The sequence below is a fragment of the Bactrocera dorsalis genome, chromosome 5 (assembly GCF_023373825.1).
Source record: "Bactrocera dorsalis isolate Fly_Bdor chromosome 5, ASM2337382v1, whole genome shotgun sequence".
In the NCBI taxonomy this organism is placed as follows: domain Eukaryota; kingdom Metazoa; phylum Arthropoda; class Insecta; order Diptera; family Tephritidae; genus Bactrocera; species Bactrocera dorsalis.
The window spans coordinates 48133367-48277545 of NC_064307.1; the positions used below are offsets into that span (position 1 = coordinate 48133367).

Sequence of the window (144179 nt, forward strand, 5' to 3'; positions counted from 1 at the left end):
CGTACCATATTCGCCACCGTTGTCTAATTCACATTCAAAAGTCATGTCAATGTTGAGTATTGCAGTTTGGTGTAATCTATAAAATACGTTTGCAAGTACGTCACCAAAGGAAGCAACATGGCGATTATTGGTCTTGAACGATACGGTCGATACGTGACCTGCACTAAAGCGCTTTGTAGGATATTTACTTTTGCAATTCATGAACGTTTTCCGACTGTTGTGCGTCTCGCAGTTAATTTGGAGAATGGCAAAAGGTGTATTTCCACCCAGAGAATACAGTATAGCCAGTGGAAACATCGCCAGCAACAAAATTAACATTGTCGAGTTTTTTCTCAACTTTCGTCAGTGATCCGTTTGTGAGAACATTGCTCTATTCGAAAATACCTTGATATTATACATGGAATGTATCGTCGAATAGTTACGCAAAAAGCAAAGCAAACCAGTAGATTGACATCCAGGTGTCTTATCAACTAATGCATTAGGACGAATTTACACAATCCACCCGAAAAACGACGATTGTTTCTACCTTCGGTTGCTATTGATTAATGTACGCGGTTCAACTTTATTTGAGTCATTGCTTACTGTGAATGGTATATGGGCAAGTTTTGGAGAAGTAAGCCAGCAATTACAAATGCTGGAACACGCTAATCACTGGAATGAAAATGAAGTTCGCAATGAAGACGACGCCAGTGGTATTTCTAAATTCTTTGGACAGGCTTGGTATGCCACCGCATCATTTGCGTCTCAAAGTAGGATCCGTCGTTATTAAGTTTTGCAATCCTCATGCGCCGAATACAAGGGGAGAATGCTTGATTCTACGAATTCCTTTGAGTTCTAACGATTTTCCATTTCAGTTCAAATGTATTCCGGCATAAATAAAGAAATGCTATGTTTTTCATACGGCCGTGGCGTGCTCACGAGTTGGAAAACCATCTTTTCTGTACACTGGAACATAAACCTAAAAACGTTGTTTATAAAGCTGCGTTACATTGAAAAAAAAAAAAAAAATGAAATGATAAATTTAACTTTTTTTTTATTTCAAACTATATAATTTCACGCAGGACAACGGTTGCGGGGTCAGCTAGTATGTATATAAAAATGAATCGCAAAATGTGTTGGTAAGCGCATAACTCAAAAACGCCTGGACCAATTTTGCCAATTCTTTTTTTAAAATGTTCGTTGAGGCTCAAAGATGGTTTTTACGGCAAGAAAAATTCGAATAATTGCCGGAAACCCCCTAAAAACAGCCCTTTTCTTTTTTCCATACAAACGAATGAATGTTTGTTTATTAGTAACGCTAAGGGAACGACTGAACCAATCTTGATGAAATTTTCAGATAATATTCTGTGTGAATCGGGGAAGGTTTAGAAATAAAAAAACCTCTATGCTTTTCGTGAGGAAAAGTCGGAAAATTGGACGATTCCAAAAAGTTAATTTTTTCCATACAAACTTTGTTTTTTGAATGAATGTTTGTTTGTTAGTAACGCTAAGGGAACGCCTGAACCAATCTTGATGAAATTTTCAGAGAATGCTCTGTGTGGATTGCGGAAGGTTTGGAAATAAAAAACCTGTATGCTTTTCGTGAGAAAAAGTCGGAAAATTGGACAATTTCAAAAAGTTAATTTTTTCCATACAAATTTTTTTTCAATCTTTTTGTTTTGTTTTTCAATTATTTGAATCATTCAAATTTGTCGTTTGCTTCAAAAATTTTTTAAAATTATTCAGTGAAAATGTTATGTGTGTTGCACACAAAGTGATCAATTACAGATTGAAATTTGAAATATCGGTCGGTGTTCTTTTTGCCATTTGATTAGCAGCGCAAGGCACTTGACCAAGTACTCCCAAGAAGCGATGGCATACGTGCGGTATTATGGATCGAGGTCAATCAGCAAGCGATCGTCACGATGTCACAGCAAGACTTTTCAAGCAACAGCTTCGATGGACTTTATCTTGAAGCAACGTATATATGGTGCTATTAGATGCTAGATGTACTCTGTTGAGTGGCAAAAGAGACGTTTGCCCCACGCACACATTCCTTTTTGGATGGTAGTTACACCAGATCAAATTGATGAAATCATTTCTGCTGAAATTCCTGATGTAAAGAAAGATCCAGTATTATAAAAACTAATAAGGTTAATGGACCTTGCGGATACCACAATCCCACTTCGATTTATATGTCTGACAATAAATGCACCAAACACTATCCACGTGCTTTTCTTTCGGAAACACAAACTAGAAGTGATGGATATCCACTTTATCGACGTTGCTGACTAGACGATGGCAGAACATTCAGCTTTCAATTTAGAAGAGTGAATATCGAAGTATTTTATTGTCTAATTCATATTCAAAGCGCATATCAATGTTGAGTATTGCAGTTTGGTGTAATCAATAAAATACGTTTGTAAGTACGTCACCAAAGGAAGCAACATGGCGGTTATTGGTCTTGAACGATACGGTTGATACGTGAACTGCACTAAAGCGCTTTGTAGCGCTTTCCGACTGTTGTGCGTCTCGCAGTTAATTTGGAGAATGGCCAAAGAGTGTATTTCAACCCAGAGAATACAGTACAGCCAATGGAAACACCGCCAGCAACAAAATTAACATTTACGAGTTTTTGCTCAACTTTCGTCAGTGATCCGTTTGCGAGGAGATTCGGAAATACCTCGATATAATGCATGGAATGCATCGTTGAAGAAATAATTACACAGAAAGCAAGGCCAACCAGTAAATGGACATCCAGGTGTGTTATCAACTAATGCATTAAGATGAATTTACACAATCCACCCGAAAAACGACGATTGTTTCTACCTTCGGTTGCTATTGATAAATGTACGCGGTTCATCATTTGAGTCATTGCGTACTGTGAATGATACGGTGTGTGCAAAATTTTGAGAAGCAAGCTAGCAATTACAATTGCTGGAAAATGATAATCACTGGAATGCAAATGAAGTTCGCACAGTTTTCACGATAATCATTTCGACATATCAGCCTTCAAATCCGCGTCTATTATGGGATACGAACAAAAATGACATTGCTGAAGACATTTTGCATCTAAAAATTGAATATGGATAAATTCCGGTTGATACTTCCAGTGGTTTGATATCAATTCCATCTGCCGTTTATCGATTCACGAAAGATGAACTCATCAAGAATGTTTATCCGAACATTGGCCAAATTATCTTAACTACGATTCCTTGAGGGTACGCGCAATGTTAACTGCCAAAAATACCGGAAGTCAAATTCCGGGAGAATTGTTTGGTATGCCATCGCATCATTTGCATCTCAAAGTTTGATCTGTCGTTATTATGCTTCGCAATCTACAAGCGCCGAAACTGTGTAATGGAACGCGACTGATTGTGACGCACCTATCGAATACAAGGGGGCAGAATGCTTGATTCTGCGAATTTGTTTGAGTTCTCACGATTTGCCATTTCAGTTCAAACGGATTCCGTTTCCAGTAAAAATAGCATTTGAGATGACAATCATCAGGACACAAGGATAGTCGTTAGAAGTGTATGGTATACATTTTGAGCTGCTGCTTGAGTTGGAAAACTATCTTCTCTGTACATTTACGCACCGGAACAGAAACCAAAAAATGTTGTTTATCAAGCTGCGTTACATTGAAAATAAAAGAAATGATAAATTTAACTTTCTTTTCATTTGAAAACACATATGTATGTAATTTCACGCAGGAAAACGGCTGCGGGGTCAGCTAGTTTATAAATCAAAATATTGAAAAACAAAAACAAAAAAAAAAAAATTGTGGTGAAAAAAAGATACTTTTTGGAATTGTCCAATTTGGAAAATAGATCGTAGCCGATTCTCAGTCCTACTGAATATGGATATAAAATTTGGTAAAAATCGGTAAAGCCGTTTCGGAGGAGTACGGTAACTAACATTGTGACATGAAAATTTTATATATTAGATAATAAATTATGCGTCTGGAAAAATTAGGGATTTAATTATTTTATGGCAAATTAAAAAAAATTTGTTTGCTCCTTATTCTTATCTTACGTCTTCTTAACAAAATTTTCAACTTGTTGTCTCAGTTAGTTACGTCATAACTTACTACTTTTTTTGAAAGCTCAAATTGGAAAGTAATTAAAATAATAACCGATTTGTTTAGAATATATTATTTGTATAGTGGTTAATTCTGATTACAATATAAAAAATAATGTAAACTATTAATTAGTTCCGTTACACCTACAAACTATATAACATTGCGGAGAAAATTGGTTCGCTATTTAATGAAAAAAGTAATTCATGTCAAATTTTGTGATAATATTTAGCCAAAGTTGCCCATATATGAACTTGATTTTGATTTGTCAGTTTGTACGGCAGTCGAACCTTAATTCTTTTGAAGGTTAAAGTGATATCTTGAGAAATAATCGATGCTAAATTTCATGAACACTTGTCACATAAGAATTGTTGATTTTGAATGTCAGGTTTTGTTATCCAACCTGCAAAATTTCTTCTTGCCTTAGAGAATAAACAGCGACGAATTTGCAGAATAAATCTCGTTAACTGCAAAAGTCTCCAATGCAAGCATATGACTCCCATCGATCAGTTCGTATAGCAGCTATATGCTGTAGATAACCGATCTGAACAATTTCTTCGGAGATTACATTGTTGCCTTAGAAAATAATTTATCCGTGAATATATCTTGTCAAATGCAAAAGTTTTCCATACCAGCCCTTGATTCCGATCGTTCAGTTTGTATGGTCCGATATCGGCCGTTCCGACAAATAAGAAGCTTCTTGAAAAGAAAATGACGTTTGCAAAATTTCAAAACGATATCTTAACAAGTAAGGAAGGGCTAAGTTCGGGTGTCACCGAACATTTTATACTCTCGCATGATAAAGTGATAATCGAGATTTCATTATCCGTCATTTACATATTTTTTTATTTTGCTGTAAAATTAATTAGAATTAAATTCTGAGAGATTTACCGATATTTTCGGTGAAAAATTAGGTTAGGCACTGAGTTCTTCGTGTTCGACATCAGGGACCTTGAAAATTTATAGTCCGTTCACGACAATTTTCCCACAAGGGATACCTCAGCTCAAATACCGTATTTGTGTAAAGTTTTATTCCGCAATCATCATTAGTTCCTAATGTATATATTATACAGAGAAGGCATCAGATGGAATTCAAAATAGCGTTATATTGGAAGAAGTCGTGGTTGTGAACCGATTTTACCCATATTTCGTACATGTCATTAGGGTGTTAAAGAAATATTATATACGGAATTTCATTGAAATCGGTCTTGTAGTTCCTGAGATATGGTTTTTGGTCCATAAGTGGGCGACGCCACGCCCATTTTCAATTTTTAAAAAACATAACCTTTGTATGGGAGGTGGGCGTGGTTATTATCCGATTTCTTCCATTTTTGAACTGTATATGGAAATGCCTGAAGGAAACGACTCTATAGAATTTGGTTGACATAGCTATAGTAGCTTCCGAGATAGGTACAAAAATCGGGGCGGGGGGCGGTGCCACGCCCACTTTTCCAAAAAACTTACCTCCAAATATGCCCCTCCCTAATGCGATCCCTTGTGCCAAATTTCACTTTAATATCTTTATTTATGGCTTAGTTATGACACTTTATAGGTTTTCGGTTTCCGCCATTTTGTGGGCGTGGCAGTGGGCCGATTTTGCCCATCTTCGAACTTAACCTTCTTATGGAGCCAAGAAATACGTGTACTAAGTTTCATCATGATATCTCAATTTTTACTCAAGTTACAGCTTGCACGGACGGACGGACAGACGGACAGACAGACATTCGGTTTTCAACTCTACTCGTCACCCTGATCACTTTGGTATATATAACCTTATATCTGACTCTTTTAGTTTTAGGACTTACAAACAACCGTTATGTGAACAAAACTATAATACTCTCCTTAGCAACTTTGTTGCGAGAGTATAAAAATTGAGGGACTAGTTCGTATATATACAGACTGATCATTTATATATATTTTTTTATTGGGTTTCCGACGCTTCCTTCTGGGTGTTACAAACTTCGTGGCAAATTTAATATATCCGGTTCAGGGTATAATGAAATGTAATTTACATATAATATCATTGTAATATACTAAGTTTTTTAGAATATTATGATAGTATGCCATATATACACATATATATGTATATAGCATATCTACATACTCATTTCTGAAATTATAATATACTATATTATCGAACATATGAAATATTTAAAAAGTAACTCTTATTTGCACATTAACCACAAATATTACTATATTCTGAGCATAATTTTCACTGAACGCTCAGCTCTGTTCACGCGCCACTGTCACGCTCATCGCATTTTGTCAGCTAAAAATATTTTTACATTAATGTTAGAACTTAGTCTTACCGTTCAATAATTTCCAAATAAAACAGCAGATGCACTTACTACAGAATAAAACTAATTTCTTTTTTTTAATAAATTTGTTTTTAAAAAAATATTATTGAGATTATAATAATATAAAAAAAGATGCTGATCCTAGATGGACAATTCCTTCAAACCCAAAATTCCGGACGTCTCTAAGCCAACCAACGGCAAATCTTTCACAACCTTTACGAAGTCTGGTACTGAAACGGCGTAGCAATAACCCTTCTTGATGTTTTTCCTATTCCAACAACGATCACCCTTCTTGATGTTTTTCCTATCCCATTTAATCCAATCAACATCGTCTGATACATCCTCCGCAATCAGATATCCTCCGGTTTTCAGTTCATCATTTTTCAGATAGGGGTTATTCACCCCAACGATAGCGATTCCTTTACGGGAGTCAGCATCGATAACAACAATGTAAAACAGTTTCGGCACTGGTATGACATTATTATCGTCCCCTAGGTATAACTCCTGTTGTATATTGAGAACATCTGGCAAAGTGCAAACACCCCAGGTACCAGTATAGTAGATTAGGGTCTTATTACTGTCATGAGTGAACTGACGGACGTCATCCTCAAGGTGCGACCAATTACCTTTGTTTTGGGACTCCCATTGTGGCATTACATTTAGATGATGAAAAGTGCCCTTTTGTTGGCCACTGTATGTCATGTCAGCTTTGGGAGCCAAGTGGCCACGGGTCAGGCGATTTTCCTCTGTCACGTAAATCAAAGCATTCTCTCCAATTTGGCGCCTGAGTGCCTTAATTTGTTCGGATAATTTATAAAAATGGTCAATGTCTATACCACCAAAGAAATCATCGGAAGTGAAGTTTTTACGCTTTACTTTTATTTGGCGGTGAATACTTGCAGGAGTAAGGATGCGTTTAACGAAACGAGGTATTTGGAGAATTTTGTCAAAACACACTTGCATTGTTGGTATCGTGTAGCATGACCCATTGGATTTAATTTCGTTGCCGATAATAATCAATTCGGTGCCTTCGCCGCTGCAGCAAAACCCTGTTCGTATTGGTGTTGGTATTGATATGGTAGTGCAATTGATCTTTGAGAAATTGACTTTTTCATTGTTAATAAAAAAATTTTTATCGCCGGCACATTGCGCCTGCAGAGTTTGTCCGCCGTACGGCTCTGCAAATTTATCAGCGCAGTGGAAACTCAACCAATGGCCATGGGGCACTACAATTTCACCACTTGAATTGGGTTGCATGTACTCAAGTTGATTGGGTTCCGTAAGAATTGGCGAATTGTCGAGCATATCGCCATTGATTTTCACTTTACAAGATTGTTTTTTGTCATATTTATCTAAATCCTTGTTTAATTCAAAACTATTTATCGGTTTATTCGTGGTACTGTCACTTTGTCCATTAGTCGGACTATTTTTAATGGGTGCTTCAGGCTGCTCGATATATAATAACCCAATAATTACTACAACTACAACTATAAGTAGCGAAAATATGAAATTCGGGCTTTGCATTTTCGTTGCTTTATAAAAACTTGACGATAATTTTTTTTTCCACAATCACTAACTTAAAAGTCTGTGTATACTTGTCTACTAAACTTTAGTAACTAAAGTTGTTGCGAAGCGTTCTCCGATATAAAGCCTTTTGTTTACCGCATGATTACTCACAATGGAGAGTGAACTTGTTTGCTGATTTCTCAGAGTAAGTACTATTCTCTCATTCACTCACAATAATTCCAACTGGAGACAAATTTGTTGCGCTCGTCAGGCAGCTACACCAATTTTGCATGTGTCGCGTTGTGATCAGCAGCAGCATTGCCATTTTATTCTATTTGGAAAAAAACAAAAACATAATTTCGTAAGTAAATGGTTGATTAATAAGCTTAGAAAAGAATGAAGTCAAATACACCTTTACACTGTAGTTCTTAGTTTTAGTAGAACTTATTCGTATTCAACTTTAAAGTGGCGCTTATAGCCCTGACAGACGAGCAAAATTAATGCGCATTGAAATTTTATGGCGATAGACGGCAGACTTGTGCATTTAGACAGCTGATAGTGAAATTTGTTTATTTAATAAAAGAAAGTGAAATAAAAATGAATAAGATAAATTATTAATAGAAATTTTGGTATTTTTGGAAAATCAATATAAATTTCACGAAAAAAAATCGTTTATTATTAACTACGTCAAAAGATAATAGAGTGAAATTAAAAGCAATAATTGATTGTAATGCGGAAAAAGTGTGCGAACAAGTTAAGAGTATTGGAAAAATGGATAGCAAACTGCGCATTGTGTATTTTCTGCCATCTAAAAATATTGAAATTTGTTTTTGTTAATATACTTGCATATAATTTAATTAGCAATATAAAACTGCTTACCTCTGATGCTGTAAACGCAAAGGAGACAGCAGACTTCACCGACATCTGTCAAAAAATAGCAAACATGCATTAACATGGGTCAAATGCGCAAGTAAATGTGAATTAAGCCCGCTAAAGCATATTAGCGCTGTCGTCTGTCAGGGCTATTACACGTTGGCTAAATTACTTTGCTAAGATTATCTATGTTTTGGTAATTGAAACTCTGACCAAATTATTGAAATATTTCAATAATTTCGGTGGAATTGTGTTTCTTAATTATATACCTATGGAAGTAAGGGATTACATATGTATAAACGCAGATCCTTGAACAGTTTTTTTGTGGTTAAAGCTTCTTATTTAAACTTCGGCATCCAATAGTAATAACATATAGTCTTCATACAGACATAAAAACCAGTATAAATATATCTTAGATCCGCATGTTCTGGCAGCACTGTAGAGGAGAGTAAGTTGCGATAACACACAGCGTATCTGTGTGCCGTCATTGGGTGTGGGTGTCTGCATGTGGTTGCACTTCATGTAGTTAACGCACACAATAGAGAAGAACAGACACTGAATTTTCGGGAATATATTTCAAAGTTGCCATATGTGGCAGATGTAAAATCATAAATTAATGAGCAATCAGGGAGGTTATATTATAATTCCAACACTTCGCGAAATACAAAATGCAATCGCATTGACCAAATTTGTTATTAAGTTTGTTTGATACCACTTAATCATTTTTCTTAGCGTGCCGCTATGTTGTTTTAAATGTGAGAGATAATACTGCTACTTCCGAGATCCTGCTGCAACCTAAAGTTTCTTTAGGTTACTAAGGAAAAGGAAATTATTCTACACATTATTGAAATATGATTATATTATTTTACATATAATGTATATATTTTAGATATTATCGAATTTTTATATATTTACTTTATTTTCATTAAATTAAGAGTAAGGAGATATCAACCAGGGAGATGTCTTTTGTAGAAATCTAAGGGTCTATACCAGTGTGACATTTTCAAAGAAAATTTTTTTTTGCTTTCTCGATAATTTATGTGTGTAAAAATATCTTGTGAAATCAACAAGGTCGTATCTTGAATAGTCTTTGAATGGCAGGTTCTAAAGTGCGGCTGCTCGCAGTTATAAATATATATAAGTGAAACTTTAAACGTGTTTTTCTCTAAACGACATTGCTGACATCTTAACTCAACAAAAAATCAAGAAAATTACCGATCAGCTTCTAATTAAAACTGAGTATTGTTGAGTACATTTACTTTACAATGGCTTAGGATCTTTTTGATTGTTTGAAATTTGTCAATTTAGCATTCGCCCTTACTATAAATATGACGTCATCTGTCCTATATTAAGTCAATCCTTTTGTTGGACTTTTGCTTTCGTACAAGTGAGAAAGCGTTGCATGGCCGGAATCCATAAGCTAATCCCAGCAAAACCTGCGTGACCGAAACTCCCACACATTTACACAATTTTTACTTATTACTAACACACCCTCACAAATCATTTAGTTGCGTAAAGAGTCTATCCGCTGTGTCTTTTGATTGTTTTATATTACAAGCTCTTCACACAACATCTTTTCTATAAAAACAAAACAAAAGAAGACAAACTGATTTCGGACTTGCCACTGTTTATGGAAAACGATGCATGTAAAAGTATACAACATGATACCATGATTGTTTACATTCGTTTATGATAGAAACAAGATTGCGCAATGACGAGTTCAAATTTTGTGCGTTCTGCGCATCTACGTCACACGGCTCATAAATTTCGTGAAATGGCATGAGTAGCAAGTAAATATTGCTTGTTAACAAGAATGTTAGAGTAGTAGAGTTTATAGCTGTCAAATTTTTTACTGCGCCGTGTGACGTCAGAATTGTATGTTTAGTATAACGGACCTGCGCAATGAGTAATCTCTTTTCTATCATTCTTGCGTTTATTCGTTGCGAAAATTCAAATTCAAAGAAAAAGAAATTCGGCACGCGTGTTAAATTGTGAAAAATTTGTATTATAAGTAAATTTGTTTATTTTATGAAAAAAGTGTTTAAAAACGTGATTATAAAAGTGGTACATATATAATTTGAAAAGGTGAGTAAACGGAGTAAATTTTAATATGAAAAAAAATACATTTAGTGCTTACATGAGCCGAGAAAAAAAGGCTTTTAATGTCAGTGCCTCCAAATTTGCCAAAATATGTAGTATTAATGTGAATTCTGATAGTGATTCAAATGTGGAAGAATTGAGCTCCGTAGATATATCTTTAAATGATTATGATAGCCAAGATACCATTGATAGTGATAGTGACAATGTGAATATTGTAGTGAAAAATGATAAATGCAAAGAAATAAAAGCTTGGGCTTTACGCAATAGAGTGTCCCACAATACAGTGACTGATTTGATTCAAACCTTGCGAAAAATAGGTTTAGTGGATTTGCCCTTAACAGCAAAAAGTCTATTAGGTACAAGTAGAAAAAAGGGTAATATTGAAACCATTCCAAGTGGCGCGTTTTTATATAGAGGAATTCAAAATTATTTTGAGAAAAATTCATTTCCTCACCTTGAAATAAAAGATAGCATTGTACTTGATATAGGAATAGATGGTCTCAGATTATTCAAAAATTCGAATAAGGTATTATGGCCAATTTTAGTGTCCATCGTTGATTTTCCAAACGAATTGCCATTTACAGTAGCATGTTTTTCTGGAACAGTAAAATCCTGGAATATTAACGATTTCTTAAAAGACTTTTGTGAAGAAGTAGCTTATTTAAAAGAAAACGGCCTTCAGGTAGGTTCTTCTTCCGTTAAAAAGAAATTTAACATTCGTTTATTTTGCTGTGATTCTCCCGCTCGAGCTTTTGTCACAGGTGTGCAATCGCACACTGGAAAAAACAGCTGTTCGAAATGCGATCAAATCGGAGAATACAAAGAGAGAAGAGTTTGTTTTTCAAAACGAGTTAATCACTTAAGAACTGACTTGTCTTTTAAAAATAGAATTGATAAATCACATTATATTAATCCATTTAAATTTAGAGAAAGCATTTTAGAATTAGCTAATTTCAATATGGTCTCCCAATTTCCATTAGACCCGATGCATCTTGTAGATCTTGGTGTATGTAAAAAGTTGCTTCAATTACTAATTAAAAAAGGGAATATAAATGTAAGCAAAATTAACGAAAAAATAACTTTTCTCTCTAATTTAGTTCCTTCTGAGTTTGGCAGGATAAGTAGAAGTTTAGATGAAATCCGCAATTGGAAAGCGACAGAGTTTAGGCAGTTTTTATTGTATATAGGCATATTTGTCCTAAAAGATTGTATTAGTAGTGACCATTACTACCATTTTTTATTATTGCACGCAGGAATAAGGCTGTTATCATGTGAAAAATCATATAGTACTGAAGCTGACGTTGCCCAACAAATATTACAAGAATTCGTTGATTTGTTTGGGAATATATACGGAGACCATTTAGTTAGTTATAACGTGCATGGTTTACTGCATTTAACTGACTACACTAAGCAATTCGGTCCTCTGGATCAGTTTTCAGCCTATAAGTTTGAAAACCATATACAATATTTAAAAAAACTTAGAAATAAACCGAATAAAATCCTTCAGCAATTGCATTTAAGACTTGATAAAAGAACTAATACAAACATTGAACCCAACAAAACTTTAAAAATTAATTTATTTAATATAGAATTTAAAAAAGAAAAAGATTCTTATTGTTTTAATGAAAAATTAGGGTCCATAAAAGTAATAACTAAGTATGTCAGACGAATTTGGTTGCGTTATGGTATCTGCACATTGTTTTTTAGATGTTGAAAATTATTTTAAAGAACCTTTAGAATCGTCATCGGGTTTAGGTATTTCAGTAGCGAAGAAATTAGATAAAAAGGTATTTAAAATCAAAAAAGACGACATAGTTTACAAATATTTCTCTATTCCACATGAGGGAAAGTTTCTCCTTATACCCATTCTACATCATTTATTTTCAAATTAGGATTTTTAAGTATTTATGTACATATATTTTTCTCGGCTCATTTTATTACATTTTCTTAAATTTTTAGAAAAGAACTTTGATACTGCCAATTTTTATTTCTCAATTAGATGGAAAATATATTTGACGAAATTGACTTGGAGGATTATCCAACAACGTCTTCAACTCCCGCAAAAGGTATGTAAATAAATGTAAACTTACAAAATTTCGTTTCAATATATTGTTACGTTTTTGTTATTGTAGACCAATTACCATCAAAGCGTAAAAAGTTTAACACGTCTGGTTGCTACAATACAGAGGTCAGCATTTCAAAACGACCTGTGGAAGGAAACGGTAATCTAACATCCATATAATTTATTTCTTTAAATTTGTTTAATTTATTATGTTTCCAACCTTTTTCCAGAGGTTATTGACATTTTAACCTCTATTTCCAAACAGCTTGACGATTTGACGACGAGGGTATGCGATTTGGAAACTAAAATCGATAAGCATTTAAAAGAAAATGTAAGTGAACAGTTTTTATATGCATACATTATTATTTTTCTCTACATGTCTCTTTGTTTCTTTTTCAGATTATTCATAAAAGTGAAGAAATGGCGCAGCAAAAAACGGTTCGTGAATGCAAGGTCCTCATCCGCAAAATTCATCAATCGGTATGCCGAATGACTGGTGAAGATGTCGACAACGTTCAAACCGAAATTGCTTCCACCCTACCATTAAATACGCTTGCTGCAGCTTTGGAAATGGACGAAAAATTGAAATGCGACGAATTTGCTGCTACAACGGTAAGTAATATATAAACTTTTTTCAATAAACAATTCAGTTTTTACATACTATTTTTATTTACAGAAACAATTCGTTTTGAGGATAAAAGGTACTTCAGATAGTGTACATGATGTGTTGCGAAGTCTGTACACTGATGAACTTCTTTATTTATGTAACTGGGACGGTAGGGGTGGGAAGCAACCTCTCTCCAAATTCCTGCTGGTTTCCAATATTTTATACGGTAAATTCTGTTTTTTATTTAATTTTACTTACAATTATTTGTTTTAATTTGTAATTTTCATTATGTTTTTTTATAGATTCATTCATAACGTATGGATTGGCAATGTTCGAAAAACAAGTTAGAAAAGCCATTGAAATGAGCCACCATAGGCACAAACAAAGAATTTACAGGAAGAGGAAGACTGAGGAGTGAACCCTTTAAATATTTAATAAAAAGTTATGTACATATATGTATTTATGATATTATTAAAAATAATAATAATAATTATTATTATTATTATTATAAATTGAAGAGGTAATTAATTACAATTACAATTAATATATATGTATATAGCACTAGCGGTTAAGCCATCAGTTTAATATAAAAAAAAAATATATATATTTTAATAAAAATATTTAAATATTTTAATACATACTAGATTTTAAGAAAGCATTGCAAAGCAGGAATTGAATTAATAATGAAATATTTATTTTAATTTAAACTTTAATGTAATTTTTGTTAAAAATAATTTGAAAAAAAAAAATTAAAAATTAAAAAAATAAAAAAAAAAAATAAAAAATCTTTTATTTTGAGATTCGAACTCGAGTCTCACGGAATACCAAGCCGTGCGTTTAACCACTAGGCTAGTATAGCATGCAGCGTCGCGCTTTCCTGGAACCAGTTTTCCCCGTTTGCCTTAAATTTAACTAAAGTGTGAGTAGCGAGGATATAGTTTTATTGTAGCAGAAAATATGTAAGCGAGAAGGTGATAAAAGATCACATGTATACAAAAGTTTTGGGAGCTTTTTTGATTCGCCCTTAAGAACGTGATAGGAAAGTGTGACAATTAAACCGGCACGCGTTACCGGCATGTCACTAGGTAACATGACCGGCACTGTTCTAACTGGGTATATTTATGTATGTATGTATATGTAGTTATATTCGTATCAATAAAATTATACTTACCTTATAATTTTATTGATACGAATATAACTACATATACATACATATGTATAAGTATGTGTACATAAATCATGCCACAGAAAAAGGAAAATGCTTTGGAATCTAAAATAAACATTTTTCACTGAGATGTTCGGTCGAAAGACTCAGCACCTTATGTACATACATATGTAATAGAGCTCCCACTCCCGGGCTCCCGAAATCACGGGATCCCGGACTTAAAACTCCTCCCGGGATTTAAAATTAATTTCCCGGGATATTCGGGATTTTTGTCCTTTTTTTTAAACACTGTTAATTATTATTTTTTCATAAACAAAGTTGTATTTACAATAGATGAACATTGCCAAAAAACAATTAGTAAGAATTTAGTACTTTACAACACTGTTTGATCAAAGTTACAGCACTGGTTTGATCAGCTGTTAATTGGCAAGCTGTAGCATGTGCCAAGCATACGATCAACCGCACTGCATTTTACAAACTAACACTTGTGGTAATTGTATAAATTGTAAAAATGGAATGTAAGTACTAAATATTTTAATTATAAATGTTGAAATAACAATTTTTCATTCACTTAGCATCATTTATAAAGCACACAAAAAAAGGAGACGACAAATCGTCAACATGGTTTTATTTTCTAATATAAACAAGGAAGAGGAAAAATGTAATGCAGTCCTCAAAACAAAGGGTGATTCAACAAAAGGATTACATTGAAAGGTAAAAATTATAAATCCGCAATGAAAATAAGATTGTAGAGAAATTGATAATTTTAGGTTCATGGCATAAAGTTGTGCCGCGAAGCAACTCTTACAATTGCTGTTACTTCACATTTTTCACCAAAAAATGAAGAAAATATTCACGCTATTATGGCCAGTTTTGGTAGCTGTGGATGGATTAGCATTTTCAACCATTGCGCACAATCAGAAAATATGTAATGGAATCTTTTGAAGAATGTCGCGAAAGAGCGAAGAAAGAATTAATCGATTTGAAAGTGAACAAGTAAGGAAGGGCTAAGTTCGGGTGTCACCGAACATTTTATACTCTCGCATGAGAAAGTGATAATCGAGATTTCATTATCCGTCATTTACATATTTTTCTATTTTGGTTCCTAATGTATATATTGTACTATACAGAGAAGGCATCAGATAGAATTCAAAATAGCGTTATATTGGAAGAAGGCGTGTTTGTGAACCGATTTCCTCCATATTTCGTACATGTCATCAGGGTGTTAAAAAAGTATTATATACCGAATTTCATTGAAATCGGTGGAGTAGTTCCTGAGATACGGTTTTTGGTCCATAAGTGGGCGACGCCACGCCCATTTTCAATTTTTAAAAGAAGCCTGAGTGCAGCTTCTTTTTGCCATTTCTTCGGTAAAATTTAGTGTTTCTAAGGTTTTTTGTTAGTCGGTTAACGCACTTTTAGTGACTTTCAACATAACCTTTGTATGGGAGGTGGGCGTGGTTATCGTTAACCGACTAACAAAAAACTCCAGAAACACTAAATTTTACGGAAGAAATGGCAGAAGGAAGCTACACTCAGGCTTTTTTTTTAAATCGAAAATGGGCCCTGATATCGAACACGAAGAACTCAGTGCCTAACCTAACCTAATTTTTCACCGGAAAATACCGGTAAATCTCTCAGAATTGAATTCTAATTAATTTTACAGCAAAATAAAAAAATATGTAAATGACGGATAATGAAATCTCGATTATCACTTTATCATGCGAGAGTATAAAATGTTCGGTGACACCCGAACTTAGCCCTTCCTTACTTGTTTAAATATGGAAATCTAATTTTTATGGTATTTTTAGTTAGCTGATAATGAAGAACGTGGAGAACTTACAGACGAATTTGATATCAAAAAAATTATAGACAAAATTCGGAGCGTTGTACGGTCATTTCGAAAATCTCCCAAAAAGAATGAAATTTTACAAAAATATGTGAAAATGGAGTTCAACAAAGAGTTGCAGCTCATCCTAGATTGTCAGACTCGGTGGAACAGTTTACTAAAAATGATCGAACGGTTTCATATGCTGGAGTCTTGCTTGAAAAAAGCGATGGTCGACCTTAAGGCAGATTGCTTGGAAGATTTTGAATTTAATATTATTAAAAGCATTATTAAAGTTTTAAAGCCGGTTTTTAATTTAATTCATGTAACTAATTCGAAATAAAAAGTGAAATATATATTTGTTTCAATTTATAAGAAATAATAATTATTATTAAATAATAACTTTTTTATTATAAAGAACCCAAGAACATGGGCATACTTAATTGAATCTATGTAACTGATTGGAAATAAAAAATTAATTTAATTTTTTTAAATTTATAAGCAATAATTAACAATTTTAAGTTTCTCCCGTTTTTCCCGGGAATCCCGGGAAATGAAATTTCGATATCCCGGAATCTCGGGAATTCGAAAACATTCCGGGAGTGGGAGCTCTAATATGTAAGTATGTCTGGTGCACGGTAAGAGAGCGTTTGTGCGATAATAGAATGTGCATCTGTGTGCCGATCGTGTGTGTGTGACTTGCTCTCCAAGTGGATAGCACTCTGTGGTTTTCTGCCTTGCGCCAAATCCTGAACTTTCTAGAAATAAATACACGATATTGCCAGATACTCTAGAAATATTTACATAGATATATTCATATTTCAATATTGCCATATTGATATACAATATTAAATTATTGAGGAATCTACGAGGTTTCGTAAGAATGCTGTCGTGCTATTCAACTCAATGAAACACCGCATTAATCGTTTATTAAAATAAACTGTAAAGTGTGCGAACAAATAATGTCTGCCACTCAGAGAGATTCGTCCAGATATTTCCTTTAAGTTCTTTTGATTAAAACTATAGTCTAGCTCAACAAACTCGGATACTTTTAAAGATAAATGATTTGGCTTTGCTTTAAAGGTTTAAAATTAAAGCTTTCAATGGCAACTATGAATATCAACTGAAAGCTTTTGTCGCATAAAATCAAGCTTTCAGTTGAAGAGCTTGTGATTAAGTTTTGATATTGCCTTGATTTTTATATCACATCAGCTCTACTATAAAAAGCGCTTTTGAGCGCATTTTTAGCTTTTAAGTCATATTGAAAGCTACATACTGATATTTGGAGCTTTCAATTCACAATTTTGCCACTCAAAAGTTAATAGACGCTGCAAAGGTAACATGGCTTAAAATAAAATTAAAGTCAGAGTTAAATGGGCAGACCTCAGCTTGCTACCAAGTTAAATGTTGATTAGAATACCCCTGCATGTATTTTATAAAGAAAACAGGTTTGTAATATAGTGGCTTTCACAGTTTCCTTCGCTTTTCCTTTTCGTAGGGTTACTTTTTGATATTTACTCGACTTTAAATGGCGTTCCAAATAAGTCTTTCACAAAGAGTGCAGCGCTGAAGTTCATGAAAATATGGAATAAAGTTATTGAAGTAACGGTGAACTTATATTTTATGGGAATTATGTTGCCAAAAAAGATATTACCGTCTGTCACAAAGAACCGGAAGCATTTATAAGCGTGTTTCTGTACAAAACTAGAACCATAATTTGAAATGTAGGACGTTTCTAGCCAAAATTTGAAAAGAAAAGCAGGTGAAATGCATTCTTTTAATGCAAACGTAAGATCAGAGAATTGAGAAAATATATTAAAATTCTCTACCGTTAATGGAAATCGATCGCGCTGCGTTGAAAGTGTATAACAGTGGCAAACGCTGGCCCGCACAGCTCAGTCCGCTCGCGATTACAGGCAATCAAAGAGCGGCAGCTAGTCAGTGTTCGCTGGTGCCAGCTGTGGATAAATGTAAATAAGCATGTGCCTACGCGCCACAACAACGGTGAAAACGCCAACAACAGCAAAGAAACAGCTGATGCGTTCGGCATTAAATATTTTTACCTTGTGCAGTGTTTTCGTCAGTGTTGTTGCCAGAGAAGCGGTGAAACCACCTGATGACGTCGCTACTGAACTGAAGCGTGTTGGAACAGGTGTCATAGCGTCGGAGAATACGTCGGTACACAACGGTATGTCTTAAAGTGATCAATTTTATAGATTTTATTCTTCTAGACTTCTAAATGTATATAGAAATCAGCACTAAAGCACAATGCTTTCCAGTTAATCACAAAAAAAATTAGAAGAATTTGACACTTGATTTTGCCTTTTGAGACATTTTTAATAAATAACCGTCTCTAAGCGTAACCATAGTTCGTATGCGATATCTTCCAGCATTCTTCGGTAACTGAGCAGGTTTAGTCTGAAAAAGCTTGATAATGATTTTGTTTTTAAGGTACACCCTAATGCGAAGCTTCTTACAATGATAAATCGGTATTAGTTGAATGTGAAAGCACAATTTTCGATTGTTTACGTGACTTTCGTTCCTGGCCCTAAAAACATAAGAAATGCAAAGCATTAATGACTAATTCGAACGAAGTATAAAAATAAAATCGAAAGAAAACGTGTCTAGCCATTTGGATATCTTAACACCTTTACAAAAGTGAATGCATCTCTAATTCGCGATAAACATGCTCATTAGCAAAGGTGGTTTTGCTAATAAGCGAAGATTTCCACAATGATGCTTTCGATGGCTCTCAATGTTTCACTTAAAATGAAGTGGGAGTGGAGGGAAAAATTTAGAAATTTCAGCAAATTTTTCTACCTTCTAAATGGTGCTTAAGACTTACAGAATGGACCTAATGCTTGAGCATAAATGCGCTTCAGGCGCTTTTGTGAAGTTTCATTCCAAATAAATTTAAATATATTGTATATCTTAGGTTATCATATGTATACATCTTAGGCTAAATAAATATATTTGTATGGTTGGTTGTTGAGTGATGAGCGCATGCGTGTTGCATACATTCAAACATCCATATCTTACATAAGTGCATTGTAAGTGTTTTTGTAAAAGATAATATTACATATTTCTGATGTTATATTATTTAAGATCCTTACATTCGGCGATCCAAGCACAGATATATTTTTCAATAGACTCTATTGACAGATCATGCGGGGGTTGGGCCAAGCTGTTATATTATTTTTGTTCAACATTGTTTGGCACTTTATCATGGAAAGACTTACGCCTGAACAACGTTTACAAATCATTTAGCTTTATTACGAAAATTCTCGTTCTGTAAAGAATATGTTTCGCCCACTTTGATCAACTTATGGTCAATCATAATCGGGCCACTGAACGTACTATCCGCAACATCATCATCCATCTTGAGATCAAACATTCATTATTGGGTAATATTCGACCGAATAGACCTCGTCCAGCACTCAGAGAAAAAAAAATAAAAAGAAAATATAGCAGCTATAGCTGAGAATGTACGCGAAGACCGTGGAGAATCGATTAGGTGCTGTTTGCAGTGACTCGAACTCGATATCTTAATTTGAAAATGTACAAAATATGGTTTGTGCAAGAACAAGAGAACAAGAAGATCCGCCGATTTCGAGCCAAATTTATTTTAGCGCTGAGACCCATTTCTGGCTCAATTCGTATATAAATAAGCAAAATTGTATCAATCAAAGGATTTATTGTGAGAACACTTCGGTGAGCAGATAATTTTACGTTTTGGGCTGGTCGATTGGCCTCCAGGATCGTATGATGGAGCGATATCAGTTAGTCTTTTTCCTGTGAGTATATGTAAAGCCTAAAGTCTATACTGCGATTCAGATCTTGGAGCAAAACATCACGCCTGACTCGAATGAGACATTGTAAATTGGACTCAACGGATGGACCAGCTGAGACGTACCCGCGGCCTTCACTTGAAAGAGATAATCTTCTTCTTTCAAATTATAATAAACATTCCCCATTAAATTTTAATTTTTTGTGGTTTTAATTTAAAATAAAATGATAACCTCGATATGTAAAACAGTTTAGAATAATAGAAAAACTAAATATATTTATGAATTCCGATTAACTGGGCCTTTGTTAAAAAGGCATTTGTTCATTTTTGAACAGGTAGTACATATACTGTCTCTGTCACATCAGAGGGATGACGTGATTTTGACACCTCGTGGCGGCCATGCTTGTTTACGGGGCCGGGTAAAATGTTGTCAATGTGTTCAGTAAAATTTGATTTCATCTTATTTACTTTGACACAAGGGTTGAAAACTGTTCAAGATTATTACTCAAATTCATGTTGGACGAAAAATCCAATCTTGGCGATTCGCTAATTTCGAGAAATGGACCAGTCATATGGTAATGAGTTTTTGTGCCTCTAGAGGTTCGTCATCATTTGTCCTTACAAGCCAAACACTGCCTGTGGAATGATTGAACTTTTGTTTAAGCTTAGCTCAAATAATGTTCTGATTACAAGGAATTAAAGTTCGTATTTATTTCGTTATGCTTTCAGGACTGCCATGCATCATTGATACGCAATATGATTTGCCGAAGCCGAACCTACCGCAACCGCTGTATGTCCGTCCAAACTCAACAGAGTACTGGCTGCCAAATAACGACGGTTTCATCGAGATACCACAAGGCAGCAGCATAGAGTTGATCTGCACCTCACCTTTTGCGAATGCCACCACAAATACTGCGGGTATATCGCGCAGGAAGCGTTCCATCCGCCCGCGCTGCTTACAAGGCACCACATTCACGTTGAACGGCGAGAAATACGAATTTAGGCAATTTCTCTGCACGCAGCCGGTGAAATACACTGTCGAGCGCACAGCGCAGACCTGCGCCAACAATAGCGCGCAGCTGTATCGCGTTGGCTACAACTTGACGAGGTCACATTTTCTGGAAACCATGCAGATTTGTCACGACGACGACGAACTGCGCACGCATTTTGTGCGTTACACGCTTCAGCCGGCCAACCAATACTATCAGCCCGGCGTAAAGCGTTTAAGCTTCTCGAAAGCTAGGCATTTCACACAATACGACATGAATTATTTCTACTCTCAGAAGAATCAACAACAACAGGCTGCACAGTTGTTGGACAGCGAAGCGCATGCGCAAACCTGTTTCGATAAGAAATCGCTCTTTCTATCGCGCGGTCATCTGGCTGCCAAAGCCGATATGATCTATGCCACACAGCAGCGCACCACATACACTTTCTTCAATGCGGCACCACAGTGGCAGTCGTTCAATGGCGGACAATGGGCCACATTGGAGGAGCGCGTGCGCGCCTCTGTCCAAAAGTTGAAACAAACGGTGACCTGCTATACCGGCACTGTGGGCGTAATGCAATTGAGAACCGCCAGCGGAAATATGCTTCGTCCTTACTACTTGTCTTACGATAAGAATAATAACGGCTTGTTGCCGGTACCGGCTCTGTACTTTCGCATCATTGTGTCTGCGGATGGACGCGCTGGCATCGTGTTGCTGGGCACTAACGACCCATTTGCTACAATGCGCGAAATACACGAGGAATATGTGATATGTACGGATGTGCGCGAGCAAGTGCCTTGGCTTAAATGGATGCGCAATAGTGAAGAGACCTTGAAGAGCGGATACTTGTATGCCTGCAGAGTGGATGAGTTCATAAAAGTGGTGCCGATTCTGACGGCGGAGCTCGCTGATGTGTCTGAGTTGTTGGTACAAAGTTAACGGGGGCTTAGGTGCTGAATGTGACGGGCCTATATAAAAGGCCTGTTGCTTGATCCCCTACTACTGTATCTCTTTGACGGATACAATCCTAACAAGAATCAGCTGTTCCATTTTTAGTGATTAACGCTGCAATCAAAATAGTCAAATAGTGCAATTTTTTCTTAGCTTGTAATTTATTAAAATAAATTCTGTGCGTGTGAATCCGTAAATAATAAATTTTTATTTTGTACAAGCAGAAGTTCATATTTACAAAAATATTAAAAGTAGGATCATATATTCCCATTCTTCTCAAAGTAAGTGAAACTAGTTCTTTCCAGGATATACTATATATCTACATAAAGACTGTCAGGTTAAAGCCGACTCAGATTTTCAAGCTGTCATGAACTTTCGACTCCTTTTCCTTAAAATGTTATGGAATATTTTCTGCTGTTACAACGACAACAACAAGATATCACTCCATTTCTTTCAACATTCAACTCTAGCATTGCAAGCCACTGATTGCAGTTAAAGCCGTTGACAGCTAACTATTTATTTTCCAATAACTTATTTATACTATTTTTTACTCATTTTGTTGAAATTTACGTTTAAATTAAACTCTAATAGTAAATATTTTAATTAAAAAGCCTTTATTTTTTAAAGATTTTAACAAAAATGTGTAGAATCAGGGCTTTTGAGTGCGACAGCTAATTAGAAACGAAAATATTTTATAAACAAAAAATACTGTTGTAAAAAAATTGCTTACCTTCAATTAGTATTTCGTATTTCACTTTGATGCTGATTCACATCGATTGCGAATTGACTTGCCATGCCGTCCTAATTTCATCAAAAATGACATCCATATTTGGGGTATTTTATGTACCTACAGCTTTTTTGACAGCAACAGAGATGTGTTCTCTTCAGGCCACTCCAAAAAATTCATGGAATTTTTAACAAGATACTTTAATGTCAACTTTCGCGTATGCTTTAGATAGTTATTTTGTTGGAATTTACATATAGCAGGCAAATTCTTCATTCAAAATGGAATTTTTTAAAATGTCAACATATTTCTTCTTTTTTTTAGATTACAGCAATCGTATGGAGCGGTCCTACAACATTCCTGGGAAAAAATTCCCACGCCATAATTGATCCTGCACCATTCTTCAGTACGCGTGAAACATAGCGAGGATCAAATTACAAACATACCTTCGACCATCAGGATATATGCTATTAATTTAGGTTACATCGCTCCAAACAACATACTGCCATTGATTTATTGTCCAAGATCAATAATAGTTGGCAAAGTCTACGCGTCATTTCTTCGAATTTTAGTCAGAAGTGGTTTCCTGCGTGCTGTCCTACCGTGAAGTCCAAATTCCGGGCCGGGAAATTGTTTTCTTGGATATTTGGACATTATAATCGTCTTGAGTTTTATGTAGAGTGTCAGTGGAACTCTTTTTTGAGCCTTTTCGGGCGATGGTAGTAGTTCAGCGATCTTTTTCTGTTGCACTTCTTCGGGTTTTTTCTTTGCGTGTAACGTTGGGAATAGTTTTAAAATTATGTATATACTTGAGGGCATTGAAAGCAATTTTTTTGACCTGATTCAAAATTTCTTTGTACATCTTTCCAGACTAACGAAAGTCAAAAATGTGGCTGCGAGGGGTAGGTGTACAGCTGCAACCTTTTCTAATAAAAAAACTTGAATAATACATTTTAAACCACAACTTTGAAACACACGCTTACTATAAATCAGTAATATCATTAATAAAAATTGGCACCAGAAGGAGTTCTTTAAACAACTAGCACTTAATTTACCTTCTATATCGTTACGTATTTACTTTTTGGTAAAAAAATAAAAGAATTTCAACTGCACAGTACTAAACTGAGCGAATTTAGTAGTAAATAGGGCAATGCAAACAATACAAGACTTTTAAGAATATAAATAACGGTATACAAAAACATTTAATCATTATACTCATCAGCCACCTACAATAAAGGGAGCGTTTCTAATTAGGTGTCAACGGCTGTATAATCGCTGACGATCAAAACCTTAGTAAACCTACTGCAAAACTCTCTCACTGCTAAGTAAGATCACATCGTCAATAGCTCGATCAAACTCATGATCACATTGAGGAATGCATTGGGCATACATGGATCCCGAGATAAAGAGATGTACAACTCCTCTCTCAGTGGAAGTGAGAGAATAATTACTAAACGTCAAAACCACCTAAACTTTGGCAGCTAATCGAGTTCAGGAGGTTTTGACGTTTAGCAATTGGAAACGAGCGATGGCCAGATTTCAATCTTACCAAAGAAATATGTAAACGCGGTGATTTGTTGCACTTACAAAATATGTAAAACAATGAAAATTAAATGAATTTATGAAATTTAAATGTATTTGATGAAACGTTGTGTAATGTCAAGCATCATAGTATTATTTTCAGTGGAAAATTATTAAAATTATTTATTGATTAAAAACTCAAAAGCTTAAAATCTTTTATGGGTATTGAAAGGTCAAACGTCAGATGTTTTAACTTGCCATAAAAAGATTTAAATAAATTCTCTATGTATTAAATAACCACTATATAATAATTTTTATTCTTACTAAATGTGGGTGTTTTAATTTATATGCCCAAAAATTGTTATTTTGTCCAATCTGGCCATAATGGAAAATGTTATAAAAAACGCTAATTTTGAAGCGCTCTAACACTGGTATAAGTTGGACATCCCTTTATTCCTGCATGAATCCATTGATACCAGCGATTAGATCGAATCTCTTTTGGATTTTTGGGAATAGCAATAGGCCCACAACGGAGTTGTCAATAATGAAACGGAGTTAATAATGAGTCCTTCTACAGCATAATTCCTGTTGTCTTCTTAATTTTCTCTCTAATTTTAGTTAATAATTGCTCAAGTCCTCTTTCTCTTTTCTACTACACTGTCAAGAGTATTGAAGTTATGATATTTTGCTCCAAAGCCTGAATCAAAGAAAAACTGACTAAATTGACTGATGTGATGTGGGGGAAACAGCGTCTTCTTGTTGAAATCAAATATCGCCGATCAGGTTCCTTTTCATACCAAATGGGGCAATTTTGCTCGTTTATACACCCAATGAGTAAGAAATGGGCCTCATCGCGGATTAAAATTTCGGATTTTCTTGGAACTCTTCAATAGCTCATAGACCGAAGCGATGTCGTTTGGGGAGTTCGAGCGGCTTCAATTATTGCACAAGCTATATTTTGTACGCTTTTAACTCAGTAAGAGTTGCTGCGAACGGCACCGAATCGGCACTCCACGATCTACGTGTGCAGTCTCAGCTACAGCTGCTTTCTTTTCTTCTCTGAGTGCTGCACATGGTCTATTCGGTCGAATATTATCCAATAATGAATTTTGCGTCTCAAGAAGAGTAATTGTGTTGTGAATAGTACGTCCAGTATGCCGATTATATTCACCATTAGTAGAACGAAGCGCGCGAAACACATTCTTTACAGAACGTGAATTTTCATAATGAAGTTAACGATTTGTAAACGTTATTTAGATGTAAGTCTTTCCATGAATCGCCGCACAATACTGAAATATTGAAAAAAATAACATAAGAATGCAAACAAAAGGCTTTTGAAAAAAGAATCTCTACTTAGATCGCCTGGTATTTGTAACCAAGAGCATGGAAGTTTCTTCAACTTGAGATAATCTTCTCTCCAGTGAACTTTCGAATGATTGTTGTATTAAATCAAAAGAAAGACCGAAGAACATAAGCCCCTTAAAAGAAAATTCCACATAAATGAGCCGAAGAAAACTTCGACAAAGAATTGCGAATAAAAGGCTAATTTGCACATACTAGTTGGGCCAGCTTAATAACGATATAGAAGTACAACACACAAATTTCGCCTAATCCAAACAACAAAAGTAGCCGAAAGCTTATAAAAGATGCGAAAAAAGCGTTAACAAGGAAAAAATGAACAATGGCAAAGCTACATGAAGAGAGAGAAAGGCGTACATTCCGTAGAAATTGACTAAGCGATTTATGAACTGGACAAGGATGGAATATATGTAAGTACCTTTTGATTTTTGTGGACATGGGCAAACAAGCTTATAATCTAAGATGCGCAGAAAATATGGCGTACTCGACGAAACAGCAGCCTCTACAAAACTCAAGGGGACAGGATTGCCAATACAAAGTTAAAATGGACATAAAATGCATACTTGTAGCTTTGCAAAAAGTTAAAAATAGTAAAAAGAAATCCTTTATTATGCTCATGCAACACTTTGTTACAGAGCATAAGTAAGAACTATATTAAGATATACACGTAGAACCGTCATTTGGCGCAGGGGATCGTAGTAACAAGGGGCACTTGTGGCTAAATAATATAGCTAAATAGCATTTCTTTGTGACTCTGCGAAAATAGGCGAAATCGGACTAAAAGCACGTCAAAAAGCAACTAATGTAACGAGAGAAAACTTTGGATGAATTGTGCCTTTGAAGTATGGCACCGTATGACTAAGTATCCAATTTAATCGGCCAACGTGCTTATTATGTCATTGGAAAACAGTTTGCGTTTTTTACACGTACTCTTTTTGTGCTTTAAATGGATAAAAATTAGAGAGAATTTGACCCAGCCCCTTTATATCTAATAAACCTTTTCCATCTGAAGGTAATTCCCTGGCTTTGATCCTTGCAAGTTGTAAGGGTGTGAAATATTCAGTTATTTCCGAACTTAGCCCTCCTTTACGTGTTTTTAATATAATTTTATCAATTTTGACAAAAAAAAAAAAAACTGGAACGGTCGCAACATGTTCGATCTGGCTGGTGGCTTTTCTATCCAGGCAGGTAGCTTGATGAATTTTTCTGCGCTGGAATCTAGTATTACAGATAACCATATTTCGGGCCCCGGCGAAGTCGATCAGCATCAACCGATTTGGAGATGTTTCCTTGTCCGAATTTCCCGACTGTTGCGCGAAAGATACCTTCCTTGCCCACCCTGACGTCAAAGCCGCCAAGCACCATATCGTAGCGGGGCAACTCTAATAGCACATAGAAGACATCTTTGGTCACATCGTCCTTCGCTTCCATCGGATTGTGGGCGCAAATCAGCGATATGTTGAAGAGCCTCGCTTTGATGGGTATTGTGGCAAGACGTTCATCCAACGGGGGCGGGGGATGATAATACTAGGCGACGGAGTCTCTCTCCCACCACGAATCCCATCCCGAACCCGCGCTTCTTTATATGGCCAGTATAAAAAATGCCACAAGGGCCTACTCGTTTGTCATGATCGTCATCAAAAAGGGGGTCTCTTATTCGAGGCTGCCGACTGTTTCGCCTTCTCACTGTAGCTCGCCTTCAAACGGATGTTCTTTGGCTACCCAGAGGATACTTGGTCAAAGACCGGAAGACGAGAGCTGCTTGAGCCATTTCTTAAAGAATGTTTTTTAGCCACTTCCAAGTAAATGGCAATCAGTGAAATTCCCTCACTTGCGTGAACTTCTACACATGACTCCATCCTAGCAACTTGCTACGAAGAGTATAATATTTTTGATCATCTAACGGTTGTATGGAATACCCAAAACCAATTGAGACATTTAAAATATAAATTTTAAAAATGAAAATAACAACAAGAAATAAATTGCGAATATATTTTTGGCATGAAAAACTCCAACTCTCGAACACCTTTCACATGGTGATACAATTTTTGAAAACAGGGTGTGCCCACGTTCCCTGAGAGATATAAACTTAACTTTGTGGAAACATTGCCTTCTGTCATTTCCTGAGATTTTTAAAAAGAAGTAATATCGAATACTAACCCGCCCACCCTAATACTATATGAAAGGTCCAAACAAATGGCAAAACTTTACAGAAAAAATGCCACGGAAGGGCTGCATGTGAACTGGGATCGATTCGTTACATCCGTACATGGATGGGTAAACATTCGAAAGCAAATTACGTGATAATCGTATACGGTGACTGGCATTATGACATACGAAAGTAAATGGATCGTGATTTGGCACTTTCGAATGCAGCGACGGTATAAAAACAAATTATGAAACCTTATTAAGACAAATTTTCGTTGTAAATTTTTAAAAAGATTTTGTCTAACTAAAGAGGCCTTTGAATATGTCCTACATAACATAGTTTAACGCAATCATACGCCTGAGCAGAGCCTCCAGTGCTACACTTAGCAGCCACACTCTCACTTTTGGCTAGCGGTGGATAGCAGCACATATTTCAAACATGGGCGCGCAGGAACGTATCGAAGATGAGTTAGATCGATATTTTATAGAAAGAGTACAATTTGATAATGACTTTGACGCATTCAATGGTGGAAGCAACATAAAACTAACTTTCCACGCATATCAAAACTTGCACGTAAAATATTAACTATACCTGAAAGTAGTGCGGCGTCTGAACGTGTATTTTCCTTGGCAGGCAATTTAATAACTAATAAAAGAAATCGACTTGCACCTAAAACCGTAGATAATATAATATTCCTGAATTCTATATTAAAGACTAACTAATATGACAATAAGACCTTAGAAACTTAAAAAACAAAAATATACAATGATATTGAAAAGTAATTTTGTGCAATACCTTAATCTTAATAAAGGGTGATTTTTTAAGAGCTTGATAACTTTTTTAAAAAAAAAAACGCATAAAATTTGCAAAATCTCATCGGTTCTTTATTTGAAACGTTAGATTGGTTCATGACATTTACTTTTTGAAGATAATTTCATTTAAATGTTGACCGCGGCTGCGTGTTAGGTGGTCCATTCGGAAAGTCCAATTTTGGGCAACTTTTTCCAGCATTTCGGCCGGAATAGCCCGAATTTCTTCGGAAATGTTGTCTTCCAAAGCTGGAATAGTTGCTGGCTTATTTCTGTAGACTTTAGACTTGACGTAGCCCCACAAAAAATAGTCTAAAGGCGTTAAATCGCATGATCTTGGTGGCCAACTTACGGGTCCATTTCTTGAGATGAATTGTTGTCCGAAGTTTTCCCTCAAAATGGCCATAGAATCGCGAGCTGTGTGGCATGTAGCGCCATCTTGTTGAAACCACATGTCAACCAAGTTCAGTTCTTCCATTTTTGGCAACAAAAAGTTTGTTAGCATCGAACGATAGCGATCGCCATTCACCGTAACGTTGCGTCCAACAGCATCTTTGAAAAAATACGGTCCAATGATTCCACCAGCGTACAAACCACACCAAACAGTGCATTTTTCGGGATGCATGGGCAGTTCTTGAACGGCTTCTGGTTGCTCTTCACCCCAAATGCGGCAATTTTGCTTATTTACGTAGCCATTCAACCAGAAATGAGCCTCATCGCTGAACAAAATTTGTCGATAAACACATTTCGAACCGAACACTGATTTTGGTAATAAAATTCAATGATTTGCAAGCGTTGCTCGTTAGTAAGTCTATTCATGATGAAATGTCAAAGCATACTGAGCATCTTTCTCTTTGACACCATGTCTGAAATCCCACGTGATCTGTCAAATACTAATGCATGAAAATCCTAACCTCAAAAAAATCACCCGTTATATATTTAGAAGCCATACTTATATATATACTTGTATCTTTGGAGTTGAATCTTATGTATGTACATAAATCTTGAAGTAAATTTTATTTTTATAATTTTTTTTTTTTACCGAAATTAACTGAAGTTTGTTATTTAGTTTTTTGATAATAATTCATGTAATTTTTATACCATTAAACTGGTGTGATTTTTATTTTTAATTTTAATTCCATTGAAAGGAACTGAATTATCATTTTTTAAAATAAAATGTAATATTAGAAGTGATAACATAATAATGTAGGTATGTATGTACATATATGTATATGATTTTTTTTTAATAATAGAGAAAATTAACACAAAATATGAAAATCCAGTTTTTTATTTCATTATATCTAGTCATTATTAGAACCAGTTACAAAATCCTTGTTGTTATACAATAATATAATAGTAACTCCTAATAATTTCGTAATGGATTTCTTAGCCTTTGGTTCATAGCGTTACGGCTCAAGTGGCTTGCGCACAATTGAGCTTCTTCGTATATTCACAAGTGTTTTGTATTCATGAATGTCAGAGAATCCTAAGCAAAGATTCATAAGTATTGTGAGCTCATAAGCAAACACTTGTGAATATATGCTTCATACAAGCTAAGCAGCTCACAAGCCAAAACTCTCTCTCTCGTAATTGTAAGGGAGCAGTATTCACACTTATACTCATTCCGTGAATTTCTTGCTTCATACTCAATTTTTCGCAAGTGGCTCAAAGTTGTGTTTAACTCATTCACTGCAGATCACTGTTATGCTGAATACAATGCTCGCGACACGACTTGGCATCACGACAGTGAACTGAAAACGGCGTTGTGCATCCTACTACATGAACACATACACACAAGACAATACAGCTCTCCATTTTGCATGTACACAATTTCGTTGTGGCCATACTAATACCTTGCACTTCAATGAAATTTTAATATTTTGTTCAAAGTGAAATTTTTTATTCAAAAAATAAGTAAATAGTTAAATTTATTTGTTTTATATTATCAATTGTTATTACAAATGGTAAAATAGAGCTGTAATAGAGCTATTTTATGCTTTTATTTGTAAAATAACGTCAAGTTTGTAAGAGCTGTGAATAATTTTACATTTTACATGTTAGTGGCATCACCACTCTTCCTCGTCATATAGGAGAAAATTGAAGTTAGCGAGAACGACAACCGTCGGCCTACAGTCATGTAGTCGTGCAGCTGTCAAAATAACAGTGTCCATAAGAACGTGTGTATTTTAATATTTGACAGATGTCGTTTGTCGTCTGTCGTCGGTATTGTATTCAGCACTTGAGCCACATATGCAATTCCAACTCAGCGTCGGCGCTCAACACGAGTTATGAGATGAATTCATAAATTCTCTGTTGCATTCATAGCGTGAATTAATTCTTGCAACCCTTTAATACATACATACATGTAGTAAAAAACACTTGTTGTAATAAAAAACACTTTGTTCACTTACAATCACATTTATTGAAACAATCCAAAGTACAATGTAGATGCTTATATACTAATTGGCCACTTAGAACTACCGAACTATCCGGCGCAACAGTTTGGCGACTGATCGTTGCGCACGCCTCTGTGTATCTTACAGAGATAAAGAGATGTTCAACTCCTCTCTCACTGGAAGTGAGAGAGCAATTGCTAAACGTCAAAACCACCTAAACTCGAGCAACTGTCAAAGTTTAGGTGGTTTTGACGTTTATCAATTGGAAGCGAGCGATGGCCAGATTGAAATCTTACCAAAAAATATATAAACGGAGGGATTTGTTGCATCGTTCAAGACCACTTATAAAAAATTTAAAACAATGAAAATTAAGTAAATATGTGATATTTAAAGGTAGTTGATGAAACGTTTTGTAATTTGAAGCATCATAGTATTATTTTTAACGGAAAATGATTAAAAAAATTAAATGAATGACAGCTAACAAGTTTAAGTCTTTTCATTGGGTATTGAAAGGTCAAAATTCAGTTATTCTAATATACTTTAAAAAGATTTAAATAGTTTCTCCATATAATAAATAACCACTACATAGTAATTTTTATTCGTACTAAATGTTGGGTGTTTTAATTTAAAATGCCCAAAAATTCTTATTTTGTTCGATCTGGCCATAATGGAAAATGTTATAAAAAACGCTTATTTTGAGGCGCTCTCACACTGGAATAAGTTTAACAACCCTTTATCCCTGGTATCTTACTTGACTGTCCATACCTTGTCCGTTTTTCCTATTTCGTCCTCTGTCTGTTCGTTTCATATTCTGTCGTTTCTCCGTTCGCCTGCGTAGAGTTGCCACCTACCCCGATATCCCATTCCCACATACATACATAGTTCTTGTCCATTTAAAATATTTTTTCCGCGGTTCGCAAAAATCTGCGTCGATATGTATGCAAGGCCATACAAAAACACGCATATTTACGTTGGTTTGTAACCAAAGCTGTTTGAGCGGCAAGGGAAGCGGTGACAATCGACGAACGATCATTATCGCTTATATTTTCGGCACAGCTCGGATTTTCTACCAACAACACAATGTGGTGATGCATTTACGTCGCGTCGTTATATCAGCAGATTGACTTTTTCAAATGAAAGCAAAAAACGTGAGCTTCGCCATTGGTTGTCCGTGTCAACGGAAGTTTCGCATGAAGCCTTGAGTGTACATATGTATTCACATACATATGTATACTGCAAGTAGACAAATTTACAAAACTTTTTCGTATGGTCTATCATATTTGTTTACATGCACACATACATATATGTACGTATGTATGTATGTATGCATGAACACATGTGCGCCACTTGGTCTTTTAAGATGACAACAAAACCTTTAATGACCAAAGCAAATACATACATATATGTACATACATATCTTTATGTACACAAATACAGCTATGGACACATACATACATATGTAAATGGCACAAAGTTGCATTTCACATAAATGCTAAAATTGTTTAAGTTAAAGTTGTTTAAAATGTAATAATTTTGCATTGAATTTGCTGCTGCTGTACTAGAGTTGTACTGTACAATTATGCGTAGTCAATGCTGATTTTGAGTGGACACATAAATGGCACAGATTACTTCGCAGAAGTTGTACTCGCGAAGATTTTAATTTGAGAACATCATATTTTGTGTTCTTGAAAAATAAATAATTAAAAGTATTTCAGTGAAAGAAATAGTATAAAATGGGATCCGGAAAGCATATCGCAAAAAATCATCCATTTAAATCATCACGGCAGGTAGCTCAACCAATCATTGGGCTTAGAAATATGTACATATCCTCTAGACTTGTCAGAAAACGTCTGAATCAGGCAAAATTGTTCGGCCGCATATCGAGGAAGAAACCACTCCTTTCAAAACAAAATATTTCAAAACGACTGATATTCGCCAAAGCTCATCAAGAGAAAAGCTTAAATTTCTGGAAAAATGTATTGTGAAGTGACGAAAAAAAGGTTAACAGGATAGGACCAGATGGACATCGTCCTAAGTGCCAAGAATGTAATCCTACAGTGGGGAGCATAAGTGAGTACATAGATAATATTTTTGTACTTAATAATGCATAACAAGAGTAATAATAAAGATAACAACAACAATTTTGTTTTCATTTGTTTGGTGTTTAGTAGACTTCAATTTTATTTATATTACAACAACAGAAAATATCTAAGTCCAATAACAAATTAATAAAAACCAAAACTACCTGCATGTACTCAATTTTGCACCCGTTATTATTTCAGCAATGCATTAAATATTTACCGTTTTTTTTTCAAATAGAGTGTTTAATGTATAGTAAATTCTGATCTTAGATAATGTTTTGCATATTGTGGACGTATTTTGAGATAACTAAAGAATAAATAATAAATAAATTTGAAAAAATATTTAAATAAAAAAAATATAAAAACAATGAAAAAAATATCGCGTGAAGTTGAGGACAAAATTGTTTCGATGACTGAAAGTGGATCTTCTTCTCGGCAAATTGCTCTGGATTTGAAAATAAGCCAGTCGGTAGTGATAAGAGCCCAGAAAAGAGATTGTCAATCAAATGTGAAGGTCAGAGGGCGTAAAAGTCTTTTGACAGATGCGGACGCAAGCCTAATGATGGCACAAATGAAAAAAGACAAGTGTTTGACATCAGGAAATGCAGCCTTGGAAATAGGTAAATCTGTCAGTCGATGGACTGCAAGAAGATCCCTCCACAAAATTGGGTATATCTCGGCGGTTAAAAAACAAAAACCTGCTCTATCTTCCAAAAATGTTAAGGCGCGACTAAAGTTTGCAAGAGATCATGTGAATTGGCCTCAAGACGACTGGAAACTTGTTATTTAGTCAGACGAATCAAAATTCAACCGGTTCCAGTCCGATGGTAAGCAATATTGCTGGCGCCACCCCAATGAAACCATCAAAAGACATCACGTGAAAGAGACTGTGAAACATGGTGGAGGTAACATCATGGTGTGGGGTTGCTTCACATGGTGGGATGTTGGACCGCTCCAGAAAATTGATGGAATTATGCGGAAAGAGGATTATTTGAACCTCTTGCATAGCCATCTTCCCGATTTTGTTGACAGGAGCGCTTATCCTGAAGAAGAAGACATATTTCAACAAGATGGTGACCCTAAGCATACCGCCAAAATCGTGAAGAAGTGGCTCAGTGAGCAAAAATTTCAGGTGATGGAGTGGCCGGCACAAAGTCCTGATCTCAATCCAATTGAAAATTTATGGTCAATTGTGAAACGACGATTAGGCACATACGAAATGGCACCTACAAGTCTTGGCGAGCTTTGGGAGCGTGTTGCCAAGGAATGGCTGGATATACCGGATGAAATAATTAAGAACTTGGTGGAAAGTATGCCAAAGCGCATGAAAAGCGTTATTAAAAACAAAGGTTTTTGGACAAAATATTGATTTCGCTCATTATATTCATATTTTAAAATGGTGCAAAATTGAGTACATGCAGGTTGTTTTGGTTTTTATTAATTTGTTATTGGACTCTGATATTTTCTGTTGTTGTAATATAAATAAAAACAAAATTGTTGTTGTTATCTTTATTATTACTCTTGTTATGCATTATTAAGTACAAAAATATCATCTATGTACTTACTTATGCTCCCCACTGTAGGTACACTCAGAAAACGATAAAGCATGGTGGCGAAATATTATTATGGTTTGAGGAGCATTTTCTTGGCATGGTGTAGGTCCGTTCGTAAGAATCAATGGAAAAATGGACAAGTTTCAGTTCTTGCACATTTAAAAAACCATACGGAACCATATGCTTTTGAGCCTATGCCAATTAAATGGAAATTTATATAAAAATATCCTGTCTGCCGTTACAAAAACTTGGTACGCTATACCTGAAGCTAAGTGTCAGAGTCTCGTAGAAAGTATGAGTCGCAGGTGTGAAGCAGTCATTAAAAATAAAGGTTACAGCACAAAATATTAGCAATAAAAACGTTTGTATGTAACAAAATTTGTAAAAATGCAATATGAACTAAATTTTTCAACTTTTTTAAGATTGTGTCATTTCTGTGTCCAACTCATTATACCAAAATTTTCGCATTTTGAAGATTATTTTTTTTAGCAATAAATTGCAACTTCATTTTGTACTGTTGTTGACGACAAAACCCAAACACTTGTTATTTATTAAAAACATTTATGTATGATACTATAACACAAACCAGAAGATATAAAAAATGTGCCCATAGCTGCTTAAGTTATATATTTATAGTACATATACATATTTATATGTATGTATTTATTTGCTGGACATTATGTACATATATGCGTGTTTGATAACATATATATTAAAAGACCAAGCGATCGCACATATTCACGTATGAGCATATGTATGTACTATATGTAAGCAATTATGTGCGCTTGGAAACAAATTTGAAAGAAATATATTGCATAATGTTTGTAGGTTTGTCCATACACAACTTTGTATGTACATAAATGTGTACACGTATTGCTTCATTCGAAATCTCCGTCAACACGGACAACCTATGGCGAAGCTCACGTTTTCTCAAGGAGTCAATGTGTCGAAGAACTGACGCAACGACAAAGCGACACAACATTGTGTTGGTCGTAGAAAATCCGAGCTGTGCTGGAAAAGAAGCGAACGGACGCCGATTGTCACCGCTTCCCATCCCGCTGTAACAGCTTGGCCCACAAGCTAGCGTAAATATGTATGTTCCTGAATGAGCTTGTACACATATCGACGCAGATTTTTGCGTACCGCGGAAATATATGTATGTAATTTAGATCTGCAAAATATTTTAAATGGACGAGAACTAAGTATATATGTTGCCACTTTTGTCACTTAATTCTTTGCTTTGCGGGTTTGCGGTGTTGACACTTGTCAGAAATTGTTCAGTTTATAATTTTTAGCTTTCGTCATCGTCGCGAAAAGACGCTTCGTGGCAAAGGCATGCTCAGGAGATGTAATGGTGTTTGTTTATATGAATGAAGCGAGTCTGCCGTTTGAAAGTGCACTTGCGCTCTTGAATGAAAATATTGTTGTTGTCTGTGTTTTCTACAAATTTGGGCATCGATTGAGACGATTGTTGTTTTTGTAGAACAATATTTTTAATTTTTGCGGGCGACATACTTATGTATGTACATATATATTTAGGCTTGTGTATGCATTATTTGTGTGGGAATGTCATACTCACATATGCATGCATGTACGTATGTACATACATATAGAGCAGCGAGCGCACATTATATTACTGATTAACGATAAAATATGTATATTATGACGTAACCGGCCAGTGGTTTTCATCCAAAGGAAAACATTTTACTAGTTCTTTAGAGAAACGTTAAGTTTTTCTAAAAAAGAAAATGCATCTTTTAGACCTTTATAGTTATTTAAAATTTTAAGAAGATTTATTACTGACTTAAACTTATGAATATAATGATGGCTTTGTTGGGTATCTCGTTAGAGGTCTTTTCCCTGCTTTTGATTCATTGTATGTCAGCGTGTGTCATACTTCCCTCCGACATGTTTTTAAAGCGATGACAAATTGTTGATCTTCACACTGACGAATTATTTCGGTGAGCTCGAAGTATCGAAATTGATCCCAAACCGGAGTTCCTGTAATTGCACGATAATGATTATTCCCTTTCGGCGAAAATATCCATCGATCTCCTATTGGTGGCAACTGTTTTAAGTCACCAAGCACGATAATTGGAATACGTCCAAAGTAAGCACTGCTCTTAAAAATTTGCTTTAGCCTACAATCTAAACACGCAAACATCTTTGCTCCAACCATTGAAATTTCTTAATTATTATAAGCCTAATATCTATGAGATTAGCATGAATAGCGTTCAGTGTGTCACTATTGAGGGGCCGAGGATCGGCGGAGGACTGGTTGACGGGGAGTGAAAAAACGGAATGAAGTGTTAGACCTCCAGTTCCAAATGCTGCTTTGCCAGTGGGTGGGCAGAGTAACACCTTGGCTGTTTCGGGGTTAGTTCCTGGTACACTGTTAGCGCGCAAGGTCATAGACTGATATATCGTCGTTATCAGCCGGGGTTTGACCACTCCAGCACCACCTCCGACATATTCGTATAAGATTTCTTCTTACTGACATTGTGCGTTACATAAGAAAATATTCCCTCTGCTTGTTGTTAAGTGATTGTACCATTGCCAGTAAATATCCTTCTAATATTAGAGGGAGTAGTTTAATTAATCGAACCGCCTTTTCTAGACTATTGTCGTCCTCTTGAAAAACATTAACATCTCCTATTTGCTCTGCACAGCTAGAGCTCTGGGTTCGGGATCCAAAAGTTTAGAGGCACCTCTCTCATCAGCTGTTTCTTCCGCTGAAACATCCAGGTTTTCCAGAATCCCTTCAAGCTCGTTGGATAAAAATTTGTCATATTTGAGCTTATTCTGTTTCAATTTGCTTCTTGTGTGCGTTGCAAACAGTCTCGACATAATTTTTTAAAAGCTCGGTCTCCTCATTTCTCCGTGGGTGAAACATCATGGCAGTTTCTCTGAAGAAATCAGCTCTTCAATTTTCAACGCTAAAACATTTCCAGCGCAGAAGAAGTGCTTACTTCCTTTTCATTAAAAATCCTGATCCATATTTTAATGCCATTGGAATATCCATTGTAGTCTCTATTATTAACAGAAATATTCCTACATGTTTTGAAAAATCTGAACCATGCTGCAAAATCTGCTAAGCATAGTTCTTCCAATTGATTGGACCTTTGAGAGTGGTGTTCCAGTAAGTACACTCGGTACATCTGTATATGTCCGTAAAGCATCCAATTCACGTCTGGACTTTAGCATCCTTAATCGATTGTTTGGATGTGATGTATTTATAAATATCTCCCCATTACTGGTTTCAGATAAATGCAGTCCCAAAATATTATAAGCTGCTTCTATAGCCGATATTTCCGATCCGTTTACAAATTTGTTTTCGATGAGCTGCAAATTTCTTTTAATGGAGCATTTATTTCCTCCAGGTATGTCTCAGTAGTGTTCATACTCCTATATTAGTTTTATTTAAATATTTGATCCATATTTGCTCTATGCAAGTTAAGGATATTTTTATTGTAGGCATTTTAGAAGCCTGGATAATTCACAGGCTAGTCTTTATTGTCAAGATGGTCGGATTTTGGCCAGTAATTTTTGTTCGTATCCCATAATTGACACAGATTTGGAGGCTGATATGTTGAAATGATCATCGCGAAAAGTGTGCGAACTTCAGTGGCATACGAAGTAGCTATCGCATCGTCCATCGTTTGATTCCAGCGATTACCAGTATCCAGCAATTGTAATTGCTGGCATGCTTCTCGAAAAGTTGCACACCCCGTACCATTCACACAATGACTCAACTGAAGTTGAACCGCGTACATTAATCAATAGCAACCGAAGGTAGAAACAATCCTAGTTTTTCGGGTGGATTGTGTAAATTCATCCTAATGCATTAGTTGATAAGACACCTGGATGTCAATCTACTGGTTGAGCTTGCTTTCTACGTAACTATTTTTCGACGATGCATTCCATGTATAATATCAAGGCATTTCCGAATAGTGAGAGAGATAAAACTCGTCAATGTCAAATTTGTTGTTGGAAGTGTTTCTGCTGGCTGTACTGTATTCTCTATGTTGAAAAACAATCTTTGGCTATTCTCCAAATGAACTGCCAGATGCACAATAGTCGGAAAATGTTCATGAATTGCAAAAGTAAATATCCTACAAAGCGCTTCATTGCTGGTCATGTATCGACCCATTTGATAATATCTCGTTCACGGTCAATAATCACCATGTTCTTTTCTTTGGTGACTGACTTATAATATCATCAATTTGATCTGGTGTAACCACCATTCACCATCCAAAGAAGAATGTGTGCGTGAGGCATACTTCTCTTTTGCCACTCAACAGAGTACATCCAGCATCTAACAGCACCACATTAACGTTGCTTCAAGATAAAGTCCATCAAACATCGTAGCTGTTGTTTGAAAAGTCGTGCTGTAATAGCCTGATGATCGCTTGCTGATTGACAGCGATCCATAATTCCACACTTATGTCATCACATCCTGGGAGTACTCATGTAGTTCTTGTGTCTTGGGCTGCCATACGTTGATGACAAAAAGAACGCCGACAGATATGCATTAGAGCGATCCCTTCGTGGCATCGTAGCAAATTTCAATCTATAATTGATCACTTAGTGTGAAACACACATAAAGTTTTCACTGAATAATTTTCAATAATTTTTCTTTTGAATAGCTGGAATAAAAAAGCGAACGACCGAAATTCAACGATTCAAATAATCTTATCTTATACATATATAAAAATGAATCGCAAAATGTGTTGGTAAGCGCATAACTCAAAAACGCCTGAACCAATTTCGCCAATTCTTTTTTTAAAATGTTCGTTGAGGCTCAAAGATGGTTTTTACAGCAAAAAAAAATTCGAATAATTGCCGGAAACCCCCTAAAAACAGCCCTTTTCTTTTTTCCATACAAACGAATGAATGTTTGTTTGTTAGTAACGCTAAGGGAACGACTGAACCAATCTTGATGCAATTTTCAGAGAATGTTCTATGTGGATCGGGGAAGGTTTGGAAATAAAAAAAACCTCTATGCTTTTCGTGAGGAAAAGTCGGAAAATTGGACGATTCCAAAAAGTTAATTTTTTCCATACAAATTTTTTTTCAATCTTTTTGTTTTGTTTTTCAATTATTTGAATCATTCAAATTTGTCGTTTGCTTCAAAAATTTTTGAAAATTATTCAGTGAAATGTTATGTGTGTTGCACACAAAGTGATCAATTACAGATTGAAATTTGAAATATCGGTCGGTGTTCTTTTTGCCATTTGATTAGCAGCGCAAGGCACTTGACCAAGTACTCCCAAGAAGCGATGGCATACGTGCGGTATTATGGATCGAGGTCAATCAGCAAGCGATCGTCACGATGTCACATCAAGACTTTTCAAGCAACAGCTTCGATGGACTTTATCTTGAAGCAACGTATATAATCACGTTCTCGGAATAAAACAAACGCTTTCGTTAGTGTCTGTAAAAGAACTCAATTCTTTATTTTCGTATCATTTACACTTATCCTATCTTATTTTAAAGCTTAATCCTAATTACTCTTCTAATATCTTCTTATTCTCTTACTCTAATTTCTCTTAAAACTAAGGTAGTAGTAAATATGTAAATGGATATGTATGTATGTTTGTATGGGTTCTTACATTACTATATACATATGTATGTATTATATAGGCGATATGGATGCTTACATTACTCCTCCCCGGCCAGAATAAGCAGTCCCTGCGTGTTCAAAAAATATCCAATATTTAAATAACTTTAATGTTTCTCTAAACATTATTTATATATTTCGTTTTACTTGCGTTTTATATATTTTTTTAAATTGTTTATTATTGGATACTAGGTAATTTCCTTCTTGCTTAAAATTTACAATTTTTTTATATTTGGGTTTTGATTTGCTTACTCTATTATTATTTACAATGTTGTTTGCAAAACTGTCCGTTTCTACCCTATTAGTTTTTTGGTTTAACACATTTATTCTCTTAGATTTTCTCTCATGTACCATTTTGGTAAGTTTAGATATATCTTCTTGTGAAATTATATTATTTAAAAGATCTATTGGTCGATATTTGGTAGTACTATGAATAGTGTTGTTGTATGCTACTATTGCTTTATATACATTTTCCATGATATCATCTTTATTATTAGAATCTGCATTGAAAAGTCGAATGTGTTCGTTTAGAGTACCATGTAATCTTTCTAAAGGGTGATTTTTTAAGAGCTTGATAACTTTTTTAAAAAAAAAAACGCATAAAATTTGCAAAATCTCATCGGTTCTTTATTTGAAACGTTAGATTGGTTCATGACATTTACTTTTTGAAGATAATTTCATTTAAATGTTGACCGCGGCTGCGTCTTAGGTGGTCCATTCGGAAAGTCCAATTTTGGGCAACTTTTTCGAGCATTTCGGCCGGAATAGCCCGAATTTCTTCGGAAATGTTGTCTTCCAAAGCTGGAATAGTTGCTGGCTTATTTCTGTAGACTTTAGACTTGACGTAGCCCCACAAAAAATAGTCTAAAGGCGTTAAATCGCATGATCTTGGTGGCCAACTTACGGGTCCATTTCTTGAGATGAATTGTTGTCCGAAGTTTTCCCTCAAAATGGCCATAGAATCGCGAGCTGTGTGGCATGTAGAGCCATCTTGTTGAAACCACATGTCAACCAAGTTCAGTTCTTCCATTTTTGGCAACAAAAAGTTTGTTAGCATCGAACGATAGCGATCGCCATTCACCGTAACGTTGCGTCCAACAGCATCTTTGAAAAAATACGGTCCAATGATTCCACCAGCGTACAAACCACACCAAACAGTGCATTTTTCGGGATGCATGGGCAGTTCTTGAACGGCTTCTGGTTGCTCTTCACCCCAAATGCGGCAATTTTGCTTATTTACGTAGCCATTCAACCAGAAATGAGCCTCATCGCTGAACAAAATTTGTCGATAAACACATTTCGAACCGAACACTGATTTTGGTAATAAAATTCAATGATTTGCAAGCGTTGCTCGTTAGTAAGTCTATTCATGATGAAATGTCAAAGCATACTGAGCATCTTTCTCTTTGACACCATGTCTGAAATCCCACGTGATCTGTCAAATACTAATGCATGAAAATCCTAACCTCAAAAAAATCACCCGTTACATCCGCATTACCAGTTTTCAAATAAGCTGTTGTTGTGTGGAAGTTTATCTGTTGGTCCTTTAAGAATTCCCTAACTACAGCAGTATCTAGCTCATTGTCGAAAACTACTAACTTTGGTTTACCTAAATATTGTATTCTCTGCTTGAGTGCCTTCAGTATCGATACCCAGGTCCTGTCTTCCAGGTTGTAAGCAGTTGCGTATTTCGTAAGTTTATCTATGCTTGTAAGATACATCGTGCCGCGTTGTGGATACCATATATCAAAATGAACGATATCATTGTGCTTTTCTGGTGTAGATGTAATGTTAAAGCTATGCTTTATTGGGGTCCTATCGAATTTCGCAAGTTTACATATTTCGCAACTGTTAATGTATTTTTGTATTTCTTTCTGAAACTTAGGGTAGTAATAAACTCTTCTCAATTCTTCATAAACTTCGTTAATACCTCTATGATTATTTTTAATGTGCGTATTTTGTATTAATTGTAAAAGCTTTTCTCTATCAATTATATCTTCTAAGATTGAATGTGCTTTTAACACCTTTAAGCTTTTGTTTCTCGCAAAATATTTAATATACAAAGATTGGAATTCTTTGTATAATTCAATATTTTGGCAATAAACTACTGCAAGTCCTTTCGCAGGTAGTTTTTCTCGCAGGAAATCCAAAAGGGCATCATTATTTGTTACTTTTAAGCAGTGTCGAATTTTAGTTTTGAACATAATTTTTGTTGAACAAGAATTCGTATTTGAACTTTGAATGAATAATTGATTTTTAAATAAATTAATTGGTTGTTCGGTTATTTTAATGTAGTCAGTATCATCGCTTTCTGCGCTATGCACTGTGTTAACATCTTCATCGAATAATTCATTTAGATTAATTACTATTCCACTATTTAATGATTCATAATTTAACCTACTTAGGCCGTCTGCGATTACGTTTTCTTTTCCTTTTATATAACTAATATCAAAATCGAACTCATTTAGCATAATTTTCCATCTTTGGATTTTAGCATTTGGTTCTTTTATATTGTGAAGCCAAACTAGTGGACGGTGGTCTGTTTTGATTACAAACCTACGACCGAAAAGATATGGGCGAAAATATTTCGTTGCCCACACTATGGCTAATAACTCCTTTTCAATTGTGCTGTAATTTTTTTCGTGGCCGTTTAAAGTACGGCTGGCAAAAGAAACAGCTTTATTTCCTTGCATAAGTGCGGCTCCTAATGCAAAATTACTGGCATCAGTAACAAGAGTAAAAGTTTTATTAAAATCGGGATGAATAAGAATAGGATCATTTTTAAGCAACATTTTTAATTTTTCAAAAGCCGCTATATAATCTTTATCACAAGTATTAACTTTTATTCCTTGTTTGAGATATTTAATGAGATGGTGAGCTATTTTGGAGTAATCCTTAATAAAACGTCTGTAAAACCCAGTTATACCCAAAAATGATTTTATTTCTTTTTGTGTTTTAGGTAATAGTACTTTTTCTATGGTTTCAAGTTTCTTAGGGTTTGGTTTAATACCTTCAGCAGTTACTAAATGACCCAAAAACTCAGTTTCTTTTGAGAGGAATTTGCACTTGTCAACTTGTAATTTCAAATTGGCTTGACCCAAACGTTTCAAAATTTTGTCTATTGCTTCTAAATGTTCTTCTATACTAGTTGAAAAAATCAGAACATCATCTAAATAAACTAAGCAGATTGAACCAATGTATTCTTTCAATACATGGTTAATCATACGTTGGAAAGTAGCCGGCGCATTACGAAGGCCAAATGGCATACGCATAAACTCATAATGCCCAGTGGCTGTAGAAAAAGCTGTTTTTGGAATGTCATCGGGATGTACTTCTATTTGGTGAAATCCCTTGGCTAAATCAAGAGTAGAGAAATATAAACACTTTCCTAGTTTGTCGAAGATATCGTCAATATTTGGCATAGGAAATCTGTCTTCAATAGTAATATCGTTTAACTTTCGATAGTCAATTACTATACGCCATTTTTGTTCATTGGAAGAATCTAATTTTTTTGGAACTATCCATATTGGGCTATTATATGGACTACTTGAATGCCTAATTATGTTTTGTTTTAACATATTTTCAATCTGGTCATTAACTTCTGCTTTATGTACCTCAGGGTACCTATATAATTTGGAATACACTGGCATATCATGCTTCGTTAGAATTCTATGCTTTATTTCATTGGTAAAAGTTAAATTATCGTTCTTGTTGTAAAATACATGTTTATACTTTTTAATTATATTAGTTAATTTTTCCTTTTCATATTTTTCGAGATGGTCTGTTTGGATTTGAGATAATATATCAGGTTTTTCAATTTCGCAATTATAAAAGCAGTTATCTTTATAAGCTAATTCATTATAATCTTCTTCCTCTTTAGATAAACATATTGTTATTACAGCATTACTTGTAATTAATTGTCTACAAGGTATATTTATTATGCAATTTAAATTTTGTAAGATATTATTACCTATAAGTCCATCAAAGTTTTCATTAAACGCGTATTCTAAAAATTCGCAATTATAATCTTTTATATTAAATTCTCGAAATATGGGAAATTTGCAAAGTTTTGTAATTATTATCTTTCTACCTAATGCTTTTGCTACTACGTTTACATTTTGCTTCAAATTCGGATGACATATACCAGGATTAATTATACTGAATTCAGCACCAGTATCAATTATAAACTTTAACTTTTTTATAGGATTATTAATTATTATATATGGAAGTTTTGATTGCCTGCTATTGGAAAATTTACGTTCGAATTTCCTATTTCCATTGGTTCATCTTGTTGATTATTGTTTCTCATATTAGGTGCATTTTGACTTCTTAAAATCGGCTGTCTAAATTGGTAATCATAATTATTATTATTGGAATTTGGTTTATTTCTATTTGTGTTTTGTGAGTAATTGGTCCGCTTCGTTTGACTAGTAAAATTTGAATTTCCTAGGTTATCATTACATGGATTATAATTTGTATTAGAATGTGGATTTTGATATGGAAAATTTTGTTGGGTCTCAAAATGCTGATTATGTTTATTACTCGTATTTGTAAAATTAAACGATTTCTTTTGAAAGGAATTGTTTTGGTTATTATAATTATTGCTAAAGTTAGTTCTTATATTTGTATTCAAATAGTCTCTTTTTGCAGGTCCAAACTGTGTATAATTTTGATGCTTTGCTTCTAATATAATTTTAAATGCGTCTTCTAATGTTTCAGGATCTCTGGCGAATATCATAGTACGTGTTGGTTCAGGAAGATGATCCCTAAAAGTTTTAAGTGAAATTCTGTTTACTTCTTCAGTCGTATAAGTAGTGTCGCCATGAGTTAAATTTCTATTATGTATTCTGTTAGCCAGTTTACTTATTTTAAAATAATAATTTTCAATTGTCCCATGTAATCTGCATGTTTTTAATTCGTCCATTAAGTCATTACTACTGTATTTTTCGCCAAAATTTTTTGTTAAAATTTCTTTCAAAATATGCCACGAATTTACGTTAGAGTGCCTGTGTATGGCTTCCCGAGTTTTGCCAACACATTTGTTTTTAATATACCCAAAAAGTATATTTTGATTAGTACTATCAAATTCTAGAATAGATGGGAGAATATTTTCAACCTGATCTATATAATCTGGCAATTGATTAGTATCATTGCCGTCAAAACTTTCAATATTTTTTATGCAAGTTAAAACTAGGTTAAATCTACTTATTTGTAACGCTTCCATAGCTAAATATTTAATTCAACTTATGTGTGTGTAAAAGGGAAACTAATATATTGTTAAAAGAAGAAACGAGAGAAAGTACTAATAAATAAAATAAAATATGTTTACATATATATATAAGTATATATATATACATATATGTGTATACTTATGTATATGTTTGTGAATCCTGTGTTCTTGCTGTTACTCTTGCTGCCTTGCTGGACGTTTGTTGCTGCTGTATTAAGCTCCAGTTGATTGCAGTTGTTGCTATTTTAATTTCGCCAAATATAAATGCACAATTATTGTTTTTGTTTTTGACTTCTCTTTTGTTTTATGATTTCTCTGCTGCACTGAAAAGTTTTGTTGTTGTGTTTCTCTTTTGAAACGTCTTAGATAATATAGGCACCGTTTCAAAGAGATTTGAAGTTCCTTTCACCTTCACAGAGGTCGCAAATTCATAGTTATCCGCTTTTAACCGCGACTATCTGACCTTCATAGAGGACACAATAACCGTTGCAGCCAGCTAGTTGTTTGTGTTTTTCGATGAGTTCCTCTAATCCTCTTATTTTCGAATGTGCACGTTTTATACTTTTCTTTATTTAGTTTTGCTTTTTTTATATTTATTTTATTATTAATCCTTTTTTATTTTGTAATTGCTTTCTTTTGTAATCTACTACTCCCTTGCTTATTTAATTAAAGCATTGGTTTGCTCAGCACGATTTACAAAAAGATTGTTTGATTTAAAGAACTAAATTTTTGCTCAGCGGCTAATTAGAAATGTTTCTCACATATTTTTTTGTTTTTAATTATTTTAAGGTGTTGCGTTTCGCGTTGTTTTTTTTTCGAGTTTTCACGTCACGTATATCACGTGATCTTTATGCTGTCTTTCTTGTGGATCCCGTTTCTTTCCCCAGGTATCACCTTGATTGCCCTTGGAATTGGTAGAGGTCACCGTCAACCACACATTATAGAGAATTGACAAGTTTTATAAAGTTATCAATTTAAAGAAAACCTATAACTTCCCACAAACTGTTAAGCTTATTTTATTTAATTTCACCGCTTTGACAATGTTTAGTTTTTATAAACTTTTTTTTTGTAAAAATGTTTTTTTTTTTTTTTTTTTTTTTTTTTAAACACTGGTACAATTGTTTTCTTCTTTTTTTTTTTTTTTTTTACGTTTATTCAAACACAAAAGTCTATTTATTTAAAAAAAACTTTACGTATTTATAAATATATGTATTAAGAATTTTAAAATTTGACTCTGATCAAAAATATTATTCTTAATAACAAGTTTTCCTCGTCGCCAATCACGTTCTCGGAATAAAACAAACGCTTTCGTTAGTGTCTGTCAAAGAACTCCATTCTTTATTTTCGTATCATTTACACTTATCCTATCTTATTTTAAAGCTTAATCCTAATTACTCTTCTAATATCTTCTTATTCTCTTACTCTAATTTCTCTTAAAACTAAGGTAGTAGTAAATATGTAAATGGATATGTATGTATATTTGTATGGGTTCTTACATTACTATATACATATGTATGTATTATATAGGCGATATGGATGCTTACATTACTATATATGGTGCTATTAGATGCTAGATGTACTCTGTTGAGTGGCAAAAGAGAGGTTTGCCCCACGCACACATTCCTTTTTGGATGGTGGTTACACCAGATCAAATTGATGAAATCATTTCTGCTGAAATTCCTGATGTAAAGAAAGATCCAGTATTATAAAAACTAATAAGGTTAATGGACCTTGCGGATACCACAATCCCACTTCGATTTGTATGTCTGACAATAAATGCACGAAACACTATCCACGTGCTTTTCTTTCGGAAACACAAACTAGAAGTGATGGATATCCACTTTATCGACGTTGCTGACTAGACGATGGCAGAACATTCAGCTTTCAATTTAGAAGAGTGAATATCGAAGTATTTTATTGTCTAATTCATATTCAAAGCGCATATCAATGTTGACTATTGCAGTTTGGTGTAATCAATAAAATACGATTGTAAGTACGTCACCAAAGGAAGCAACATGGCGGTTATTGGTCTTGAACGATACGGTTGATACGTGAACTGCACTAAAGCGCTTTGTAGCGCTTTCCGACTGTTGTGCGTCTCGCAGTTAATTTGGAGAATGGCCAAAGAGTGTATTTCAACCCAGAGAATACAGTACAGCTAATGGAAACACCGCCAGCAACAAAATTAACATTTACGTGTTTTTGCTCAACTTTCGTCAGTGATCCGTTTGCGAGGAGATTCGGAAATACCTCGATATTATGCATGGGATGCATCTTTGAAGAAATAATTACACAGAAAGCAAGGCCAACCAGTAAATGGACATGCAGGTGTGTTATCAACTAATGCATTAAGATGAATTTACACAATCCACCCGAAAAACGACGATTGTTTCTACCTTCGGTTGCTATTGATAAATGTACGCGGTTCATCATTTGAGTCATTGCGTACTGTGAATGATACGGTGTGTGCAACTTTTTGAGAAGCAAGCTAGCAATTACAATTGCTGGAAAATGATAATCACTGGAATGCAAATGAAGTTCGCACAGTTTTCACGATAATCATTTCGACATATCAGCCTTCAAATCCGCGTCTATTATGGGATACGAACAAAAATGACATTGCTGAAGACATTTTGCATCTAAAAATTGAATATGGATAAATTCCGGTTGATACTTCCAGTGGTTTGATATCAATTCCATCTGCCGTTTATCGATTCACGAAAGATGAACTCATCAAGAATGTTTATCCGAACATTGGCCAAATTATCTTAACTACGATTCCTTGAGGGTACGCGCAATGTTAACTGCCAAAAATACCGGAAGTCAAATTCCGGGAGAATTGTTTGGTATGCAACCGCATCATTTGCATCTCAAAGTTTGATCTGTCGTTATTATGCTTCGCAATCTACAAGCGCCGAAACTGTGTAATGGAACGCGACTGATTGTGACGCACCTATCGAATACAAGGGGGCAGAATGCTTGATTCTACGAATTTGTTTGAGTTCTCACGATTTGCCATTTCAGTTCAAACGGATTCCGTTTCCAGTAAAAATAGCATTTGAGATGACAATCATCAGGACACAAGGATAGTCGCTAGAAGTGTATGGTATAAATTTTGAGCTGCTGCTTGAGTTGGAAAACTATCTTCTCTGTACATTTACGCACCGAAACAGAAATCAAAAAATGTTGTTTATCAAGCTGCGTTACATTGAAAATAAAAGAAATGATAAATTTAACTTTCTTTTCATTTGAAAACACATATGTATGTAATTTCACGCAGGAAAACGGCTGCGGGGTCAGCTAGTTTATAAATAAAAATATTGAAAAACATACAAAAAAAAATGTGTGTGGAAAAAAGTTAATTTTTAGAATTGTCTAATTTGGAAAATAGATAGTAGCCGATTCTCAGACCTACTGAATACGCAATAAAATTTGGTAAAAATCGGTAGAGCCGTTTCGGAGGAGTACGGTAACTAACATTGTGATATGGAAATTTTATATATTAGATAATAAAGTATGTGTCTGGAAAAATTAAGGCATTATGGCAAATTAAAAAAAAAATATATATATTTTTGCTCTTATTCTTATGTTACGTATTCTTAACACAATTTTCAATTTGTTGTCTCAATTAGTTACGTCATACCTTACTACTTTTTTTGAAAGCTCAAATTGGAAAGTAATTAATATAATAACCGATTTGTTTAGAATATATTATTTGTATAGTGGTTAATTCTGATTACATTATAAAAATAATGTAGAATACTAATTAGTTCCATTACACCAACAAACTATTTTACATTGCGGAGAAAGTTGGTTCGCTATTTAATGAAAAAAGTAATTCATGTCAAATTTTGTGATAATATTTAGCCAAAGTTGCCCATATATGAACTTGATTTTGATTTGTCAGTTTGTACGGCAGTCGAACCTTAATTCTTTTGAAGGTTAAAGTGATATCTTGAGAAATAATCGATGCTAAATTTCATGAACACTTGTCACATAAGAATTGTTGATTTTGAATGCCAGGTTTTGTTATCCAACCAGCAAAATTTCTTCAACTTTTGTAGAGTTACCTTAGAGAATAAACCACGACGAATTTGCAGAATATATCTCGTTAGCTGAAAAAGTCTCCAATGCAAGCATATGACTCCCATCGATCAGTTCGTATAGCAGCTATATGCTGTAGATAACCGATCTGAACAATTTCTTCGGAGATTACATTGTTGCCTTAGAAAATAATTTATCCGTGAATATATCTTGTCAAATGCAAAAGTTTTCCATACCAGCACTAGATTCCTATCGTTCAGTTTGTATGGCAGCTTCATCCGATATCAGCCGTTCCGACAAATAAGCTTATTGAAGAGAAACTGACGTTTGCAAAATTCCAAAACGATATCTTAACAAGTAAGGAAGGGCTAAGTTCGGGTGTCACCGAACATTTTATACTCTCGCATGATAAAGTGATAATCGAGATTTCATTATCCGTCATTTACATATTTTTTTATTTTGCTGTAAAATTAATTAGAATTAAATTCTGAGATATTTACCGATATTTTCGGTGAAAAATTAGGTTAGGTTAGGTTAGGCACTGAGTTCTTCGTGTTCGATATCAGGGACCTTGAAAAGTTATATTCCATTCACGACAATTTTTCCACAAGGGATACCTCAGCTCAAATACCGTATTTGTGTAAAGTTTTATTCCGCAATCATTATTAGTTCCTAATGTATATATTATACAGAGAAGGCATCAGATGGAATTCAAAATAGCGTTATATTGGAAGAAGTCGTGGTTGTGAACCGATTTTACCCATATTTCGGACATGTCATTAGGGTGTTAAAGAAATATTATATTAGAATTTCATTGAAATCGGGCGAGCATTTCCTGAGATATGGTTTTTGGTCCATAAGTGGGCGACGCCACGCCCATTTTCAATTTAAAAAAAACCTGGGTGCAGCTTCCTTCTGCCATTTCTTCCGTAAAATTTAGTGTTTCTGACGTTTTTTGTTAGTCGGTTAACGCACTTTTAGTGATTTTCAACATAACCTTTGCATGGGAGGTGGGCGTGGTTATTATCCGATTTCTTCCATTTTTGAACTGTATATGGAAATGCCTGAAGGAAACGACTCTGTAGAGTTTGGTTGACATAGCTATAGTAGTTTCCGAGATATGTACAAAAAACGGGGCGGGGGGCGGGGCCACGCCCACTTTTCCAAAAAAATTACGTCCAAATATGCCCCTCCCTAATTCGATCCTGTGTGTCAAATTTCACTTTAATATCTTTATTTACGGCTTAGTTATGACACTTTATAGGTTTTCGGTTTCCGCTATTTTGTGGGCGTGGCAGTAGGCCGATTTTGCCCATCTTCGAACTTAACCTTCTTATGGAGCCAAGAAATACGTGTACAAGTTTCATCACGATATCTCAATTTTTACTCAAGTTACAGCTTGCACGGACGGACGGACATACAGACATTCGGATTTCAACTCTACTCGTCACCCTGATCACTTTGGTATATATAACCCTATATCTGACTTTTTTAGTTTTAGGACTTACAAACAACCGTTATGTGAACAAAACTATAATACTCTCCTTAGCAACTTTGTTGCGAGAGTATAAAAATTGAGGGACTAGTTCGTATATATACAGACTGATCATTTATATATATTGTATATTTTATTGGGTCTCCGACGCTTCCTTCTGGGTGTTACAAACTTCGTGGCAAATTTAATATATCCTGTTCAGGGTATAACGAAATGTAATTTACATATAATATCATTGTAATATATTAAGTTTTTTAGAATATTATGATAGTATGTTATATATATACATATATGTATATAGCATATCTACATACTCATTTCTGAAATTATAATATACTGTATTATCGAACATATGAAATATTTAAAAAGTAACTCGTATTTGCACATTAACCACAAATATTACTACATATATTCTGAGCATAATTTTCACTCTGTTCACGCGCCACTGTCAAAATTTCTCCTTCTGAGCTTGCTGTGGTGAAACACGCTCATCGCATTTTGTCAGCTAAAAATATTTTTACATTAATGTTAGAACTTAGTCTTACCGTTCAATAATTTCCAAATAAGACAGCAGACGCACTTAATACAGAATAAAATTTATTCTTTTTTCAATGAGTTTACATAAAAAAAAAAAAAATTATTGAGATTATCACAATATAGGAAAAGATGCTGATTCTAGATGGGCTGTTCCTTCAATCTCAAAATTCCGGTCGTCTCTAAGCCAACCAACGGCAAATCTTTCACAACCTTTACGAAGTCTGGTACTGAAACGGCGTAGCAATAACCCTTCTTGATGTTTTTCCTATTCCAACAACGATCACCCTTCTTGATGTTTTTCCTATCCCATTTAATCCAATCAACATCGTCTGATACATCCTCCGCAATCAGATATCCTCCGGTTTTCAGTTCATCGATTTTCAGATAGGGGTTATTCACTCCAACGATAGCGATACCTTTACGGGAGTCAGCATCGATAACAACAATGTAAAATAGTTTCGGCACTGGTATGACATTATTATCGTCCCCTAGGTATAACTCCTGTTGTATATTGTTTTCGTCTGGCAAACGGCAAACACCACAGGTACCAGTAAAGTAGATTAGGGACCTATTACTGTCATGAGCTAACTGACGGACGTCATCCTCAAGGTGCGACCAGTTACCGGCATTGAAGGACTGCCATTGTGGCATTACATTCACATGATGAAAAGTGCCCTTTTGTTGGCCACTGTATGTCATGTCAGCTTTGGGAGCCAAGTGGCCACGGGTCAGGCGATTTTCCTCTGTCACGTAAATCAAAGCATTCTCTCCAATTTGGCGCCTGAGTGCCTTAATTTGTTCGGATAATTTATAAAAATGGTCAATGTCTATACCACCAAAGAAATCACCGGAAGTGAAGTTTGTACGCTTTACTTTTATTTGGCGGTGAATACTTGCAGGAGTAAGGATGCGTTTAACGTAACGAGGTATTTGGCGAATTTTGTCAAAACACACTTGCATTGTTGGTATCGCGTACCTTGACCCATTGGAATCAATTTTGATGCCGAAAATAAACAATTCGGTGCCTTCGCCGCTGCAGCAAAGCCCTGTTCGTATTGGTGTTGGCATTGATATGGTAGTGCAATTGATCTTTGAGAAATTGAATTTTTCATTGTTTATAAAAAAATCTTTATCGCCGGCACATTGCGCCTGCAGAGTTTGTCCGCCGTACGGCTCTGCAAATTTATCAGCGCAGTGGAAACTCAACCAATGGCCATGGGGCACTACAATTTCACCACTTGAATTGGGTTGCATGTACTCAAGTTGATTGTGTGGCGTAAGAATTGGCGAATTGTCGAGCATATCGCCATTGATTTTCACTTTACAAGATTGTTTTTTGTCATATTTATCTAAATCCTTGTTTAATTCAAAACTATTTATCGGTTTATTCGTGGTACTGTCACTTTGTCCATTAGTCGGACTATTTTTAATGGGTGCTTCAGGCTGCTCGATATATAATAACCCAATAATTACTACAACTACAACTATAAGTAGCGAAAATATGAAATTCGGGCTTTGCATTTTCGTTGCTTTATAAAAACTTGACGATAATTTTTTTTTCCACAATCACTAACTTTTGAGGCCGTATATAGCTGTCTACTAAACTTTAGTAACTAAAGTTCTTGCGAAGCATTCTCCGATATAAAGCCTTTTGTTTACCGCATGATTACTCACAATGAAGAGTGAACTTGATCGCTGATTTCTCAGAGTAAGTACTATTCTCTCAATTACTCACAATAATTCCAACTGGAGACAAATTTGTTGCGCTCTTCAAGCAGCTACACCAATTTTGCATGTGTCGCGTTGTGATCAGCAGCATTGGCATTTTATTGTATTTGGAAAAAACAAAAAGATAATTTCGTAAGTAAAGGGTTGATTAATAAGCTTAGAAAATTGTAAAAATTCATAAATAAAAACCAAATAAGAAAGAATGAAGTCAAATACACTTTTACACTGTAGTTCTTGGTTTTAGTAGAATTTATTCGTATTCAACTTTAAAGTGGCGCTTATAGCCCTGACAGACGAGCAAAATTAATCCGCATTGAAATTTTATGGTGATAGACGGCAGACTTGTGCATTTAGACAGCTGATAGTGAAATTTGTTTATTTAATAAAAAAAAGTGAAATGAAAATGAATAAGATAAATCATCAATAGAAATTTTGGTATTTTTGGCAAAATCAATATAAATTTAACGAAAAAATTCGTTTATTATTAACTACGTCAAAAGATAATAGAGTGAAATTAAAAGCAATAATTGATTGTAATGCGGAAAAAGTATGCGAAAAAGTTAGGAGTATTGGAAAAATGGATAGCAAACTGCGCGTTGTGTATTTTCTGCCATCAAAAAATATTGAAATTTGTTTTTGTTAATGCATATACTTTAATTAGCAATATAAAACTGCTTACCTCTGATGCTGTAAACGCAAAGGAGGCAGAAGACTTCAAGCGACACCTGTCAAAAAATAGCAAACATGCATTAACATGGGTCAAAGCGCAAGTAAATGTGAATTAAGCCCGCTAATGCATATTAGCGCTATCGTCTGTCAGGGCTATTACACTATTGCTAAATTACTTTGCTAAGATTATCTTTGTTTTGGTAATTGAAACTCTGACCAAATTATTGAAATATTTCAAATGAAGCTTCGGTGGTATTGTGTTTCTTAATTATATGTATACTTACCTATAGAAGTAAGTTCTTACTTTTCACTTAATCCTTTTTCTTAGCGTAGCGCCATGTTGTTTTAAATGTGAGAGATAACACTGCTACTTCCGAGACCCCACTGCAACATAAAACTTCTTTTAGTTACTAAGGAAGTGGAAATTATTCCACGTATTCATGAAATATGATTATATTATTTTACATATAATGTATATATTTTAGATATTATCGAATTTTTAGATATTTACTTTATTTTCAATAAATTGAGAGTAAGGAGATATCAACCAGGGAGAGTCTTTTGTAGAAATCTAAGGGTCTATACCAGTGTGACATTAAAACAAAAATTTTTTGCTTTTTCGATAGTTTATATTTCCAAAAATATCCTATGAAATTTGCAAGATCGTATCTTGAATAGTTTTTGAATGGCAAGTTCTAAAGGGCGGCTGCTCGCAGTTATAAATATACAATACTTAAGTGAAACTTTAAACGTGTTTTTCTCTAAACGAAATTTTTAAAAATTGCTGACATCTTAACTCAACAAAAAACCAAGAAAATTACCGATCAACTTTTAATTAAAACTGAGTATTTTTGAGTACATTTACTTTACAATGACTTACGACCTTTTTGATTGCTTGAAATTTGTCAATTTAGCATTCGCCTTTACTATAAATATGACGTCATCTACCCTATATTAAGTGAAAAGGATTTGACTTTTTCTTTCGTACAAGTGAGAAAGCGTTGCATGGCCGGAATCCATAAGCTAATTAAAATTGTATTGATACGAATATAACTACATATACATACATACATATGTATAAGTATGTGTACATAAATCATGCCACAGAAAAAGGAAGAATGCTTTGGAATCGTGAATAAACATGTTTTTACTGAGATCTTTGGTCGAAAGACTCAGCACCTTATTTAGATATGTAACGGGTGATTTTTTTGAGGTTAGGATTTTCATGCATTAGTATTTGACAGATCACGTGGGATTTCAGACATGGTGTCAAAGAGAAAGATGCTCAGTATGCTTTGACATTTCATCATGAATAGACTTACTAACGAGCAACGCTTGCAAATCATTGAATTTTATTACCAAAATCAGTGTTCGGTTCGAAATGTGAAAATCCGCTTTTTTATCGACAAATTTTGTTCAGCGATGAGGCTCATTTCTGGTTGAATGGCTACGTAAATAAGCAAAATTGCCGCATTTGGGGTGAAGAGCAACCAGAAGCCGTTCAAGAACTGCCCATGCATCCCGAAAAATGCACTGTTTGGTGTGGTTTGTACGCTGGTGGAATCATTGGACCGTATTTTTTCAAAGATGCTGTTGGACGCAACGTTACGGTGAATGGCGATCGCTATCGTTCGATGCTAACAAACTTTTTGTTGCCAAAAATGGAAGAACTGAACTTGGTTGACATGTGGTTTCAACAAGATGGCGCTACATGCCACACAGCTCGCGATTCTATGGCCATTTTGAGGGAAAACTTCGGACAACAATTCATCTCAAGAAATGGACCCGTAAGTTGGCCACCAAGATCATGCGATTTAACGCCTTTAGACTATTTTTTGTGGGGCTACGTCAAGTCTAAAGTCTACAGAAATAAGCCAGCAACTATTCCAGCTTTGGAAGACAACATTTCCGAAGAAATTCGGGCTATTCCGGCCGAAATGCTCGAAAAAGTTGCCCAAAATTGGACTTTCCGAATGGACCACCTAAGACGCAGCCGCGGTCAACATTTAAATGAAATTATCTTCAAAAAGTAAATGTCATGAACCAATCTAACGTTTCAAATAAAGAACCGATGAGATTTTGCAAATTTTATGAGTTTTTTTTTTTAAAAAAGTTATCAAGCTCTTAAAAAATCACCCTTTACATACATAAGTATGTATGGTGCACAGTAAGAGAGCGTTTGTGCGATAACAGAATGTGCATCTGTGTGCCGATCGTGTGTGTGTGACTTGCTTTCCAAGTGGATAACACTCTGTTGTTTTCTGCCTTGCGCTAAATTCTGAACTTTCTAGAAATAAATATATCGATATTGCCAGATACTCTAGAAATATTTACATAGATATATCCATGTTTCGATATTGCCATACTGATGTACAATATTAAATTATTGAGGAATCTACGAGGTTTCGTAAGAATGCTGTCGTGCTATTCAACTCAATGAAACACCGCATTAATCGTTTTTTAAAATAAACTTTAAAGTGTGCGAACAAATAATGTCTGCCACTCAGAGAGATTCGTCCAGATATTTTCTTTAAGTTCTTTTGATTAAAACTATAGTCTAGCTCAACAAACTCGGATACTTTTAAAGATAAATGATTTGGCTTTGCTTTAAAGGTTTCAAATTAAAGCTTTCAATGGCAACTATGAATATCAACCGAAAGCTTTTGTCGCATAAAATCAAGTGATTAAGTTTTGATATTGCCTTGATTTTTATATCACATCAGCTCTACTATAAAAAGCGCTTTTGAGCGCATTTTCAGCTTTTAAGTCATATTGAAAGCTTATATTTGGAGCTTTCAATTCACAATTTTCCAATCTAAAGTTAATAGACGCTGCAAAGGTAACATGGCTTAAAATAAAGATAAAGTCAAAGTTAAAGTGGCAGACCTCAGCTAAGCTACCGAGTTAAATGTTGATTAGAATAACTCTGTATGTATTTTATAAATAAAACCCGTTTTTAATATAGTGGTTTTCACAGCTTCCTTCAGTTTCCATTCTATGTTGCCAAAAAAGCCATTTCCGTCTGTCACAAAGAACCGGAAGCATTTTATAAGCGTGTTTCTGTTACAAAACTAGAAGTATATTTTAAAATGTAGGACGTTTCTAGCCAAAATCTTTAAAGAAAACCAGGTGAAGTGCATTCTTTTAATGCAAACGTAAGATCAGAGAATTGAGAAAATATATTAAAATTCTTTACCGTTAATGGAAATTGATCGCGCTGCGTTGGAAGTGTATAACAGAGGCAACCGCTGGCCCGAACAGCTCAGTCCGCTCGCGATTACAGGCAACTAAAGAGCGGCAGCTAGTCAGTGGTCGCTGGTGCTAGTTGTGGATAACTGTAAATAAGCATGTGCCTACACAACGCCACAACAACGGTGAAAACGCCAACAATAGCAATAAAACAGCTGATGCGTTCAGCATTAAATATTTTTACCTTGTGCAGTGTTTTCGTCAGTGTTGTTGCCAGAGAAACGGTGAAACCACCTGATGACGTCGCTACTGAGCTGAAGCGTATTGGAACAGGTGTCATAGCGTCGGAGAATACGTCGGTACACATCGGTATGTCTTAAAGCAGTGTTGTCCAACGTGACTGTGTGCACGTTATGCTTGTGTTGGTTATTCTAGCGTCAACTGATCGCAAAATTTTGCTTTGCTTGCCTACGAAGTTGAATACAGTAACACAATCGTGCTTTCACAGACACTTGTCGCGACATGTTGATGTGAGGTGTCTGGCACTGTCCGTGCGCTATTGTGCGCATAGGCCGTGGACAACGCTGTCTTAAAGTGATCAATTTTATAGATTTTATTCATATACATTAGGGTGGTGCTTCAATGTCAGCAGTAACATTTAAGATTAGACTTCTAAATGTATATAGAAATCAGCAATAAAGCACAATGCTTTCCAGTTAATGACAAAAAAAAATAGAAGAATTCGACGCTTTTGAGACATTTTTAATAAATAGCCGTCTCTTAGCGTAACCATAGTTCGTATGCGATATCTTCTGCAGCTGAGCAACTTTAGTCTGAAAAAGGTTCATCATGATTTTTTAAGGTAAACCCTAATGTTAAGTTTCGTACAATGATAAATCGGTATGAGTTGAATGAAAGCACAATTTTCGATTGTTTACATGACTTTCGTTTCTGGCCCTAAAAACATAAGAAATGCAAAGCATTAGTGACTAATCCGAACGAAGTATAAAAATAAAATCGGAAGAAAACGTGTCTAGCCATTTGGATATCTTAACACCTTTACAAAATGAATGAATCTCTGATTCGCGATTAACATGCTCATTAGCAAAGGTGGTTTTGCTCATAAGCGAAGATTTCCACAATGCAACAAAAATAATTAAAAGCATTCTAGCAGAAGGCGGAATGTCCATCCTCTATCCAGTGGAGACGAAATATTTTCGATGGCTCTCAATGTTTCACTTAAAATGAAGTGGAAGTGGAGTGGAAAAATATAGAAATTTCAGCAAATTCTTCTATTTTCTAAATGGTGCTTAAGACTTACAGAGTGGGCCTAATGCTTGAGCTTAAATGCGTTTCAGGCGCTTTTGTGAAGTTTCGTTTCAACTAAATTTAAATATATTGTATATCTTAGGTTATCATATGTATACATCTTAAGCTAAATAAATATATTTGTATTGTTGGTTGTTGAGTGATGAGCGCATGCGTGTTGCATATATTCAAACATCCATATCTTACATAAGTGCGGGTGTCGGGTCAAGCTGTCATGTCATTTTTGTTCAGTATTGTTTGGCATTTCACCATGGACAGACTTACGCCTGAATAATGTTTACAAATCATTTGGCTTTATTACGAAAATTTACGTTCCACTTTGATCAGCTTATGGTCAATCATAATCGGGCTACTGAACGTACTATCCGCAACATCATCATCCATCTTGAGATCCAGCATTCATTATTGGGTAATATTCGACCGAATAGACCTCGTCCAGCACTCAGAGAAGAAAAAAAAAAGAAAATATAGCAGCTGTAGCGAAGACCGTGGAGAATCGATTAGATGCTGTTTGCAGTGACACGAACTCGATATCTTGATTTGAAAGCGTACAAAATACAGCTTGTGCAAGAACAAGAGAACAAGAAGATCCGACGATGTCGAGCCAAATTTATTTTAGCGCTGAGACCCATTTCTGGCTCAATAGGTATATAAATAAGCAGAATTGTATCAAGCAAAGGATTTATTTTGAGAACACTTCGGTGAGCAGATAATTTTAGGTTTTGGGCTGGTCGATTGGCCTCCAGGATCGTATGATGGGGCAATATCAGTTAGTCTTTTCCCTGTGAGTATATGTAAAGCCTAAAGTCTATACTGCGATTCAGATATTGGAGGAAAAGGTCACGCCTGACAACGGATGGACCAGCTGAGACGTAGCCACGGCCTTCACTTGAAAGAGATAATCTTTTTCTTTCGAATGATAATAAACATTCCCCATTAAATTTGAATTTTTTGTGGTTTTAATGTAAAAAAGTTGATAACCCCGATATGTAAACCAGTTTAGAATAATGGAAAAAACTAAATATATTTATGAATTCCGATTAACTGGGCCCTTTGATAAAAAGGCATTTGTTCATTTTTGAACAGGTAGTATACATATATACTGTCTCTGTCACTTCAGAGGGATAACGTGATTTTGACACCTCGTGGCGGCCATGCTTGTTTACGGGGACGAGTAAAATGTTGTCAATGTGTTCAGTAAAGTTTGATTTCATCCTATTTACTTTGACACAAGGGTTGAAAACTGTTCAAGAATATTACGCAAATTCATGTTGAATGAAAAATCCAAATTTTGGCGATTCGCTAATTTCGAGAAATGGACCAGTCAAATGATAATGAGTTTTTGTGCCTCTATACTTAGAGGTTCGTCATCATTTGGTCTTAGAAGCCAAACACTACCTGTGGAAGGATTGAACTTTTGTTTAAGCTTAACTCAAATAATGTTCTGATTACAAGGAATTAAAGTTCATATTTATTTCATTATGCTTTCAGGATTGCCATGCATCATTGATACGCAATATGATTTGCCGAAGCCGAACCTACCGCAACCGCTGTATGTTCGTCCAAACTCAACAGAGTACTGGCTGCCAAATAACGACGGTTTCATCGAGATACCACAAGGCAGCAGCATAGAGTTGATCTGCACCTCACCTTTTGCGAATGCCACCACAAATACTGCGGGTATATCGCGCAGGAAGCGTTCCATCCGCCCGCGCTGCTTACAAGGCACCACATTCACGTTGAACGGCGAGAAATACGAATTTAGGCAATTTCTCTGCACGCAGCCGGTGAAATACACTGTCGAGCGCACAGCGCAGACCTGCGCCAACAATAGCGCTCAGCTGTATCGTGTCGGCTACAATTTGACGAGGTCACATTTCCTGGAAACCATGCAGATTTGTCACGACGACGACGAACTGCGCACGCATTTTGTGCGTTACACGCTTCAACCGGCCAACCAATACTATCAGCCCGGCGTAAAGCGTTTAAGCTTCTCGAAAGCTAGGCATTTCACCCAATACGACATGAATTACTTCTACTCTAAGAAGAATCAACAACAACAGGCTGCACAGTTGTTGGGCAGCGAAGCGCATGCGCAAACCTGTTTCGATAAGAAATCGCTCTTTCTATCGCGCGGTCATCTGGCTGCCAAAGCCGATATGATCTATGCCACACAGCAGCGCACCACATACACTTTCTTCAATGCGGCACCCCAGTGACAGTCGTTCAATGGCGGACAATGGGCCACATTGGAGGAGCGCGTGCGCGCCTCTGTCCAAAAGTTGAAACAAACGGTGACCTGCTACACCGGCACTGTGGGCGTAATGCAATTGAGAACCGCCAGCGGAAATATGCTTCGTCCTTACTACTTGTCTTACGATAAGAATAATAACGGCTTGTTGCCGGTACCGGCTTTGTACTTTCGCATTATTGTGTCTGCGGATGGACGCGCTGGCATCGTGTTGCTGGGCTCTAATGACCCATTTGCTACAATGCGCGAAATACACGAGGAATATGTGATATGTACGGATGTGCGCGAGCAAGTGCCTTGGCTTAAATGGATGCGCAATGGGGAAGAGACCTTGAAGAGCGGATACTTGTATGCCTGCAGAGTGGATGAGTTTATAAAAGTGGTGCCGATTCTGACGGCGGAACTCGCTGATGTGGCTGATTTGTTGGTACAAAGTTAACGTGGGCTTAGGTGCTGAATGTGACGGACCTATATGAAAGGCCTGTTGCTTGATCCCCTACTACTGAATCCCTTTGACGGATACAATCCTGACAAGAATCAGCTGTTTCAATTTTAGTGATTAACGGTGCAATCAAAATAGTTAAATAGTACAATATTTTCTTAACTTGTAATTTATTAAAATAAATTCTATGCGTGTGAATCATTAAAAAATACATTTTTATTTTGTATATACTTTTGTATACCACATATTCCCATTCTTCTCAAAGTAAGTGACATTCGTTCTTTCCAGGATATATATCTACATAAAAGACTGTCGGGTTAAAATAAACTATCGACTCCTTTTCCTTAAATGATAATATTTGTTCCAGCAATATTACAGTGTGAAGAGCTTTTGTGTTAACAAGGCTCATGATCAGTGTCAGAGTCTCTCGTTCGAGACTTTTCCGAAATATTATATTTAATACAGACGAATGTATTCATGAATCTTGGAACTATTGTGACGCTCAACTCCTTTAACTCGGACTTGCCCAAACTCAGCCAAGTAGAAAACAAAGGAGGGAAGATAAGGTGGGCTTGTGGATATATTTTATGAGGTTCGCCTTAATTAATCTAGTCCTGAAGTCTGTTGAAAGAAACTGTGTTCTGAGAACTTTGCATGCAGTTGAATTACTTATCGTATATTTGCATGGAAGTTTCTTCAACTTGAGATATTCTTCTCACCAGTGTACTTTCGAATGACTGCTGTATTAAATCAAATGAAAGACCGAAGAACATAAGCCACGTAAAAGAAAATTCAACATAAATGAGTCGAAGAAAACTTCGACAAAGAATTGCGAATAAAAAGCAAATTTGCACATACTACTTGGGCCAGCTTAATAACGGTATGGAAGTACAACACACAAATTTGACTTAATCCAAACAACAAAAGTAGCCGAAAGCTTACAAAAGATACGAAAAAATGCTTAAACTCACGAGGAAAAAATGTACAATGGCAAAGAAAAGAATAACAGTAAAACTAAGCAACCACTACATGAAAGAGTTGTTAGAAAAGGCGCACTTTTCGGAGAAATTGACTTAGCGACTTATGAACTGGACAAGGATGAAATATAGTTCTTGCCTTTTGATCTTGGTGGACATGGACAAACAAGCATACAATCTAAGATGTAGAGCAAATGTGGTTTACTCGAAGAAACAGCAGCCTCTGCAAAGCTCATGGGAACAGGGTTGCCAATACAAAATTAAAATTGACATAAAATGCATTCATGTAGCTTTGCAAAAAGTTAAAAGTTAAATTAAGATATAGAAAGTCATTTGGCGCAGGGGATCGCAGTAACAAGGTACGCTTGTGGGCTAAAAATGTAAAAAATGGGTGTGGCCCGGCATATAATAGGTTTAGCCTACACATCTCCCAAACAACTTAAAGTAGGGTATCGAAAAATCACTCGTTCGCAAATCGTTTAGACACCCCAACCGAAACAGCTTAACTGCTGAATGAAATGGAATGATACACCGGCTCACTTCCCATATAACGGTGCAATAAATCATTAACTAAATACGCCAGATAAATTTAGTTTTACCCAAAGAAGGAGTGAATAAGCTTTGTAGGGGCTGTGGTCAAAATGGGCGATGGGTGTGGCACAGCCCACTTTTAGGTGAAATTGCACGTCCTTTCAACCGAACTATTGTCCGAAAATATCGGCTAGTATATGGGATATTAAATAGGTTGAATCGGGTTTATACTTTCCTTAGCTCACAAATATCCATTATAAAGATTCTCGAGCTTTCGGGTGATCGCATATATGACCGCCAATATGTGAATTATCTCAGTGAAAAAATAAGAGCGTGTTTTACTCCTTTTGTGCCTTAAACTAACAAACCTTTTGCATCTGAAAGTATTTCCCTGACTTTAGTCCTGGAAAGTTGTAAGAGTGTGAAATCTTCAGTTACACCCGGACATGGCTTTTTCTTACTTGTTTTTAAGATAATTTGTATCCGTTTTGAATAACAAAAAACTGGAAAAATCGATTTTTACAAGCCTCATCTTACGACGAATTTTTACCTGAAAAACTATTTGTCTACACAAGGTCAAATGGTCTAATCAATAAGATGTATGTATATACTTGTAAATCTCCCAACCAAGCTTCCAGAGTTTCCGTCGATTTACATGGCCTGGCCTTGTTCTGATGAAATGCAGTCGTACTGAAATAGTTCCAAATTATTTATTGCGCTATCGAAACAGTGCTTACATGACGGTTGAACTCGAAGGTTTACTACTATTTCATCGATATTTTTGAGAATGGGCTTCCGGATCGTCATATTTTTGGAGTTAATTTAGCCGGAATGGAGTTGATTAAAGAAAAATTGTCAGTGATAGGCTATTACAGTATCAGGATCATAAATACTATTCACATTACTACCGGCTGGGGTTTACGAATTGTCGAAGGAAAACTGTAAAATATTACCTATTTTCTCTTTCTTGTGGCCATCACAAAAATGTTTTTTTCTAGTACGGGATCCTATCCTTCTAACGCCATATAGATCGCAACCGATCGCAACTAAACAGGTATCGCGAGTTACAGATTACTAAATTTACCTCTTAGAGAAGTTGTGGATATATTTTATTCTACTACTGCGAGCAATACAAACTTAAGCATGATAAAACGTTCCTTAATTTTCAATTAATGGCCGATATTGCTACTTTCAATGTTCATCAATTATACATAAGTATGTTTAATAAAATCGTTCCAGTCGTTCGTGAGCAATACATATGTTGTATCAACTCTCAGATTTAGTTCGTTACGCAACCGATCTGGTCTCTCCTTAATATTATTTTAGGTTACTCTGGTTGGCCAATGAGCTACGCATAGACGAGTTTTGGTGCTTTGCGATTCAAAATGGAGTTCAGTTCCTAGGTCCATGAGGAGTAGTCATCCTTTAGAACGCCTGTGCTTGACGCAAATTTCAACACTCTGTGCACAAGAGCTGCTTCATTGTTTTCCAGGTGCCTTGCGCTAAGCATGTCCTGCAGCCTTCTCGATCTGCCTCTACTTACAGTTCTCTTCTGCTCTCAAAATCTTTTATGCCTCCAGTTCCTATTTAAAGAAACATCTATAAATTATAAAATATGTGGAAAAATAAGTGGCAACTCTCTTGTTAAGAAATGTTGGTTATGAATAAATGTTGGTGGCTATATATGTAAGTAGATATGTATATGTATACATATGTATACTCGTATATATTCGTGTGTACGAACGGCAGCGTTTCTAGATTTTCCTTTACAACAGCATGTGTGGCATGTTTATATGACTTTCTAAGAAATTCTCTTTTCAATAGCCACGAAGTACTGAAAAAATTATGATTACATAGCAAATTTCTAAAATATATACATTACATACAAAATGCTGCTGTTAGCAAGGAGGAAAGATTACATTTTTATACACACTTGCGCAAATAGTAATGTACTTAAAGACTTGCGTTCGTACAAGGCGTTGCTTGGTTAAGTGGAAAGTCAATTGGGCGTGGTGTGGAAATTTAAGTGAAAACTGCTGATGTAATCCTTAAATTGGCGATTCGGAAGGAACGAGTTAAATGTAATGGAAAGTATTGGGAGGTAACTATGATATAAAAAAGTATATTTAGGAAAGTCAAAACAAAGCATCTATACCAAATGAATGAACGTTAGCAAAATAAGAATACTGTATACTAGGATAGCAGGAAAATCTCGTCAACTATTTCCTTTTTATTTTTTGAATGTCAGAAAGTCAGTTTGAGCCTGACCTAAAGAGCGTTGTGAATATAGAAGCAACATAAAGTTCAATTCATCTATGGTATTAGCAGTTAAATGTTTCTTCACCTTCTGAAAGTGCTGTTTTTGTGACTATTCACGATTACAAACTCTTTTGTGCATCCTCTCTTTAACAAAATATGAACTAAAGATCAAATATGATCCGCGCGTTTTTTCTTAGTTAGACTCCATAAGTCAATTAGAGTCAAACGATAAGAGATGTTTTGATCCTCTGATATCTTTCTGACGCCATCACGTGCTACAAATAATGTTTCTTTAAATTTTGTGATGTTATCATCATTAATAGAGATGGATGGACAACTCACATGAGGAAAGTTTTCGGTGACTTCGCGACATTCACTAAATGCTCTGCGACACTCTTAACTTTTCGCGCCAAAACACACTCTAATTGACATACAAGAGATTGTACTAGCCTTAGAAAATTTTTGTCATACGCGCGCAGTTTATATGGACCAGTCCGTATCAAATTTGATATTGAATATGTGTGCATGTACACTTTTGATATCTACAAAACATATTGATATTACCAATTACTTATAGGTAAAAGTTGTAGTCGAATGGCAATTGGTATAAATAATATACGCTATATGCCAGGGCCTTAGAGGTAGAATAGCAAGTTCATCAAACAAAAGAGCTTGGAGCAAGATGCGTATGGTTTATTCAGGACTAAACTAATACTGTGTATTTGCTTAAGTCATGCATTCAAACTATTTTCGCATTCTCCGAAGCGAGAAGGTAAAATCCAACAAGATTAAAAGCTAAAATACAAAGAAATCTATCTTTAACTGAAACTATATCAAGACTTACTATATCCAACAGTATCATGGTCTTAGTTCGAAGCCAAGGTCGAAAAAATTTCAATGTGACGATAGAAATTTGAAGTAGTAGTTTTGTTGGTTTGGGTGATCCATTTTTAGATATCCCTTTGGTCCCATTGGTCCTTTTGTTGCTTTATTCAAAATAATTCATTACTGAAACTATTTCTAGTTTAATTACGTTCTTATATTTACGGCATTTTACTTTTCGGACAATTAAGTTTGACATTCGGTGTTCTGCTTAAACCGACCGTTTTTTTCTCTCACTGAACACACTTTAAAGGTATGTTGCAACTTTTCAATCATTTAAAATATCAATTGTCAAGTCAGTGCTGATTGCGTATTTAGTTAATTCTCATATTTTAAGTCGGACTTGTAATTGCACAATTTTTAGTCTATTTGCAAATGGACTTCGAATGCAAAACTTACATATCGTTCCATGACTTTGTGCTGAAATTATTTTCGAAATGTTTGAGGCTTTAAACATTTCTCCGTTGCAGCATCGTTACTTCCTTGCTTTGCTCACTAATATTTCGCACTTTGTGGTCTTTATCAAATAACACATTTTAATTTTAATGTCATTACGAGTGAAAGCGCAAACAAAAGAAACAAAAATGTATCTAGAAGTTCAAATAATCACGCAACTGCATATAAATTTATGTATATTTTTAAACTATTGTGCAATTCACAAGTCTCATAAAGTTGTAAGTTATAACGATTCGAAAACATAGCATTGAAAATTGTAAATGTGTAAACTCATTTTTGTATGAAATCCAACAACAATTTTTTTAAACAAGTGTAAAAATTTATAATTTTACGATTTTACGATGCTTTACGACAGGTTGTGAGTACCCCATATGAAACATTATACTCACTGAAGGCGACGCAATGAAGAAAAATGAGCTGTCAGTTGTGGTGGCGGTGCATCGCCAGTAGCCTGGATCAAGCCTATGTCCTTCGCCCGTGTGTTTGTCCAGCCAGCAACAACTCGTGGAATGGAATGCGGTCGGCTGATTGCTGGGGTCAGCAGCATTGGCATATCGCTGGTCATATTTCGATTTTCCTCCCACGCTAATGGCATTTTCTCGCTTTCTCTGCATTTATGCTGTGTTCTGCACGTTTTCCCCTCCAGGAAATTAGACTTCCGGTTATATATATGTATATGTTTGCGGTTTTGCTAGCTCTCCGCTCGTTCTCGCACACAAAGGCAAGTTGAATAAGATAAATTATATAAATGATTTAATAATTGAATGGAAATAATATTGAAAAATTACCTTTTTTGATGAGCAAATATAAAAGAATTTTTCGATTAAGAAAATGAAAGTTCGCTATGCATTTAGATGATTAGCTGAGTTTGCTTTTTAACCAAATGTAGTCCTGCGCTCTTGATGTAATGAAATAACTGCGTTGAGAATGTAGAGCGTTGGCTGGTACTAGAATATATAGAGAAATCTAAAAATAAAATTTAGAGCTGAGATTTTGCGTCTTTATTCAAAATCAGTCGACTGCTTGTTTGATGACAGGGGATATTTCGTCTTGCCCTCGTTCACTGCCAGTCCCATTTGCTTAACTTCCTTATCCAGTTTGGAGAAAGCAGAACTTTTTAGTGGTTTCACGGTTGTTGATGTCAATGATATCAAATTACATCGACGTATGCCAGCACGCTTATAGAAAATAGTACCTTCTCTATTTAGTATATAGTAGATTGAAGAAGTCGCACGATAGGGGGTCACAAGTCGCCAAGCACTATTTTGACGTCATTGCGGGGGTAGCTCTCATAGGTGCACTCCACTCGCTTGAAGAACTTCGCTTTGATGCAGGTTGTCGCTAGACGTTACTACTTCATATTTGCGCTTCTTTATATTGCCAATTTCGTAAATGCCAAAAGGACCCACTCGCCTCAATCCTTGTCCCGTCCATTAAATTTCGTGGACGGCGGTGATGTCGGCCTTTACTCTAACGGTGACATCAAGCGGCTGGACAGCGGCACCTTTCTAATTAAGGGTCTGGAAATTTTATGTGCATTCCCTGGAATTGTAATTTTTGACACGTTTGTAGAGTCTTCATCAAAAGTTTTCTTTGTTCCATTGGTCGTGTTTTTTACGTGGCGGGTCCCAAACCCCTTGTAGGAATCAATATTTTAATTGTTAATACCTGTTCTGACTTGATCAATATTTGCATCAAGAAAGAAGCGAAATGTTTGGGTAAACGCATCTCCTCAATCAAGGTTTTGAAAACAAATATTTTCATGTTCGGTCAGAGTCTAGGTCAAAACTGAGGACTGTAGTTTAAAGTTGGTGGAAATTCGGTGCATGTTTTTAATCAAAACTTTATGAAAGCACTTACAGTTTGCAAGCAAAGCAAAGCAAATCGAGCATACACAGCAGATATGTACAAATTCCACCTTGCTGATCGGGATTTCCTCCAGGGGACCACAGCAAACTTCTTACGGTTAATATGCTCATTATGAGATAATTCAGGTGAAGAAACTGAGAACTAGTGACAACAACGTAAGATTTTCCAACTACGACTACACTGTCTTCTGTTCCAGGCCCTTAACTGTCGTTACGGTAACTTTGGTTACCTAAACCTCTCCTAGTAAGTTGACTGAATCTTTGGCATGCACAATTATGATCAGCTATCTAATGTTGGCTGAATAGATTCACAGGACGTCATCAGTTCTATAACTATTTTTAAAGCCAATTTCATTTCAAGAAATCAAAATAAATTGAATTGTGTTAAATAACACGATCTAAGAGGCCAGTTCTGTCAACTGAGTCTCATGCAGTAATTGAAAGGTTTCTTGTTGAAAACACACCAGTGTCAAGCGATTTCGGCAAAAAAAGCTGGCTTGTCGTGTCGCGTTATCGAGCACCCCTAACAGTCACTGCTTCACCAGCCTCATTTTAAAAAGAAAATGCACTTTGCTTGGGATGATTTTGCTCGAAAAATCAGCATTCGTTTGTATATGAAATTTAAAATACTATTCAATAATGAAGTCACGTTGTTCTATTGTGTAACGCTCCGTTTCATAAAGCTGAAACGAAGAAAATATAAATCTTGCATTAATTTTGGTATCCCCAATATATCAGGAAGTGAGAGTTGATTATTAAGAGGTGTTGTAAATATTTAATTGTTTGTATTATCAAATGATGACGAACACTCGATTAATATACAAAAGCCCACTTAAGACTTAAGGAGCCGTGCTTTGTTAACAAGGATCAAAAAAAAGCCAAGTTTTCGTGGTACTTCTATATTCCCTCTCGAAGGATCGTCTGATTCATCTTAACCTTATGAACACGGAAGCCCTTTTGCACCTCTGATCTTTATTGAAAGCATGCGAGACTTCTCACTTTGTGTATGCAAATATTTGCTTTTTTCCTCAATTATCGATGGCGTTTCGAAAATGCCCCGTACACCTTTGGGCACAAGTCATAAACTTCAACGAATGACATGCCTTTGTTAATTAAATAACTCAGCGTTATTTAAACGGCATGCAAAAACGATGCATGGAAACATGCAAGAAAATATGAATGTCTGAGAAAGTATTCAAATAAATTTGCCTACGTGTGTGTGCCTGCGAGTGTGTTTATTTATATTTATAGTCACGCATGATGCTGCCACAACAGCATAAGCTCGTAAATGTGCAGGCACTTACACAGAAGCGACGTGCCGACATGCAACCCAGCCAGCAGGCTTCAGAATTCCTGTTGAGCGGGTCGTTTGGGGTCACAAGAGCAGCCTTAAAGCCGCACGTTGCAAGCGTGTAGAGTTGCTGCTGTGCCAGAGCGACATGACGGAGCGGCCCAGCGTGAGCAACGGATAGAAGCGATGCTTAAGAATGCGTTTCTATGTGGAGTAAAAATTTCTGTTGCACATGTCTACAATATATGTATGTATGTGCGTAATATATGTGTGTATGGTATATTTAACTAGTAAGGAAGGGACAAGTTCGAAAGCAGTACACCATAAATTATTGCACATTTGATTTATAAAATTTAGTTGAAATTGGTCAAGTTTTCGCTGAAGTATAAAATTTCAGCTAAAGGTAGGCGGTGTCAAGCTGTTTCTACAATTTTTTTACCGACTCAAATGCAGCATCATTACACACCTTAAGACCCAGCATTCATTATTGAATAATATTCGACCGAATAGACCACCGTCCAGCACGCAGTAAGGAAAATATAGCTCTATATGGACTCTAGAAAAGTTCTAAGAAAATCCGACGTTTTCGAGCCAAATTTTCTTCAGCGTTGAGGCCCATTTCTAGCTCAATGGATATGTTAACAATGAAAAAGTGAAATGATCGATCCGTATTTCTTCAAAAATGATGCCGGTGAGAACGTAGCAGTAAATGGCGACTGTTATCGCGCCATGATAACCGACTACTTTATAACGAAATTTTAGCTGGTGATCTCGGCGACACTTGGTTTCAACAAGACGGCGCCACTTCCCACACTTCGCATCAACGAAATGTTTTGTTGAGAGAACTCTTCGGTGGGCAGATAATTTCCCGTTTTGGGCCAGTCGTTTGGCCACCAAGATCGTGGGAAACCGTTTGACTTTTTCCTGTTGCGAAAGGGAAAGCCTAGTATATGCGGAGAACATTACACTTGTCATTCGGCAGTTACTAGTCGAAATGCTCGAACGTGTCAACAAAAATTGGACTCCATGGACCATCTGAGCCATCAAGAAATGGTTTTCAAAGAATATTCTTCCGAATAATAATCAACATCAACATCATATTCCTCGTTAAATTTGAAGTTTCTGTGTTTTTTCTTTTCTTTAAACTAGGTAACCTCCAAATGGATTATCTTTTATGTTTATTGCACCTATTAGAGGGCGGAGCTATGCCCAATTTGTAATAAATTATTTCCGCAGATTCTTATGCGATCCGTGGAAGATATTCAGAAATCAACTAATCTCGACATCCTAATCGCTTGAATATGTATAACTTATTTATCGAATTTAAAAGGTGAGCAAATCTATTACACTATGTTGCAACATGTTACAAGGGTATCCGAAAGGCACATACCTACCTGTACATACCCACCTACATACATATATAAACTTGCACCCACACTGTTGCACACTTATCCCTATAAGCGCCACGTCCCGTTCGACGCCATTGTTTACGTGCATCCTTGCATTTTTGTGCGTTCATCATTCCCCCGCCTGCGCTTTCCCTTCGTTTGCTGCACCACAGGGCTATTGTGTGCGCGCACTTACCCGCCAGCTAGTCAGACCAACTCAGCCCAGCAGTTTTGTCTTTGTTTATCTTCACATTCGCATTTGTACGAGCATTTGTATTTGTATTTGCCGACGCATTTGTCGTGGTAAACGTTGTCTTCATCGTTGTCGGCCTCCTCTTATTTGGCGTTGTTGTTATTGTCGGTTTTGCATTTCTTGTGTGTCTTACTATCTTCTAGCGTGCCTTTTGTCTGTGCCTGGGACTCGTACCAAGTGCCTCTTGCCTCTGTCGCTGCGTAGGCTCCGCTACCTAGCTATTTCCGCTTGGCGTTGTGGCGCATCCTCTTCTTCATTGCTCAGCGCTGTATGTGGTTGCACTCGTTTACAATGCCGCAAAAGCCTCCGTATGCATGTGTGTGTGTCTCGTGCCACAAAGGCTTGGGCTTACCGCGCAGTCTTCGCTTTTGTTTATGTGTATGCATATTTGCTTACCATTGCGTCAGCATTTGCACAAGGACAATTCGGCTTCTAAGTGAATGTGTCACTCCTGCGCGCACCGAAATACAAATACTTTCACAGCCATACGCAGATGCACACATACATACATATGCGCATATGTACATAAATGAATATAAATATTTTTGAAAACTCATGGGCCTGTATTTGTTTCTGCTTGGCTGTCTTCATTTCCTTCACTTTGCAATTTCCCTGGCTCCTACTTTACATTTCTTCGCTCTTAAATATCCGTTGCGCCTCTCCTCTTCTTATTGTGCTCGTTATTTATTCAGCAGTTGCAAAAAGAAAAAAATTTTAATTTTAATTTCATTTGTGCAACATTTTCACTCAGACAAAGCGTGCAAAGTAGGTGCTTTCCTTCGAAAACCTGGCGTGGCTACAAATGGGAGCGTGTTTGGCAAAGCACACCTCTGTGATATTTAATAAAAGTTCCGGAATATAAATGTAATTAAGTGAAATGCAAAGTGTACGAAAGGGGGATGGGTAAGACCCAATTAGCAGATTTTATACCGGACTTTAGCCATCGACATTCCCGGAGGACCTTTGCCTGAGAGAAGTTGTCCGATAATATAAGCTAACTTAAGGCTTGGAGGGTCCTTGAGCACCACTAACAACTTTGCTGCAATCTGAAAAATACCCTTATCAACGAGGCTACTTCGACACTTCTGAAGAGTCTATTAAAACCCGAAAAATCTTGAGCGATCAGTTTGATGCTTACGTTAGTATACAAGTAGTTATAAATCCGAGAATATATTTTAATAGTAGTCTTGTAGGGTTTCGGCTTACCTCCTCCCCATGAAACTATTTATGGTGAGGGACGATTTGGCTGTCGTTGACAGTTATACAAATAAGGAAAGGACGGTTACTACAGAAAACTGATTAGATTCTGAGTATGTCCGCTTCTTATTATGTTTAATGGTAAGCATGTTGAATATGGGATTCTAAGCTTGTTGAATTCTAAGTCAATTTGGTGTATTCTAAATTTAATCCTTAAAAATTTTCAATACCAGACGTTTGAATAGTCGATTCTAAGCATGCTAGATTCGATACAAGTTTAAATCCATATACGATTACTGCTAAGTATGTTGAGTTCTAATTGTGTTAAGCTCTGATTATATTGAACTTTACGCATACATTTTGAAATATGTACAGTTCCCAGTATATTGAATTTTAAGTGTGCTTTGATTGAAAAGGTGGCACGCAAAAGTACTGCGTGCTGATAATTCTGGGTGTCCAGAATGCATTCAGCACTGCAAAATATGTGCCACTGAATACCTCATAAACATTATAACGAGTTAATTTAAAAACAGAAAGCTGATTTTTGATACGGACGAAGGCACCAAAAGCTACTATATCTCTAGTGAAGTACCCCAAGGCTTAAAATTAGCCCCACTATTGTGAAGCCTCGTGCATTGCGGGGTGCTAATGCGGACGATCTCAAGGTGGTAGTAGTGGCTAAATATTTAGTCGACCTAAGAAAAAAATGAGTGCTTGAATGGTTTACGCCAATGATTCTCTTCTGTGAGTTTGGAGTTTGGAAGGTGGAAGAACGAATAAAACTCACCATAGGGGAGTGCTAGATTACTTCGCAGCCGCATCTGGGATTAATAATGGATCCTATATTAAAATTTAGGGAGCACCTGGGGTATATTTCTGGTGAAGCAAACACCAATAGAGGCTGCGTGTGTTTCAGCCGGTGATTTTTAATAGCAGAAGCAATGACTTCGGTAATACAGGGTTTGTCCGGAAAGTAATAGGACTCAGTCGATTTACAATTCTTTAAAAACTTTCAAAATATGACGGGGCTCGGTCGTACTGCAACTTCCAATCGGCTGCGATGTCTTGTCGGAACCGATTGACCCTTCGTTTGAGTCTCTTGAGGATTCCACGTAAAACTGGGCGTTGACGGTTTGTCCAGGAGGGAGTAGTTCATGATGGACGATGCCTTTGACGTCAAAAAGACAATAAGCACTAGTTTCACTTTGGATTTGCTTATTCATCAGCGACCTCTTCCCGGCCTTCCAAAAGGGCCTGGCGCCACCGAAACATATCACTTCTTACTAAACCAACATCCCGGTAAGTCTGCTTGATCTTATCAATCGTTTCTGTCGGAGATTTACTTTCACACAGAACTTAATCGCGTACCTCTGCCCTAAAAAACGCTGCATTTTCAGCTTGCACCACTCACAGAAACCCTTCGCGCGAATATGTTTGTCCTGACTCTCCAGGTGCTCGGAGACAACTGACCATCCGCTCGTTAGTTAGCTAGAAATGCCCTCTACCGAATCCAGTCGCTGCGCGCACATCCCGAAATACAGACGCGGCGGAAGAAAATCAGTTTGTTGATTGCTAAACAAATAAATGTAGTGCAAAAACTTTTTGAACCCCAGTAATAAGTGATTTTCGGTCTATAGCAACCAACACCGACCAATTGAGATCCAGGCGATTGTATAAGCTATCAGTGCCTAAAACAGTGGTGGCATTGGTGTCAATCCTTATCCAAAGGGCGGTGGACCCACAGATTTATTTCGGACATCCAGTCGTTGATAGACAGACGACATGGGGACCTGAATTTCGATCTTACTCAAACACTTAGTGGACAGGGTGCTCTAGAAGTTACCTTTACAGATTCCCCATGACATTAGTCCAAATTGTTCGACGTGCACAGGGTATATAGAATACTCTGAACATGTATTATTTTATTGTCCTCGTTTTTCAAATACAAGGGAAAAACTAAAAGTCACACTCGGTGGTAGTGTCACACTCAAGTGCCAGTCGAGAAATGAAAAGCTGTAAGTAGTAAGCGTCAGTTTTCATAATTGCAAAACTGAGACTTTTTCAACAATAGAGGAGACTGAAATCTCTTTTCCCTCCCACAAAGTAATACTTAACCTGTGGTTTCGTGGGAGAGTCTGGAATTGGGAGTAAGTTAAGTTTAGCGGATTAAATTTCCGCACACAACAACTTCAACACTTCAAAAAAAATCCAAGCATGTGGAAAATAAAATTTAATTCTTTTCTACAGCATATTGCGGTGTCAATATTCATATGTATAGGCTCTTTAAATGGGGAAAATTAACAAGAAGCTTTCCAAGAACGAGGCTGAGTTATTTAGTCACTGTGTCTTCCGGCATATTAATTGATTAATCTAAATAAGAAACTAAACACTCATATAACTGAACAATTGTGTAGCTAAGTTAATGTTAGTCCATCTGCCTTCACACCTCTTTTTTAATGTTTTCAGGAGAAACGGCTTGGCCGTTATTGCTTTCTTTGTACCTTTAATCAAATCGTTGTTCCCTTAATCAAACTCAGCAAACTTAAGAAGAACTGCAATAAAAATATTTCGTTCGTTCAATCGGTGTATGCGTCTCCTGATTTCTATATCATTTTCGAACACCTACAGACGATAAACGATCTAACTGTCTGTTTGAGCAAACGAAATCACAGCGAACGCGCTACATAATAAAGAAGTTCACATATAACGCATTTCACTCCGTTACTAGTTGTTTAACTCCTTTCGAACGTAGCTCTCTTTTTTGCCTAATAATAATAATAATAATAATAATAACAAATTTTCTGCTACGGTTTTCTAAGCTTCCCGTCACGAGCCAATGAAGTTTTGGAACTTAAGCCTAACTCCTTCTATATTTCTAGAGAAAAAGAAAGCTTTTGGTTACAAAATTTTTAATATAACGATAGTATCCTTCAATTATTAAAACAGAGCATTTAAGAAGCAAGACTTTTACGAGATCGCATTTTTGGGACCGAATGTTAGTTCCGGAACGATTGCTCTCTATGAGTATATACCGCTGACAAGTTACAGTATATTAAATCATTATTTTTAGTTATTCGATAAGCAGAGTTACTTTATAATTGGTCCAGCAAATTCCGAATAATTTTTTGAAACGCAAAGTCTTCTTTAAATTTACTCACTTCCCAGATTCTTAAATTTTTAACTTCCGCTTTCATTAAGTACTGCCACCTTCATGTAAACTCTCTTGCGAATCCAATTGTTGGAAATGAAAGCCAACAACAAAATGTACCAGCAACAACTCAATCACAAAGCTTTCAGCGCTTAACCACCTGCTGCGTTGGCCATTTCGCAATGACACAGTCGGCGGCAGCTGCGCCACGAGCTCTCAATAATTTAGTCGCCGTTTCAGTTATTCAAAAACTCATTCATCGCTGCTAAGCCACGCGCAACCTGCTGAGTGCCATCGAAATTATTTCTGTATGTACGTTAATGTATTTTCGAAAATTTCATAAATGTAATTTGGCTCGCTTTGCGCCTCCCACTTCATATCGCGCCTGCTTGTGATTTGAAATTTATTTGCATTGAACTTTTCGTAATATTTTGTGTGTGTGTAGGTGAAATCATTTTCATTTGGCGTGAGAATTTTAAATTGGTCTTGCTGCTCGAAGCGCTAAATTTTTCATAAACAAATGCGTTGGAAATTTAGCGATAATTATTTCCTGATTACACAGTTATATCAAACAAAGCGATTGTTTGATGTAAATCGGATTATTATATTGCAATAAGATTAATTAGATTATAAATTTTTTTTTTAACTAAAGTAACTAAGTCTTGACGTTTTATTTTCTCAAAAAATTGGGCTCTGTCTCACTTTAGTTTATCTAAATGTAAAGCTTCGAGTTTTCTGTTGAAACTCTTATTAACACTCCAGTAGTCGCGCGTACTACAATAGTAGACCACTTGTGTATATAATTTTAAGTTTTAAGAATAAATATTAGCAAGAAGTCTGATTTTAATTTCCTAATATGTTTAAAATGAATATTTTTTGGTTGATTTGGTTTTATAATAAACTGTTACTTATTATTATTAAAACAAATTTTTTTATTTACAAATATTTCGTTTCAAACCCTTATGTCAAAAATGTTCTACACATGTAGTACGAGCGACTACTAACGGCACAAAAAGGGGCGCGACCACTGGAGTGTTAACAATGAAAGTTTTATCTTGCTGAGCAATCAGGGACCCTTAGTATAACGAAGTGAGCCATTTTATTTCTACTGTTTTAGTGTAGGAGGGGGAATCTTCGAAAGATATCATCATATAGCAGATGGCATGCACGATTCAACCTTCTCGCGTATGCGCCGCCAATGTCAGCGTATGCGGTACTTGCGAAGTAAGACATCTACGTACTAAACTCTAACTCAGTCCCCTGTAGCTTTTTATTTTCATAGATTGAGCGCGACCAGGCATTTATTCACAAGGAGAAGCTTTAATCAGTTGGCTCTCGATATCAAAATATTCCTACTCCACATTCCCTCCATCTCTCGCCTCTCTTTTTTTCCAAGCTCTATTAGGACTGTCGTGCTATTTAACAGAGTTCCACAATTGTTGGTAACGGTACAATATTTTCAAGGATTAGCCACTTTCCAAGAAGTTCCCCTCTTTCACCTTTATAACGTGAGAACATAAATAAAATCTGCTACGCAGTCTTATTCCCGTTTCCACAAAAATACCAGTCCAACCAATCGTCACATTTGTGTAAATACTCTCTGAAGCAGCCGTGCCACTCAGAAAATGCGTCAAATAATAGTCAGTCAGTGACATCACCGACGGCCAAGAAATGCGATGGACGGGAGAAGGACGGAGACGAGTAGGTTCTTGTGGCATTTACCACGGTGGCCATATAAAGAAGCGCATATGCGGAACATCTAGCCACAATCCGCATCAAAGCGAGGTTCTTCAACATACCGCTAATTTGCCCCCACCCCTCGACGGAAGAGAAGGAAGATGAGAACAAAGATGCCTTCTATGAGCGCTTGGAGCGCACTTATGAGAGCTGCCCCCGCCACGATGTCAAAATCGTGCTTGGCGACTTTAACGCCAGGGTGAGCAAAGAAGGTATCTTTGGCACCACGGTCGGTAAACTTCCAAATGATCGATCATATTGTGATGGACAGAAGACGGAAGAAACCATTGGTTTTCGGAAAATGCAAAAAAAAAACAGTTGGTATGACGAGGAGTGCCGTGTCGCAGCGGAGAGAAAACAGACTGCCTACCTCGCAACGTTATCGACCACGACACGTGCGGGATGGAATAGATACCGAGAGTTGAATAGGGAAGCGAGACGCATTTGCAGACAGAAAAAGAAAGAGGCCGCAATGCGTAAGTATGAAGAACTTGACAAGCTGGTCAACAAGGGTAATGCTCGAAAATTCTATGAAAAAATGCGGCGGCTTACAGAAGGTTTCAAGACCGGAGCATACTCTTGTAGAACCCCCAAAGGTAATCGAGTCACCGATGCCCAGAGCATACTTAAATTATGGAGAGAGCACTTCTCCAGCGTGCTGAATGACAGTGAACGTACAACGCCAGGAAAAGACGAACCCGATTCCCCAATCGACGACGATGGAGCAGACTCTTGCCAACAGGTGCTACTTTGGACTGAGTAGGCAATTGAGAAGCAAAGTCCTCTCTCGACGAACAAAAACCAAACTCTATAAGTCACTCTTAATTCCCATCCTGCTTTATGGTGCAGAGGATTGAACGAAGACAACTGATGAGTCGACGTTGCGAGTTTTCGAGAGAAAAGTTCTGTGAAAGATTTATGGTCCTTTGCGCGTTTGCCACGGCGAATATCGCATTCGATGGAACGATGAGCAGTATGAAATATACGCCGACATTGACATAGTTCAGCGAATTAAAAGACAGCGGCTACACTAGCTAGGTCATGTTGTCCGAATGGACGAAAACGCTCCAGCTCTTAAAGTATTCGACGCAGTACCCGCCGGGGGAAGCAGAGGAAGAGGAAGACCTCCACTCCGTTGGAAGGACTAAGTGGAGAAGGACCTGGCTTCGCTTGGAATATCCAATTGGTGCCACGTAGCGAAAAGAAGAAACGACTGGGCGCGTTTGTTAACTCGCCTATAATCGCGTAAGCGGTGTCTGCGCCAGTAAAGAAGAAGAATAGTCAGTGTCACCATGGTTTCTCTCCGGCGTACATTAGTACTGACTGGCTAACTTTTGCCAAGAGAGCGCGTCTTCTCTGACTAGGTCCACCTATGTTGGCCATTATCCTCGTTAGTGCGGCCGTCAATTTTGCTGCTTTTTCACAGGCTTTCTCAATGTGAGTCCGATAGTTTAGCGTCAGACCAATAATCACACCCCAAACATTTCAACGAATGTTGCGTTGGGATATTGTATCTGTCAATGTTGAGCGTAGCCGCCTATACCATTTTAATACCCTTTTTTGGTCGCGTGGATGCTAGGTACTCCATCTGGTTTATTTCTTTTGCCAATACCGTTACTGCTATATCGTCAGCTTCAAAATATACAAGGTGCATTCCAACCGTGCACACATCTTTCGTAAGCTCAAATGTTCGGTCAAAATGCGATAAATCGATGTTTTGGAGATGTTCAATTCCATTTCCATGAATTTCAATGATGATTTCTGCTGATTTTTGATAAATTCACGCACAGTTTCGATCAAATTTTCGGTGTTCGCGGATTTTAATTGGCCGACATGTTGAACGTCATTTATGTCCTCACGATCACTTTGACTCTGTCACGGGATAGGCAATCATCAATCATAAAGTGGTTTCATCAATTGAAACATTTCGGTAAAAGTTTTATCAATTTTAAAACTAAATTTAATGTTGGCTCTTTGTTCGAAGCTCATTTTCGCACCGATAACACAAACATACTGACACTTAAAACGCAATAACTTCACTTTCAATCTGTGAAATGTAATGAAATTCTCACTGGACAATCGATAAAGATAGCAGATTTTAACGCACCAGGCGGCATGTACCTTGCAGTTTTCAGGACTTTCATCTGTGTTATATAGTAGTAGTAGTAGATATGATCCTCTGCAGGTAGAGTGGTGTTTTCTTTCGTTCTAAGGCTTCTATGATACACGGCCAATAGGCGGAGTTAAAGGCATTTTTAACAACCAACGTTACTACTGCGCAGTATTTTGGAACCATTCAACCACCTGGTTCCTTCAATTGTCTTACTTGCGATCTCCGTTAGCTTTTTATGGTGTCTATTATTGACCTCCGTCTTCGAAAACCATATTGATTTTCGGCTAAGTCCGGTGATTCTCTTTTTAGGTGTTGTTCTAACCACACACATATTATACGCTCCAATATTTCCCCCATTGTGTCCAGCGTGCATAAAGGGTTTATTTGGCTTTTGAATTAGCACTAGTCGCTGTTTTTTTTGCAAATTTTAGGGAAAACTTTCTCTCGTAAGCATGGTGTATTAAGTTAGCAAGTTTACGGCCTTATTCGGGACGCCATCTAGGCCTGATGCTTTAGTGTTTACGAATCTCTCTACCTTTATTTTTTTACTACAGTTTCTTATTTGCCATATCTGAGGGTTAAAAATAAAAAAATATATTGTATATAAAATCAGCATCATACTTGATCTCTTAAAAAAACTCAGCAAATTACCTTATCAGAAGCAGTGTGGGAAATTGTGATGAACTGTACAAACCTCGTTTTTCGAAATAACTCTTTGAGACTATTTGCCCTATCCGTCGTAGGTAAAAGCGCAGAGAAAATAGCATCAGCAATAGAGTCGGCGACACAGTAGACCATATAATGTGGCATGAGGCTAGAGCGGGCAAGGATTTCGGAGTGTTCATGTCAGATAGCAACTTTCGCAGCCATATATCTTCCGGCTATATTAATAGGTGCCGCATGTATTACTCTCAAGTTTCCCCATTATGGACTTTTGATAACGAAAACTTTAGCTTTTAAAGCAAGACGTCGCTATGGAATGCTCCAACCCCAGCGCTGCTTATACCGTGTCTCTGGTTACAATTTCTGAAAGAGAAACCTTATAATTATTTAACGAGCATTGCTTGCAACAGGTGAAAGGTGAGCCTACCAGCTCACCACATATATATATTTTAGACGTTGTGCAAAGGATTAGGTAATTGACAAGAGCAAATACATACAAACACACAAGAAAGAACAAACACATAAGTTTTATATAAATTGAAGGAAGAACTTCTCTTACAAACTCGTCATGCCTGTCACCAACACATTATCCTTTCAAATTTTTATTTCATTTTATTTTCTTCTCAAATTTCGTTTTCCGCTTTTAAGTTAAGCGCTTCCTTCTTGTTTCGCCATTTTTCTTGGCTCTGCATGTTAGAGAGGGTCCTTTGATGCGTGCCATAATTTTTATGCTTTCCTTTCGCTTTCTTCACGGTGTTTTGTTGGTGTTTTTTATTGTTAATTTATGCTAAGGGTTTCATGTCAAGTTATGTTGTGTGGAGGGTTCTTTGCGATTTTCCACTATTTTTATGCAACAGCACTTAAATAAGTTTATCCTCCGCTCGTACGTGCATCCAACATTTGTAGACGGCGTTGTTGTGTTGCATGTCTTTGTTTATGGCATTTTTTGAAGGAATGTTGTAAATATTAAGCGGGGTCGCTGGTTAACCGCTGATGGAAAAATACTATACAAAGTGCTGAAGTAAAGTGGGATAACTTAAGTATGCAGCTTAAGTCCACAAATACTGGTATATGCTTCTTTGCAACAGGTCGTCCTGTTTACTTTCAACCAATGCACATTCAAGGTACAGATGTTCCGATATCTTCTCCACGAGGTCGAAGATTTGATAGTTTCCCCTCGACCAAGTGTCTATTATGTCTGTGATACCACAGCCTGCCGTGTCCTGCTTAAATAGCCTTCATTTCCCTGAATCTATTGAAATCTTCTAAAAAAGAATTCCTTTTGTGAAGACCAAATCTTTATATCCAATTGCATTTGGTTTCCTCCCAGTGTTCTTGAGCCTTGATCCGGTCAACTTAGTGGTTGTCGATTTTCACCCAGTTAGTGAACTACCTCGGCCTTGTGCTCATAGATCCATATAAGACAATATTCTTCGTTACAAAATTTTTTTTTTTTTAGGTACTCATTTTCAAGTAAGTTTCATATGTTTTGTAGTTAGATCCAACCTTTCGGATAATGTATTATGAGTCTATCTCTGCGCCAGACAACCATTATAGGCTAAGCACTTTATAGACCATACGAGTGCACAGTGGGTGGTCCAAAAGAGACCTTAGAGGAGATAACAACTCAGTATAAAGATACACACGAAATGTTTTGGACGCTCATGAATGTTTGAGTACCCGAAAGCTTTGTACGAAGTGGATGTTGTGGGCACTCGCAGTCGTTCATCTCAGCGTGTCACAAATCAGCAAAACTTTTACATAAATTAGACTGCGAATAGTTCCACTACTTGCCGTATTTTCCAGATCAGTATCAGTACTCAAGAGAAAGCTGCATCAAAAGAAAAAAGAAAAATAACGTCAATAAAGCAGTAATCGTCGACTTTGCGGACTAATATGAAAAAATATACTAATCGTTCTAAAAAGAAAGCATTAAAAAATGGTCGAGATATCTACCTGGATGGAATATATGTACAATTTTCCCGAACCATGTCTCTTTTCTTTCAGCCTATCCTGAAATTGTTTGTTAACTTCGGTGCAGCAAGGTTCCGATTTTCTGTTTTCATACCACCCTTATATTTTATATGCATATATTTCGATTTGTGCTGCATATAATATAAGAGTATGTGTATTATATGGTAGTCATATTTACGGATATACTCGTATGCATTTATGCATACAAAAACAGCAACTTTTTAATCTTCCACATTGTTCGCTGCGCGGTGCCACCGCCAGTGACACAATTCCTTGCCACAACTAATAATGACGTGCTTACAGCTGCATAATCACATACATACAGATATGTTTATAAATATATGTATGTATGAGCGCATGCATATCCGCTGGTGCACTTATTCGGCTGTTAACGCTTTTTTCGCGCTTTCGCCATTTTACGCGCTCGCGCGGAAGCTGCCAAGTATTTGCCGCCTTCACGCGCTACTGTTGTTTCCCCTCACACACAAGCATATACACATGCGAACAATTGTAAATGCTTTCAATCGACATGAGTCGCCGTAAAGCGTAACTTGGAGAACCGTTGAGGGGCATCTACAAGTTGTCAACGCTGTGGCAAGTTTGCTATGCCGCAGATAGTGCAATGCCAGTCAGGCAGGAAAATTAAAAGTCTCGCATTTCTGGCTATAATCGTAAACTATGCCTCACACCCTTCATCTTCAAGTGCTGCTACTTGGCACGCGCTCCATCTCGCTGCTCGGCCATATAAATTGCTGCACTCCATCAACGCCGATAATTTTTCGTTGATTGCTGCTCCACAGCTCTACAACGCTGCAACTGTGTGTGTTAGTGCGCATAAACAGCAAACCGCTATTATGCGAGTGAAGTGCAACAAGCCACCAAACAGCTCCGTTTATCTGCTTCCCGGCTTCTAAGTTATTCATAATGCTGCTCGCAGCCTTTAGCGGCACGTCGTTGCCAGCCAAACTTTATGCTGTTAGCAATCTTTGTACTTTCATTTCATTTTGATTTTCTGCCGTTTAACTGTCATTTCGTGATGGCAGTAATTTTCACTGCTGCAATTTCGCAAGCGCATTTCTCGGTTATTAGATATTCCAGTGCATTTCGAATGGGAATATTAGAGTTTATAGTGAAATTTTAGGTTTCATAAATATAACTGGTTATGATTCTTTGAGTGGGTGGCATAAAAAGCGGTGTTTGTGTTGTGACTAGAGTCGTAACGGTGGTGTAGGAGTTGTTGTTGTTCAGAAATAAAATTGGCCAAACATCGCTTGGAAAAACGGTCGGTACTTGCTGATTATTCAACTTCGCATATTAGTTTTTGTTGTATAGTTGGTAAAGAAATTTATTGCTAACGAATTTTATGCCGCATAAAAACATTTGTCATTTTTGTATACGAAATTATTAATCATAAAAAGTAATTACATTTGTGTTCACAAAGCAAAAGAAAGGTTAAATATCATTAGAACTTATCCTCACTCACTCAACTGCGGTCACCTATGAACTTCAGACACAGAAATTATAACAGTTCTTCAACAATTTAACACATACGGAATAAGTTGATTGGCTTTTAACTCGTGTAAAACTGGAAAGCAAGAAAAAATACACCGAAGCTATAATGCCCTTCACAAGTGCATTTTGTAAAGCATAAAAATATATAAAAAATTGTATGTTCGTTTTGATAGGTTAGTTTAAATGGTAGTTATAGCAGGTCTGGTCTGAACAATATCCTGAGAAATTTTAGCTATGCCTTGGATTATATTCTTAGCGAATTTCCAATGTCAAATTAAAGGTTTGTGTAAGATAGTTATCCGATTATGGCTGTTCCGTGCAGATCCTTGGGGAGAAGAGAGCGGAAGCAAAATTTCAGATCGATATCCTAAAATTTATACGTATACTATACTATACTTTATAGGGTCTTCGACGTTTCCTGTGTTACAAACATCGTGGCAATCCTGTACAGAGTAAAAATATTTGGAATTCTGATAATCAATAAATTTAAGGTATGTATTACATTTGATAGGCGGCACTCATTCACTCTTCGTGCGACCGCAAATATGACAAATGTACAGAGTTGAAACATATTCATCGAAACACTTTACTTTTCATTGGGGGCGTTTTTACGTGGTCGGCCGCAAACCCAGCGCACAACCCTATTAAGGGATGGATCGCCTTCTCACTTTAGCTCGCCTTCAAAGGGAGGTTCTTTGGCTTTGGCCGGGAACTCTTGAGCCATAAGTAAAATAGTCGTTTCTAACCTCTCGCAAGTGAATTGCGATCAGAGAACTTTCTTAGTAACCCTATGACTTCGGTTTAATAATGCCTTGAGAATTAGAAATTTTTCTTTGGGGTCTTCAACTTCATTTATGCCTTTTTTCAGCCAAACTAACTAAGTATATATTCCTTGACTAGTTGCTCCACGAGTCTTATGCACTCCCAACCCGAAATCAAAACTTCTTTTGTTCCTCTACAACATACTCCAAGCAAAAAATTTTGTATATAACCAGGAAAATGCGTTAGTGTTCGCCTTCGATAAGTCAATAGCGATTGGCCTTGGTCACTTCTTCGCACATCAGCTGAAAATTAATGGTGCAACATTTTTTAAATATTTAACTTCGGGCCAGAAGTAATATTTCTGTTGTCTTGCTGCGCTTTATTTTCTTTTGCTTTGGTCTAGGTTGCTACAGTAGACTTTTTCATTTGAGCGCTCGCACTGGCAAATCCCGTTTGTGTGTGTATGTAAGAGTAAGTAAGTGCTTCCGTTTCCTTCCTGTCACGTTTCCTGCCCAGACACTTTATCTCCAGTGAAATATCTTAGACACGCGTCTCACTCGCTGCTTAGTTTGCTTACGCCCTTCCCGACGCGCTCACACGCTGATTGATTTATTGCAATCGATTTCGCCGACGACTGGCGCATCGATTTCACTACGAACCCATAGTTAACCGACCGTTAGGCGAGTGCTCTTTTCGTATCTGCACTTGCATACTTGGATTTTTTCGGTTCCATTTTTACCATCCACTTTTCTTATCATGGTTTAGGCAAAGCAAATATATCTTAGAAGTTAGTTGAAGAAAAATTTGTATTTTATAAAAGCCAAAAATAACGCGTTAAAGTAATATATTTGCACTCTTCTAAGAGAGCGGGGGAGCATGTAGCATGTGATTGTTCCTACCCTGCTTGGCTTTGATCTTACCATGAAATATTTTGCGTACCAAAAGCATCCACAACAACAATATACTGCTGAGCACACATAATACCGTTCGGAAAGTATCAACTGTGTATAAGTGTGTGTCGAAAATTAAGCAAATATATTCACGAATACTGTATTACTTGTTTGCAGGAAATCTTAAAGTAACCAGACAACGAGCCGAAGTGCTTTGGCAACATGTCACCGTAAGTCCAACGCGTCATTGCTCATTTGTTTTGACCGAGTGGAAATAACAAAAAAAGCAATAACGAAAATAAATATTAAGATAAGCTCATATCCATACATATTAGAAATAGTGTCGCAGTTGCTGGTGGGCGCTATCGGCGCACACATCTTAGTTATATTAATGTTGACTTGTCGGTGTCGTCATTAGAGGCACCCTTGTCACGGCCATTTTGTCCACAGTTTCCTACTGTCGTTATTAATAAGCGTCAATTTGTTGTTCAGGATTATTTTGTGTGCGGATTCGGGTGGCTAGAGCTTTGATAATAAATATCGTATGCGCACATATTTGCTTATACCATATACAGGGCTACAAGAGTGAATAATTCCTTTAAAAACAAAACACACACTAACTTGTAAGTATATTAAAACATTTTTTTATTTTTATTTAATGTGAAGTAAAATCAACGCAATTAAGTTCTGGATATAACATATTTCTTTTACAGTAATGAAATCGATGAATCCAAATTTTGAGTTCCACTTTCCGCTAAATTAAGTGGTATGTCACGTATGAGCACGTTCAATATTGACTTCTAAAACTTGAAGAGACTAAAGACATAAAATAACCCCACAAGAACTAGTCTAACGGTGTCAAATCACAACTTCTTGTAGACCATTCAATATCACAATTTCTTGAAATAATCGAATCTCCAAACTTTTCTCGCAATTATTCGGTTGTTGCACGTGCCGTGTGGCACGTAGCATCGCCTTGTTGGAACCAGATGTTGACAAGTTCAACTTCTTCTAATTGCGGCCATAAAAATGTGGTTATCATCGATCTCATCGACCAATTTAATTTCGAAAGAAGTACGGACCGATGATTTCAATAGATCAAAAAACATCAAACCTGTCAATTTAGGTGAATGTAACGGTTGTTCATGAATTATTTGTGGATTTTTTTCGCAACAGAATCGACGCCACAATTCAGATGAAAGTGAGCAACTTAGGAAAGGATGATATTCTTAAAATCATCGTCATTATTTTCAAGTTGTTCCAAGACAAAACCAGTAAAATCACAATATTCACGGTGTTCCATTGGCATCAGTTCTTGAGTGAGAAAAATTTTACGCGGAAAAATCTGCCAGGTCGTGGCTTGAGGTAGTCCAAGTTCTTGAGAACGTGTTGGAATCGACAAATTGCTGCCTTCAGCAACACTTGCCTGAAATGCAGCAACATTTTCATTACTCCGAGCAGTTCCTTGTCTTATTGGCACTTGAACATTATGTAAAGAAAATATACGCTCAAAATTTGCAAAAATTCGACGAATAGCGAGCACAAGAGCGAAAAGATGCAAATGGAGAACGATTAGTAAAATTGAATGATTTGTAAATGTTGTTCTTGAGTTTATCTTTGAAAATTGAACATTGCTCAATACAATAAATAATTACAGATAATCACATATTAAAAATGGCCGAAACGACACTTGGAAATCATGTCATCCTAATTGGAAATCCCGGTATAAGTATTAAATTTACACGGAACTCCATTAGAGCGGGTTGATTAACAGGGATTGAAGGAAACGGAGAAACGGAAGCTGGCGTTTACAGGAAATATTCTATAGTTTATTCTGAACATGTTTGCCTGAGAGAATATTGGTCTAAAACCGGTTTGAAGCCAACGATTTTTAAGGCAAAGCATATCTTTTATAGATTATATAAATTTTTTCGTTAGTGTTTGAAATATGGGAATGAAATTTAATAGATAAGAGCATATAAATATTCTATTATTAATTTGCCGGCTATATAGGACAAATATTACATACCTCTCAACAACCGATTTTTCAGTTAATTTATTCTCCGGTACCCTTTCTTTAAATAAAAAGATAAAAACATTTTACACAACTGTTGTCTAATAATATACATGCTTTACAATGACAGTTCTTGAGAAGAAAACAAGTGTGTCAGATCGCGTACATACGAGGTGTGTTCAAAAAGTATCGCGAATCGTAACTGACAGTTTTCTTCGATTGCAGGGGCGTGGTGCATCATGAGTTCTTGCCACAGGGAAGAACGGTCAATAAGGAATATTACCTGCAAGTTATGCGCAATTTACGCGAAGCAATCCGCCAGAAACGCCCGGATTTGTGGAAGAACAAAAATTGGCTTTTGCACCACGATAACGCCCCTGCTCACACATCGTTGCTTGTGCGCGACTTTTTGGCCAAAAACAACACCCTAAACTGAAGAGGCCCATGAAAGGACGACGTTACGCTTCTCTTGACGAGATAAAGACGGCATCGAAGAAGAAGCTGAAGAAGATAAAAAAAATGATTTTTTGAAGTGCTTCGAAGATTGGAAAAACCGTTGGCACAAGTGTATAATATCTCATGGGGATTACTTTGAAGGGGACAAAATAGATATTCATGAATAAATAAATAATTTTTGAAAAAAACACAAAATTCGCGATACTTTTTTAGTTCTCCTTTTAAACATTTCCTTGTAATACAGAATGGCTGTCATAATGCTATCTGCCTAAACCTGTCGACCATTTATTTAAAAACGTTCAAGAGTTTTATTTTGTAGCTTTAAATTTTGTACAATTACAACTTTTACCGACAATACTTCATATCACTTCTGATAAGCACGAAGAAAATACAAGTGTGAAAGTATTTTCTGGAGACATATAAAATCAAAACGGAATTTGGAGTAGCAGTTTTTCACGGATAGATGATTGACATGCTCTCTATTTGGTAATATTTTTAACTAAATGTTAGAAAATGTTTGGCTCTCACTGTATTCATTTTGGGTATTTTTACAAGTCCGATCTTAAGTCAAATCATCCTAACTACCGAACCTTACATGAAAATATTTATTTCAACCAATATATTCTTAAATAAAATAAAAATGTAGTAATTAAATAGTATTAAAAAACGTGAACCTTCATTTATTTTATAATATTATATGAGACCATATGCGATCTTTTTCAAAGAAAAGCAATCAAAGCTCAAAATTAGCCAGATGTTTTTCGGAAAATAGAAAAGGCAAATTTAAAATTCGAAGCATTTAATAGAACACTACATTGTACTTCTCTGAATTCTTCGAAGAAAATATACTTAAAAGTTGCAAATTCACTTTGGAAATAACTCACCACTAAGTTCAATAAACTTGAATTGAAAGTTCGAAAAGAACTGAACTTCTTCGAAAAAAGGAAGGTTCAAACTTCAAACTTTGTAATCTATAATATAATATAAATAAATTTAAAATTAAAAATCAATCCTGAAGATACTTTACCGAAAGTTTTACTAAACTTTAAATTTATGCTTCGAAATCCTCTTTCGAAATATTATACGCAGAATTTTGCTGAGCCACTTCGAACAAAATTAATAACTCAGAGCTCAATAATAAAGAATGAAAAGAAAAGATATAACACCCATTTTTCTATTCCGTTGTACTACATAATATAGTTTCCTTGTACAAATAATATTTGCTGCTAGTTTATAGCTGTTAACGCAACTGGTCTTCTCAAATTTGCTTTCAGCGGTATTGAACCCTTCTCAAATTTACATTTAATTACAATATTCATGTATTTGGGGATTTACTAGCTGCTCAGTCACACTTTATGATTGCCAACGTCACCGCTTCCAGTCAAGCGAACGCCAGCAATCATATCGATTTAAATCGAATTATATGACCAATATCCGTTACGACATTTAACCAGATGACCTGGTTTCGCTCAACCAACCCGGCTAACAGCCAACCAACCAGCCAGCGCGCAAACGACCAACTAATCGAGTGACCGAATAGCAGGGAGTGAGTTAAAAAGTGCCGAAAACACCGAAAAAAGGACGAAGAAGTGCGTATTTCATTTGAACGGCACACAAAAATGTCGTGAACGGTCATAAATGATTTAAAATGTGAAAACTGTGCACTCGCGGCAGACGGCATGAATGCGTCAGGCGGACGCTGAAGCTGGCAGAGGCGCGCTAACAGTGAGAGAGAGGAAGAGCGAGGTGGCAAGTGCAAAGGGCGCTTCGGGCGCTCATTTAACCAGCTAACAGATTGGCAGTGTTTGCGTCTTTGCTGTCACTACTGCGGCGGCCATTGTTACTGCAGCTGCTACCACAGTGTGGAAGAAGTTTGCGCGGTCGAAAAATTGGCGGGGCTTTGTTGACTGCGGCGGACTAGTTGGCTGCTTATGAATGCTGGAAATTTCATTTCGTTTCATTGCTGACCATTTCCTGTGGCAGCTTTTGCGGCGGTGAAGTTGCCAGTTGCCAGTTGCCTCTGCTAAATGTGAATAGTTGTAATAACTGGCGTCCGCATTTGGCAGCGGGTCAAGTTTAATGAAATTTTTATTAGCGCCAACACCAAACGAACAACACATGTGAAACAAGGCACACACGCACACATGTAAACAATGTACCTTTTTATGGGTGTGTGTATACGAGACGTGCGCGGATAGCGGCTGAGTGTGTTGCATTGATTACAGCAAGCAGCCGTAACTATAATGTAGTTGTGGGTATGTAGCATAAAGTCGGGCGCTTGCAACCAATCACTTAAATGTAAGTCGTGCAGTTGGGTAAATAACTTGTGGGTACAAAAAATACCACTTATGGATATTGAGACTGCTTGGCACGCACGATTTTATACAAGCAAATATGGGTGTTAACACTAGGGTGGTAGGTAAAAAAGAAAAAATACTTGTATATATCCCATATATAGGAATATTAAATATATAAGCTTAAATTACAAAAAAATATTAGAAGGGTTGCCACCTGTATGGTAAATATTTAACAAAATTAAAGCAAAAATAATGCTCGGTGAAAACTAGAAACTGAAGAATTTACAGTAAGTTTTTAAGCGAAAATAAGTTTTGTCAAGGGTTGCCACCTGTTTGAGATATGTAATATAATGTGTACAGTAACTGAATTGTTAATTAAGAACCGTTCAACTTGTGAATGCAAATCTGATACAATTTAGTTGAAATTAGTTTAAAGCGTTGCCACCTTTTTAAAAATCATTGCTATAAGTAAAAAAATTATTATGTCCCTCGCATCAAACTACGGAAATCAAAGGAATTATTTTGTCTGCGTTTTAATTTTTTCAGAGTTGCCACCTGATATTTTAACACTAGAATAATACATTTCGTTTTATTTCGAAAACTGCGCAGTTTTAAAGAAGCTCTCAGTTTAAATAATTTCTAAAGAGCGTTACCACCTGTTTTTAATTTAATAACTTACCAAATTATTGAGAATTTCTCTCAGAGCTTTCACTTTCAATTCGTTTAGTTATGTACTATTTAAGTATCACCCTAATGTACACATATCAAAAAAGTGAAATTAATGTAAGCTCTTGGCATTTTGATCGCTCTCGGACTGCTATGCGCCAGTGATTGATGCGGCTGCTGTTGATTTTTTATGCCAATTATTTTTACCGACGCCGCCATTGGTGTTGTTGTCCTTGATATTGCGGGCGTTGATGATGATGAAAAATCTGCGAATAATGGAAACATAAAAAAACTTTATTGAAGTGTCGCAATCAAATTGACAAATCCGACATAAGGACATACCATGCATGCTCGACATAACATGTGAGCGGCATAAGCAGGCACTCGCGCGCTTAACGGTACGAGTAGATGCTTACGAATGTGTGCCGTTGCGTGGCAGTTTGACAGGCCACTTTATTGCGTTTATGCTGGCTCATAAAATGCTGCGAAAATGCGGAACTTTTTTCCAATGCCGGAAACACGCGTTGACAGAATTGAGCTAATAAAAGTGACACCAGCCCTACGAAATGTTCCGGCCAGCTGTCGTTGGCCGAAAATAAATTCGAGTATGTCAAACTTTTATCGACGAACAAGTGAAGGTGGCACCCGAAATGCCTGGCTGAGCAAGCAAGGTGCTAACGGCTGCGGAAGAGCTAAAAATCAATTGACTGCAAAAACGCATGTAAGTGTGAAGAGAAAGAGGCAACCTGATTATGGCATAAATAAAAAGTGAACAAAAGTGCTTTGTAGGTGCTGGACTGCGATGGTTATTAAATAAGACTGCCGCAACCGAAAACTGATACTTAGGTGAGCTTAAGTGGCGTTGCCTGGCGCTCTGCGGAGGCTATAAACATGTATGTCTATGTTGCCACAATATAATACAAATGTAATACAATATCACGAGGCCTATGAGAAGACCACTTTTGTATAGAATGAAAGCTGCGACCCACGTTTAAGGTGGGAAAATTATTTCTTTACGGTTTCTTATAAAAATTGTATAAGTTCTTGCTCCCTTAAACATTTTCTCATACAAAATGCTTGCAATTGCTTGCATGGAGGCGAAAAAATGAAAATTGAATGCAACCATTCTTATAGGATATTTTATAATGACACATAGTTTTTATTAGCCGTCAGCGATTCGACGTTTCTCTGCTCGCTATCTTTGTGCGCTTCTCTTTTTACCCGTGAAAGCAACCACAAAGTTAGCGACTTGTATTTGACACAAAAGAGTTTGCAGATACCAGATTAAAGGGTACAGCCGCTACTTTCAATGCTGCCAACATTTTAAACCAGTTTTACTTTCGCAAATACCTCAAATGAGACAAAAGTGTCAAGAGGAAATACAATTTTTTTATTGTCCTTAAAAACTAGCAGCTGGAAGGTAAATATACTTTTGCCCGAAGTTAAGGGTCACCTAAAAATGCTTTTTTGTACAGACAAATTTATTTTATCACCAAAGAAAAACCTGCAACACAATTTTACATCAGAAGACATGTTAGCCCAAAGATGCATGCTAACCTCCACTTGTCTATTTGAGCAGTTCAGAAGTTTGTTCGATTCGCTTCTCTCGCTTTTTGAACAAAAAGGGTGTACATGTTCTTCAAATATATTTTATTTTTGTTTTATATATCGTAATTTTGAAGTTTGTTGTGAGGTTTATATTGTGAGATTATTCTTGTTCAAACCTCATAAGGAAATAGTACAAAGAACTCACCACATGAGGTGAAAAGCATTTTGCTGTGAACTAGCTGTTTTACAAAAACAAACAAAACAAAATAAAAACAATCAAGAAAAGTTAGTAATTTTGCAAATTATGTTGGTTGCTCAAGGCTTTTGAATGAAGAAGAGACGTCCGCGTCTACCAACGGCAATCCTCTTCCAGAGAAACTTAAACCGTCAAAAGAAATAACAGCCAGCGAAACCGTAACGTAGCAGTTGTAATGTCTTTCAAAGGCATCCCTGTGTCACTGAAATATTTTTTAATACCATACAACTGTAGGTATTCAGAAAGGATGTCATGGTTTTGGTCTGTTATTTCATAAAATGTCAAATAATCAAATATATATCAATATCCAGCTCTCTTATGGAGATTTAACTGTTTTGTGAGTTTTTTTTTTAACTTTGGTTGACATTTCATTGTAATTGTAAGCAGTGATAAATGTAAACTAACAAGAAATATTTTTCTCAATTTATGAAGTAAAACAATAAAGCTGCAATAACAACCCTTTTTCTTTTTTAAGCTAAAATTAATAACTAACTATTATGATATTTGTTATTTTCTTAGATTATAGATAGATCATGAAACATTGTTCTTTTCAGTCTGCGTTCGCTATTTTTATTCTTTCCTAGTTGTCGGGCTGTATAACGGTGGAGCGCATGCCCATACTTGAATTCCGTATATCCAAATAGGTTTCAACGTTTGATTGTAGACTATTAGTTTATTTGATGTTGTTAAGCGTGATTTTTTGCCGATCAACCAATTTATTTTGTGGTATTTTAGTTTTTGTTCCCAAACTTTTCTTGTATATGCTCCTTCCAATTCAACTTTGCATCCAGTGTCATATCAAGAAATTTCGCCGAGGTGGAGTACGGGATTACTTCATTTCCCATATGTAAGAGGATATAAGTAGCATGTTTTTAGCGAAGCTGCTCTTGATTTTGAAGTAGCGGTTGCTCAGGTAAGGTCAACTAGATCGGTTAGATAATGTGAAAAGTGAACGTGAACTTAATCGAACGTCAAGAAAAACAGCTGTGCAATTGTGCTTTCTTTCAATCGCTTATTCGATTATGCTCATTATTCGATATACTTGATCGATTGTGGAATGTTGAGATCTAAGTTCAAATTGATGAATGGGTGTAATAAGTCCATTTTTTCAATTATGTTCTGAAGTCTCCTTATGATTACAGCTTCAACTAGTTAGGACAAAAAAGACAGCAGTGAGACAGGTAATTTTCTTGTGTCGGAAGACCAGTAAGTCGGCTTGCCAGTAGACATAAAGTCCCATCCAGTAGCCATAGCTGCTTTAAATAGCTCTCTCCCCTACGGTGTCGTAACTCTTGAACCTCCATTGACCAGATTCGACCAATATAGTCGTGGTTTGAAATTTTGGGGTACTTATATTGTATTAATTTCTTCTTAGATGGGAATATTATCTCTGATAACTATGGCACTCCTCCTTCTTGCATTGTTATTTGGGTAGTTCGAGCAATATGTCTTGTAGTTTTTGAGTGTAAGGAAAGTCTTATTTTTAAAATGGGTTTCTTATATAAGATATTCCAGGTCAACATTTTTATCAGTTTCATTTTTGTGCCTTACTTTCGCTTTGCTGACGCTCTAGTTGAGTAAGTCGTTCATGGATAAGTTTATTTTGCTCTTTTAGCTTATTAAGCTTATTGAGAATTAACGAGAAATTATTGGTAATATCACTTATGGCATTCGAATTTGTTTGGTTTGCAGACGGGTGTTGTTAAACTTGACTAGTACCTTTGCTTATGCTGGAAAATGAGGGTTTTCCAGATTGCAGACTTACATTAGTAACTTCTGAGGAACAGTAGTAGCGGTTGTACGTACGCGTTTTAGTTGTTGGTTATGCTCTTTAATTTTCTCGGTCGCGTTTTTAATTTTTTGAAGTTGTTTTGCCACTTCGCATCCCATATAGCTCGCAGAGTGATTCAGGTTGCAGTTACAACATTTTGGCGGTAGTTCGGCAGGTTTGTGCAGCTTAGAGTTGTGTGATTTCCGGTGATTTCTCTATTTTTCAAAGTTAGTCTGCTCAATGTCGAAATTGGCCCTTCTGCAAAACATAATTATTAATTAAAAAGCGCAATTAACTTTTTCGACAATGTAATAAATAATAATTGTGTATTGCAAAAGAAATTTTGCTCAATTTTTGAAATATCGTTTATGATTCATATATAAGACAGTGTTCTATATAATTGAAGTATAGAAAGATCGATTCATTCCTTTTCTTATACCCAAGGTTAGGTTAGGTTATACTGACTGGCTATCACGCTATATATAGACCGACTGGTTCGTAGTAATGCCAGATAGACGTTTAGTTGGAGGTGAGGTATTCGTCATGCAGAACTTTAATGCTTTTGCGAATTTTAAGAACGATTTGATATCTACGTTTGATACTTCGTCTAGGGTCATGTCAACTTCTGTGCATTTTCTGCATGTACCGTCAACACCTATGCCCACCCGGCTCGCAATGATGACATTAGGTTTTGATATGACCGAGATGCCAACAGCCGCCCGTCGCTCCTTCCGAAACCGCGCGAGTAAGAAACAAGGGGTTTTTGCACATAATCTTGGTGATTCTGCAAATACCTAAGGTATTTCCTGTAAACTTTTCGTTTTCTGTTTGTTTTTGTTTGGACGGATGACACTCCAAAGTATGCTTTTCAAATATAAACAACAAAATTTTAAAAATACAAGCATATACATAACATGATTGATACAGAGCACTGTTTATCCTTCATCCTCATTTTACATAAAGACCCTAATGCTATTGTTATATTGAATATCAGAAATCAAATTCTCAAGAAAAAAAGGCTGTGTCTAAATCCTGAAATTTAATAAATATATTGCTTCAAAAAGTTAGTCCTTCGAGTAGTTCTCACGAAATGATTATTTTCGAATTCTCGACGCGTCACTCAAGGAGGGCGATGCGTCGATTATTAAGAATAGGAAAAAGGAAAATGTATTAGTTAAAGAAAAACACCCAGTTTTGTGTTTTATATAAAAAGCGAATTTGTTATGACTAATACATTAAATGGTTATAAATTACCTTGTTAATAATGGTGATGATGGCCGGTGGACGTCTTGAGAGAATCTTCCTTCTTGGTTGAAGGTTGGAAAAAAGGAATATTAAAGACACTTTATTTGTTTAAATTTAAGAATTTTATGGAATGGCAATCTTCAGCGGAATGAAAAAGATCTCTTAGGAAAGAACACTTTAATATTGGCTTTTTCCACGAAACCGACATTTGTCTAAATAAAGAAAAGTCCTTATATTTCCATTAAGTCTAATTTCAATTTAATTCCATTAAATTTTATGAAAATAATAATAAAGCCGAAAAGCTTATTTATCTGATTTCATAACAGTTGAATGTCACACCCACATATAAATACGTATTATACAAATACATAGCATTTTGCCAAGCAACCATGAAACAGCTATAAAGTTCAAGAGGTGTACTCGAGACAAACAATAGCAACAAAAGGGCCATTTTCAAATGAATCTGTGTGCGTTGTCATTATGAAACGACAAATAACAATAATATTACCGAAATGAATGAGTTACTGAATGCTCATGCACTACTGCGTAACAAAAACAACGACAACTACCAACCACAACAACAGTAACAACATGCAACAACCGCTCGTGCAGCAAACAGTGGACCAACACACACACACATACACACATATAGCTAAGCTAACAAAACAAGACAAGCTCATCAGCCGTAGAATGTGTAACGGAACAAGCGAAGCATGACTGAAGGAAAGCGAAATGGAGTGCTTTTGACTGAAGGCATGAATGGCTGTACTAGATGTTTAGCTGTAGGTAACGCGGTCTTGTTTGTATTTCTTTTTATTAGCTTAGTTGTCGCTGTATTTGCTGTTTTTGTTATTTCTGATTTCATGACATAATAATTTGTTGCTATTCAAGTTGAGTTCCGCCATGCTTAACAACTTATGTACATCCATATCAAATGCTTAGTGCTGTGAAAAGCGCAAAAATGTCACTCATACGCCGTGTAGCACCACTTTACACCCAAAAGCCATTTAACTTCATTTTGTGAGAAAAATTTTTTAATTAGCGTGTAGTTGAATGAAATATCTATTCTTCTTCTTTATTTGCCAATTCGTATTCGAATATTGTTGATCATATAACATTTAATAATATGTACAATATTAATAAACAATTAAGCTTAATAATAATGTAATGTTTACATGTTAAATATATCTATTGTGTATTAAACAAAATAAAAACAAAAATCACAGATTTTTAATTATCGCAGCATATTTCTCTCTATCTCTCGCCACATCTATAAGGTTGCCAACGTTCTGGATTCCTGTCCGTTGTCGAATGTTTCGAAGCCACGAAAGTTGTTTACGGCCAATACCCCAATTTTCTTCAATTTTTCCTTGAATAATTATTTGTAGAAGCTCATACTTAGAGTGCCTCATAATATGTCCTAGGTAGGCTGCTTTTCTTTGTTTTATAGTCTTTAACAACTCTCTATTGCGGTTCACTCTTCTCAAGACTTCACTGTTTGTAGCTCTATCTGTCCATGGAATTTTTAGGATTCTTCTAATAAGCCATAGCTCGAAGGACTCTAGCTTGTTCATATCTGTGATTTTTAGAGTCCACGTTTCCATCGCATAGAGAAGCGCTGACCAAACATAGCATTTTAAAAAACGTATTTTGGTTGTGATGGTGAGGTCATGGCTACATAATATATTTTTGTATTTGAGAAAAGTTGTGCGAGCAATTTCGATTCGACATTTTATTTCTTTTGAACAATCCCAACTTTCATTGATCTGACAACCAAGGTACTTGAAATTTTTGACTCTTTCTATGGGACTATTATTAATCATGAGGTGTGTGTCATTGTATATGTTTTTCCTACTAATAATCATATACTTCGTCTTGTTTATGTTAATGCGTAGGCCATATTCGTCACTACGTAAGTTAACTCGGTTTACAAGTTCTTGTAATCCCATCAAGCTATCGGCTATAAGTGTTGTGTCATCTGCATAACGTATATTATTTATGAAAATACCATTCACTTTTACACCTTCATCAATACTGCTTACCGATTCTTGAAATATTACTTCCGAATATATGTTAAATAACAAGGGTGACAGAATGCATCCTTGTCTTACACCTCGTGAAATAGATATTTCTTCGGTTATATCACCATTGATGCTTACATGGGCAGTTTGTTGCCAATAAAGATTTCTTATGCAACGAATCTCTTTGTCATCTATTCCCATAGAATAAAGAATTTCCATAAGTTTATCGTGTTTAATGGTGTCGAAAGCTTTCTCATAATCAATAAAGCATAAAAATACATCTTTTTGGACATCTTTACAGTTTTGAACCAAAACTTGTATACAGAACAATGCCTCGCGTGTTCCAAGACCTTCTCTGAAGCCAAATTGCGTCTTGCCCATTGACTCTTCACATTTCTTATATATTCTGGCGTGAATGACTCTTAGAAATATCTTGAGAGCATGTGACATTAGACTAATTAGTCTGTACTCACTACAATGTTTCGCATTATTTTTCTTAGGTAGTGGTATGAACGTTGATTTTAACCAGTCTTTTGGATATTGGCCATTGTCATAAACTTGGTTAAAAAGCTTTACTAATAGAGTCATATTTTTGTCATTTATTAACTTTAAAAATTCAGCTGGAACCTCATCCGGACCTGTTGCTTTGTAATTTTTCATTGATTGTATAGCTCTCTCTATTTCGCCTTTCGTAATATAATTGCCAGTTGGTCTGTGATGGAGATGAAGGTTCTGGTTTGATCTACTGTCATCCGAAAAAACGTTTTCAATATATTTCTTCCATATACTTTTCTTTTCATTTATGTTAAATACCACCTCATTGTTTTCATTTATAAGTATTGAGGGCGGATTTTTACGATGAATACCTGCGGCTTCTTTCAATTTTTTGTGTAAATGGAAGGTATCATGTAAAAGTTGTAGTCTTTCGATTTCTTGGCATTCATTGTTTATCCAGTTTGTTTTAGCATTACGGATCATCTTCCTTATTTCTCTATTCAGTTGTCTATACATGTATCTATAAGATTCTGAAATATAATTCGTATAATTCACAAGAAGAACTCCTAAGCATAAGCGGGCGAAAGAGATACGAGAAATGATGGTGACATTTCTTAACACTCAATTTTGAAAATTAGTTCACGAAGTAATATAGTTCCCTAAAGATTGAAAAGGATATATGTGTACTCTCCAAATGGCTTGCAAATTCTTTAATCCTTAATGTCCAGAATTCTTAGTGAAACTTGCTCAAGTTTTGATTATTAAAATCCGCACAAAGTATTAAACATCATGGCAATACTAAAAATGGAAAATCATGTCATTTAGTCTTCTGTTGGAGAAAATTTTAAATTCGGAGAACCTGATCTAAGAAGAGCTAAAGAAAAAGCATCGGTCAATTATCGAGTTTTTTTTGACACTTTGTTACGACTTTTTATGAAATTTTTTTCTTAAAGAGACATTTCCAAGTTAATCTCGAACCTGTGTTGTGCTATAATTTATAAGACGGATATCATTGAAAAGTGCTCTTAATTTCCAATTAAATAACAATCAAGTAATTCAAACTCCAAGAGAAATCTTTCCGTACATAACAATTTTGTAAAATGTCGTGTTTTACTGGAAGAGCACTTTGAGCACTGTCTTTTTCAACTCCAATGCGCAATCTCTAGTTGAACCATCCCGCGGTCGAATATTTACTGATTTTGCGATAATTTTCGATTTTATTTTATTTTTGTCTGCGTATTTTTTATCTTCGACATAAATTCTATTTCGCTGTCGCCTGTCTTTCCTTGTTTTCTTGTATCTATTTTTGCAGTGAGTTTTTTCATGCTTCGCTTGCTTTTCCACATTTGTTGTTATTATTATGTGGTATGTTCTTTGTCGAGTTACACTGTGTCGCATTGTGTCGCTTCGGCAGATTAAACTTCTAACGAGCTTTCTCATTCACATGGAAATGACAATTAGAATATTACGGGCTTAACAAACATTCATAAGTATTTACGGAGTATAAACAATACATTCACATTAGTACACATATGTATATAGTAGACCCCTCTAAGAAATTGTTGAAATAAGTCTGTACTACTTTCTGAAAAAATGTAATATTTTTTAAGTGAATTTTGTAACTTATAGTATACACAAAGTTTTTAAGGTAAGATGAAAAAAATCCGCGATTAATTTCAGCAAATGTAACTAATAAAAGATGGTAACTTAGATTCTCGAGTGTACTACACAGATATAAATTATCCGGGGACTAGAAGAATTATCAATTATCACATTGATATGATCTTTATTTTTCCTACTAGTCACCTTTACAATCTTCATATACATATGTATGTATACATATGTTCTTATTGTGTGAATAAAGTAAGCGTGGGTTGCGCAGCTACAGTATTTTCTCATACCGTTATCTCAAGGCAGCAACATAAAATTGATATGTCATATGGTTTGAGCTGCTTTATCGTGATTTTTAATTCAGGACTCGCACAATAAAACACCTCGGTTTAAATAAAATCATATTTATAAAGCCAAAAGTGTTAATAATTTTTAATTTTGTCTTAGGAAATGTGTCTTTTTGTATTTCGAAAACTGGGAAAAATCAAAAAAAGACTTTTCAATGGGGAATAACGAATTTTTCAAAATTTGCCTGAAGACGGGCCGTCATTAATAAAATACTGATTACAAAAAGTAGATACTCAAAACGAATTCCGAATTAAAAGAGACCTCGGCCTTATTTTGTTAAGTTACTTTCTATATACTCGTGGCGGTAAATTATTTGCTGCTAATAACATCTGCAAGCCCGACAATATTTGCCTTCAATTTCAATAAGAATTTGATATCTCAATTACATATAGAAAAATTATAATCAATTTGAGTAAGATCTAACTTTAACCGCGACTATTTTTCATATATCATATTTCTAAAATTCATCAAACTCTTTCATTTCGTTGCAAATCAAGCACCAATGAATGTATCGATTACTACTAAAAATTGTCAAAACCGTACAACAACCGTATATGTACCCAGTGTTCAGTTCCTATATCGAACATTTTATCGAAAATATCGGTGAATCTGTGAGAAATGTTATTGAAATTCAGGCCAAGTCCTTGGCTGATAACAGTAAGCTTGTATTTCAAAAACGAGTTGAGTCCGATAAATGTTTTCCTTAGCCCAGGAATAGCTACTAAACAGATTTTTGAACTTCCGGTTTATTTTATAGTACATATACATATCGCATATATCGGCCAATATGTGAGTTATCTTAGTGCACATGGGAAAGCTAGTTTTTATAATAACAATGTGCCTTTCTTACAAAAATGAATAAAACCAATTGAAAGTACCCATATAACTAATATCAGGATTACGGAACTACACATTTTCAATTAGACTTTACTCCACAAATATTGGTCGTGGTAACTGAGGTAGTTTAATAAAACTCAGGTAGCAATATTTCTGGTCAATATTACTCCTATCTTCCATATACGTAAAATAATATTTTCGAACTTCCGGTTGGCGTATACCATATATGTATATCAGTCGGATATCTTAGCAAAATTGACTGAACGTGTAATAGAAAATATATAATAGTTTAATGCCGAAAATATGAAAATTTTGTCTTCAAGTTATTCCCACTCATATAAAATAGTAAACAAGTAAAAATAGATAAATGTAAATTTATCGACCTAAAGGATAAGTTTTTCGACTTTTTTGACAAAATCTTAGGGGGTAGAGTGGCTGTCTCACAGCCCACTTAGGCTCATTATCTTACCAGCGGGACTAAAATCGCTTACTATATTTGCGCCTTTCTGAAACACCCCGTGCTTCTGATTAAGTTCAACAACGTGAAAAGTTTTATCTGAATAGCTTCCGAAACCCTTTACCACCTAATTGCGATTTTTTCCTATAGAGAGTTTTACAATAACTTAGAAGATTTTTGATAGTTTCCTCTTCTTCCATCTCTTGATAGCTTCTGCATTAGACAGTATAAGGCGTTTCTAGTCTACTGGCATATCGGCATATTAGATAATGACTTGATAGTACCCCCACTAGAGTGCTTATATCATTCTTTCTAAATTTTAGTACGGCCAAAATTCCATTCATGCCACGTTTGCCCGTTTGTTGAGCAAGTCAACGATTGACATTAACGAGACTGAGCTTTATTTATCATATGTTTGCCGATTAAATATCTGCAAGTACCCAGAGGCTTAAAAATTCCCTCTTTTCCGGAGTCTACTTATAGAGAGGTGCATATTACGACTAATTCCTCCGTTTCACAGTTCCCTGTTATTTATTCCAAAAGTAATTATTATAAAGGTAAGAAATAGAAGATGTGACTCAATAATCTTTGATTTCGTGCTTTCAGTCCCTGTCACATTCGAAAGCAGCAGTTGTGTTATCAGATGTACAGTCTAATGCGTCTACTTCTAGCATCCCTTTGATTATGTCAAGCTTTTGATGATCCGAATTTGTCACAGCAATAACAAACACGAAAGAGTATAATTAAATATTTTGGGTGATTTAAACGTTTACCCAATAAGGTCAAACATTAGCAAATTTGGAAGTATACTGCTCTGGAAGTATTACATAACTTTTATGCATACATTTATTTATTTTACGGCATAAATCCAACAAACTTGCTTAACAAGAAATTGTAAAATAGCAAAACTTAATATTTGCTCCACTTTTGACCCACTTGCAACAATAATAAATTCTACCTATCACCACTTACAATCTTCTAAATATAGGTCCAACCTTACATCGCGATAGGGTTATTATTTGTGTCAGCTCTTTTCTCCCTTTCAGCGAATTCCAAAATACAATAAAAAGGGAACTATGAGGCTCTGAGCGCGTAACTCAAAGTTTTTATAAAACGAAAAAACTTCTCGAATCGGAAGGGGGTACAACTACAACGAATTACTAGGCGTCATACAACAACAAATTACTACATACCTGCTGCACCAGAATTCACACATATAAATGAACATTGGTATATTTTGCTTCAGGGAGGCGCTTGTTGCAATATGTGCGGCCACAATTGAGCCGAGCACCCAGGCGGCAATACAGCCAGTTACATCCGCTGACCTCAGATAAATTTCACATTGTGAACTAGAAATGCAGCGGGTGTTAGGAAACATAAAATTTTGCACCAAATGGGGGAGACTGGCGCTGAACACGAGCGCAACTACAAATCCATAAATTTATATTATATATGTATATCTATTTGTAGAAGTATAACCGTAACCGAGCTGCGGGCTCTGCTTTGGTTGAAACCTCTGACCTGAAGTCATAACACACATTGCTGGAATGCGCCGGCCACGCGAGTCACTGGGCTGGACAGCGGTGAACGTCCGCACCTTGTGTGGTGACCTATGTATGCCAGCTACGCACGTAGCGCTGCACAAAGCTCGGCTACGTCACGTGCTCAAATACTTTTTGCCAAACAGCGCGTAGCAGGAGGTCAAATGTGAAGGGGTCTAAAAATATGCATAGTAAAAATAAATCTGTAAGAGTGTTGAGAACGTGGGAGCAGCGACGGAAGAAGGCGAAAGGTGGAAAATATTTTGCTTTGTGGAATGATAGCTTAAAGGGTAGACGAAGGGCAGAAAAAGCCTGCACTGAACGATCATACAAACATATATGAGAATGTGTAAACATTGAAACTATCAATTCAGCTCGCTGTTTGGCAGGTGGTGATTGAGAAATTTATCAAAGCCTTTTGCAAGAATTTCTAAATTGTCCACTTAGAAAATTCAAACCTCGAAAAGTAAAAATTTCGTTTTAAAATAATATAATCGATTGTCATCTATTAGTACCTGTACATGATTCTCGAGGAACTGGCGTGCACAACAATTTACGATTATCCTCAAAAAGTCGGTAATGCAAATATTGGTATATCAAGAGAATATATAAGTCATTTTAAATTTGAATTGAATACTTAATTTATTTTAATGGAAAAGAACTATTAAAATCATGACATGAAACCCGCAAAAATTTAATGGTTTTTTGACGGTGTCTCACTCACTAAAATGGTTTGTTAGAAGGGTGTATTTCGATATATTTAGAATGCGGAAGCAATTCTGCAGTTTTATATGATTTTGTAATTTCGATTATGGCATTTACTTATAGATAGAGAAAGAAAGAGAGAGAGAGAGATCTTAAAAATATTAGGCTTCCACTAATATCATTTAAGAAGAAAACGAAATCTAATCGATCCCTAGCAACAGAAAACTACAACGAAATTATACCTCATTTTATCGTATCACATCATGTTTTTTTTGTATTCGAGATTTAGGTTCTTTAGAATGCAGTCCTGCGCATAATCAGTAAAAATCTGATGTGATAGGGCAAATACTTATGTAGGTGTATTCGTGTTTAAAATAGTAAAAATTGATGGCATTTGTAACTCAAACACAAACAACATTCAAAAAATTTTCATTTGTCGGCCGGTATTATCTGTACCCATTAAGCACCATTTCTGTGAAAAATATAAAGAACGGTGTTAAGATTATGCAGTACGTGAAGTAGTAGAAAAATTCCACAGTCCTCTACTACCAAACAAGTTAAACAGTGAATTTTATGTTCCATACAACCTTATCTTAATATATCTCTTGATACCTGTTGTTCTGGAACGAATTAAGTGTACCAAGAACTAGACATTTTTAAATAGGTTGAGAGTGAATTTTGTATTTTATAAACCCTTATATATATTTCTTCTAATCTCTCAACAGTATATATAAAGTTCAAGAGAACATTACGCAACATATAATGACATAAAACTCGAACAGAGGGTTTGTGACCTCCTAACGATGTTGTTAACAGGGAAAACTGAACGGCTTACGTGAGTCAAGTTCTACAATCCTCGCACGAAACTCTTCGAATTTATCTAATACTTACACGATTCATACCTCAAACTACCTTCAAAGTTGGTCAAATCGATATCGGATTGTGAAAATGATTCCATTTACGAGCAAACATTACATACAATACACATTGTTATTGAAAATTGGTTCGGGTGAAACCAAACATTTCATACGATTTTGAAATTTGACAAGGATCAAGACCAGGATCTACCGTTATTAAGTAAAAAACCACGCGACATAAAGTTAACTTTAAGTTCGAAAATATTTTTCGTACGTTTATGGAGGATATAGAAATCCGAATTTCTGTAAAATATCTCATACTGGGTCCACTTATTCGGTACCTAGCGGTTTGAACAGTTGTAATCCGATTTTGACAATTTAATATTTGTCGGCCTGTTAGCAATACATTAAGATTCTGTGCATTTTTTCGCGCATTCATATTTCATGTGATCTTCACTCAGGCGCCCTATCGGAAATATGCGAAAAATTAGGTAGAAGGTTTTAGGGTTTTACTGAAAATTTGGGAGATATCTAGAATTATTGTGTACAAAATATCCTGTCCTACTGAAAGGACATTTCCCTTTCGTTGGAAAGTAATTGGCACTGACTACTCTGAAACAATGATGTCGACAAATACTCAGATATACTCGTATGTAGGTACGGCCTACCAATATGTGTGAATAGAGGGCGAAACATCAGTGATTTAATACGTCAACAAGTTAAACTAAAATAATTTGTCGAATCGTTTGAAGTAGAAAGATATTGTTTTTGTGAAAATTTTTGGCAGTTTGTTATAGAAAAGATAAAATTTGGGATAGAAAAATTATGACGGTTCTGGAAAGTGAATCGTGAAAAAGTTTTGTTCTGATAGCTGAAAATTTCCATTTAGCACCAGAGTCTAGGAGTGCATCTGAGCCAGGACAATCTCTGTAATCATTTAGATAAATATTAAGTTAGTTTCGAAAAATATAGTAAGGAGCAGTTCACCCAGAATTTAAAAGAGATTGATATCACTGTTATTGGAATTGCCACATGATGGCAGATTACGTAACAAAAGTAAAGAGATATGACATATGTTTTCCACATTTGTCTGTCTGTTTACCCAATATGTTCCTTGTTTTTAAATAAATATAATATATCTAATTATATCTGTTATTTTGCTTCATGTTTTCTTATTTTGTAAAGTAAAAAGACAATAAAGACCTTAAAATAAACGAGAGTATAGATTTGCTTACCATTTATAATTTAATTGTGGGGACAAATATATCCAAAATCGATCTTATATCTAGGGCAACAAAGTCGCTGTAGACCAGTGTTATATCCTTTCCATGCTCACAGCACAAAGAAAGAGCTTTTTCTTGTACGGTTTTCAATCATTTAGAGAATTTCTTTTGGTATGGCATTGATTTTTAAAGGAATACTAGCTGACCCCACAGCCGTTTTCCTGCGTGAAATTATATGTTTGAAATGAAAAGAAAGTTGAATTTGTATTGTGTTGAAAATCATTTATTTGCGATTTTTCTAATTTTTTTAACGTAGCGCAGCTTGATGAACAAAATTTTTTTGGCTTTTTTCTGGTACGTAACAGTTCAGAGAAGATGGGTTTCGAACTCGTGAACACGCCACGTATATCTGGCCGTGTGAAAAACGCATTTCCAGATGTATCCCACACTCTTCTAGCTACTATCCTTGTGGCCTTTTGATTGTCATTTCAAATGCAATTTACCTGGAAACTGAATAGGTTAGAACTGAAATGGCAAATCGTTGGAACTCAAAAGAATTCGTAGAATCAAGCATTTTGCACCTCTGTATTCGATAGCTGCGTCACAATCAGACGGGTTCCATTGCACAGTTTCGGCGCATGAAGATTGCGAAACATAATAATGACAGATCCAACTTTGAGACGCAAATGATGCTGCGGCATACCAAGCCTCTCCAAAGAATTTAGAAATTCCACTGGATAATTCACGACTTCGTGTCATTGTCAAGACGATCGGTATTTGCCCATTTCCAATTCTTAGCGAATACAATGTAAAATCTCATCGGGAATATAATTTTTTTCGTATCCCGTAATTGACGCGAATTTGAAGGCTGATATGTCGAAATGACCATCGCGAAAAGTGTGCGAACTTCAGTGGCATGCGAAGTAGCTATCGAATCGTCCATCGTTTGATTACATTTATTATCATGTTCCAGCAATTGTAATTGCTTGCATGCTTCTCAAAAAGTTACACACACTCTATCATTCACAATGCGCAGTGACTCAAATGAAATTGAACCACGTACATTTATCAATAGCAACCGAAGGTATTAGTAATCGTCGTTTTTCGGGTGGAATGTGTAAATTCGTCCTAAGGAATTAGTTGATAAGACACCTGGATGTCAATTTACTGGGTGGCCTTGCTTTCTGCGTAACTATTTCTGCGACGATGCATTCCATGTATAATATCAAGGTATTTTCGAATAGAGCAATGTTCTCGCAAACGAATCACTGACGCAAGTTGAGAAAAAACTCGTCAATGTAAATTTTGTTTTTGGAAGTGTTTCCGCTGGCTGTACTGTATTCTCTGGGTTGAAAAACACTCTTTAGCCATTCTTCAAATGAACTGCGAGACGCACAACAGTCGAAAAACGTACATGAATTGCAAAAGTAAATACCCTACAAAGGACTTTATTGCAGTTCACGTATGGATCGTATCGTTCAAGACCAATAACCGCCATATTGGTTCCTTTGGTGACGTACTTACAATTGCATTTTATAGATTACACCAAACTGCAATACTAAACATTGATATGAGTTTTGAATGTGAATTAGACAACAGTGGAGAATATAGTACGATCCAAATGTTGTCAACTTCGATATTCAATACTCTAAGTTGTATGGTCGTCTGGTGAGCTACGACGATAGTGTGGATATCCATCATTTCCAGTTTGCGTTTCCGAAGGAAAAGCACGTGTATGGTGTTTCGTGCATTTTTATCAGACACAGAAACCGAAGTGGGATTGTGGTGTCCGCAAGGTCCATGAACCATATTGGTTTCCACCACTTCGTGTAATACTGGGTCTTTCTCTGCATCAGGAATTTCCGCAGAAATGATTTTATAAATTTGATCTGGTGTAACAACAACCATCCACCATCCAAAGAAGAACGTGTGCGTGCCGGAAACCTCTTGTTTGCAACTCAACAGAGTACATCCAGCATCTGACTGCACCATACTTGTGTACGTATATACATACATACGTTGCTCCAAGATAAAGTCCATCAAACATCGTAGCTGCTGTGTGAAAAGTCTTGCTGTATTATAGTGATGATCACTTGCTGATTGACAGCGATCCATAATTCCACACATATGTCATCGCATCCTGGGAGTCTTTTGTAGTTCATGTGTCTTGTGTCTTGCCATACGTTGATGGCAAACAGAACGCCGACCGATATGTATTAGAGCGATCCCTTCGTGGAATCGTAGAAAATTTCAATCTATAATTGATCACTTAGTGTGAAACACACATAAAGTTTTCACTGAATAATTTTCAATAATTTTTCCGCAATAAAAAAGTAAGCGACCGAAATTAAACGATTCAAATAATTTACAAATCAAAATATTGAAAAACAAAACACAAAAGAATTGTATGAAAAGTCACTTTTTGGAAATTTCCAATTTTTCAACTTTTCCTTATGAAAACTATATGGTTTTTTTTATATCTAACCCTTTCCAGATCCACAGCGAACAACTTCTGATTTCATAAAGATTGGTTCCGCCGTTCTCGAGCGTTAGCGTTACTAACAAACAAACAATCATTTTTACATACATATGTACATATGTATGTACATATATATGTATATGTATACAAAATAAAACGTTTGTATGGGAAAAAGAAAAGGGCTGTTTTTGGGGGTTTTCCGGCAACTTTCGTAATTTTTTCTTACATAAGAACCTTCTCCTAATAATAACAAATACAACAAAAAAATCAGCCAAATCGGTTCAGCCGTTTATGAGTGATGAAACTACAAAGAAAGTGGCATTTATATATCGCAATAAAAGTCGCTGAGATTTGAATTTATGGAACAAGCTACTAAGGTGCAAATCGGTAAAAGTCATGTGTGAAACGGTAGATCGGAAGTACACACTGTTGTCACCACATAGAAAAGACTGTAGGTGCATGTTGGAAATATAACTGGTCACTGTCTGGTGGCGACATACACCCATAAGATGGGGCTGACAGATCGAGAGGACTGCAGGCAATGTCTAGAACAGGGCACCAGGTAAACAATGGATTATCTCTTGTTCACTTTTCCCGCATTGGCAAGACTACGCGGTAAGCATTATTGGCCTACCATATTAACATAACCTAACCTATGAATTGATGAAAAAAGATGGTGATGATTATATGAATCTTACTCCAGTTTATATGATTTAAAAAGGATGGTGGAACTGAAATCCCTACCAAATTGGGACACACCTTTGCCTATAGCAAACTCTTCGATCAAAACTTTTCAAATTTATACAACTGCATATTTCGGGATCGAATATGATGCTATTGCTAATTATGTATATCTTCTCTCTAATTTCATATAAAATAAGTCTTTTCCTAGCTACTTGTATGAATGGCAGACCTTTTGACCTTTCGCAAATTAATTATTCCATAACTAATTCAAAATTACATTTTAAATTCGAAATAAAATAAAATGGGAGAGCGCAGCTCATTAAAATTTTTTTTTTTTTTAATCCATCATAACTATTTTTATAATAGAAAGCTCTACTTTAAGGCTACCTTTCTGATTCGAAATCTTTGCGTTTTTAAGTACTCTCATTGTTTCTATCTTTTAATCTGCTGCTGAACAGTTTTCTTAAAGTCATTTTCATAACACTTTCCACTCCAAATATTCGCACCACTTGTACTTCAACTTGGCTTGAGAAACGCCTTCCACTCTTCGAGGCACAAACATACATACGCACATGCCAACAAACAAAAACACATCCTTTCTGCTGTACAATTTTCTCGTTCTGCCTTTTCTGCTATGAAATAACTGTTGCTTTGATATTTTTGTTGTTGTTGTAATTATTATTTTCTATTGCTTTCATTGTTGACACGTTGATTGTGTCCTTCTTTATGTTTTTCTGCCGTTATTCCGTTATTTCTAGTCATTTGTGCGAGTATTCTAGTTTAGCACTCGCTTCCTCATCAAGAAAATCAGCGTGATTTTATTTCGCCTTACGCTTCAATGCGCCGTAACGCAATCATTGCCACATAACTTCACACCTGTACATGCTTACAAGCATATTTTCAACAAGCTTACGAAATCATATAACGAACTCTTGTTGTTGGTAGGTAAATAAGCGCATTTATGGGCATACCTGCCAGGCGCGCCTTGAAGTAGGCAACGAAATGGAAAAACTTAATGAACCAGGCAAATCTATTAGAAGCAAAAGCAACAAGGTCACCTCGTCTGTGCGGAGGCAGGGCTGGTGCTGTACATGGTCGTCGCTGGCAAAGCACTTCCCCGGTCCGCATAGTAATAATCGTGATAGGGCCGAGGCCTAGTGGCACTATCTACAATCGCTCGCATATGGCTTTGCGCATATAAGTGAATGAGTGTATGTGTGTGTGCGCTTCCACAATTATGCGTTATGCTGCGCGGCAAAATGAAAAAATTACGCTTAATTTGCAAAAATTAAATAGATTTCCGTAGTGCTTGCCGAGCGAAAATGTATAACAGGAAGCGCAGCAACAAAAGGCAAACCGAAAAACAAAGCGCAGCGCAAAGCAAAAGACAGCAAATTAAATAAAAATGGTAATGGAAAAAGCACAATTGTTGGTTGTGAAACTTTTGAATTGCTTTTAATTTCGTTTCATTTCGTACTCCATTCGTATGCGTTTACGCCTTTAGATGTGGTGAAACAGCCGGTCGGGAGGTGGGCGTGACAACAATCTGTGGCTGACAACAATTAAATTCGTTTGACGTGGAAGTACAGGCAACAGAAACAAAGCAACAAAAACAAATTCAACGCCAGATTTCAAAATATTCAAAAGGGTGGAATTAAACTCAACTGAAAAGCTGAAAATCAATTATTAAAAAAGTTTTCATGGTTGCTTTCAAGAATAGATGACTTCGACTTATATTGGACGAACTAATTCGTTTAATATTGAACGAACTTAAAGGTGCCTTTATAACATTTAGTGGATTTTTTCTAATTTATTGGAAAATGCTTAAACAGCAGACTATAAATCTAGGCCTAGATGTTTTACTTACTTATAAGAGGAACTTTGTTTGTTTCATTTCCGGTTAATAAGTTTTCTTGCGCCCTAAATCTTTTGCTTTTGTTGTTTTTAGGTCTATTATATGTGATGATAATGAACCGTATATGTTGTTACGAATTTACCTTCTCTCTTTCTTGACATATTTAGCATGTTGGATTTTGGCCCCGCTATTACCCTGAATTTCTCTTGATCGACATTGCGAGCATTTTTTGTAGTGTCTACAATATTTCCTAAAAATCCTGAATTGGCTGAATTTTTAGGGACACGTTTTTCAAAAAGTCCATTATTTTAAGTTATATTTAACCAGTCGTCATAGTATAATTTTTCAATGGGTTGCAATCAAAAATACCAGAACAGTTTAAGTTAATTTTTGGAGCGCCCTTTGCTAGATTGTTGGACAGTTTCGATATCATAAGCACACGACTCATGACCAGTAAAGATGCATCTGATCGATGAAGAGTCCTTAGCTATGCTGTTCAGAAGAACTAGATATTACTTCATAGGAAGGTTAAGGGGCAGGCTTAAAAGATTCGTGAGAATCAGTTAGGCACTTAAAATATTTGAACAATTGTCCGCAATTTATAGGTGTGAGTTTTCAGAACTTCGAGCAAATATTTCAATCTTGAAGTCTAACCAACTCTCAAAAAATTATGCTTCAATTCAATACCCAGAAATAAGTCGATTATGTTATGATTACGATATTATTATATAAACCAGCGCAAGTTTTCAAATCTGTGAGCAATTTGGTACATTCCAGAAGACAATTATATTAAAGTTATTTGAAAATAATATAAATAATACTTTACTTTTTGTGTAACTAATCTCCTGAGCAATGCTTTCGGGACGCATGCTTGCCCTGAGTTCGTCAAACAACAAATTGCCTTTCAACATAAAGCACTGAAGGAGAGTTAAATCAGGAGATCTGGACATTTTCGACAGCAGATCTTCAGGGAACATTGAATTATACTGCGACGGACTGCACCAACCTTACGCATTTTGGGCATTTCGGATGAATTCTCTGTTCTTCGAATTCAAAATCGCATTTTTTTAATGGTTAAATTCAATATCAGCGTCAGAGTTTCAAGAAGTTTGCAAAGCGCATTTAATCTTTACAGTATTCCTGCAGTATGCCGATATAACAGGTGACGTAATTGATTTAATTATATTATTTCCAATGAGTAAAAATTATTATGATCCCCATCAATCATCCAAAAATTAGTTAATTAAAAAACTCTTTTGGTCTGCTGGATAACAATACAAATGCAAGCACTGATTGTTGAAAGTTCTCAAATTATTTAATTATTTCCCTGCCGTTCGAACTATTCTAAAACAAAGGAACGGAAATTAAAATTTTCAAGGCAATTTCTTGGAAATTAATTCACTTAAATCTGAATGCCAGCACCGAAAAAGGCTTAGAAATGCCGGCTGTAGCCATGAATAAATATATATTTATGTATATGTATTTGCATGTACTTTTGTAGTACAGATATTTCTTGTGTTTACAAAAGGGCAATTGTTTTGGTATGTTTGCAAATATTCAAAAGGTCAGAGTGTTAACTGTACTTGATGATGTGTGAATAATCGAAAAAGTTCACAATTTTGTTTTAATTTGTCGAAAAGAATTTTGAATGTGTTTGAGTATGTACGTTTAACACTTAGCGTGAGTAATCGAATTAAATGATATAAATGATAGTGTTCTATCACCGCACACAAACGGTTTCATATTAGGCAAGGTACGGAGGCATTGTCACAAAGCCTTTGTGTTTTGTGGCCAACCTTCAAAATAGACTGTTTCTTGAAGAAGAAAGAGAAGAAGAAAGAGAAGTTTTTTTGTAAAGCAGGAAAATTTTGTATTTGCTTTTCATTTACACCGAAGGCATTGAATCTATCACAAATAATTTATTTAAGTATTTTTTTAGACTTCAGTCAGTTCAGCTGAAGATCCTTTCACCTTTGAGATGCCTTATCTCGAAATGTCGGTTTTTTAAGAGGAAAGTGTTGGGATGATTGAACTCATTCTCATCTTAGCTATTTTGACATCTAAGAATGTTTTTATTCTCAAGCAGTCTGAACAGAAAGTAGCTCGATACCAATGTGGCTAGTCATTATTTTATTAATATATGTAGAACGCACGGCCAAAGAGCTTCAAATTATTATTGTCACACAGCTTTTGCAACTTACTTTGATTGAGGACTATGAAATCTTTCTTTTTACGTTAAAGCAGATTGACTTTAGCAAAAATATTTACTTGGAAATGAATTACAGCTGATCTCCGGGAGCTCTTCTCAAAAAACACATTTTGCGGTGACCGCAATATGTCTGAACTGGATCCTCTGAAATTAAACAACCAAATAGAATTCGTTAAAGTAATGTTAGATCTAGAAAAATTTTATTGCATTCAATGGGTTGGTTTCACCAGCAATGTTTAATGGTAAAGTATCAGAGATGACTGTCGATATCGTCAAAAAAGGTTCAAGAAACAGTCTATTTTGAAGGTTGGACGATAGGACGTTGAGAAGAGTGGATTTGAAAGCGGATGCAAAAAAGTTTGTAGCTTAATACTGAAACTTAGCTTAAACAAAAAAATGCTTTATGTCGGTTGCACATAGACTATAGTGTTCTTCACAAATAGAGAAATTCCTTCCCAATACCAACTATACGCTGCAGTGATAACATCTGAACAATTTGTTCAGAGTTTGCTAGCTTGTCTTAAATAATAATCCATAACCTTGAAGATATTTCGTCAAATGAAAAAATTTTCTATTCAAATATTTGATTTCACTCGTGATCCAATATCAGCCTTTCCGAACATTGGGCAGCTTTTTGATGAGAAAGTATAGGTGTAAAATTTCAAATTGGTTAATAGGACTGATTTTCTTCTGCGGCGACTGTACCTTGGATCGTGCGCGCACCGACTGGATTCGGTGGAGGGCGTTTCTAGCTAGCTTGTCTCCGAGCACTTGGGGAGCCAGGACAAACATTTTCGGGCAACGTGTTTCTGTAAGTGGTGCAAGCCGAAAATGCAGCAAAGGAGAAGAATGACCAAATCCAAAGTGAAAAAATCCAGGATCCCAATGCTTCCGCAGCCGCCTTACAACCCAGATGTAGCCTGGGTTTGTTTGTTTCCTTTCCTGAAAAGGCCGGGGAAAGGCAGGTATTTGAGACGACAAATGGGATCCAAACACCATGCACCTCGTCTCTCAAGGCTATTTCGGAGAATGTCTTCCGTGACGCCTTCATTGCTTCGAAATCGCGCTGCCACGATGGAGAAGGAGCCTATTTTGAAAGTTTTTAAAGAATTGTAACGATTGGTTCAATAAATTTTTCCAAATCGACTCAGTCCTATTACTTTTCGGACAAACCCTGTAAGGCTGCCATTTTAAAGTTCCTGGGAAAGATTATCACACAAGGTATGCACCGCGATCTTGATCTATTGTGCCCAATTGGAAAGATAGAAGAAAATGTAGTTCGAGTTCGAGTCTTAAGTTTGGAATTGGATCGGATTGGATTGGTTGGTGTACTATATATGCTTATTTGGTATTAATTTTAAAATTTTATTATAGCAATAATTTGGATTTTTCAATAGTGCAAGTATTATTACTAAAACGATGGCAATCATTTTTAACAATCGGTTAGTATGTAATAAATAACTATAAAAAAACTGTGTAATGGAAATAAGTGACTAAATAAATTACAACGGTAATTATTTGCTATTTAAGACTAGGTGTATAACCCTCTAACTCGGCTATACTCGGCTATAATCGCGTAAGCGGTGTCTACGCCAATTAAGAAGAAGAAGTATAACCACTAAAAAGTGTTCCTTCGTTTCTCTATTATGTTTATATCTCTTCCAGTTTGGACTTAAGTACCAACTATTAAATGCAAATTGTATGCATTTCAAAAACTGTGTATCGAACAATCCTAGTATGAGACATAAGACAATAAATCACGTTTCAACCTAAAAACATGCAACTATGTTTGTTGTTAAATACCTTTTCGCCACAACACTCCACAATGTCAGTTGTGGTTAACGAGCCTTGGTTTCGTTTTGCTACGTTCTCCAGCAACTAACTAACTAGACGGTCGTTTACAAAGTTCCGACGCACATGCTTTCATATATTTTTATACTCGTGGAAGAAAAAGCATTTTTACAGTCGAGGCACTTAAGCTGCATTCTCATTTTTTTCTTATTTTGTTGCACCATCTGCTATTTTTGCGAACACTCAGCGCGGCAAGTGTTTTCTTTGTCGCAGAGTGGTTGCCATTGCTTGCGGTGTTGATACTCGCATTTCTGTTGTGCTACTTGCAATTTTCAATGGTGAGAGATGTTACATTTAACTTTGGATTTCGCTTTTATGTAGAACATTTTTCGAAATAATTTTCACCGTATATGAAGGGAAAGTCGGCTCTTGTTTTTACAAATTATTCGACGGAATAATTTGGAATAATTTTATTTAACGGAAAATCGAGGTTTTTTTCTATCTGGAAAAAAATATCATTAATTAGTCTTCCAACATCGGCTTAAAATCTAAAGCTCAATAGTACATGAAGACCATATTTTAAAATGCTCAGGCAATTAGTCCTACGGCAAATGGTCTCTGCCCCTCCTCTTAGGTGTGAAAATATACGGCAGTCGAAAAATAGTCAATAGATGTCGTTGCTGTCGTATATCTCCAGTACTACCAATCACATTATAGTATCGGAAAGGTGAGATTTTAAGCTTCATTCAATCAAAAAAAAAAATCCTGGAACTTGAAAAAAAGTTACAGCTCTTCAAAAATTTCCTGTATTTGAAATTTTTGGATAAAAAAGGGAAAAATGTCACGGAGACCACGAATGAAAATTGTGGAGTTTACAGCGACTATGCTAAATCAGTTCGTGTAGCACAACTATGTTTCGATCGCTTCCGTTCCAGAAATTCGATGTGAAAGATGCACATCGTTCTTGTGGACCTATCGTTGAAAAAGACGATGAAATTATGGAAAAGATTGACCAGGAACGTCACATAAGCAGCCATGACATTGTTAAGTAACTCAACATTCATTATAAAACGGTTTTGAACCACTTAGAAAAGGCTGGTTACAAAAAGAACCTCGATGTTTGGGCTTCGAAAGGTTATGCTGAGTGTTTGTTGGAATTGGAAAGGAATCATCCACTATGAACTGCTCCAGCCTGATCCAACGATTGATTCTACATTTTACAGTCAACAACTGATGAGATTTAAGCAAGCAATCGAAAAACACGGTCAGAACTGATCAACAGAAAGCGCTTCGTCTTCCATCGGCACAACGCAGGACCACAAACATCTTTGATGAGTCGGCAAAAAATGGGAAAGCTTGGCTGGGAAGTTTTGATGCATCTACCATTGTGCACCATTGGACTACCATTTATTTCAGTCAATGCAGAACTCCCTTAATGGAGTAAAGTGGGCTTCAAGAGAAGCCTGTTAAAATTACTTCTCACAGTTTTTCGCCGAGAAACCCGAAAAGTTTTACACTGATGAAATAATGTCTCTAGCGGAAAAATTGAAAAAAGTGGTCGATCAAAACAGTGCATATTCGGTTTATTAAACTGCATTATAAATTAAAAAAATAATAAGTTGAAGTTTGATGAGAAATACGAACAGACTTTTAGACAAGCAAATATTATTATGAAAAGTCAGTTCACAAGTATCCTCAAATCAGGTTTAACAAAATACAAGAAAAAGAGCTATAAAGTCTAATTCTCAAAGCAATTTTCTTCTAAGAGCCCTGCAATAACAAATACTGAATGCAGTTCAGATTTTCATTCACCTTTGCGTGCAGTTATTTTCTAACATATGTAGTCTGAGTCGAATTGCCGAACATGCTATGGCTATGCTAAGCTCCTGCATACGTATACCATACATGTTCGTGTCTGCTTGAGTTCCTCAGTGCGTGCATAAAACTTCCTGAACACCCGTACACTCTGCTTTTTGGTTAACGACCCGAAAATCGTGTGCCTTTGCGTTTTAAATCGCGCCATAAAAATAGACTTCCGTTTAATTAGCTTTCAGTCAAAAGTCATGTTTTCCTGCAGTTTTTTCATCACTTGCCTAAATTGCGACTGAAAGGAAAATTTTAAAACTAGTGAAAGCTGCATACCCGCCACCGGAATATAACGTCAAATATCCCGCTCGAAGCAGAAATAAAGGAACTACAAAATTTAGTGCAGGAAATTGCGAAATGTGTTATAAGAAACTTGACTCGCCACCACAATGCATGGCAAATTGCGTGTGGCGTGTGGCAAATATTATCAGTGGATCTATAACTCCTTTGAATTTAATTTACGGTACTGAACTCAAATTCTGGAAAGTGATTTGAAAATTATCTCAATAATTCAGAAAAACTTTTTAGTTAAAAAAATACTTCATAGATTGTTCTATATACGCACATACCTACATATGTCTAACTGCACGGGGCTCTTAAGAGGGTGTTTCAAAAGGATGCTACAAAAGTACATCGATAGGGACAGCAAATCATATCATATTTTTCCCCGCTCTTTCTCTTCAGTAAGGTTTGCCATTTCTTCATGGAAAGATATACGATCCAACAACGAGTCGAAATTATTAAAATTTATTACCGAAATTCGGAGTCAGTTACTTTGGTGCGGTTTAGGGGCCGGCAGCGCCATTGGGATGTACTTCTTTCGTGTTGATCAAGACCGGCATGTTACTGTAAAAGGGAATCGCTACCTCTCCCGAATACCCAAATATTTTTGGCTCGAATTAGATGATATGTGGTTCCAACAGGACGGTGCCAAAAGCCACACAGCGAATGTCACAATCGATTTATTGAAAACCAAGTTTGGGGAACGTGTTGTCTCATACAATGGCCCAGTCAATTGGCCGCCTCGGTGGCGCGATTTTACGCCGTTGAACTATTTCCTGTGGGGCTACGTCAGGTCTATAGTCTAGTATGCCAACAAGCTAGCGACGACTAATGAACTTCGTACGAATATCGAACGTAAAATTGCAGCAGTGTCGGCCGATTTAAGCTTCAAAACCGTTGAAAATTGATTTCAGCGTCTGGTGCATTTCTTATAGCATCACAAGGTATCTAAATATGTATCTTGATTTTGATCGGTAAGTTTGAGTGGCAGCTATATCCTATCCTTATAGCAATCCGATCCAAACAATTTCTTCAAGGTCTAGTGTTGTCTTGGACAACAACCTTTGACAACTTTCGTGAAGAATAACAAAGTTATCCATACAAAAACTTGATTTCGATCGCTCGGTTTTTACGGCAGCTATACTATAGGGATCTGAAATCGTTATATAAAAGGGCGTATGCAAAAGCACAAATTTATATTTCAAAAATTGAGGAACAAACTGACATAACCGAATCCACTCGGCTAACCAATTATATAACAGGTGGGCTGAAAAGTTCGTAAGCTGATACATTATTCGTACTACATTTATGGAAGATTCTCCAAAATAATTTCAGATGCCAGTAAAGTGACGTTGTTTGAGAGAGCTGAGGTTCTAAAGATATCAAAACAAGGTATTGAATATACATACTACAAAGATCAAATTGAAAGGGATTGAATTTTGTCCATTTCATCTCTATAATAGTAATCCCCTCCCGTTGCAATACACTTATGCCAACGAATTTTCCAGTCATCATAGCACTTAGAAAAATCCTCCGACGTGATGGCCACCAGAGCCTCAATTGAGACAAAACGGTGTCCTAGGAGTGGTCATGTGAATTTGCTGAATAGCCAGAAGTTACACAAAGGTAAATCAGGCGAATGCGGAGGTTGCGTGACGATATTAGTTGCAAATGTAGCGAAATGATCACGAATAAGCAATGCATGAGATGGTGCATTATCGCACTTCTTTAATAAATAATTTCAGACAAAGAAAAAGTCGAATAATTCACTTTTAGAGCCTCACAAAACGACGCGAATCTCAAATACTTATGAATATTTTCACGTGAAATTTCCTATATATGTCACTTACAGCCAACTTACAGAATTACGATTCGAAAAGCACGCGATATATAAATTAAAAATTCACCTTTCAATTTGATCACAGCAGTTTTGTGAACAAATATTTGGGTTTGCGAAAGCACTGTGCAAAGTGGATGCCGATCAAGCTCACAATCCAACAACGAATTCCTGATGGTGAGGAATGTTTGAAGCTCTTTCAACTCCTAATAAAACTGGATTTTTGCGTCGACATGTGACAATGAATGATTTCACACCGGAGTCCAACCGAAAGTCAACCGAGAAGACTGGACATGATGAACCGACCGCAAAGCGTTTTATAATATTCATCGAATATATTTAAAAGAAAAAACCATTAACAGGGATAGCGTTATTGGAGCGTTTTAATGACGAAAAAGCGGTCTCATTGAAAGAAGATAAAGTGCAGTTTCATCAGTACAACGTACTGTGTCACAATTATATGAACACAATGTCAAAATTTGATGAATTGGGCTTCGAATTGCGTACGTATACAACATATTCTCCAGTTTTGGCTTCAAACGACTATTTCGTGTTCTTAGACCTGAATAGAATGATTTCTGGAAAGAAATTTAGCAATAACGAAGAGGTAATCGGTGAAACCAAAACTCATTTGGAGACTTAAGGCAAAAGTTTTATAATCACTGTTTTGCCCTCGAAGACAACTGCATTGAATAATACAATAAACTTTTGTAAAAAAAAATTTTCTGTATTAGCATATGAAATTCTGAACCCACTTGTTACATATAAAACTTATATGGTCTCCAAACATCGTGACAAACTTAATACTTGTATGAGTATATCCTGTTCAGGAAATAAAAACATGATAAAAATAAATTTCGTGTGCTAATAAACTTTATGTTTGAAAAAAAGTCCTAGGAAAATAACCAACTGGCATAATTCACAGACATCGTTCAACACATACACTAGGCGGAAAAAGTCTGCGTAAAAGTTTATATCTTCTTTTCTTTTCCTAAGAAATTAACTATATTTCGGAGGATAAACACAATAAATAATTTTATGCTAATGAGTTGCATAATCTCATGGCGCTTAAGGCAATGAGATCCAGGCAACATTGTTTTATCGATAAATAAAGTCAAAGAAATAAGCCCATCCAATAGAAAAATAATAGTTAAATTTCATGAAGAAGGCACTATTCCGGGCGACCAAAAATACCTACCAAGGGTGAAACACGTCACGTTTTGCAAAGTATACTGCACCGACTTACTACATCCACAACTGCCGAAAAGGTGAAAGAAACTTTTAAAAAAGATCCTCCGTACTGACATAATGCGTAAATTTAAAAGAGAGCAGGGTACTACGGTCACGTCTCATGCAAGAAGCCGTTCGTACAAGTATTGCTAGTGAGTAGGCAAAAGCGTATTGCTCTCGGAAAAGACCACTTGAGCAAGCCGAGTGAGTTTTGGCGGAATGTTATTTTTTCGATGAGAGATGCATGGTGGTGTTGGAGCAATGATATGTGGGTGCATGGCTAGTAATGGTGTGAGCCGAATAGAATTTATAGACTACACTATAGACAAATATACTTACTTCAATATTTTAAAAAGGAATTTGAAGCAAAGCGCGAGAGAATTGGGTCCAGGAAGTGACTACTATTTCCAACAAGATAACGACAAGAAGCATACTGCAGACATAATTAAGCTGTGGTTACTCCACAATATTCACAAGCACCCTCAAACGTCACCGCAATCGTCATATTTAAATCCATTAGAGCACCTACGGGATTCACTGGAAAGAAAAATCCGCCAACTAACAATTACCTCAAAAGATATGCTCAAGGATGCACTGCACGAGGATTGGGCTAAAATGCCTTCGACAGAAATCTCAAATCTTGTAGATTTAATACCAAAACGCCTAGGAGAAGTTTTAAAACGTAGGGGGATATTCAAATCAATATTAAATTTTAAGAGCACCTCCGAAGAAGAATATCTTTAGTCGATTTTTGTACTTTGTACACATCCTTTTTCTAATGGAATTTCGAGTCGTCTGTCTGCTTTTTTGTTTAAATGTTACTGTTGGAAAATTATTCGCTCTTATTTTCATAAAACTACATTTTTAATACCCTTTAATGAAAACAAAATTAAATGAATTTTATAAAATGAATTTAAAAGCCCCTTTTCAATGAGTTGCTTTGGTTGGTACCGTGTACGTACGCAGACTTTTTCTGTCTAGTGTATATTATGTACCATATTACATTGATATATAGTATAACTTTATCCTGTTACTCACATTGGAATGCGTTTGACAGAATATTAATTTGTTCGTGACGTCATGACCATCACCAAAGCTTAAAATGTGTATGCAAGATGAACAGTTTAGCAATTCACGGCGTAAGAAATATTATCTCTTCAATATATTTTTGTCTCATAAGCATGAAAATTATATTTGTATGAGTCCGTTCTGAAATCGGTGGTATATATTAAATATTTAGATTAACTTTTATTGCTAGTTGACACGAAAAAATCAGCATAATCTAATCAAAATCTCTCTGTGTCAACAAGATTTTGAAAATTTAAGCTCGATTTTAGTCAAATCCCTAGAGGAGAAAAGAGAGTGCCCGCGCACAAATTGAATTGCTCGCATTTCAAAGCTGATTACACAAAATAAACTTGTCACAGCAGTGAATAGAGAATATCATTCTTCTCGACGACTTCTGCTGTCAGTGGTTTGAATAAGAGTTGCCATCAATTCAACATTTGTATTAGCAGACAAGCGCGGTAATCCCTTCATCACTTCAATGTCACATGCCCGCACTAATACCATACACATACATACACATATATACCAGTATCATATATACACTTCCACTTGCACGCACATAAATCGAAACATTTACAGATTCCGCAAATGAATACATCTCGATCTCTAAGTTGCATATTTTATCAATTTATTGCGTTTGTAGCATTGTATGATTGGGTGTGTGCGTGTGCGTGTTTGCCTGTACATTTATCCAGTTTGTCGCATTTGTTTGTATAGGGTTTAGCATGTCTTTCGGTTTTGTAATAATGCACTCTAGCCTGACACTACTATCAATCATCGTCGAGGCAAATGTGACGCCCCAGCAGTCACTGCCACACATCCAAACACTCACACACACACACCCATACAAATACACATATGTATTCATTGGGTATGCTATGCATTTAGTGCACTCATACACAGGCAGTCAAACTTCGCCCAGCTGTCATTCACATGTATTCCAGTCACGTCATTTGTTGGGGTGTGTGTGTGCGTGTGTGCTTCTCTGCCTCTTCCTTCCGCGCCTTTTGTGTTGCATGCAGCGCCGAGCATAAATCACGGTCTCGGCATTTTGCATTTGTATGCACATTTGATTTAAATTGTTCTTCAACTCCCTTCACAAATGTAGAGGCAAACCCACACACACACGCAGACACTCACACATACACAGCTACCTTGCCAACTGACAGTTTAACCAACCGTGTAACATTTATTCACTTGCTCACAATACTGGCTTTATTGTGCAACAATACAAGGGCTTGAACATATATCAGTGTCTGCCTTCGTATGGCTATCAGCATTGGTGTCTATGTGTGTGTATTTGAGTTTCTGTAAGTTTTGTGCTAACTAACCACAGACTGTGCACTTGACGTCTCGATTGAGATACTGTTGGCTTTGACTTGATCTTTTTCATGGTATCACTATCTTTTACATTTCCACTATAACGGTTAATTCAATAAAATTAATTGAAATTGTAAATATATTGATGTTCCTAAGTAAATTGTTTGCGTCCTCTTTGCTATAAAATAAGAAGAAACAACGTTAATAGCACACTTACAAATAAGACAGTTTCCATACAAGATCTTGATTTTGATCGTTTCGCATGCCACCTATATGTTATAGTGGTCCCACATAGACGATTTCCGACTAATGCAGCTGATGAGAGAATGATACGAGTATTTGAAAATTTTCAGATCGATATCTCGGAAACTCGCGTATGTGCAGAAAGACAGGTGGACAGACGGTCATGACTAAATTGACATACATAGCTCGTTACGTTGATATTTTTTATAGGCTTACCATTCTGGATGTCTTTTTTCTAGCTATTAGCTGTTGACTTCGAGTTAGACTTAGGATATAAATATATCCTCCAAACAACTTCAAAGTGAGTTTCTATATTTCTATTCTGTTGCGACATGTTGCAGAGATTATAATGGTTTTATTCTTCTAACGCTGGATACAGTTTTATATCTACGTTGAACAGGATACGAGACGAAGGAGTTCACTCGCCCTTAAATACAACGATAAAGAGATAAAAGGGCTTATATATGCGAAGATTTTAAAATTTGTACCATAGTCGTGATACTGCAAGTTGCAATTTCATACCTCAGAAAGATCTAAAACAATTTACATCAAAGCCGTTTCGTAAATTTCTTTTCATATCCACATTGTATACATTAAAATCCCGTTAATTCTCCAAAAGACAAATTAGTAGATAAATTCACCAGACTACACACAGCTAATATTGCCAGGAAAGGATTTTCTCCGAATTTCAATTTCACAACCCATAAATTTACCGATATTTTGGGTCAAAAGTTAACAATAGATACTGGGGAGAATGGAGCCGTGTGTAAAGCTCACGGAAGTGAGGAAAGTGATTGCTCACGACCTCCGCTCTTTGACCAAGTATTTTCTGGGTAGCCAGGAAGGCGAAACATCCCTCGACAAGGTTGGGGGCTAGATTTGGGAGCCGCCATGTAAAAAATACTACCAAGGAAAAGAAAAACACAGCCTCGGATGAGAGACCTGCCTATTGATGACGACCCCTGCAAATGTGTTGAGGATTATGATTTAAGGGCATGCACCTGGAATGGCCGGTCCCTTAATTGGGAAGGTGTCGCTGCCCAGCTGGTTGAGGTCCTCGATTAAATAAATGCTGACATCACAGCCCAAGAAGGCGATGGACGGGACAAGGACTGAGACGAATAGATCCTTGTGGCATTTACTACAGTGGGTATATAAAGAAGCGCAAATTTGAAGTGGGATTCGAGGTGGGAGAGAAAATCCGATCCCGAGTAGTATCATTCACTCCGGTGAATGAACTAGCTACACGTTCCCGCATCAAAGCGAGGTTCTTCAACATATTGCTGATTTGCGCCCAAAGATGCCTTCCATGAGCGCTTGGAGCGCACTTATGTTAGCTGCCCCCCTACGATGTCAAAATCGCGCTTGGTGACTTCAACGCCAGGATGGGCAAAAAAGGTATATTTAGCACTACGGTCGGTTAGTTCAGCGTCCACGATGAAACATCCGCAAATTGATTGAGGCTGATCGGCTTCGCCGGGGCCCGAAATATGGTTATCTGTAGCATAAGAAAATTAATCAAGCAACCTGGCTGTTTTTGGATCGAAAAATTACCAACCATATCGATCATGTTGTGATGGAAGGAAGACACGCCTCAGTGTTTAGACGTGCGTACGCTCCGAGGTCCTAACATCGATTTGGACCACTAGCTTGTTGCAGCCAATATACGAACCCACCTCTGTGCAGTAAAAAATGCACGTCAATAAACACAAGGAAGATTCGACTCCGAGAAGCTGCAATCACAACAGAATGATTTTCTACACGGCTTGCACTCCTGCTCTCTGAGAGCACTCGTTAACAACTCGGTACAAGGAAACTGTGGAACGGCATTTCAAGCTCCTTACGTACAGCTACAACCATAACCATTGGTTTTCGGAAAATGCAAAATAACAGCTACAACAGTACGACGAGGAGTTCCGTGTCGCAGCGGAGAGAAAACTGAGTGCGGGATGGGATAGACACCGAGAGTTGAAGAGGCAAGCGGGACGCATTTCTCTGCAAATGCAAAGAAAGAGGCCGAAATTCGTGAGTATGAAGAGCTTGACGAGCTGGCCGACAAGGATAGTGCTCCAAAATTCTATGAAAAAATGCGGCTGCTAACAGACGGTTTCAAGACCGGAGCATTCTCTTGTAGAACCCTCAAAGGTGATTTAGTGGCCGATGCCTACAGCATACTAAAATTATGGATGGAGACTGATAGTGAGCATGCATCAAGTTCTTTGTAAAATATGGTCGGACGATTGGAATTTAAGTGTGCTCTGCCCATTCCACAAAAAGGCAGACCTCACCCACTACCGTGGGATAAGCCTCCTCAACATATAGAGCGTAATGTGTGAAAGATTAAAGCCCACCGTTAACAAATTGATTGGGCCTTATCAGTATGGCTTTAGACCTAGAAAATCTGCAGCCGACCAAATATTCACCATGCGCCAAATTTCGGAAAAGACCAGAGAAAAGAGAATCGACACTTAACACCTCTTCGTCGATTTCAAAGCTGGTTTTGACAGCACGAAAAAGAGCTGCCTCAATTTCGCAATGTCAGATACTAATACGGTTGTGTAAACTGACGTTGAGCAACACCAAAAGCTCCATCAGGATCGGGAAAGACCTCTCCAAACCGTTCGATACCAAACGAGGTTTCAGACAAGGCGACTCCCTATCGTGCGACTTCTTCAACCTGCTACTGGAGAAAATAATTCGAGCTGCAGAACTTAATCGAGCAGGTTAAATCTTCCATAAGAGTGAACAGTTGGTGGAATGTCTCTTGTCATCAAACAAACAGGCATCGCACACGCGACGTGGCTCTGTCATTGTTGATAACCATAACTTTGAAGTCTTGGAACCAGTATTAAGACCAACAACAATGTCAGCCTCGAAATCCAACGCAGAATAACTCTTGCCAACTGGTGCGGCTTTGGACTGAGTAGGGAATTGAGAAGTAAAGTCCTCTCTCCACAAACAAAAACCAAACTCTACAAATCACTCATTTTTCCCGTCCTGTTATATGGCGTAGAGGCATGCACGATGCCAACATCTGATGAGTCGACGTTACGAGTTTTCGAGAGAAATGTTCTGCGAAAGATTTAGGGTCCCATGCTCGTTGCTCACATGCGCGTTGCACGACATTGACATAGTTCAGCGAATTAAAAGACAGCAGCTATGCTGGCTAGGTCATGTTGTCCGATTGGACGAAAACACTTCAGCTGTGAAAGTATTCGACGCAGTACCCGCCGGCCCAAGAGGAAGACCTCCACTCAAGTCTAACTCACCAAATTAAAATGAATGGCAAGAAATATTATTTGCACTTCACTGTGTAAAGGTAAAAGTGGGAAAACTATCGCAACCACAAATCGGCCGTAAACGATACTCAATTATCCAAATATATAGTATGTATGTATGTATGTATTTGCAACTTATACAGAGAAGCGACGAAATGTACTTCCTCGACCATTGAAAACGCGCCACTCCGCTTGTAGTTGTACTAGTAGTCACTAAATTTGCGCCAACGGGTTTTTACCTGTGTTCCCGTGGACGTGTGACATACGAAAAAATAACGGTGTGCACTTCTGCACGTCTTCTGCTTTTCAACGGTATACTAATATATACATACATATATAGAAACGGCAACGCAGTCAAAAAGGAAACACAAACTTTTTTGTTAGTGCAATGATTCGTAGAGAGAAAACCAGGCCTTGGGGCGTATATTGATATTATTTTTGGAAAATAAATGTTTTTTTGTTTGATGTTACTCGTGCTCGATTACATATGTATATGATAAGTCGGTTAAAGCATCTTAAAGAAACATTAATGCTGATCCCCCAAAAATATAAATTTTCAATCGATGGTGACCGCTAACAAACATTTGCAAAAAACTTTTACAAAACACAGGGTCCGGGAAACTTCGAGCGCTTTGAATATTTAGCTGCAGTCGTTATTAGCCTTTTCTTACTTGTTTCGTCTAGATTCAATAATATTTGACTTGATCTAGGCGCAATAAATATAATAAAATAATATATAGTTAAGAGAGTTGAGAAGCCATGAATACTGATCATTCAAGACTACTACTAGATTTATTCCCACGAACTACGTCCTTTTTACAGATATGAAATATCTTTTCTTTTCTATATCAGACTTTATCAGAAGTAGAAGAAGTTTAAAGAACCGGCAGTTAATAAAAGATTTTGCTCTAATTCTTTCGCGAGGCGATAGAGGGAAGCTTTGTCCTTGATGCAGAATAGTGTATCTGTTTTCGCGGAATCCTGCTTTAACTCTGCGGCAAGGACAAGCAAAATTAATGGCAAAAGGTTTAGATATATCCTACGAAACTATCCGAACCCTTCTTTATACTCATGATCTGATGATAAAATGGCGCAACACAACGAAGAAGCTTCTGTTGACTGAAAAACTTGTAACAAAGCGACTCGCTTGGGCGCATGAGAATATTGATATCATCATTTTTACTGATGAATGTTCTATATAGGCACGTTCTGTTCTCACGCGAGCCTGGTCAACTTCCACCAATAGGCTTGTTGAGCGGACCGTCAAGCATGGAATAAAGGTGTATCTTTGGGGCTGCTTCTCAACTACTGACAACCTAAATGCCGAGAAAATGATAAAAATCTACAAAAAGGCTTTACTGCTATCTGCCAAACGATGGTTCATCAGAAAAAAATGAAGATTGGATTCCTCAGGAGCACAACGATCCTAAACACCACAGCAAGCTCTGTTCTCAGTGGAAAACTCAGTCTGGCATTGTTACAATGGATTGCCCGTCGCAGTCGCCCGATGCCCGATTAAACAGTAACTTCGTGGAAGACGCACATTCACTTTGAAGCATTTGTCTTACGAAATTCGTCGGATCTGGAGATCCTTGCCACTAGAATACGCCGTAAAATTAGTAGAAAGCATGCTTCGGAGAAGCCAGGCAATTATCGACGCCGATGGTGACTGGATATATTATTGAGCAAATTGCATTATTGTTTGTAATGTGTACAATGTATATATAAAAATCAAAGTTTCATAAAATAATTTGTTTTATAAATTAACACGACCACGCTCTTACTTGACAGACTGTACTTAGGACAATTCTCACGACACGGCTTTTACCCGGCCAAAGTCTGTTTTTTCGGCGATCTAACCCCTTTTGAATCGAGGAGTTTCCGATTAAGTTTATCACCACTGAAGCAACTCCTTGCAGCAAGGTTGTTCCGCATCCTTCGTACTCGTGCTGGTATTGAACCCAACCTGAGCCCAGAAGAATTTTTCTCCTGCGTTTGCAGAATTCGTAAAAGACTTCATCCATTGGGCCATCTTAAGACAATGTCAGACCATAAGATACATCGGGAGTTGACCACAAGTTACATGGCGCACTACTGCAACATTAGCCTCTACGGCGGGGCAATCTGCACCAAGTTCGCACACTGCTCCTCCACTCCAACCAATTAAGCAACAAAGAACCCCTTTGGTCCATAGAGGCTCAAACAGGCAGCATGACTCGTATTCTGATCAGCCTGTGCTACTTCACTCAATAACTGCCAAATTGCAGAGCCACAAAAAAATCCTCAAGTCGCTAGTCGGTAGCACATGGAGAAAAGACAAAGAAATGTTGTTGACAACATACAAGGTAATCGGCCGGCTGGTACTTAACTACGACACAAAACAGAGAACTTGAGATAATTCGTACTTTCTGAAGGTACGTTAATTCTTGATGATCGAACCTGACTCCTACGATAAAGATGATCCTCTATCTGCGTAGGCTTTCAAGCCAACAACTAAAGACACTAAGCAGTTCAAGTAACTTAATTTGTACTTTACTCAAGACGAAATAGGCGCGATCTCATTGCGAATTGTGAATCCATCTGACAGGAGGTTGTTAAGGTGGTATTGAGTATAGAACTTTATAAAAATCGGATTTTGTTTTAATCAAAAATGTCTCCATAAAAGGATTTTTCAAACTCAGAATATTCATTTTCAATTTATAATCTTTTAAACGCGGTTTTTCCACAAAACTATGCTCTTCGGTGCTGTCGTGTGCGGGGTGAAAACCAAAAAGAAAATTGCGGATTTTTCTACATGTGTAAACATTTTGTCACTGATTTCATCAGCACGAAATGCTCCCGCTCCCTCTAACTATTTTGTTTGTTTATTACAATTTGCCGAATCCGATGAAATTATTGCCGCTAATGCCGCCTTTGTTGCAGCCACAATGATGGTCATCGCTATCGCCCACGTACTCACAGCCGCATAGCGTCGAAGATTGATTGCCGCAAGTGATTGTGGCGAGTTTTAGCTGAAACGGCTATCAGAATGCAAAAGGACCAACGCAACAACAACAATTTGTAGGCAAAATGAAATGTGATTACCAAATTTATAGTTGTACTTTTTGCCCGGGGACTATCATGCTCGATTATTATAGCTCTCTTGTAGCAAGTGCTGTTTGACTGCGCTACGAGAACGTTGTTGTCTTCGCTTGTTTGTTTGTGCATCTGTATGTGAGTGTGTGTGTGTTTGGTTGCAAACAAAGAATGCCAAAGTGATTTGAATTTGCTGCATGCCATCCATCAAATGCAAAACAAGCCGAAACATGAGTACATAAAAATCAAATTTATTTGTGTGTATGTGTGTGTGTGTGTGGCTTAGCTTTATTGAAAATTCGCCACAACAACAGTGCAGCTGAGTTTTCAAAGCAATAGTTGCTGCAGTTGAAACATGCCACTGCAATCTATACAATATTTTGAACTTATCCATCCATCAATTATTGGCTTCCAAGGCGAGCAAGACTGCCGCAGACTATCCAATTTAGCTGCCAGTGATTTTAATTCACAGTTGTTGTTTTCTGTTATTTTTTTTCTCTTCTGTGTGCTCTTTATTCCAATTCCTCAATTTTCAAATTTCCATTTTTGCACATTTTCCGCATTCTTTGCTTGCTTTCTTTGCTTCCTCCATTTGTTTCAAATTACTGGTTTCATTTCGGGTTATAATTAAATTTCTCTAGCCTGCTTTTAGGCGGCTGAGGCTGCATAGTGACTGATTGTTGGTTAATGGGCTGTGGCAAATGTGCAATACACATAAGCGCACTTAAATACAAAAAGCATACACACACATACATACATGAAAGAGGAAAAGTGTAGTTTGCCGAAAATTTTGTAGTTTTTCACATGTTTCCTAGAGAATTTTCTATTTCCATATAATTTATGCCTCAATATTAACAAATTTACATCTGCGTGTATGTGTGTTTGTGTGTAAGTGGCGCACCTTTTTTGTTATGTTGTTCAGCATGTTCAACACGTTTTCTCATGCTGTCGACCTTTTCTGTGAACAAGAAAAACCACACATTTTTTGCCATTTTTTCCTTACACTCTCGGACCACAAGCATATGTTGCTGCCGCCTACACCACCTTCTGCTGCCACTAGTGGCTAAATTATACCGCAACCGAGCTGTTCTTTGCTGCGCAGCTCTCTCTAGCGCCTTACGGGGCAGCCAGCTTGTCAGGTCAGCCGGCAGCTGTGGTGGACGTCAGCACAGTTTGCTTTTACCGCAATGCGTAGTGCCGTTAGACAACCCTTTGCGTTGTTGCTGCCGTTTTGTACAACAACAGTAATGTTGCAAGAACAGCTGCAATAAAATTTCATTTTAATTTGTTGACTCGGTTGACTTGAATTTGAAATTTCCTTACCTTTTTTGTTTTTTTTTTTGTCTATGCACCTTAATTGCTTTCGCCCTTTTGTTGTTTTCTCCGCTTTCAATTTTTGCCTTTGCATTTTTGTGCGTTTCTTCTTGTTGCTTTTTGTGTAATTCTCTGCAATTCAATTTGAATCTGCTTTCTGCCATTTTAACAATATATTTTCGGATAATTTTTTGTCATTGGTAGCTTTTGCAAGTGTTGCTCCACATTCTTCATCCCCCTTCTCTGTGCTGTAACTTTGTGTATTCATTTATCAAAACTTCATTTTGTTCTTCGTGCTGCAAAAACTTTAAATCCACAATTAAAAGTGCTAAAGTGGCAAGATTTTCATCTTCTTAGGCTTCCACTTCATCCATTTTCGTCGGCGGTGTGGCAAGCGCGTCGGCAGGTGGACCCTACTCAGCCGACAGTTGTCTAAATCTGATAATTAAGGTATATTTATGGCGGGCTTTTGTGCGCAAGTTTACGCATTCATTTCCATTTTGAACTCTTTTCTCAAATCAAGTGAATTTGTAGCATCTGTGCTGCAGTTTATCGATTCTATCACCTGAAGAACTTTGTTTAATCCAGAAAACCTTTGTATTTCTAGGCTGTAATCTGTTGGAAGTTTACGGTTTAATAAAATCTAACCTCGAGTTATTTGAAAAATCAAGTGTAAATATTGAGCTGATGATTAGAAGAAGCGATTAATAAAATCTATATGTTTCTGAATGAACGCTTTTGGTTGGTTGAAGAGGGAAAGGGCGAGAGCGGCAGACCTCAAGCGGCCGCACTTAAGCCATAATTAGGCACATTGTACTCCCGGGTCGTAACCAAATAAAGCTTTACCCAGAAACTCCGTGCATTTGGTAAAATACCTGATTCGTTTTTACTCCAGTTGCCAAAAATTGCTTAAGTTGGAGCATTGAGCGCCGTGATATATGTCCCGTTTCCTCCAGTTGAAGACTGGGCATTCGCAAAAGTTAATTTCCAGCGTTTCATTATCCTCCGTGCGTGCTCTCTAATTTTCCTATTTTGTAAAGGTTTATCTAAAGCGTAGGTGCCCTATGATGACCGCTACCCAGAAGTAAGAGCTGTTTGGCGGAATGCCCCTTTTTGGTTGTGTTCAAAGGCCTGAGGAGTTCCTCTATGGTCCATTGCTTTATACAAGCTTTGAAAGTAGTTGAATGGCATGGGGCTGCTTAGGAGAATTGTATCGTCAGCCGTCTCCGAGCAGGCCAGCTTTTCTTCTCTCTTCTCTTCTTTCGTTTCCTTCTATTTCTATATTTACCCAGATGATGTTAAAAGAGTTACCTACCGAGAGTATAGTTATAGCCTGCTTGTAAATGAGACTTTGTATTGGCGCTACGGATAACCTTAATTGGTGCTGGGCTCTTCACTTGCTGATGAGAACAGAAGCTCACCAATTGTTATGGCCACAATTTCGGTATGGAAGACTAAAATGTAGTAATTCTTCTGCTTAAGTGTTAATCGAAAAGAAGTCCAATTCTGTTCTAATGCACTTTTTAACCCGTCATTAAATATAATATAAAGATTTGGAACTGTCAATTACTGAACAATTGGTTCATTCTTTTCTATTGGGGAATGAAAGCATTTCGTTTACTTCCTCATGGGTCTCCTTCGCTCGGGCGCATTGTCAGTTGCCAAGCTCGAGTCCGATAAAAGGATAGAGTATGATACCATCTTCGTGATGACACCGAGTCTGACTCAAATCACTCAAAATAATGAGTCGGCTGGTCATAAGCATTACCTCATATTTTATTCTTTTATGTCAATGTTAATGTCCAGAACCTTAAGTGACGTAGTCTTACCACGTCGTAAGCCCCACTTTGGGGCCATAGATCTTCTAAAGGAGATCTAGATTTGAAGTGCTATGGAAAACCTGCTCTCAATGTATTCTCTCCAGCTAGTTTCCTAACTTGGATGAGTCCCCGATATTTCGCAGAGCTCAAGAGTACAGTAATTCTACCCCTTAAAGAGAGGGAATTGTATTTTGAAACTCTTGTCCTTTTTGTGAAAATACAAGTTTCTGTTTCCCTTGGATTAACAGTTAAGCCATTACCCTCCGCTTAGTCGCGGTAATCTGAAGGCCTTTTCCTATAAGCCGAGAAGGGCGATTAAAGTTCTCCCTGTCGACTATGAAATTTAATTTATTTATGAAAATAAATTTCACTTCCTGCCACCTTCTGGGTATGTACCCTAAACGGACACAATTATTATAAATACTAGCATCACGGTGAGGTAGTATATCTGCACCGTTCTGTAGTAGAGCGGGAAATATAAAATCTGCTCCAGCTGCTTTAAAAGGTATAAAACTGCTAAACGGTTTGGTAACTATTTCTCTGCTGAGCACGAGACGGTCATCCTGGCTGGGTGGTATAACAGCTTTCAAATGTCTCGCATGCGCCCATGGGAGATTGGTATCTAATTATATATTTATAGAATTCTACATATTAAGTTCCCTGCACCCTTGGCTGTCAACATGTGTTCTTTTAATATTCTTTTTGATCGTACCACTTGCTTTGTCTACTTGACCACAGAATAAACATAACGAGTTACGTTTTGTTACTCGGGGCTTATGTTTTTCGCTATTGAATTGTTTAGCCTTGCTAAAGGGCCTACGAGAGTTCCATTCAAGATTTATTAGTTCTCTAGTCATCAATTGTTTGTTTGTGGTGGAACTCGTCCATCGAAAAGGGTATGCTGGTTCAAAGAAACAATAATACATTGTCTTATGTACTGAGATAATGCCTTGTCCTGATTCAGCCTTTGGAATAGAATATACAAGATTGGCTCAGCTTAGTCCAATATTCATAGGTATTGTGTTCCTGAATTAAGGCGTTGCCAAACTTAACTTTTCTAGTCAACCACATTTGTGGATCCCACGCTAATTCGGCGGCGGTCAATTTGTGTGATTAACACTTATTTAATTAATGTTGGGCTTTCCAGTAGTCTATTTTTTTTAGAAAGAGTCAATGGAGAATGGGAAATAAATACGATATCTTTAGAAAACTTAGGGGAAATACAAGTATAGTAACATAACAGTGTAAAAAAAATGGCGCATCCTGGTGACATTGATCCTGACTCTCCTGGTGGTCCGAAAAAAAAAAATCAAAAGAAATTCTTAAACAGTAAGGATGCTGTTATAGTCCTTACCTCAGGAAACACGAAATTTTTTTTTTTGAAAAATAGCGACTGCTTGAAAATAAAAATCATTTTTTAGGTTTTTTTTTGAAATTCCTGAATTTTAAAAACAAAAATTTTGACACGATGCTGGTAGTAACGATAAAGGTTTATATAAAGAAGGTTCACACAAAATTTCAAGTAAATTGGTTGCATAGAACTTGAGATAATGGCGGTACCGTGTGGAAAAAAGTAGTTTCGAGAAAAACGCGTTTAAAAAATTCGATATGGCCGAACCGGGCTAGGTACTGCGTCACTAAAGTAATTGTAGCTTTAAAATAATTTTAATTTTTAAAAATCCTTTGGAAGATATGTTCTTAAGGGTCTAAAGTTAATATATATGAAAAATTATCGAATTTTTCAAAATTCAAGAGTAGAAGACCCCCTTAATATTATTAGAAGGCTTTTGATAAAGTTACTATTGCGTAGATGAAGTGGCTCGTTTCTATTCCATTCAAGAGAGCTTAATCGCAAACAAAGTAACATAAAGCGATTTATTTTCAGCCTCTTTACGGATTCTGGAATGGTTTGAATTCAACACTGAAAAAAATTTAAAAAACAACTTCTCAAATATTTGTCAAAGTTTATTGAATCGATACCGCTCAATGAATATTTTTGGCTCGAATTGAATGATATTCACTTGGACAATATGTGCTTTCATTAGGACGGCGCCACAACACACACACCGAATGTCACAATCGATTTATTGAAAACCAAGTTTGGCGAACGTGTTGTCTCATACAATTCCCAGTCAATTGGCCACCTCGGTCGTGCGATTTTACACCGTTAAATTATTTCTTGCAGAGCAACGTCAAGTCCATGGTCGATGCCAACAAGCTAGCGACAATTAATGAACTTCGTACGAATATCGAACGAAAAATTGCATCAGTAAATGCCGATTAAAGCTTGAAAGTCGTCGAAAATTAGGTTCAGCTGATGGACTTCTGCAAGCGTGCCCGTAGTGGCCATGAAAAAGAAATCGAGTTCTATACATAATAAATAAAGAATTTCATTGATATCTCAAACCATTTTGGTTTTATTAAAAAAAAATTGTGGTACTCTTATTGAAAAACCTGTTATTTTTGAAATCTGATCGAATATTAAAAGTCAAGATAAAGACCTTTTTATAACCTTCTTTGGTGTTAGAGCTTCGGTGTAGCCGATATTTACGTTTTTCTAGTTTGGCAAATTTCATGACGAATCTTTAAACAGACAATCCTAATCATCTTCCTCAAATTGAATTAGTTTATTATTTACTTTAGTTATTCAAAAACGAGGTCCTTTCGAGAAGTCGGCATCTATATTGGTGCTGAAGAGGCGGTAAAACTCTTAAGGGGAACTGACTGGCTTGGTAGCGTAATGTTTTGCTGTGTGTCTGATAGGAGTCCTTTCCAACTCTCTAAAACAAATAAATCGTAATGCCAAAAGTGGCTTATTGACAACTTAAAGGATAATTCAGCAGCTCATTGCTATTCAAAGCATATCAGATTGGTATCTTTAAACCCTACAGTGATATAAATACTTAATTTTGGGAAAGCAAAAACAAAGCAGAAATTCACTCCTAAACAAATAGCGGTCATTCGAGCGAGTAACCCAACTGACCCACCAACAATCTGACTACTTCATTTGCGGTAATTGATTTCCGGCCAACAGAATCAACAGTAACCCAGCTGTTTTGCAAAATCTTGGCAATAAATTACGTTTGCTGAAAAATCGACCTGAATTATTTAAAAAGGCGATGAGTGCAAGGTGCGTGTGGACCGAAGTTCTGCTCATCAACTCGCTCGCTTTGTTTGCACAGCAATTGGCCTTGTTGAACTGTAAGGCGGCTGGGCTGTCAGGCCTGAAAGAAGTTTGTTATTATGCCAAAGCAAATAACCACAAAACGAATTGAAAACAAACAAAATTAATGACTCGCTGGCTGCGAAAACGAAGCACAAACACACACTCCAACTCGCTAGTATTGTGTACTTAACACTAACTATTTCGAGACTATATTACCTGTCTACTTACACTATCTGTTCTCTCACTATCCTTTCTTATCGGCCGGGCACATGCAACAGCTAACGGTTGTAACCTTTATTTGTTCAGGTGAAATTATGGCCAATTCCAAAGGTATTTACACGCTTGGCCTTCGTTGTAGCGGCACTACCCTGGCCTAGGTCGGTAGGTCGGTCACATGCACCCATCGTAGGCGGCAATTAAAGTTGATGGAAAAAAGGTAAGTTTTGCAGCATTTTGTGTCGGCCCTCGCCCGCCCATTGCGTTGTGAAAGATGAATGGTCTTACATGGACTTACAGCTATGCAAACAGCTGTTTCCTGGCAAATATTAAAATTAACGAGTCTGTTTACCAAATATAAATCTTTCAATGGAAAATAGAAAGGTATTACGTCTGGATGGTGTGGAGGCTATAGCTGTCGGTATTTACGAGCTAGGGTGCGAGGGTGGGTGAAAAAAGTACGTGTTGCAAGAATGCTTCAAAGCGATAATGATGATTAAGTACTAAAAAATGAAAATTAATCAGCTTATGTTGCTTTATAGTACAAAACACTACTGACGGCAGGGAGGATTAGAAAATAAATATAATACAATAATTCTGTGAATTTTATAGAAATAATAAAAAAGGTAAAAATGCATCACTTTGCTATTTTGTTTAATTTTGGAGCGCATAATTTCATTTGCTTCTCTGGTAACATGTAAGTACCGGAAAAAACTAACTAGTAACTTAATTTTCGGTTCGTATAATTTCCGCGAAAGCTTCGTTATATTTGGTTTAAGTTGCGTAATACCTGGCTCTATTTTTCTTAAGTTCCGATGGCCTAGAAAGGCTTAGGTAAATCAGGTAAGCCAATGGAGTTCATTTGCTAGGTCCAAGAGAAGTAGTCCCCTTTAGGATGCTTGTGCTTGACAAACATTTTAAGAGATACCTCCTCCAGTGTATCAGGCCGTGGGGACCCTAGATGCTTACAGCGTAGTGCAGAAGTGATACTCCATTGCTTCTCTGGTACCTTACTCCAGACATTTCCTTCGGTATGTCAGCAGTATTCTGCGGGCGTGTCACCACTAGACAGTAACCAGTTAGTATTCCGATCATGTTCCTACAGTTTCTTCTATCGAATCATGTAGTCGGTGTTTGCCAAACCGCCATTACCCAGCGAGCTATGATCGAAGGTTCTATATGTAAATTCCCCTGCTGCCACTAGTCCCGCCGATTTTGCTGCGCTTCAAGGTATTAGAACACATTATGTAAGATTCCCCTGTATTATTTAGATCACAACACTAGTAAAAAATTTTAAGATTTTCCAAATCAGATACATTTTTTTTTAAATTAAACTGTGTGGTAATTCTGTTTAAAAACTCATCAAGATTTACGATTTTTTAAATACTTTGGAAAAGTTGGGTTAATTATTGAAAAATGTCCCTGGTTCTCAAGTTTTTCTATATGTCAGCGGCAACTCTGAAATTCATCGATATACACAAACCGAAACTTTCCCAATAATTTCCCGAAAGAGTTTTTAGACACCCACCGGTATGGTATTGATCTACTCTGGTTTACTCCCGCCAATAAGTGGCAACTATGTACGAGTATTGCCTAAGTTTTATGACTTTCAAATTACTTTCGATATTTTTGATTACACGCTTACAAATTCCCATACATTTCGACATATTTTGTTTCTCTAATATGTGGACACTATATTCTAAAAAAATGTAGAAACTTAAAATTTCCCAAAGAGAAAGCGTTTTTAAAAACTTAAATTAGTTAGGCGCGCAGTGTGCACAGTTTTTTTTCAGTTTTCTTTTCTTATAGGTGGCAACTCTGTTCAAAATAGTCGTAAATTATAAACTTTTCAAATATATTTTTCCAACTTTTTGGGTTTCGACAGATACTGTCAATTTCGAATTTAAAATTTTGTTTCCAAAACTGTTTCCTTATATTTCCGATGATACTATTTAATTCAGCAAATACATCGCAATAGGTTTACTTTGATTTTTTCGTTAGGTTGCTATTCTTATTCGATATGTATTGTTGGACACATTTGGTCACATTATGAAGTTTGGGCCTTCATCGTTTGAACCAAATTTGGAGTCGAGAATTAACATCGTTCTGAAATAATATTGTGTTCCGGAGGAATATAGAGAAGGATATCCAAAGAAGTTGAAACAATTTTAACTGAAATTTAACAATCTAGACTCGAAACTGCAAGCAGGTGCAACCATCCAAAGAAATAACGGGTGATTTTTTTGAGGTTAGGATTTTCATGCATTAGTATTTGACAGATCACGTGGGATTTCAGACATGGTGTCAAAGAGAAAGATGCTCAGTATGCTTTGACATTTCATCATGAATAGACTTACTAACGAGCAACGCTTGCAAATCATTGAATTTTATTACCAAAATCAGTGTTCGGTTCGAAATGTGTTTCGCGCTTTACGTCCGATTTATGGTCTACATAATCGACCAAGTGAGCAAACAATTAATGCGATTGTGACCAAGTTTCGCACTCAGTTTACTTTATTGGACATTAAACCAACCACACGAATGCGTACAGTGCGTACAGAAGAGAATATTGCGTCTGTTTCTGAGAGTGTGGCTGAAGACCGTGAAATGTCGATTCGTCGCCGTTCGCAGCAATTGGGTTTGTGTTATTCGACCACATGGAAGATTTTACGCAAAGATCTTGGTGTAAAACCGTATAAAATACAGCTCGTGCAAGAACTGAAGCCGAACGATCTGCCACAACGTCGAATTTTCAGTGAATGGGCCCTAGAAAAGTTGGCAGAAAATCCGCTTTTTTATCGACAAATTTTGTTCAGCGATGAGGCTCATTTCTGGTTGAATGGCTACGTAAATAAGCAAAATTGCCGCATTTGGGGTGAAGAGCAACCAGAAGCCGTTCAAGAACTGCCCATGCATCCCGAAAAATGCACTGTTTGGTGTGGTTTGTACGCTGGTGGAATCATTGGACCGTATTTTTTCAAAGATGCTGTTGGACGCAACGTTACGGTGAATGGCGATCGCTATCGTTCGATGCTAACAAACTTTTTGTTGCCAAAAATGGAAGAACTGAACTTGGTTGACATGTGGTTTCAACAAGATGGCGCTACATGCCACACAGCTCGCGATTCTATGGCCATTTTGAAGGAAAACTTCGGACAACAATTCATCTCAAGAAATGGACCCGTAAGTTGGCCACCAAGATCATGCGATTTAACGCCTTTAGACTATTTTTTGTGGGGCTACGTCAAGTCTAAAGTCTACAGAAATAAGCCAGCAACTATTCCAGCTTTGGAAGACAACATTTCCGAAGAAATTCGGGCTATTCCGGCCGAAATGCTCGAAAAAGTTGCCCAAAATTGGACTTTCCGAATGGACCACCTAAGACGCAGCCGCGGTCAACATTTAAATGAAATTATCTTCAAAAAGTAAATGTCATGAACCAATCTAACGTTTCAAATAAAGAACCGATGAGATTTTGCAAATTTTATGCGTTTTTTTTTTAAAAAAAAGTTATCAAGCTCTTAAAAAATCACCCTTTATTACCACGTGATGCTCTCGGCGCGAATTTAATTTGAAAATACTGCAATATTAGTTGTTCTACAAGATAATTTACGCCGTTAATCCACCAATGCGAATGCGCGTGCTAGCAGAAAGCCTGTGTTAATGTAACGCTTCAGCCATACTTACTAAATCTTAACGGATTTATTTATTTGTTTGGTATTTTTCCATGCTTTTTTGCAATAATTACAGCTGCTTTCCGCTTTGCTGCTTAACGGTTGCCTTCGGTTTAGTTCGTAATAGCTTTCAAGGGAAGATTTATGATGTATTCAAGTTAAAACGCGTAAAGATAGGTGAGCGCTGGTGGACGCCGGTGCAAACAGATGCAAAGCAGGTGCGCGCCAACACGGCCGAACGATCGGTGGAAACAAACAGAGAGACAGAGCGACACAAGCAACGAGACAGATAGTAATGCTGATAAGACGGGAGCGAACAACTGTAGCTACACACACATACTTACGTACTAATGGATGAATGTAAAAAGAGGCAATCTCTATCCTTCCAGCGCCTGTTTTCATGGGTCAGCCGAAACAAGCGAGCGAACATTAAAAGTCGCACGCTCGTGGACGCTGTGGCGGAGGGTGGTGCGACAGCATGTGTTGATACAGCGTCGTAATAAACTATGAGAAATGGTAAATTAAGATAAATTAATGGTTAAAATGTGAAAATTTATTTGTGCTGATAACACGCGGCAAAAAGTATATTAACTCGCTTGTGCGGCAGCGTAAAAGGTGATAAAGGTCGGCTGGCAGCAAACAGCAACGCAGGCACACGCTGACAAACGCACATGCGATTGCGCTCAGATGTGTTGTCGTGTATGCTGTTAGATCCGTGAGCTATGAGGAATTTCACTCACACACTGAAGGCATGTAAAAGATTTACTGCCGCTGGCGATGCAATGTGGCAGCTGAGCAGTAGCGAGAAAGGACGCGCAAAACTTACTGAACCAATAGATGTTTATGCTGCCCCTCGCTTTTGTTTTGTTGCTTTGGGTAAGAATTCTGCATTTTTAATTTGTTAGCATACGCATTTATCTTCAAGATAACAGCGCAAATAACAGTAAATATATACTAATTATGAGTGTGGCGTGGCGTATGAGTAACCTGAATATCGATGGCCGAGCTGAAGCTCTCACTACAACATATAGAGTTATTATAAAGACTTTAGCGTTCAGTTTTAACATTTCTAACAGTGTAAAAAAATAAAATAAAAAGTGTTTGTGTTGAAATTTCACAATTCACACCAATAGAACTCAATTACCAGACACCAATAATTCTCTCTTATTATCAGACAATAACTCTTTCACTGTTGGTGAATGTAACGGGTGATTTTTTTGAGGTTAGGATTTTCATGCATTAGTATTTGACAGATCACGTGGAATTTCAGACATGGTGTCAAAGAGAAAGATGCTCAGTATGCTTTGACATTTCATCATGAATAGACTTACTAACGAGCAACGCTTGCAAATCATTGAATTTTATTACCAAAATCAGTGTTCGGTTCGAAATTTTTTATCGACAAATTTTGTTCAGCGATGAGGCTCATTTCTGGTTGAATGGCTACGTAAATAAGCAAAATTGCCGCATTTGGGGTGAAGAGCAACCAGAAGCCGTTCAAGAACTGCCCATGCATCCCGAAAAATGCACTGTTTGGTGTGGTTTGTACGCTGGTGGAATCATTGGACCGTATTTTTTCAAAGATGCTGTTGGACGCAACGTTACGGTGAATGGCGATCGCTATCGTTCGATGCTAACAAACTTTTTGTTGCCAAAAATGGAAGAACTGAACTTGGTTGACATGTGGTTTCAACAAGATGGCGCTACATGCCACACAGCTCGCGATTCTATGGCCATTTTGAGGGAAAACTTCGGACAACAATTCATCTCAAGAAATGGACCCATAAGTTGGCCACCAAGATCATGCGATTTAACGCCTTTAGACTATTTTTTGTGGGGCTACGTCAAGTCTAAAGTCTACAGAAATAAGCCAGCAACTATTCCAGCTTTGGAAGACAACATTTCCGAAGAAATTCGGGCTATTCCGGCCGAAATGCTCGAAAAAGTTGCCCAAAATTGGACTTTCCGAATGGACCACCTAAGACGCAGCCGCGGTCAACATTTAAATGAAATTATCTTCAAAAAGTAAATGTCATGAACCAATCTAACGTTTCAAATAAAGAACCGATGAGATTTTGCAAATTTTATGCGTTTTTTTTTTTTAAAAAAGTTATCAAGCTCTTAAAAAATCACCCTTTATATCACACACATTGACCAATATATTTAAAAAAAAATGCAACGATAGGTATTGGGGTCCACATATTCCCTATATTCCGTTGATTGTGGACGTATTTACATGTCAAAGTCATAAACCCATGTCTCATCGGCAGTTATGTTCCATGAATGTGGGATCGGAGTTCGCACGATCAAGCATGTCCAAAGAGACCTTTTTACGGTACTCTGTTTGAAAAAAATTCAGCTTTATAGGCACCAGCCGAGCATAGTACTATCAATTTACGAAGACCCATTTTTTTGAAATATAATTTACTCGCGGAATTTATATTAGAATTTCCGGGTACTTTTTTGTCACAATGTGTATTACCCTATAGTTAACTCACTTAGTTATGGGTGATACATACAGCCGTTAGGAGATCAACATGCTGCAAGAATATAAATTTGATTTAAGTTGTTACACATTTTGAGGCGAACATATGTACAAAGACGATCGAAGAATATGTACAAGATCCTTAAGGAGTTCGTAAAATTCAAATAAATAAGTATACAGGTAAAAGGAACTTAACGACTAATTCTATTCTTTAGACTCCATCATGAGTATCCCTAACAAAGTTGACACATTTTTTGCGAGCTTTTCTTTAAAGCTTTAACGAAAGCCAACCTGTATTCCGAACTCATTTCACCTTCCTTACCTTCACAGCTCTCTCTCTTGCAAAGGACCATAAATCTTCCGCAAAACTTTTCTCGAGAACACCCCTAAGGCCGACTCATCAGATAATGTCATTGTCCATGCCTACACACCATATAACAGGACGCGAATGATGAGGACTTGTAGAGTTTGGTCTTTGTTCGTCTGGAGAGGACTTTACTTCTTAATTACCTACTCTGTGTAACTCTGTGTAAGTAGCACTTGTTAGTAAGAGTTATTCTGCGCTGTTGTTGTATGATCTGTGATTTTAAAGTTAGGTGATGTTAGTAGATTTTCACTTGAATTTTCCAAGTCAGGTCTTTCACACACTACGTTCGACAAGACTTTTTTGTGGAAGGAGCTCTAATCGTCGGATATGCTTTCATGCGACCATATCTTGAAAGAAGCAGATGCATGTTGCTTATCAGTTCTTCGCCACCGTGATTGAATAGCTCAGCCGGTAATTCCTCTGTCCCTGCCGCTTTGTTATTCTTCCAGCGGATAAATGCTATTCGAACCTCAACATAGTCGGACATTGGAGCATATATTTTATCGTCATCGTTTGGAGAATCGAGTTCGCCATCTCCAGATGTTGCACTTTCACTGCCGTTCAGAAAGCTGGAGAAGAGTTCCCTCCATAATTTCAGTAAGCTCAGCGCATCAGTCATTAGATCACCTCTGGAGGTTTTACAGGAGTATATTCTAGTCTGGAAACCTTCTGTTAGTCACCTTATATTTTCTTAGAAATTTCGAGCATTACCCCTGTCGACCAGCTTGTTAAGCTCTTCTTATCTATCCCACACCGCTCGTGTTGTGGCCGATCGCAACATTGCGGGGCAGACTGCCTGATTTCTCTGTTGCACTGTTACCCGAGAGTTCTCATCGTATCACCTATTCTTTTGATCTATACGAAAGCCAATGGTTTCGTTTGCAGCTGTTCGTAAGGAACTTTAAATGTCGTCCCACAATTCGTTTATACGAAGTTGCTGATGAGTGCTCTCAGAAACTAAGAGAGCAAGTCAAGTAGAAAACTGTTTTTAATTATTGCTTCTCGACGTCGTACCTTCCCTGTGCTTAACACCAACATCAGCACTCACTGCATAAAATATTAATCGAAAGCACAAACAATCGAACGCTGATTACTGTTAATCAAAATTGCTAACTATCCTGCGGAGCTTTTCCGACCGACGAACTCGTGAATATGGGATCATTTCTTCACTAAAATCACAAACATGTCAGCTTCAATGAATTCCCACTTTTTCACAGCATATTTGACTACTAATCGAACCTCAACTGCAATTACTGCTCTCGCCCGAGGTTTTAGTTTTCATTTCCTTTCATGCTTGTGCTCAATTCATTTCCGTAAACAACTCAATTTCCAGCATATGTGTGCTTGTGTGTGTATGTGTGCGTGCTTGTCCTAAGCAAAAGCCACAACAAATGAAGTGAAGTGCTGGGGAAGGGAGCCAGCATGCTGCCCCAAGGTAGCAGCTGCAAGGCAAGCAACTAAGTCAATGCAACGGTATTGCTCTCATCGCTGGCCAACCTGGTGACTTGGAAGCAATATGTATATTCCATATCGGCATGAAGTTAGTCCGTCAGTCAGACTTTGATGCTGTCATTCTGTCGCTCGACATTCGTTCACTGATACGCTGCTACTGCTGTGCTGTGCCTTTGTTGTTCCTGTTGCTGCCAATTCCTTCGTTTGTTATCGAAATTGTCGCTTGTTTGTTATTGTTGTTTTCTTCAATATGTTTTTGTTGCTTTCGCAGTGCGATAACATTTTTAATGTGTCCTCGTGTGTAAATGTGTATGAAAGTCTGCCTGCAGCCCTGCATTGATCATTGTGATGTTTATCTGTATGCCACTGGATTGACAAGCAATTTTGCTGTTAATATACATGTATGTATTTTTCTGTTTTTCTGACTTTTTCTGTGTTTATTTTGTTTTTTTTGCTTTTATCTTATTTTATTTTATTCTTATTTTCATATTCATAATGTATGCAGTGCTTCTGTTGCTATATTTTCATGCTCTATTTGTTGCTGTTATGCAAGCAATTTTTCCAATTTGTATATTTCTGTATTTTCGCTTCCTTTCCCCTCCTTTTTAATATACTTCATCCGTGTTGCTGCTTAACACCTGCAAAGCGCAGAGTTGCAAACATACTTACAGACAGTTTGCTGCATGGCTAAGCCAACTGATGGCAATGAAAAATGTTGAAAATATGCTAGCGGCAGTGAGCATTGAAAATAAAGTGATCCCGATAGTAAGTTGCAAATCCCGAAATTCCTTCCGGTCCAATACTCATTCCGGTAATTTTTAAACCTGTTATTCGAAAAGTCCACCTATTCCTTTAGGTCAAATCTTATGTT

The 144179-nt window shown here is 36.6% G+C and overlaps 4 protein-coding genes and 2 long non-coding RNA genes across 6 annotated transcripts; 4 read left to right on the plus strand and 2 right to left on the minus strand.

The window, feature by feature from the left end:
* Nucleotides 1–6396: 6396 nt before the first annotated feature.
* LOC125778908 (uncharacterized) lies at nucleotides 6397–7283 on the minus strand. Its single transcript, XM_049458531.1, has one exon. The coding sequence runs from the start codon at nucleotides 7054–7056 to the stop codon at nucleotides 6496–6498; it is 561 nt and encodes a 186-aa protein (XP_049314488.1). The 5' UTR covers nucleotides 7057–7283; the 3' UTR covers nucleotides 6397–6495.
* A 5475-nt stretch (nucleotides 7284–12758) lies between these two features.
* LOC125778907 (uncharacterized) lies at nucleotides 12759–14219 on the plus strand. Its single transcript, XM_049458530.1, has 6 exons — nucleotides 12759–12899; nucleotides 12966–13055; nucleotides 13126–13226; nucleotides 13295–13507; nucleotides 13572–13728; nucleotides 13805–14219. The coding sequence occupies exons 1-6, from the start codon at nucleotides 12833–12835 to the stop codon at nucleotides 13918–13920; spliced, it is 744 nt and encodes a 247-aa protein (XP_049314487.1). The 5' UTR covers nucleotides 12759–12832; the 3' UTR covers nucleotides 13921–14219.
* A 502-nt stretch (nucleotides 14220–14721) lies between these two features.
* LOC125778911 (uncharacterized) lies at nucleotides 14722–15485 on the plus strand. The gene is made up of 3 exons (XR_007423018.1): nucleotides 14722–15185; nucleotides 15243–15381; nucleotides 15438–15485. It is a non-coding gene; the product is annotated as an uncharacterized LOC125778911 (long non-coding RNA).
* Nucleotides 15486–15489: 4 nt separating this feature from the next.
* Nucleotides 15490–16919, plus strand: LOC125778912 (uncharacterized). Its single transcript, XR_007423019.1, has 2 exons — nucleotides 15490–15663; nucleotides 16479–16919. It is a non-coding gene; the product is annotated as an uncharacterized LOC125778912 (long non-coding RNA).
* Nucleotides 16920–18416: 1497 nt separating this feature from the next.
* LOC105223793 (uncharacterized) lies at nucleotides 18417–61542 on the plus strand. The gene is given in 4 exon segments (XM_049458499.1): nucleotides 18417–18683; nucleotides 21012–22205; nucleotides 57480–57695; nucleotides 60147–61542. Coding segments are annotated over 4 exon segments (2817 nt in total). The 5' UTR covers nucleotides 18417–18475; the 3' UTR covers nucleotides 61346–61542.
* Nucleotides 51781–53350, minus strand: LOC105223772 (uncharacterized). Its single transcript, XM_011201603.4, has one exon. The coding sequence runs from the start codon at nucleotides 53259–53261 to the stop codon at nucleotides 51879–51881; it is 1383 nt and encodes a 460-aa protein (XP_011199905.2). The 5' UTR covers nucleotides 53262–53350; the 3' UTR covers nucleotides 51781–51878.
* Nucleotides 61543–144179: the final 82637 nt, after the last annotated feature.

What these genes read in the sequence shown, in the direction of transcription:
- LOC125778908 (XM_049458531.1), bottom strand. Translation starts at nt 7,056, where the DNA reads ATGACATACAGTGGCCAACAAAAGGGCACTTTTCATCATCTAAATGTA.
- LOC105223772 (XM_011201603.4), bottom strand. Translation starts at nt 53,261, where the DNA reads ATGCAAAGCCCGAATTTCATATTTTCGCTACTTATAGTTGTAGTTGTA.
- LOC125778907 (XM_049458530.1), top strand. Translation starts at nt 12,833, where the DNA reads ATGGAAAATATATTTGACGAAATTGACTTGGAGGATTATCCAACAACG. An exon ending in ACGACCTGTGGAAGGAAACG is followed by an intron (nt 13,056 to 13,125) that starts GTAATCTAACAT and finishes ACCTTTTTCCAG; the next exon opens with AGGTTATTGACATTTTAACC. An exon ending in ACGAATTTGCTGCTACAACG is followed by an intron (nt 13,508 to 13,571) that starts GTAAGTAATATA and finishes TTTTATTTACAG; the next exon opens with AAACAATTCGTTTTGAGGAT.